General features: G+C 38.8%; 10 protein-coding genes across 11 annotated transcripts; 4 read left to right on the forward strand and 6 right to left on the reverse strand.

Moving 5' to 3' along the window:
• Nucleotides 1–1,607: 1,607 nt before the first annotated feature.
• On the forward strand, nucleotides 1,608–10,498 carry LOC134652066 (mismatch repair endonuclease PMS2). The gene is made up of 8 exons (XM_063507216.1): nucleotides 1,608–1,762; nucleotides 6,858–7,017; nucleotides 7,104–7,247; nucleotides 7,495–7,696; nucleotides 7,791–9,431; nucleotides 9,717–9,915; nucleotides 10,069–10,218; nucleotides 10,362–10,498. Exons 1-8 carry the CDS (start codon nucleotides 1,670–1,672, stop codon nucleotides 10,425–10,427), a joined length of 2,655 nt encoding a protein of 884 aa, XP_063363286.1. The 5' UTR covers nucleotides 1,608–1,669; the 3' UTR covers nucleotides 10,428–10,498.
• A 2-nt stretch (nucleotides 10,499–10,500) lies between these two features.
• Nucleotides 10,501–15,031, reverse strand: LOC134652087 (glutamate-rich WD repeat-containing protein 1). Its single transcript, XM_063507250.1, has 7 exons — nucleotides 14,684–15,031; nucleotides 14,186–14,348; nucleotides 13,666–13,884; nucleotides 12,960–13,096; nucleotides 12,469–12,623; nucleotides 11,330–11,547; nucleotides 10,501–10,663 (listed from the first exon to the last, which is right to left on the reverse strand). Exons 1-7 carry the CDS (start codon nucleotides 14,980–14,982, stop codon nucleotides 10,526–10,528), a joined length of 1,329 nt encoding a protein of 442 aa, XP_063363320.1. The 5' UTR covers nucleotides 14,983–15,031; the 3' UTR covers nucleotides 10,501–10,525.
• A 7,117-nt stretch (nucleotides 15,032–22,148) lies between these two features.
• LOC134652489 (pentatricopeptide repeat-containing protein 1, mitochondrial) lies at nucleotides 22,149–25,083 on the forward strand. Its single transcript, XM_063507683.1, has 4 exons — nucleotides 22,149–23,681; nucleotides 23,876–24,048; nucleotides 24,419–24,590; nucleotides 24,820–25,083. The coding sequence occupies exons 1-4, from the start codon at nucleotides 22,206–22,208 to the stop codon at nucleotides 25,060–25,062; spliced, it is 2,064 nt and encodes a 687-aa protein (XP_063363753.1). The 5' UTR covers nucleotides 22,149–22,205; the 3' UTR covers nucleotides 25,063–25,083.
• Nucleotides 25,084–25,271: 188 nt separating this feature from the next.
• LOC134652075 (eukaryotic translation initiation factor 3 subunit L) lies at nucleotides 25,272–39,053 on the reverse strand. Its single transcript, XM_063507228.1, has 11 exons — nucleotides 38,902–39,053; nucleotides 38,706–38,807; nucleotides 38,266–38,430; nucleotides 33,526–33,749; nucleotides 33,205–33,337; nucleotides 32,716–32,856; nucleotides 32,051–32,175; nucleotides 30,553–30,715; nucleotides 26,911–27,096; nucleotides 25,969–26,202; nucleotides 25,272–25,472 (listed from the first exon to the last, which is right to left on the reverse strand). The coding sequence occupies exons 1-11, from the start codon at nucleotides 38,926–38,928 to the stop codon at nucleotides 25,338–25,340; spliced, it is 1,635 nt and encodes a 544-aa protein (XP_063363298.1). The 5' UTR covers nucleotides 38,929–39,053; the 3' UTR covers nucleotides 25,272–25,337.
• A 295-nt stretch (nucleotides 39,054–39,348) lies between these two features.
• Nucleotides 39,349–40,203, forward strand: LOC134652118 (thioredoxin, mitochondrial). The gene is made up of 2 exons (XM_063507286.1): nucleotides 39,349–39,589; nucleotides 39,761–40,203. The coding sequence occupies exons 1-2, from the start codon at nucleotides 39,408–39,410 to the stop codon at nucleotides 40,023–40,025; spliced, it is 447 nt and encodes a 148-aa protein (XP_063363356.1). The 5' UTR covers nucleotides 39,349–39,407; the 3' UTR covers nucleotides 40,026–40,203.
• Nucleotides 40,199–40,950, reverse strand: LOC134652115 (uncharacterized protein C7orf50 homolog). Its single transcript, XM_063507283.1, has one exon. The coding sequence runs from the start codon at nucleotides 40,896–40,898 to the stop codon at nucleotides 40,209–40,211; it is 690 nt and encodes a 229-aa protein (XP_063363353.1). The 5' UTR covers nucleotides 40,899–40,950; the 3' UTR covers nucleotides 40,199–40,208.
• Nucleotides 40,951–43,042: 2,092 nt separating this feature from the next.
• Nucleotides 43,043–49,938, forward strand: LOC134652104 (neurofilament heavy polypeptide-like). The gene is made up of 7 exons (XM_063507272.1): nucleotides 43,043–43,392; nucleotides 43,575–43,967; nucleotides 45,346–45,435; nucleotides 47,223–47,357; nucleotides 48,033–48,129; nucleotides 49,010–49,134; nucleotides 49,433–49,938. The coding sequence occupies exons 1-6, from the start codon at nucleotides 43,195–43,197 to the stop codon at nucleotides 49,066–49,068; spliced, it is 972 nt and encodes a 323-aa protein (XP_063363342.1). The 5' UTR covers nucleotides 43,043–43,194; the 3' UTR covers nucleotides 49,069–49,134; nucleotides 49,433–49,938.
• Nucleotides 49,939–53,512: 3,574 nt separating this feature from the next.
• On the reverse strand, nucleotides 53,513–56,933 carry LOC134652107 (uncharacterized). Its single transcript, XM_063507276.1, has 4 exons — nucleotides 56,793–56,933; nucleotides 56,458–56,708; nucleotides 55,840–55,994; nucleotides 53,513–53,727 (listed from the first exon to the last, which is right to left on the reverse strand). Exons 1-4 carry the CDS (start codon nucleotides 56,931–56,933, stop codon nucleotides 53,513–53,515), a joined length of 762 nt encoding a protein of 253 aa, XP_063363346.1.
• Nucleotides 56,934–57,150: 217 nt separating this feature from the next.
• LOC134652067 (histone-lysine N-methyltransferase, H3 lysine-79 specific) lies at nucleotides 57,151–76,185 on the reverse strand. The gene is made up of 5 exons (XM_063507217.1): nucleotides 75,871–76,185; nucleotides 60,218–60,593; nucleotides 59,257–59,410; nucleotides 58,827–58,981; nucleotides 57,151–58,741 (listed from the first exon to the last, which is right to left on the reverse strand). The coding sequence occupies exons 1-5, from the start codon at nucleotides 75,938–75,940 to the stop codon at nucleotides 57,151–57,153; spliced, it is 2,346 nt and encodes a 781-aa protein (XP_063363287.1). The 5' UTR covers nucleotides 75,941–76,185.
• Nucleotides 76,186–80,413: 4,228 nt separating this feature from the next.
• Nucleotides 80,414–89,049, reverse strand: LOC134652490 (splicing factor 3B subunit 3). 2 transcript variants are annotated; one of them, XM_063507685.1, is made up of 15 exons: nucleotides 88,892–89,045; nucleotides 88,374–88,619; nucleotides 87,297–87,662; nucleotides 86,574–87,048; nucleotides 86,175–86,332; nucleotides 85,771–85,947; nucleotides 85,003–85,310; nucleotides 84,536–84,691; nucleotides 84,162–84,346; nucleotides 83,805–83,971; nucleotides 83,109–83,313; nucleotides 82,799–82,938; nucleotides 81,564–82,241; nucleotides 81,064–81,338; nucleotides 80,414–80,598 (listed from the first exon to the last, which is right to left on the reverse strand). In XM_063507685.1, the coding sequence occupies exons 2-15, from the start codon at nucleotides 88,597–88,599 to the stop codon at nucleotides 80,458–80,460; spliced, it is 3,657 nt and encodes a 1,218-aa protein (XP_063363755.1). In that variant the 5' UTR covers nucleotides 88,600–88,619; nucleotides 88,892–89,045; the 3' UTR covers nucleotides 80,414–80,457. The 2 variants fall into 2 exon arrangements, with proteins under 2 accessions (XP_063363755.1, XP_063363754.1); XM_063507684.1 differs by lacking the exons at nucleotides 80,414–80,598; nucleotides 81,064–81,338; nucleotides 81,564–82,241; ... (3 more) ...; nucleotides 84,162–84,346; nucleotides 84,536–84,691 and adding an exon at nucleotides 85,422–85,470 and having other exon boundaries at nucleotides 85,173–85,310; nucleotides 88,892–89,049.
• Nucleotides 89,050–125,080: the final 36,031 nt, after the last annotated feature.

Here is a 125,080-nt window from a genome sequence, read left to right on the forward strand (position 1 = left end):
TAATGCTAGTCTTACTAAAATCTACATACGTTTCTAAAAATGTATTATACTTATCGCCAATTGGAAAACACGACATTAAGTTTAGCTTATTAACTATCGGTGTATCCTTAATTTTTTCTAAATTTACTTCTAATCCTAATTGATTAGTTGTTAAGTGAGTAGTCGGTGATGTCAAGTCTGGTGAATAATCATAGACTATGGCTCTTAATTCTAATAACCACTGTTCTTTAGCATACTGTTCTAATAACTCGCGATCATTATTGTCTTTGTTTTTCACTTCACTTTTTGTTATAATGTTTTTCAAGTGGTCTTCCCACATGTCATGATTGTTGTCTTTAGTAATGCAGAATCTCTGTGTGTAATGTTTTCTCATTGCTAACTCCACCCTGGCCAATTCTGCGACGTCATCTGCTGGTGCTGGTTGGGTGATCTGCATGTAGTGTAAGCGTTCTTCTATTTGTGCCTTCAAATCCTGCAGGTCTGCGATGTACTTGGGCTCTAATTGTGGCTCTTCTAACTTGCATGTGATTGATGCGTCTTGAAGTTTTCTGAGTCTTTCTTCGTAGACACGGCGTATCAAGACTGCTCGGTCGTAGAAGTGGTACTGCCGACACGACAACTTGAGCAACTTGTAATGTTCTTCACAATATTTGAATTTCATTGACACATATTTTTTACATGGTTTGTCCCAAGTATAGGCTGAACATATCAGTCCCACAAAATTCCCAAAGTTACCATCTTTTCAAATGCCAAAAACTACCTGCAAGTCGTATCAGGTAACAGTCGTATCAGGTAACAAGTCACTGTGGGATTGATTGATGTTATCGAGGATGCCGACACGTGGCCTAAGGCCTAAGCAGGCCACACTTATGGATCAGAGACTCAGAACAGGGTTCTTGCATCTGTACTGATATGATTGAAGCTCGCCGTGGGTTATGTGATTCTTCCAGACGCCATTGGTTATTCTGGTTTCGCTCAGCAAGTAAATGGGCCACGTCTACACTTAGCCGTCTTCGTTCGAGTCACGTCCGTACTTCTGTATTCCTCGCAAAAATACATGAAAAATAAAAATTGATACAGAAATTGTAAAGCAACCTAAGCAACAAGTGTCAATACTGTCAATGTCACTGATAGATGTCACTGGAAAAACCGATTATTTTTGAGCTGTCAAGATCTCATGTCAGAACGTCACTACTAATTTTGACAGCTCCCTTAAAAAAAAGAATATCTCTGGTTTTTGGCTTCCAATTATTGGGTCGTACATTATTGGGTCGGGCTTTCTCGACCTGTACCAATAATGTTCAGCCCAATAATTGAAAGCCAAGGGACTCAAATTAGTGGACGCGAATTATGGGGTCGTACATTATTGCCCTGTGAAAATAGTGGCTTCGTATTATCGCCCCGGACCAAACTTGCGCGGACCGAGAATGCTCAACCCAGGAATGTACAGCCCAATAATCCGCGTCCATCATGGACGCCAATTATTGGGCTGTACATTCTTGGGTTGAGCATTATTTGGTTGTGTATTAGTGGCTCCCATGACAATGACATTGACAGTTGATCAAAGAGTATTGTAATATATCAGTTGATTATTCATAGAATGTATTGAACTTCGCGGCCTTTTTGTTTTATTTTCGATTTAATTTTACTATTTGTAAGCTTAGATAAAATGGATAATCATGACGAAAAGAAGGACAATGAAAAGGTTAAGTCCATAAAGCCTATTAATGTAGAATCTGTGCACAAGATATGCTCCGGTCAAGTAAGTAACAAGCGGTTTTGCGGTGTAAAAAAATAATCACATATAGTGGAGTCAATATAAAGTTAAAGTTACATTAATTGCACAGTCAAATGTTTCTACACGGGTGAATTATATATCATATTGAATACCCGGCTGCGAATTAACAACTTGATATCTGTTCCCGTTTTTGAGAAATAACATTTTTTTTATTTTATATTTTATACTACCTAAACAGTAATTTCACACTAGAGATTTTTTGAAGAATGGGCTATGAAGCTTACACGACTACACGGTCAGAATTTCTCCCGGCAATAATATTAATTATAGATTTAATGAAAAAAACAATAACTTTGTAAGTTTTTCATGACCGAGAATATCCCACACTGAGAGAAAAGTTTACTATTGTGGTTAATAGTGTTTGTTTCGATCATGTTTAATTTATCTGCCTGAGGAACTGCTATATTCGCAGAATAGCAGCATGATATTGGAAACAAACAGCAAATAATGTTCTACACAATTAATGGACACTTCTAGTTTTTTGACAGTAAGTGTACAAGTTATTGAAGAATAACATACTTATTTTTCTCGCAATTATTAAATCAATTTCCAGCATAAAAAGTCAATGAAGTATGCTGTATTTCCAGGCTTCCACAGAGGCCAAGTCAAACTTTGTTTAAGATGTCAAAAAGATATCATTTTGTTATCATTCGCCCAACCGTCTCGCTCGCACCAATACATATTTCATCTAGTACGAGTGAAATGCACGCGCGAATGATATAAAATGACATCTTTTATAACAAAGTTCGAATTAGCATCAAGGTATATTAGGAAAATATACCTTATGACTTATGGCATTGCGTTAAGGTTTAATAATTCAATGCATAAAGTGTCTGTGTTTATGTGAAAAATGATAGGTGTCAATTTTTATATCTATTCACAAAACGTTTAGAATACAGGATGCACAGTCAGATATAAATAGACCCTTGAAGTCTTACAACTATCTATGATACTGGATCTCAAGCTTATTTGGTTAGTAAGTACCGTCCACCAAGTTATACTTCGAATAGCCACCCGGACAAATTCCAAAGCTAATTTCGAATTTTAAAATTTGACAATTCACGAGAAGAGTAACGTAACGTCAAAGGATATGTTTGTCCCTTTTCAACGATCCTGTCATCCGATGCTTGAGTAGAGTGAAACTAAAAGAAGCAAATGTCAGCAATTCGTAACGCTTAGTTTTTGTTAGCGTTAGCGCATCGCGACATGAGAACTAGTATGAGCCTGGCCCTCGATTACGTATAATTGCAAGGAAACTTGGGATCAAGTTATCTTAGTCAATTTAGAGCAGTTGGAATTCAACTCATTGTGAAATTTTTGAACGTTTTCAAATAATTTGTTGGATTAAGTAGTAAAAGTGTTACAGTGTGTTATATATTTGTGATCTACTTACAAGGCCCTTTCATTTGGTACCCCACATGGTATGTTTAAAAGAAAAATGGTAAAAACTTTGCGTCATAGCAACTACCCTCACCACTTTCGCGCTTGTCATCTCATATATTTGTGTTCAGGTAATTATACTGAATGCACTGATACCAAATATACTCATATCCGAGACGACATGAGCGTAATTTTTTCTAGAAGACTTTTCGAGGAAAGGCCAGGCTACAATATCTTTACAGGTTGATTGATACTGAGTGTATTAACACCATGTTCACCCATATCCAAGACGATATGAACGAAAAGTAACCTAAAGCCACCCTACCAACATTTTCGTAACAATGAGAGATTATTTCTTGGAAATAATGTTGTAATATAAACTCCTTGTAGAGCACCTACCTGCGAAGAGATCGTGCTGTCAAAGTTGTTAATGATTTAATATAATATTGTTAATTAACTAAAGTTTTATTAATGCATCATTTCATTTTATACACCGCGGGATTTAATAACCCAAAAGATTTAAATCACGTATTTTTGACGACAGTACGAGTAAATAATGTTATATCAACATGGGTCCAATTATATATTTTAATTAAACTACTATTTCAGTACAAATTAAATCATATTAATTTACCGCTTCTTTGTGAACAAACCTTTATTCAGAGAGTGAGCGAGTTTAATTAATCTCAAGTAGAGAAACAGAGAGCGAGCATGACATTTCATGAATCACTCCGATATCATACGATGCACGGCGAATGCAGTGACATGTGTTCCATGACAAGAAGTGTCAAGTTATGTCTAGGATCATGTTTACGTTGAAATTATTTCAATTGATTGGCACCTCAAAATACCACAAATTGTATCAAAACTTTATTAATTACTACAACAGTAGGTATAGTGCAGTTATTATTGTTGAAACTTTGCGATAAAATCTTTTCCTTTGAGTGAGGTAACCAAAGCCATTAACCATGATTATATCCGAAAGAAATCATGCCTCTTATTGTTTTAACTCATACTACAGCTGGAAAGGGATGATTACTTGAATGACCTTTTGTTAAAATATCGATCATGCTTATCAGTACGTATTTTAAATTCTCGATGTGTTGATTTATACTGAGTAAAGTAAAATAAACAACTATGTTAAACAATTACGCTTTTTTATTAATTTAATGAATTAGGTTTTCGAAGTGTGTACCACCGTTTTCAGCACAAAGATTTAATTTTAAACGGATTTCATTATTTAGGTTTACAAAAGTGTTCTTTATTTCTTCGGAAGCTGTTCGAATTTTTATTCATAATTCTTCTCCAGAGTTCACTGGTGTTGAGTATTCCTTCCTTATCTTTCAGAGTTCCCCATAGAAAAAAACCAATGGCGTTAAGTCGGGTGACCGGGCGGGCCAGGTTAGGACGTTGCTTCCACGGCCAATCCACCTCTCAGGGTATTGTTCGTCTAGCCAATTTACGAACTTCTAGGCTGAAGTGGGTCCGTCGTGCCGGAAGCACATAGTTCTTCGGGTTTCCAAATCCGTACACAAAGTGAATATCCGCTAAATGAATTTTATTTATTACAGTCAATCAAATTTAAAGATGTTATCTTGCGCATATCTTGTGTGACATATGAAATATGTCATTTTATTGACATCAATTTCGTCATTTTCGTCAAACTGGCCAGTTATCGTAAAGGTAAATAGTTTGTACTCTCGTGATTGAGAACAGAACAAAATTTCGGTAGTGAAACCTTTTGTAGGATATCAAACTTAATTAAGTGAAACTGGCTAATAACCATGTAGTTAGTGCGTCTGCGTGTAAAATTAGTTGGTGGCTACGTCACGCATAAGGGTGTGTTAGAATTGAGATTTTTTTACTTGTGATTTGTTTTAAATAATTAATATCTCTTAATTTAAGGGTTTTTGGACTATGTGTTATATAACTTTATATACTCTAATTAGGCTCTAAAATCGTTGGTTTAAATCTTTCGGGTTATTAAATCCCGCGGTGTATATAACCCTATTACCCTTTGAATGACCTTTTTCACGTTTTCTACAGCAATGCAGTCGACTGCAGCAATTTTGAAGCGCGACATTGCTACCGACTGCATTACTGTGGTAAATGTCAAAATCGAAGTTCCTGTCTGGATTTTGGCGTCCATTAAAAATAAATAATCAAAGGAGGTCATCGATCAAATGGGCCGGAGGACAAGCCATCGTTAACTGGTAGAGAATGCCTTATGGCATTAAGTCCGCCTCTTGTACTATAAGGTTTTTCTTTTGTGCAATAAAGATTAACCACTTTATTCATAAACTTTACGGGCCTGATTTAGTTCAATTATGTTTATCCCTTACTTACAAATACATAAGTTAAAGTGACAGATAAGGACAAACGATTATTACCATTATTAGCTAATTGAGGTTTGTAGCGCGTTTATGAATAACGGGGGTTAAAGAAATAAAATAAATACAGATGATGACAGTAATTATATACGCATTTTATTACGGAAAAAGATTTAATATTGGGTGTAAATGAAACGGGAATTGGAAATATAAAATAAAATGATATTATATTATTCATTTCCGTAAGTCAAACCATCATCTTTATTAGCATTGACATAACGCTCAACTTCGCACAAACCGTATGGTTTTTCACTAAGGAGTGATATATTCTCTTTACGCTAAACTTTATGGTGGGTTGACAAGTCTGTATACTTCTTTGGAACTAACTGCCACAGTCTGTCATAGCCATGTCATAGCCTCATAGCTGACATATGTGACGTATAGGAGATACCGCAATGCATGCATGCATTGCGCGTTTTATAGGAGCTTGGCCTGAGGTGTGTTAAGTAAGCGCGCAACGCATACCGATGAAACTGGGTAAGATAGTCATGGGAGAATTAACGGTCGACCGGATCGCGAACTCTCGGCTGTTGAAGCGGAACAATCGTCTGCCGCGAACATTGAAGTGAGACGGAGATATGGAAGTCGATAAAACGTTCTCTACAGTGAATCAGTACCCGCCATTTAGGGTAATTTAAATAGCTTGGATGATTTAATAATGGTTTTATTCCATACAATATTACATATACGTGGGAGATTTTTTGTTGTTACACTAACATGAGAAAGAGATTTGAGAAAGTGAAAAACAAACCCACTGTCCATTTTCTCGAAGCAACGAAAACATTTTCAAAACAAAAATGGTTAATAGTAATTAAATGGATTAATTTACGTGAGAGATTTTTTTGTAGGATATAGTAAATATACAGAGCTTAATTAACATGTAATTGTTATGTACACATAGTTGTTATTTTTATATAAAAAAATATTTTTAATAAAGAAAATTATTGGGAGCTGGTTTTGGTGTCAAGCTGGGAGAAAATATAAATACATAATGAGTATATGTTTGAGAACTGCATATTAAAAAATCTCGAGTGTCGGATTCATGTTTTGATATATTTTTTCTATTTTAATAATAGTTTGGATTTATTAAAACCATGTGACATATTTTGTGGAGATTTTTTTTTAAATATAGTATTTGCAACATAGGTTATCACATCTCAAAAAATCTCTAGTGTGAGAATTCATGTAGAGCTCTCATACATTATGAACTGTGCTGACCCGCCTAATAAACTTGATGAACTAAGTCGATTTTGCTTAATTTGTTACAACGTAGTTTTTACATCCGGCAGGTAGTGCTTAGTTTAGCGGTAGCAGTAAAAGAACTGGTCGAAAATTCGCTAGATGCTGGGGCCACTAATATAGACATACGGTTTAAAAATCACGGAATAGATCTGATAGAGGTGGCTGATAATGGGTCTGGTGTTACAGATGACAATTTTGCAGCGTTAAGTAAGTTCATAAAATAAACTAAGCCAAAACAAATAACTACATGCTAAATATTTACATGGTTAATGTTATGTTATATATCATTTCAGCTTTAAAATACCACACTTCTAAACTAAACGAGTATTCAGACCTACTAGGAGTATCTAGCTTTGGGTTTAGAGGAGAGGCATTAAGTTCTCTATGTTCGCTGGCAAAACTCACCATTGTCACCAGGCACAAGAGTTCTGAGCATGGTATGTATATTCATTTATAATTTATATTGCATAAAATTAAAATATATTACTTTAGATCTGCTTTGTGGACCCTTGAGTTTATGATGGAACCTGCAAAGCAAAAATAATGTACCAAGTACAAAAAACTAAGCTGACTCACAGCTCTAATTCTTTTTATGTTTCAAAAGAGTGTAGTCAAAAACCTTTGTGATTCATTTCCATCACTACTATGAGCTTGGAGTCAAATTTAATTTATCTATTGTTTCAGCAACAAAGTTGGAGTATGATCATAAAGGAAATATTGTAAAGAAGACTCTATGTTCGCGCCAAGTTGGAACCACTGTCAGTTTATCAAATTTATTTGCTTCACTACCAGTCAGGCAGAAAGAGTTTCATAAGAATGCCAAAAGGGAATTTAACAAAATGACTCAACTTCTATATGCATATTGTCTCATATCATTGGGAGTCAAGTAAGCAGCACTACATTTTTACATTTCTGGGTATATTTCTCCATAATTTTTTATTATGTACTAGTATTAACAATGTTACATTTCTACCTTGCAGAATAACTTGTACTAACCAAACAAGTACCAATTCTAAGACTTCAGTGGTGGCCACACAGGGATCAGTTTCCTACAAAGACAACATAGCTTGTATATTTGGCACAAAACAATTGCAATCCATCCTAGAAATCAAGCCTGAGCAGGTTTCAAATATCAAGGATAATATTTTTAAAGGGCTATCAGGGAATGTTCGGGAGAGTGAAGACTCTGTTGTACTGGAAGATGTGGAGATAGACTTGTCAGAAGAGTCTAATGATGCTGATCAATCATGTGTTGAAAGCTCACAAGAAGCAATAACCAACTCGCAAAAATCACAGGGCTATAAAAATGTAACTGATCCTGTAGAATTCACAGGCTTTATATCATCTTGTGCTCACGGTAGCGGCCGCTCCAGCACAGACAGACAGTTTTTCTATGTCAATTCAAGACCCTGTGAACCAACAAAAATAATGAAAGTTATCAATGAAACTTACAGACAATATAATCCACACCAGTATCCTTTCGTGTTTTTGAACATCACCATAGATAGAACATCTGTTGATGTAAATGTAACACCAGACAAAAGAAAATTATTTCTTACTAAAGAAAAGATCATATTAGATGTTATGAAAGCATCATTATTAAAACTTTTTGAAGCTATACCAAGGACCTTAAAAATAGAAACTAATGCTAATCTGTACAGCCATAAATCTGAAAATGTTAAGCCAGAAACAGATCAGCCTAGAATTTTCAACTCTTTCATGCAGCGATTTTCTAAGAATCCTGTATCAACATCTCAATCAGAAAATAGTAGCAAGGCAGAAACAAGACAAGTAGATTTGAAAAGGAAATCAACTACAATGTTGGACTATATAGCTTCCAAAACAAGCAAATTGAATGATGATAACCATGTTGACTGTAAACAAGTATGTGAGGACTCTAAATCTGAAAGTATTGAAATAGAAGCATCAGATTCTGATAACTCAGTAGAAGAACATAATGGAACAGTGAAAAATGAAACTATCATTAATGATTCAGTAGAAACACTAAATGAAACTACCAATGCAGATCCATCAAATGAAAGTAATGAATTAAGTCCTTCATCTGATAATGTAACAAAAAACATCATGTACTTAGAGGACTCTGATAATGTCCCAGATACTCAAATTAGAAAGCTAACTGATGTTGTAATTGAAAAATCACACACATATCATTGCAATAACAAAGACTTGCAGAAAAAGAATAATGTATCCTTGAACTTTGAACAAAAAGGCAAACAAAATAAATCAAAAACTGTAGTAACAGATAAGGAAGACTTAGGTAAATGTAACAGAAAAACTGTGATTATGAAAACATCTCTAGCTCACGTAAAAGCATTAGCGGTAATGAACAATAAACAAACTAATATGACTGCACCAGAAAAAATAAAATTCAAAACTTCTATAAACCCTGTCTTTAATAAGAAATGTGAGGAAGAACTCAGTAAAGAAATATCTCAAGAATCATTCAAAAAGATGATTGTTGTAGGTCAATTTAATTTAGGATTTATAATCACTCAATTAGAAGATGATCTGTTTATAATTGATCAGCACGCTACTGATGAGATTTATAATTTTGAAACATTACAGAAAACTACAGAGCTAACAAGCCAAAAACTAGTCATGTAAGTGGTTATAATTATTTTTGACTGCTCTATCTCTATAGTTTTTTACTTACTGTCTGCTAAAATAAAAGACAGCTAATACTACCTACTCTAGAAGATTAGTAGCCTCTTAGTTTGAAAATGGGCGTATAGCCTGTCTGGGGAAGGCTGGATTTGGGTGTTTCCTCTCTATAAAAACTGGTATAAGTAAACGGTTCTCCTCCAATCAGTGCACCCAAGGTCCGTTTATCTACTCTTGTTGAATTTACCTAGCCTATGCCTAATGTTCCGTCCTTGTACTTACAGACCGCAGCAACTTGAACTCACAGGTGTCAACGAACAAATACTAATGGACAACTTAGAAATTTTCAAAAAGAACGGATTCACGTTTGAAATAAATGAAGATGCCCTTCCAACTAAAAGAGTGAAACTTTTAACTATTCCTATGTCGAAAAATTGGATATTTGGGAAAGAAGATATCGAAGAGTTATTATTTATGCTAAGGGTTAGTATTTAGCAGAGTTATTGAAGTAGAGCTTAACAAAAACTCTTGCCTCTTAGTTTGACAGCCGCAATAGATGTCGCTGCATCCTTTTTCCCGGAAAGGATGTGATTATAAAATATATTTATTTGTATTAATAGCATTTTCTTTTTACAGGAATCGACATCGGAATACTGTAGGCCAAGCAGAGTAAGGGCGATGTTCGCCTCCAGAGCGTGCCGCAAATCCGTCATGATAGGCACGGCCTTGAGCAAAGCCGATATGAAAGTACTGGTAGACCACATGGCAGAAATTGACAACCCCTGGGTAATAAAACTAATAAATATCTCGAATCTAATTTTTTACTATCCTGAGTTTCTTCGAAATTCAATATATAAAGACTGTTAATTTACTGTGGGACTATTCTTGGGCCAAAACCAGTCGTAAATGTAATTTTTTCTATTTTTCAGAACTGTCCTCATGGCCGACCTACCATTCGACACTTGGTGAATTTAGCTATGTTGCATAAAAGCTAATAATTTTATCTACTTTAAACGAATCATCAAAAATCATGGCTGTTATTTTGTAATACGTTGAAATAAATAGATGTTGAATGTTTTATAATTGTATTGATTTAAACGCTAATAGTTTTGAATATGTTGAAGCCCGTGTGGGCGGTCGTGACGATAACTCCGGGGATCTGTTTGTGCCAGTGCAGCTCCTTGATGTCGGTCTGCCCTTGATGTATGAACAGCAGTTGTGGTGGCAGATTCTGAAATATAATATGATAAATGTCACATCGAAAAAAACTAGAAACCTAGAAGGTTTTTCGATTGTTTTCAAAACTCGTCAGTTTTTGCAATAGTCCCATCTTAAACGGGATGATAAGTTTGAAAGTCAATAAGCCTGGGAAATGGTATAATGCAAGACTAACCTAACCCCCACCACAGGTGTCGTTTCCAGCGAAACAGATCCTTAATGCAGCAGACATTTATGCATATACAAAGCTTTGAAACAAACGATGAAAATTATTCACATGTTAACTATAGTCATCTGTACCTATACTAGCACGTGCTCACGACTTCGCCTAGTAAAAGGCGTAAAACCGCCTCCCCTCCCTCTATTAAATCCTCATAATATAGTACCGTTTTTGTGTGATTGAATAACATGTAAATATCCAAGCAGTCCAAAACAGAAAACTGGACTTAATCGCGTGCACTTACTTACTTTTATTATTATTAGGCCTGATGTTTCGAAGCGACATCACGTCCGTGCTAACAGGCAGACTGGCGAGGAATTCTATCAACCACCCGTAATGCAAACTACCCGCACTTGATCTTGATTATTTACTTGTATAATGCTAGGGTTGTCACTTTTTCGACTGTCCAACCTGGTTCTAGGATGCTACACCCAGTGGCATTAATCAGATAAATATTACCTTTAACTCTTCATCAACCACTTCTTCGTCGTCTCTCTCCACGGCGAGGTCCCACAGCGCCACCTGGTTGTCTTCTCCGGCAGACGCCAGGACGCTCGGCTCGGCCCAGTGCCATTCTACTGACGTCACTGGCGCTGTGTGGTGCTTGAACGTGCCGACTGGCGTCTTGTTTGTGAACTGCCGCAAGTCCCATATGTGGAGGAATCCATCGTCGCCGCCTGTAAATAAACAAGTGTCCCGATATAATATAATACCACTGGTCCAATACTACGTACCCATACCTACCCACCTCAGTGTGAAATGATATCAAGCTATCAAAAACGGATAATTTGATTCAAGTCTCTTTATCTATGCTACCGTACCGACGACGCGATTTAGGGTTGGGATTGGGATAGCAAAGTGATAAAACTATAATTCCAAAGGACCATGGGCAACTTTGTATGGAGCCTGGACCCAACGCCAACAGAAATGAGAGTAAGGTCATTAGATAGGTATTTCTATGTACTTCATTTTTTCTATGGGCACCAATCGGAATTCCATTGCAGAACTGAGATATTGGTATTTTAGCCAAAATGTCGTCACCCTTATTACCTAGGCAATAGAGTCCAAGTAAGTAAATTAATTGCTGCAGGGTAGATGTTCGCGCACCGCCGGGCGAGCACACCGAATGATTTACCGCGCTCGCCCGGCGGTGGACTCTATTGCCTAGGTAATAAGGTTGACGACATTTTGACTAATGTACCAAATTCTCAGTTCTGCAATGGAATTCCGCTCGGTGCCCATAGAACGAAATGAAGTACAGAAAAATACCTATCTAATGACCTAACTCTCAACTCTAACGCATAGTCCAAATGTTCAAGGTCTTTTTATTGGCTGCCAATTTTTAACCCTTAGGACTTTTAGGAGTAGATTATAGTCTGATTATAGTGTATCCCATGACTATATATATAGGTAGTCATCCTTGGTGCTGTGGGAGCGACCACTCAAGTCAAGTCATGACAAAATCAAAGTTGTTTAATTAAAAATTAATGTGACTGAAGTGACGCGGGATTAGGTCACAGTATTTAATGTCATTCAAATAATAGGAATTTTCGCTAGCTCCAAAGGAAGTCAGATAAAATAATCTTACTAAAACTTACCACTAGCTATAAAAGGCTCCTTATTGTTCCATGATATGACATTGATATCATTCTCGTGAGCATTTTCGGCAGTCAACATGCAGGCTTTGGTTGGCGCCGCTCTTGTGTCCCATATCCTGATTGTTTTGTCAACAGAACATGAAGCCAACACATTTCTGAAAAAATAGAAATTGAATAACTTTTTAGATTACTTTTTAAACTGTGGCTTACAAGCCTTCTAATCTTCTAAGATATTGAATTGAACTGAATCTGGCTTAAAGGAAGGAAGCGGGAGGACCAAATGCTATACAATCTTGTCCGATAAAAAATACGAGAGATCTGTAGGTTTGGCCGTGACCCTTGTTTCAACAAGTTTAGATAGCCTGTCTTAGATGATGGCACAGACAGTAGACACGGGTTTAGGGTCCCCAAAATTATGAATAATGTTGTATAGTGTAAGCAAAAATAGCAATTACATTACTTAGAATATTTTAATAAGTATTTTTTGTTACCTTTCATTTGGTGACCACTGCAAGTCTTCAACAGAACTAGTGTGTCCCACAAGAGGCCTTTGATCAACATCCCATGTGCCAGCCTCATTGGGTTTCCAGATGTGAATGTCTCTTCTGCAATCTCCAGTAGCTAGTACCTAAAATTATATTGATATGATTAGTGACAAATGTGTAAAGTTTGGACTTAAAAGATGAGTTATTTAGATATATGAACTGCAATGATTGTAAGAACATGCTAATAATTAGGGCCTGAATTACATGGCATGACAACATGTTCTAAACTTTCAGCCATTGTGACAACCTGAAGATTTTTAATATTCTTATGCTTTATTTATAGTACTGCTTTTTCATAATACATGAAGGTGTTACAATCATACGGTAAGTGGTAGGTAGGAAGTCTCCAGTGCCATGCAACAGCATATAATATTTTAGCAATTATTCTATTTAAATCTATACACATTTCAGATGTCTAACAGTTAACATGTTAACTGATCATTATAGACCTTACAGCTTTACAATAAAGTTCACAAATGGTCAGTTAACTGTTTGCAAATTTTATGATTATAACTCATAAAATTAGGTTATTCCTTTGCTCAAGAGTCCTGGTATCTCTTGCAGTCAAAGAAGAATGTTAAAAGTGTTAAAAGAAGTGTTGCTCTGGAGTATAAATAGATGTGGACTAAGTTGTGTTTACTGAAAAACTTACCCCCATTTCAGTTGGACACCAATCTATGCCAAAGCCCTCTTGTTGATGTCCAGTAAATGAATACAGAGGCTTGACCGGGTTGTTCACGGTGTCTAGATTATAGCGCTCAAGTAGGGCAGGGTCGTCCACGGCTTGCAGTTGTTGTGTTATGTTCCAGATGTCTACTCTACCTAATTCTGACCAGCTTGCAGCTAATACTGAGTTTTTGAAGTTTGATGTCTGCAATTTAAAGACTTATTCAATATTTTTAACACATTTACTTACTGATTTTAATGCAATTTTTTGGAGGAAGGAATAAAAAAGGTCTTTATTCAGCATGCATACCAGAGAAACTTTGATGAAGAAGTTAAATTTGAGTTATGTTGAGGTTTTAAGTTTAATGTAATTTTTATGAGGCTGAGTACACAAAAGAACATGGCCAAAATCAATGGTCAACTTTACATTACTTAAGTTTTTCAAGCATATAATTAATAATAATATATCGTCTGTCTAACATAATGCAATTTTTTTTACAGTTTACCCTAATTCTATTGACACAGCCCTGGTGCTTGATGAAGGAGAAGGTCATCTGTGGCTTCTTTTCCTCGTCCTCATCATCATCATCTTCCTCGTCAGACTCCTCGTCCTCCTCTGCCTCGGGTTTGGATGTCGGGTGCAGGTTTGACATCTTTACAACTAGAATACTGAATTAACATATAATGATGAATTTAGGGACACAATAATTATAACAGTGTATATTAAGGGGCCCACTGATTAACAGTCCGCCGGACGGCATCAGCCTGTCAGTTAGAACAAAAAGTTGACAGTTCCGAACTGACAGGCCAATAGGTACTGTCCGTCGGACTGTTAATCAGTGGGCCCCTTAATGTTGGGAATATCGAAATTTGGAACTTCTAATACATAATTCATAGTTCATAATTTGTTTATTTGCGTAAGATAGTAATATTGGTCTTAATCATAACATATAATGTAGTCAAATCTTAATCCTTTGATAAAACCGTTTTACCCAAATACTTACTGGTTCAAGTGGGCACTAGAAGCTTGCGTGCCGGACACCAGGTAAGCGGTCATTGGGTACTGTTCCCTGTTACTCCCCAGGTTATCATTGACTATATCGAAGCTCAGACATGGGGCGCCAGTCTGTGCCTGGTGCAGCATCACGTACGCCGACTGATCGCACACTAGCTGTTCATCCTCCTTAAGCGGTTGACCCGGCAGGTAAGTCTTAGGTTCGTCACTGTCACCACCTTCTTCATCCATGCTTTCATCTTCACTCTCACTAGAGCTCGCGTCCATCTTTTCTTCGTTCAAAGACATTTTCACTTTAATATGCTTAAAAAATTGCGAAAATTAAAGAAAACACGTGGTGCGCGCAGCGCAATATTTTAGAATGTAGACTTGACGTTCAAATGTCACTGTCAGTGTCAAAAAACCGTTCGGAAATTTAGAGACCAGCTGTATTTTCCTTTACATGAATTTTAATAAACTACTCTTTTGAATTTGTGCAAACATGAGTTGCTTCGTTGCTTCTCTGTTTTTCAACACGAAAGGGATGAAATACGAAGAATGGCATAAATAAAGTCCGTCAACCAAATCTTGTCAGTAGTAAAAGGCGGCAAATTTGAAAAATCGCGGGTTAGCAACACTGTGTTCGAATAATTCCAAAATGCGTGTCATCTGTGTTTTATCTGTGGAATGTGGACCGTGAATGACAGCCGTCACCTTATTTGTTTTCATTTGGTTTTCATTCTGAATCGTTTCTGTTTCAAGAGATATTTCTGCTGTCACCATTAAATACCAATACATTAAATAAGAATAAGCAAAGCTAAGGGGCCTATAATGTACAATCATGCTCGTTGATGGTAAACATTACTAAAAATTGAGGTTATGACAAGTACATACTGGAAGAACTCTTTCGAACTTTTAAGATTATGTTCAGTTTTTTTGTTTTAGGGTTAAAAGGCATAAATAAAATTAAAACGTATGCCTAAATCTATCCAACAAGACCATAAATTGTGTCCTGGAAACCGTCCATAGGCCCACATGTCTAATATTTTCAACAATCAGTTGTGACTATTTACAAAGATGCAATAGAATACTACAGAGTATTATGCTTGGTTGAAGTGACCCGGTAACATTGGTAACTTCATTATATTTTTTCAATTAATGACCTGAATTATAGTGTAAGCTAAAGTGACCCTTATCTTATTTACCTTTCAATTAAATAAACACCCAAATATCAGTTGTTTTATTTTTAATATGTAATCCTATTGTACAATATATACCAATCAAAAAAATTACACAGGTATGTCATATTCATCCAGAAGAGTACACTAATTTTCATTAACAAGTGGCATATTATATTGTAAATAACAAATATATGCACTATCTAATTATCTGCATTTTGATATGATTTTATTTTAGTAAACTTTAGAAGACATAGATAGGGAACAAAGAGAATATAAGCACTACGATAGGGCGTTGTTTTTTGATATCTTCAAATTTGTTCATCATTTTGATTAACATTGTTTTAACATCGCTTTTAAATTTTTTTTTTTTTTTTTTTTGTTAGAATGGCTTTTGCTGCCAGGGCACTTTGCCAATGTCAAGTTTAGTTATAATATAAGGACAAACTGAGGAGTGCACCTAATATGATTTAGCCCAGAATTTTGAATTTAGAGAATTATACACTTATAAAAATAGTTTTAATAATATAACATTAGCAATAAACACATATATAGCTGAACATACATAAGAAATATTTATAGACTTATATTATTTTTATCAATAAAATATGCCAACAGTTTTAATACATTGGGTTCAGAACTAGCCAGAAGAGATTTGACATTACAGGGGAGGCAGACTTTGAATTTTATCAAGAGATCGTATAAAGAAAGACGGTTCAACGGACATTCGAAAAATATATGTTCAATTGTACCTACACCATACCCACATTGGCATTCCGGGCTACCTTTTACATTAATTCCGGAGAAACTCCGGAGAGCACACATGACCCATTCTAAGGCGAATCAGAACACTTGTTACTTTTTTTTGAACCTATGTTTATAAAACCAAGGTTTACGATAAATATTTTTTTGAATTTGAAAGAATTGTAATTTGTTATTAGAAACCCAAAGATCCGACCAAACAGAAAGTAGCTTTGATGACGAAACTACGTCCAAGTCCTTACTGAAGCATTTAAAAAAGGACCTACTACCATTTGTAGCCGCCTCTTTGGCAGCTTCATCTGCTTTTTCGTTACCGTGGATTCCTTTGTGGCTTGGAATCCATGATAACTGTACTTCTAAATTTAACAAGTGGCAAGAAAAAAGAGCTTCTTTAATTAGGCAAATTATAGGGGCTTTTGAGCAATTTTTGATAGAATTACAGGTAATGGCCTGGATCGAGCTTAAACTATCAGAAAAGATTACCGATTTGGGCACCTTGAGTTCTATTATATATTTAACTGCTTTCAAAATGGCTACGCATTCTCCGGTGAAGATAGAGCAAACTGAGGGAAGTTGAAATTTGCGGGTTGTCATCAAATTATCATGAATGAAGGCACATCCAACTAAACTATTGTTAGATTTTGAAGCATCCGAGAAGAGTAAATCCCATTCCTGCCACTTAGTTCTTACTGAAGACAGGAATCTGTCATTGACGTCAGTCGAACTACGGTTGACGCCAATGTTCACTGATTTCTGCTGGAACGTGAGGGCCTCGAAAGGAACTGTATAAATGGGGATCTTAGAGAATTTAGTTAAGGGAACCTCAATATTATTTAATCTAACTAGACTGGTAACAAGATTTGGTTTTGGTCTTCTCAGCCATAACCGATTCACATCAACATGGGATTGTAATATTTGAAGCTTTGGGAAGATAGGGTGGTTTTCTAATTGAGCAACACGGAATAAATATCTATCAGCTAGATACTGACGACGAATCTTTAAGGGGGGATCAGCGCATTCTACTTGAAGCGCTCTAATGGGGGAAGATCTCATGGCACCGGTAACTATTCTGAGGGCTTTAGATTGGATCCTATCTAGTTTCTTAAGATCTTTTTTGCGACACGGCTCAATTATAATAGAACCGAAATCGAGAAGAGACCTGACTAAGGCGTTATATAATAATTTCTGAGAATATGGGTGGGCTCCCCACCAGGAGCCAGATAGGGCCCGGATTATATTTAAATTTTTTTCACACTTTCCAATTGAACTTTTAATATGTTCGATCCATGATAATTTGGAATCAAAGATAACACCTAGAAATTTTACATTACTATGGACCGGGATGATTTGAGAACGAAAAAACACATTAATAGGAGGGCAATTTCGGCCTCTGAAAAAGACTAGAGCTGAGCTCTTAGAAGGAGACAAGTCTAAACCATGGGCCTCTAGCCAAAGACCCAGAGAGGCGAGAGAATTGTTTATGTAATGGGTCGCATCAACGACGTTCCTATGAGCCGAATATATTGCAATGTCATCCGCATACTGGAGGATATTGCAATGCTGATTGATGGACTGATCTAAGTCAGAGGTATATATACTGTAAAGTAATGGACTTAAAACCGAGCCCTGTGGAAGACCTCTCCAAACAAGTTTTGAATTATCATGCATGTTAATTACTCTTAATGAAATTTTCCTGCCTGATAAGAGATTATTAATGAAAAGAACAACTTTCTCCGGAATTCTCATGGAACGCAGTTTCCTGCAGAGTACCGGGAGAAGAACATTGTCATAGGCAGAGGATATGTCAAGGAAAGCAGCAACAACGGCTTGCTTTTGAGAAAAAGCTATTCTGACATCTGTTGATAATAGAGCATGGCTATCAGTAACACTTCTTCCTTTTCTAAAACCAAATTGGGTCTCCGAGAGAAGCCCCGAGCTCTCAACATACCATTCCAATCTGTTTTTAAGCATATGCTCAACTATCTTGCATAGAACCGAGGAGAGAGCAATGGGACGATAAGAGCTGAAGTTCTCAGGATCTTTTCCCGGTTTCAGGATAGGGAGAATGATTTGAAGCTTCCACAATTCAGGGACATCACCTGACTCAAAAGTTTTATTAATTAAATCCAAATAGAAATTAAGGCACGCTGGGCCAGCTTTTTTCAAGAAAGAGTAAACAATACCATCAGAGCCTGGGGATGAGTCAGTTACTGCAGCAAGAGCCGTTTTGAGTTCATCTAAACTAAAATCCTTATCCAATAAATTGTCCGATTTGTTAAAAGAGTAAGTAGCTGGAATATCGAGCTCATTAGGAGCAGTAGGAGGAGCTAGTTTATTTAAAAAATCATTTGTCCAGTTGAGAGACGATCCAGAGGCTGTTACAGGAGCAATGCCTCTGCGAAATCTTCGTATATTCCCCCATACTGTCGTAGAGGGAGTGGAGGGGGAAATAGATTCGCAAAACGAGTTCCAACCATCAGATTTCTTGGTTGAGAGAATTTTACGACATTTCGCTCTAATTTTTTTGAACTTGATGTAGTTTTCAATAGTTATATTTTTAGCGTATTCTAATTCAGCCTTATTTCGTTCTTTTACCGCGGCAGAACACTCTGAGTCCCACCATGATTGAGAAGGTTTATTATTACGACGGACAAAGGGTTTTTTGAGAGGGATAGATTCCTCTGCTGATTTGTGGATAGCAGAGACGAATGACTCGTGAGCAGAATTTAAGCTTGGGTGGGTGACAGAGAACAGGATCTGAATGTTGTCATCCAAAGTGGAAGAATATTTATCCCAGTCTGCTTTCCCTAGTCTATATTTTAGTAACGGAGGAAGAGAGGCTGAAGGATTAAGGTTTCCGGGTAAGGAAATAAATATAGGGAAATGATCACTATTGTGAGATAGTAAAGAGATATTCCATGATAATTGAGGGGCTAAATTGGAGGAACATAGAGTTAAATCCACTGCTGAGGAAAACTGATTTGGGGCCGTACGTCTAGTTGGTCTGCCATCATTCAGACAACAAAGGTTCAATTTATCCAATAAACCAAGTAAATACCTGCCATTTCTATCAGAAGTGCCTGAACCCCAACACGTATGGTGACAGTTCAGATCACCCATAATAACAATCGGATTGGGAATATTCTTTATTATAGAGTAGAATTCGTTCAGATTGGCTATAGAAGGATGTGGAATGTAAATTGAGACATAAGAAATATTATTAATGCTGGCTGCAACAATATAAATGTCGTTAGAGTGAACGGGAATTTGTATGTGGTGGAAGGGGATTTTGTTATGAATTAAAAGGGCGGAACCATCCCACCCATCTATCCTATCATCTCTTAGCGCTAAAAACCCCGGCAATTTAAAGAATTGCTGGGGTTTAAGCCAAGATTCGCTTATGGCAAAAAGCATTGGATTATATTTGTTGCAAAGGAATGATAATTCCGATTTTTTGTTTAAAATACTACGCGAATTCCATTGCACTGCCGTACACATCTTGTAGTCTTTTGTTAAGCAATACACACAGGGATTCTATTTTAGGAGCAGCGTGGTACGGTAAATTGTCTAAACTAAGGAGCATTAGCAAGGTAGTTAAAAGAGAATCTAGAATTTTGTCATCTAGTTGAGCTTTCCCGCGGAAAGCGTTTTGGGGTTGACGGATAGTCGGAGGAGAGAAAGAGTTGGCACTGTCAAAATGATTCTCTAGGTCTGCGTTCGGCTTTTCGCGGAGAGCGCAACCATTTACAGGATCAGGGATTCTGTAACTATTTATTAATGCTTGATGGGCTACCTTGTCATATCCCGGTTGAAGAGGAGCTCTGGGTTTCCTGGTGATAGTAACGGTTTTCTTGTAGGATGATGGAGTAGCAGATTCGGCAATTTCAGCGTAGGATCGTTTTGATGAGGGGAAGAGATGAGAGGCTTCACTGAATGATATGGCCTCCTCCGACATAGCAGCTTTGATTTTATGTTGACGGTTGTATTCTGGGCATTTTTTATCGTCAGCTGAATGGGCACCAGAGCAGAAAAGGCATACTACATCATTAAATGAAGTACACTGCGAACTTAAATGTGGCTGGCTGCATTTTGAGCAGCGGGGCTGAGATCTGCAGTGAGCCATAATATGACCATATCTGCAGCATTGCCGGCATTGGATTACCGGCAAATTGTATTTTTCGGTAATAAAAGAGTTGTGGAAAAGGTACACTCTCTGGGGAATTTTTTGTCCATCGATTGTTACGACTACTGTTTCCGTGGGGACCCATTCGTGGCCTTCACTTACCTTTTTTTTAGCATTGAGTCGCCTCGCCTTAATTATTTTTCCAAATCCTTCGGGCGTTATCATGCCCGCTACTAATTCTTCGATGGTCAGATCTTTGGGCACATGTCGAATGATAAACAATCTTGCCACGTTGAAAGTCGGGATAAACGCAAGGTAACGAGAGTTCTCTTTATTAACTATTTCTAGGAACCTGTTAGCAGAAACACCGTTAACAAAGTCAAGGCATAACCGATTCCTGCCCACCTTACGGATTCCCCCCTCAAGCAAACCTTTAACGTTAATAGAGCACAAATATTGCCCAAATTTCACGGGGTGAAGTGAAACGTCATGTGTATTATCGGGAGATAGATCTAACTTCATTTGCACGTGAATCACATACGGACCAACGTCCGATTGGGTGTAGCACTGCCTACCAATGGGGGGTGATGCTGATGCTTGAATCTTCGAAGATTGACCTACTTTTGTTTTTTTAGGAATGTCAGACGAGATCTCTTTTAAATTAATCGCGGATCTTTTGAGGGAAGACGATTTGGCCATTACGTATTCTTCTTCCATATCAGGAGAGATTGATGATTCACGGTCTGCCGCCGGAGGACTTTGCGGGGAGTTTGACGCAAGATTAATGGCCGCCATGGCCGGCCCGGGTGATGGGTTAGAAGAACCCATCACTCTGCCGGCCATATGAGAACAATCTGAACCCAACAAAATGCAATAAATATATAATAATTGGACAAATAAATAAATAAAATACTATTTGCATAAAATCCGCCCCTAGAATGAATAAATATAAAAATTTGGGCCGAAAATATTTTAAACGTCACTACCCTTCCCGCACTCCAAAAGATACCCGCTTTTAAATTGTCCGTCCATGTTTCAAATTTTTTCAATAAACCGCGAGTGACAATTTGAATTGACGTACGCAGGGCGCGCTCAGCGGAAAAAAAAATATTTTGGTTCGATGTACATTGCTGCTTTTCTTAGCGCAATACTGCTCTTTGAGTGTTGCCCTACTTTAGTTTGCTTTACATTGCTACTGACAAGATTTGGTTGACGGACTATACAACCAAATGAGTCGCTTTCTAACATGATTTTTGTTTGTCATATCTATTTATGAGAAGAAAAATACAGCTCGTCACTTCCTAAGCTATTCGAGTAATATGTTAAAACGTTGAAAAATTCATAAATATAATGTCAAAAATTGACGTCCTTCATCGAGATCGAGGTTTTAGTACGGCAACACGGCAAGTACGGTTAGGTTATGTTTGTGTTTGTTTAAATCAAAGTTATGCGTTAATTTTTATATAATTATGGCTCTCCAGTGTTGGAAACTAATACGCCTTGTAAGGAACGCTGCATTAATTCCGCGGAACGTCAATTGTCATACAGAGGCATTGCAAAACAAAGTTATGAAACGTAAAGAATACCGAACAGAAAATAATTTCATATATTTGGAAGACCCAGACACTTTTGGCACTCTTGCCGGTAAAAAAAATCACGAAGTTCTCCTGGAAGATGAAGGAGATATTAAGGAAGAAAAGTTTTTGAAAGATCGACCACTCAAATCCCAGATTCTGACAACAAAACAGTATGCTGATTTGATTAAGCAGTATTTGGAACGCAAAAGAATAAAAGAAGCTATAGACGTTTTAGAGGTAAGAATGCTGAAGGAAGATAGGGCGACACCTGAAAACTACATTTACAACATACTAATCGGGGCTTGTGCTGATGTAGGATATACTAAGAAAGCCTTCAAACTATTCAATGACATGAAGCGACGGGCCTTGAAGCCCACTGGTGATACATATACATGCTTATTTAATGCCTGTGCTAATAGTCCATGGCCTGAAAATGGTCTTAAACATGCCCAGCATCTCAGAACACTTATGATTGAGAAGGGAATAGAACCAAACTTAACAAATTACAATGCTATGATCAAGGCATTCGGTCGGTGTGGAGACTTACCAACAGCTTTTCAAATTGTTGATGAAATGATATCAAAGAAAATCAAAATAAGAGTGCACACATTTAACCATCTACTACAAGCCTGTATATCTGACAACAATAGTGGTTTAAGGCATGCACTGGTTGTTTGGAGGAAAATGTTGAAAATGAGGGAAAAACCAAACATATTCTCTTTTAATCTGATGCTGAAATGTGTTAAAGACTGTCAATTAGGCACAGCACAAGAAATTCATGAATTAATTGGAATAATTCAGGACCATATCATACCAAATACTGTGATATTGAGTGCAGTTCAGAACAATTCAAGCCTTGAAGCTGGGAACAGGAATGCCAAAAGAAAACAATTACCAGAAAATCATACTGTTGATAACAACAAAAAAGATTTAGATATAAGTTATGAGGTTCCAAATACTGATTTAAAAGAAGAGGCATTATCTCATACAGAAAATGAAGATATGCCTATAGAAATTGTGAACAAGAGTATACAAACATTGCCCAAAATTGATGAAAGAACATCACCTAATCTCCTTTCCAGGTCATTAAAAATGGAGCAGGTGCTAGCATTAAAGGAAATTCAGTCGGTTCAAGACAAATTTGCTGTTGTTGGTGGGCAAGATGATTTTCTAAAGGAAATGGCAGTTTACTCTGTGAAGCCCGATATAAAGACATTTACACAAATGTTGCCATTGTTGGAAGAAACGAAAGAAGCAGAACTAAAACTACTTGAAACAATTAAATCTTCTGATGTCATAGCTGATATAGATTTTTACAACATGCTTATTAAGAAGAGATGTCTACGATCAGATTACATTGGTGCTTTTGTAAGTGTAATATTATCTTTTAATACAATTTTTTAAATTGCTAACAAATGTGTAAAAAACAATACCATGAAAAGTTCGCATTTGTCTGCTGCAGTTTTAACTGCATAGTACAGTGTACACAACTAAGATTAACAAATATAAGATATTGTTATTCAAATATTTCCAATACATAACTAATTGTGTCTTTATTACAGGAAATAAAAGAAATGATAGAGAATGAGACAAAACGGCGTAAAAGGAAGTATGGCCTCAAGAAGAAATATGAACTAAAGAAGAACATCATGACATATGGGGTGCTGGCAATGGCTTGTGATACTAAAGAAAAAGCGGAATGTCTCCTTGTTGAAATGAAAGAAGAACAACTTAAGTAATACTAATTAAACTATTAAGCTTAACTCAATTGGATCTAGTGCACCTGACCACACAACATCTTGTCATGTGTCTCGGCTTTTAATTAGTGTAGAAATAGTTGAGTTGTGTAAAAAAATCAATGCTATCTCTGCAGCTGACTGTACCTACCATCATCATTATTAATAGATGAAAGTTACACAAAGCCTTGAAAATTGAGTTGTACCCGATGATGACTGCACAGTGAGAAATATCAAAATCATAACATTCTTTTTGCTTTCCACAGTTGGGTACTAAAAAATGCCATATATGTGTGTATAATAATAATAGCCATGTATGTGTATATGTATATAAATAACTAGAAATTTACTACCTTATTATTGTTACAGGGTGAACATAGAAATTCTGGGCAGTATGTTGAGGCAAGGTACTGTGGCTTGCCAGTTTGAGTACATAACATACATAATGAAATATGTAAAGGACGAAAATTTAAAACCGAATGGATTATTTATCAAACACCTGGAATCTTTTATCGAAAAGTGTACTGATAAAATGCAAAAGGTAAATAATCTTGCTGCTCAGCATAAATGTTCTTAAGTTTCTTAGCCTCATAATTTATGTCAAAAATAAGACTCAATAAATTACTTACGTAATATTTTGTTAGGCCTATGAAATCATGAATGAACTACACTTGATCACAGAATAGTTAATTAATTAAAACTTACGTTTTGATATATATTTTATTACTTTCTTGGAGTAATTTGATACACTTTCTTATTTTTAATTGCAGACCGCGAAGGGCAGTTACAAATGTTCTCCAGAGTTTGTGAAATCCTTCAAGAAGTTTGCAGACCACTACAATAAATGGCTGAAGCAATTTGACATAGACTCTACTCTTGCAGAAGAGCACCCTTGGAAACAGTTCCAGGAACCATATCCAGAGACCGTGCAGCATCAGAACTTTACCATCAAGGAACCGAAGAGGTTTTTCAAGCGGGACAGGAAATTTTTTAAATATACGTCAAAACTGTGATCAAATAAAACATGAGTTGTATTCTGATGTTTATTCTTTTTACAAAATACTGTAGCTTACAAAGTACATTCTGTGGTTACTATTGGTCGTAAATCGAAAAGAAAGGAGCTATTGATAGTATTGATGTGTCCTTAAAAGGTACCTCAGTTATTGGCACTTCGAACCGCATCCACAACTCATAGATTATTCAGTAAAAAGAAATTAGGCTTGTGTAGCTGGAGAAAGCCTCTTGGGTTCTAAATTAGAGCTGATTACCCTTTTGTTTGAGTTGGGATTTAAATCTTGATGTGGTGGAGCTTGCGGTTGAGCTCCTCGAACTTGAGGATCTTGCGGATGAAAAAGTCGCCGTAGCGGTGCGCCACCTTCGTGTCCGCGATGTGGATCATGTCGTTGTCGATGTAGAAGTCCAGCTGGAATAGTACATTATGATTTAGGCTTCACTAGAATGGAGCTATTTGCTGGCTTAACTATTACTTTTAATAGCCGACCTTAGGAATATTAGTCTGTGCGGAAAGAGAAGAGTCGTGGAATGTATGGGGTCCAATACAATCCACGACTCTTCTCTTTCCGCACAGATTCTACACCTACTGTAATTTGGAGTCTAATTCAAAATCTAAATGTTTGCAAACAACTTTTATTGCTGATGTTTCTTGGTACAGTCACTCATTAAATTCTCATCAAGATGATTCTCACGAGCTCAAACACGATGTGAACGTGAAACATTTATTACATGTCATAGTACCTAATAGGCACCCTTAGCCTCCATCAGCTTTGTATGTCTTATCAATCTGATAAGATGATAATAAAAGAGGATTCGTGGATTGGGGAGCGCTATGTCCATTGGCACTCGTCGCCATTCCGTCCCGGACGGTTTACATTTTACATACACAAAAAGGGTGTCTGTACCTCGGATCCGCTCTGGAACTTGCCATCGAGCCCACTCGGGCCTTTAGACCACACGACGTTCTTCATCTTGTGCTTGAAGCAGAGCAGGTGTATGGCGAGGGCCGCGTGTTCGCGCGCCGCGTCGCGGTCGCCGCCGCGCGCCGCCGACATGAAGGCGGCCAGCTTCACCAGCGGCAGCGTCGTGTACAGCTTCAGGTACGAGCGGATGGTCGGCAGCATCTTCTGCTGGCGGACCTGACGGTTTCAAAATAACGTGTTTACATTGCCGTATCGTAGAGGCGACTTTGGCCGAGCCGCTCGGTGTCGGTATTTCGGCATACTTAAAGGCGCCTAAGTGCCAGCCTAGTTGCACCATCCGCACTTGACAGACTGATCAACGTCACCCGGCGCGCCGCGACGGTTAACTATGAAACTTTCCATACAATAAAAATTAGCGAACTCTTTAACGATGACAAACAGTTTGGTGCAACCAACCCAACCCTAAGTCGTTTGCCGCGCGCAGATCGGGACGTGTTCGTTTCGTGCGCATTGTTATTATGTTCCATACATCAGACTCACAGAGCTATGAGAACATCTGACGGAGCATGTTACCTGGTCCATTGAAACACTGAGTAAAAGCATAGAGAAAAAAATACATAGAGTGCTCACTCCATACATCAGTTTTAGTACCAAAAAGACTATTAGCATCTAGTATCGAATAGCGGAACTATCAGTACTGCTACTTGACAATAGATGTAGCACCGACCGGAAAGTCTTATGCTGATAAGACTTTCCGGTCGGTGCGACATCTATTGTCAAGTAGCAGTACTGATAGTTCCGCTACTCGATGCTAGATGTAGCCACTGAAATTAATAGTCTGAACTGATGTTTGGAGTGAGCACTCTTGTCTTACTTATTTCTCTATGGTAAAAGTAATATCGAGTTTTTTCAAGTATGACGTACCTCGTCCATGAAGACTTGTGTCTGGTGTTTGACGGCGTCCTTGCCGTAGTTGGAGCCGGGCTCGACGGGCGGCGGGCAGGGCGACAGGAACTTGGGGCAGGCGAACGTGAAGCAGCTCTCGAACTCGGTCAGGTCGCCGTACTGCATCTTGAACATCTTCTCGTGGTAGTTCTTCTCGCGGAGCACCTGCAAACACATTCCATGAGAATAGGGATGACACATGTTGAATTTTATAACAAAATCTAGTAAAATAGATAGCAAACGAGCAATTTATCACGATAATGTGGATATTAAAATAAAATATTGAAAAATTACAAAATTACAGGACCTGAAAGTTTCAAAATTTAAGTTTTTTTTTAACTTCCAAAAACGATAAAAGTAAGGGTACCATTCGATTCCTTACATTTCATCCAAAAAAATATTGTATAGCAACTATATACATAAACGCGATATTTCACCGACAAAAACGCAATTTTCTTGTTTTGTCCATACTACAAGATCAGCGATGACGTCACGGCCTCCGGCCGTTTTGTATAGGGCGTTTCGCGAGTGAAGTGCGACTGTCGGACTTTGACTATAATTTCTGACTTTTGTGTTACTTTAATGCAATGGGTCCCATATATACATTTGATCCTAAAAACAATCCCGATCGATTGATACCATAAAAAAAATTAGTCATGTAGCCTATTATTTAACAATTCCTGTAACCTATTGAAACACTACTTTGGGCGATTATTTATTATATATATATATATTACTAGCTGTTGCCCGCGACTTCGTACGCGTGGATTTGTATATTGGTGGTTATATATTCTACATTAGCTTAGAACATTATGCAGCAAAAGATAGCAGTAGGGACGGTTAATCATTTGTTAAGTATTATACAACTTAATTATTAGATTTGTCTTTCACAACCTGGCTACGAAGTTTCAAGCCCCAAACTGAATAAAATTGTTCTCGATAATAAGTAATCCCTCTCAACCCCCAGAAGATTTTCAAGTCCACTATTTAATAAAACCTACTACGTAACTACCTATTTACGAAGCTTGAAGTTCCTAGCTTAAAATAAAATTTAAACAATCTTTCAACCCCTTTTTAACTTTAACCCTTAAAGGGACGAATTTAAAAAAAACGCTGAAATTACTTTTCTTAAGTTCTAATAATATGGCTTTATACCAAGATTCAAGTCCCGCACTCTCAAAAATATTTGATCTGCATACAAACTTTCAACCCCTTTTTCACCACCTTGGGGGATGAATTTTTAAAAATGCTGTAATTATTTTTCTTGAATTCTAATAATAAGACTTTATACAGAGATTCAAGTCCCGCACTCTTAAAAACATTTGATCTCCATACAAACTTTCAACCCCTTTTTCACCACCTTGAGGGATGAATTTTTAAAAACGCTGAAATTATTTTTCTTCAGTTCTAATAATATGGCTTTATACAAAGATTCAAGTCCCGCACTTTTAAAAATATTTGATCTCCATACAAACTTTCAACCCCTTTTTAACCACCTTAGGGGATGAATTTTTAAAAACGCTGAAATTATTTTTCTTGAGTTCTAATAATACGGCTTTATACAAAGATTCAAGTCCCGCACGTTCAAAAATATTTGATCTCCATACAAACTTTCAACCCCTTTTTCACCACCTTGGTGGGTGAATTTTTAAAAACGCTGAAATTATTTTTCTTGAGTTCTAATAATACGACTTTATACAAAGATTCAAGTCCCACACTCACAAAAATATTTGATCTCCATACAAACATTCAACCCCTTTTTCACCACCTTGGGGGATGAATTTTCGAAAACGCTGAAATTAGTTTTCTTATTTTTTTATATAATATATTTTCACAAAGTTTCAAATTCCTAGTTTAAAATAAATCTTGAACCCCATACAACCTTTCATCCCCTTTTAACCCTTTTAAGGGATTAATTTTTAAAAACGCTGAAATTACTTTTCTTGAGTTCGAATAATATGGCTTTATACAAAGACTCAAGTCCCGCACCCTCAATAATATTTGATCTCCGTACAAACTTTCAACCCCTTTCTCACCACCTCGGGGGATGAATTTTTAAAAACGCTGAAATTAGTTTTCTTGTTTTTTAATTTAATACCTTTTCGCAAAGTTTCAAGGTCCTAGCTTAAAATAAAATTTGCACCCCAAGACAAAGTTTCATCCCCTTTTTTACCCCCTTAGGGGTTGAATTTCCTAAAACGTCGCAATTACTTTGTTTTGTAATCGGCTATTATGCCTTTCTAAGAAGTTTCAACGCATTTGTAATGGATTCAAACTTTCAACCCCTTTTTAACCCTGTTAGGGGATGAATTTTTAAAAACGCTGAAATTACTTTTCCTGTCTTATAATAATATACCCATATACAAAGTTTCAAGTTCCACACTCACAAAAATATTTGATCTCCATACAAACTTTCAACCCCTTTTTCACCACCTTGGGGGATGAATTTTCGAAAACGCTGAAATTAGTTTTCTTGTTTTTTAATATAATACATTTTCACAAAGTTTCAAATTCCTAGCTTAAACTAAAACTTGAACCCCATACAACCTTTCATCCCCTTTTTAACCCCCTTAGGGGTTGAATTTTTCAAAATCGCTTCTTATCTCTTGTACACTTTACAAATGCAACCTCGTGTCCAAATTTCAACTTTCTAGCTTTTGTAGTTTCGGCTCTGCGTTGATGAATCAGTCAGTCAGTCAGTCAGTCAGTCAGTCAGGACACTTGCATTTATATATATAGATATATTGTTTAATACACTAGCAGCTGAAAGCTGATGCGTGTATATCACTGCACTTGTTTTTTTTAACGATTTGAGTGACATAGCAGCCTAACTTAACACATTTTTGACGAATAGGATCAATTTAAATATCCTAGTCAATTTACCGTATAGTCGAAAACTGCATCAAAATCTGTCTACTGCCCCATGGCAGTGCTTCCATCAGCAACAGCTATATAATTATAGCAAAGATAACATTGTCTTTACTACTATCGCCACAGAATAAATAATAGTACTAGGTACAGAAGACTCACTCTCTAACAAAACGCGTCTGTTACGATCAGCACATATATGGCCGCTAGGTGGCGACAGCGCCACGCGCGGCTTATGGCTAGCCACCAAAATTGGCGTGGAACGGATGTACTTTTAGCTACCTGTAGCAAAGCGACGAAATCGCTGAGTGAGCCACGCCTGCTATCGCTGCCAAAAAATATCACCACGCCACGATCAAGGGCATTAAGTTGTTTAGTCACTTCAGTCATAATCTAGTCAATAGATCGACAGTAGTTTTGGCATAGAGAAATAAGTAAGACAAGAGTGCTCACTCCATACATCAGTTCAGACTATTAATTTCAGTGTCTACATCTAGCATCGAGTAGCGGAACTATCAGTACTGCTACTTGACAATAGATGTCGCACCGACCGGAAAGTCTTATCTCAACAGCATAAGACTTTCCGGTCGGTGCTACATCTATTGTCAAGTAGCAGTACTGATAGTTCCGCTACTCGATACTAGATGCTAATAGTCTTTTTGGTACTAAAACTGATGTATGGAGTGAACACTCTATGTATTTTTTTCTCTATGGTTTTGGTAATAAATCTCGTTCAAAATCCAGGTCCCGTACCTGCTGGATGCTCTCGTCGACGCACTGCGGATGCAGCACCAGGCAGATGGCCAGCAGGTGGTACATCTGCTCCGTCTGCTTGTTGATCTGGTCGTTCTGGTACGAGCGCGTCGAGAACAGCTGCTTGGTGCGCTGCATGTACAGCAGGGCTGAGGACAGGGTCCTTAGAACAAACACGTTATTATTATTACAAACAACGAACTAGCCAGAAACCTGTTAAACGATTCAAAGTTTATAATTTATAGTAGTGTGTCTACTTGAAATAAAAACAAATTAAAATATTTTCTGAAAATAATTTAATTTGTTCTAATACACTACATACCGAGGCTAAAAAGATGGCACATTCTAGGGCTAGATCAGAGATAATAAGCCCCCACGCAAACTGGTGATGGTGCTCAGTGGAACACCACCCTAAATAATAATTAAAAAAACCGAATGAATTAGTAAAATGTAATAATTTACTTCTCTCTATCTATGTTTAAAATGAAACAGTCCTAATAAATACCCATAATCATTCATATTACAATAGTTATTCGATATTTATAACAAATGATTATTAAATTAAAAAAAAAACATATACCATCTGATTATGGCTAGAACAGTCGATTGCAGATTTAAAATTTAAAAAAAAAATATTACAAACAACTCTGAATTGGAACGTGCGTTTAGATATCGTAAATTTAGCGCGCAATTTGGAACTCACTGGAAGGAAGGAACGTGTTCAGTTAGCGACGCTAATGAATGGGGAATGGCGCGCTGAAGTCTTTGCTAGATCTGGATGCACATTGAGAAATTCAAATAAAAAGACTACAAGTATGGTCATTGTTTTTCCAGGGTATCGTATCCAGATGTCTATAACCCATGTCTATACCTAAGTATCATATAAATAGAAGTACTTATAAGAAACGGTATGTTTCTAAGTAAATCCAGTGCACAGCGAAGTATTAGGTAAAGTTAGGGTTAGTTGCAGACAAATTTGGAAGGAATACTTTGATGAGCGCTCGCTTACTAAAGGAATTTGGTACAGAACAATTCAATGCCAGCCCCCTCAGGTCCCATGGTTTGACAAAAAACTAAGTAGGAAACAGGTAGTATCAGTCCCTAGGCTTCGTTCCGGGCACATTCCATCAAACAAATTCAAGCACCTGATGAAACTTGCTGCAACACCAAACTGCTCTGAGTGCGATATAATAGAAGACGTCCACCATGTGTTGATGGAATGTGTCCGCAACGAGGCGCTGAGGAGTGACATTCATCAAAACTACCAACTTAGGGAGTTGCAACGTCGTCCTGGCATCGCCTCTATCGGACGAGGCCAGGATGATGTGCAACCTGTACTTAAAAATAATGTAGTGGTGTAAGTAATTCTACACTACTACATTATTACATTATCTCACTACAGGGGTGACATAGTCACTGTGTGACAAAACCTCTTTAAAATTAAGATAATTTTTTTTTTCTAAGTAAATAAATTAGTAAATTACGTTACGATTAGTACCTGATGGCATCAGCGTAGCGGCGCATCATCATGTACGCAAAACCGACGTAGTAAGAGGTGGAGATCTGGCACGCGGGCACGTGCGAGTACTGCGACTTCTTGTGGAGCTCGATGTTTTCCAGCACCTGTTGTTGGTGAATAAAACGGTTTAGTAACTTTTACTTTGTAATTATTGGTAAAAACTTAAGGCTTCGTCACACAGGCGCGTTTTCCAGGCGCGGCGTGAGCGGGGCGCGCCGCTTTTACATACAAAACGCTCACGCCCCGCCCGGAAAACGCGCCTGTGTGCCGAAGCCTTTATATAGATTACAGAGTGGTGTATGAATGTATCAGTTGGTAACTTGTTGAGAAAATTCTGTGAGTGGATTGAATTACTAATTCTATTCACAATCAAGCTTAGAATAAATTTTAAAAGTGAAAAAATACTGTCTTGGGTGAGACTTGAACTCACGGCCGCTTAATAGCATCGGTCGCAGACGTTTCTGCTTGTAAAAATTAAATTTCTATTTACAATGTTTTATTCTACGAGGTTCCCATGCCAATCTTCCGAGGATCACGAACATCAAAAATCTTAATTTTGTTATCTGCCTCCCTTGAATATGCAAGAGCAAGACATCATGGACAGGTAGATAAGGAAACTCCACCATCAGAGCAGCTAGAGCTACCTTGATGGCCTGGTAGTAGTCTCCGAGCAGCGAGTGCAGCCGCAGCAGCCCCACGAGCGAGAAGTAGCCCAGCATCTTGTACAGCGAGTGGCGCCCGAACTCGCCCGCCACGGAGTCGGGGTCGCCGCCCGCCGCGTACACCTGCGACAATAGTAATTTTGAAAAAAAAAAAAAAAAAACACAAAATAGTTCTTGACCTATAGATGACAGGAAAACCTATTAGAAATGTGCAGTCAAGCGTGAGTCGGACTTCATGTACGGAACCCTTGGAACGCGAGTTTTTAATTTATTCTGCTCACCGAGGCTAACCCACGATTTTTGACCACAAGAATATGAAAGATTAATTTTTTTAAAGGCTTCGTCACATAGGCGCGTTTTCCGGGCGCATACAAAATGCTCACGCTCCGCCCGTAAAACGCGCCTGTGTGCCGAAGCCTTAAATGTGGTATTGTTTTCCTCCTTCTGGTAGTTACAATATTGTGGTCATACCTCAAGTTGGCGCTTGATGTTGGACTTGTCCACGAGAGAGTGCAGGACGTTGAGGATGCAGAGCACGTTCCATGCCTTGTTCTCCGTGTTGAGCGCGTCTATCTCAGCCTGACTCAACTTGGAGGTGCGGGACCTGTACAAATCAAGAATGGAAATATGTGCTTAGTGTAATACTAGCAGAAACACACTTAACTGACCATAAGTAAGTAGTTCAGCTATTGTTTGTACTTGAATAGGTCACAGGTTTTGTAGAACCACTGGATAGGCTTTTGTATTGGTAGGATTTGGGCAAAATTCACGTGATTAACTGAAGTCCCTTACCTATACTGCGCAAATGACTGGAATTGATAGACAAACTCGTCAATCAGCTCCCAGAGCCACTGGTCGGGCAACTCCAGCGGGACAGGGGTCTCCGCGGACAGGATGTAGTTGAACAGGTCGCAGTAGTTGTAGAACGACTGGAAGCGCTGCTCAGGCTTGGGCCCGCCGGGAACGCGGGCGTAGATATCGCGGTAGTACAGCTCTGTGTACAGGATCATGAAAACCTGGGAATTATATTTATGTATCAATAATTAAGTGAGATAATTATCACCGTCTTAAGGGATGATTTTCGGGATAAAAACTATCCTGTATCCTTCCCCGGGACCCAACTTTCAACTAAATTGGTTCAGCAATTTATGCGTGAAGATGAAGAGATAACAGACAGACAGACACACTTTTTCATTTATAATATTAGTATGGATTTCTGAAGCATTTGAAGTCTCCATACTTTTAGATCTAAGGGCCACATCTAAGCCTCCTCTTTCTTTTCAGAATCAGAATCAGAATTGTTTATTGCACTCATATTAGTATACAGATCTTAAAAACTACTTAGTACAGTTCCACATGAACCCTATAAGGGTATAGCAATATACTTAACACTAACTTATGAGATAACATGCATCATAGGCTTAAGCCAATTCCTAAGAGCTAGTGTATGGTTTATAATAATGGTCTCTCCTGAAACTTTCAACCATATCCGTGCCAGTACTGCCGGTACCTAACGTTATTCGTCCATATTTTCGTTAAAAAAATCATTTAATGTGTAGTACGCTTTTTTTACTAGGTATGTTTTTAATGTATTCTTAAAGTTATTATATGTACTTATTTCTTTGATTTCGTTTGGTATTTTATTATATATTTTTATGGCCATGCCAAAAGGGCCTTTATGGATCATCTGTAGAGTGGAGTTTTGTGTGGCTAGTCTAGTTTTAGGTCGTAGGTGGGCCGGTCGCGAGTATTGAGGAAAGAGGTTTCCATTATTCTTCACGAAAAGACAAACTTCCAATATGTACATGGAGATTAAGGTTAGGATTCTTAACTTTATGAAATAAGGTTTGCAGCTTTCCAGTTGATGAATATTTACAAGGATCCTAATACAGTGCTTTTGTAGCAAGAAAAGATTGTTCACGCTTGGACTATTTCCCCACAGTATAATTCCATATTGCAACCAAGAGTGAGCGTAGGCGTAGTATGCATTGGTGGCTATATTTATGTCGGTACATATTTTTAGGTGATATAATGCGTAAATGAAGCTACTTAATTTGTTACTTATTTTATTTATGTGATTTTTCCAGTTTAGGGCTGAGTCAATGTTAATACCCAAAAATACCGTTGAATTAATTGATTCTATTTTATTATTGTTGTAAGAGTAATTAATGTTCAATGTTCGTTTTTGAAAAGGTTTAAACTGTATAATTTTCGTTTTTTCGAAGTTTACTTGTAAGTTGTGGTCACTAAGCCAGGTTACAACTTCTTCTAAAGTAGAGTTTAAATCACGGTTCAAGTTTTGTTCGTTTTCGCAAGATATTACAAAAGAAATGTCAGCGAACAAGGTACTTGGGCTATTTATTATTTTGGGTAAATCATTTATGTAGATCAGAAATAAAATACATCCAAGGACGCTTCCCTGGGGTATCGATTGGTTTACTTTTGTTATTTGTGATTGGACATAGTCTATTGTTTCAGTGTTGTAATTGTGATGTTCTATTTCGACGTACTGTACGCGGTTTGAGAGGTATGAAGAAAACCAGTCATGAGCATTTCCTCTTATGCCTATATCTTTTAGTTTTTTTAATAATATGTTATACTTAACTCGGTCGTAGGCCTTGCTCATATCTAGTAAAACGCCTATAGCGTATTTTCTTTCATTAATTATATTTAGTACTTCTCGAACAAACTTGTACACTGCTAGGGTTGTAGATCGCTTCTCTCGGAAGCCGTATTGGGCGTCATTAAAGATGTGAAATTTTTCGTAAAAGGAGTAGAGTCGCCTTGACATCGCGGTTTCAAATATTTTTGAGAAGGTCGATAAGAGCGCTATTGGTCGATAATTATTACAGTCGGTTTTATTGCCCTTTTTGTGGACGGGTTTTATTACTGAAATTTTTATCGCATCCGGAACAGTACCTTCCGCGAATGATTGGTTTATAAGAAGCGCTAAGGGTCCTGACAGTATATCTGCACATTGCCTAATTAAATAAGGCGGCATTTCATCGTATCCATAGCTTCGTTTGTTTTTTAAGTTTTTTATTATCAATGATCGGAATAGGTAGTGCCATTTGGGGTGAATGACCTCAAACATTGTACAACATGGATAAGACTCGGGATTCCAAGACTCTTATTTTTAGGGTTCCGTACCTCAAAAGGAAAAACGGAACCCTAATAGGATCACTCGTGCGTCTGTCTGTCCGTCCGTCTGTCACAGCCTATTTTCTCCGAAACTACTGGATAATTAAGTTGAAATTTGGCACACATATGTAAGTTTGTGACCCAAAGATGGACGTGTAACGCAAATAAATGAATTTTAAATATGGAGGCCATTTTTGGGGGGTAAATGAGAAAATTATAGTTTTTCAAACTATATCGTGTCGTGTTACATATCAAATAAAAGAGCTCATTGTAAGGATTTCAAATATATATTTTTTTAATAATTTTTGGCTTAATAGTTTAGCCGTTATTCAAGATAATAGTCCCTCCCCCCCTCCCTTATCTCCGAAAGTACTGATTCTAAAATTTTGAAAAAAATACACAAAATAGTTCTTTACCTATAGATGACAGAAAAACCTATTAGAAATGTGCAGTCAGCGTGAGTCGGTTAAGTCCGACTCACGCTGACTGTACGGAATCCTTGGAACGCGAGTCCGACTCGCACTTGGCCGGTTTTTTTCACAAAAATATTTCTTGGCATGTCTTTAATTGAAGTAGGTAATATGAAATCCCGGGGTGAAAAGGTATATCCATACTAAGCTTACGCACCGAAGTCCCGTGAAATGGCACTACCAATTCCGATCACTGTTTATTATGTTTTTAACTTCTGATACTGGTCGAAGGTACAATTGAGTTTTTAGTTGTCGATATTACTGGTCTGCCTGTCGAGGGTAACGTTTGATTTCCGACTGACAAGAAAAAGCTATTGAACGTGTTAGCGATTGCTTTTGGATCATCAATAACTGTGTTTAGAGTTTTTAATTTGATATTATTTCGATTTTTCCTATTTAATTTATTGGTTTCACTTTTTACTACATACCACATTGATTTTATTATATTATCAGATTGTTTGATCGTTTTTATATTGCATAGCCTTTTAGACGTTATCACTGCTTTTTTTAATGTTTTCTCATATTGCTTATAGTGTTGGTTTAGAATTTCGTTATTGGCTTGGGATATAAATACCTTTAATAATCTTTTATTTTTGCACGATTGTCTAATACCTTTGGTCAACCATGCCTTTTTTTTAGATTTAATTTTGAATTTAATTTTGATTTTAGGTATACATAGGTTCAATGTATTGTTGATCACGTTGTAGAATTGATTATAGTTCTCATTTACCGTTTTTGTTGAGGATATAATGTTTTTAAAATTAATTTTATTTAATTCTGTTTTAAAGTTTGAGCAATTTTTATCATTATACAACCTTTTCGTTATATTCCAAGTACCTGGTGTATCGAAAACAACCGATGGAGAGCTAATTAATATACCTTTGTGATCTGATAGCCCATAATCTCGTACTTGAATTTGACAATTATCACGGTGAAAATTTTTGAAAATAAGATCAATACATGTAGAGCTTGTATTAGTTATTCTGGTGGGTTCTTTGACACTTTGGTGAAAGTTGAAGGTTTTCATTAAATTTATTAGTGTTATTGAGCATTTCGTTTCTTGTAAGATGTTTACATTAAAATCTCCACCGATAATGATATCTTTTTTGTTATATCTATGTTGTACGTATTGCATTAGTTTTGTTAACAATTCAAAAAATAGGTCAGGCAATCTTTTACTATCCGGCCAGTACAAGTTGATCAATATTAGATTTAATTTACTAATTTCTACACTACAGATTTCAAATAAATATTCTACTGACATAGCTGTTATATCGTTACATTCCGTATATTCAATTCCCTGCTTCAATAGTATACAAACTCCTCCGCCTTCTTTATTAGGACGACAATAGGATGATGCTAGAGTATAGCCTTCGACTTTTAATAGATCGAGTTTGTGCTAGAAAATAATACTGAATTTATTTTGTTTTAGAATTTAACAAAGCAATAAAAGTTCCAAAAATATATTTAGTTTTTGTATTTCACTTTAAATAATTAGGATCCCTAAACCTGGAACTTCTTAACCTGGAATAAATACCTACATTAGTATCATGGTATGATAAGTCAATGTAGACATACATTTATGGTCACTATATTTTGTTAGTGTACAAACACCTAATTCATTAAAAATTTCGGACCAGATTAAATTTGATTTGATTTTCAGTCCGGTCACCCCTATGACTAACCAGGGACCTGATTTTACCCCTCCTCCCAATGGTAATAAAAAATAAAACGTGTACGTTTGTTGTATTGTTAAATTAGGTTAGCTAATTAGAATTACCCCCAGGTTAGGAACCACTGTTTTAAACTCTATACTAAATGATAGGAAATGATTATATTTCTGGATTAATTTAGTTACCTATCATTAAGACTATTAAGAGCAGCAAGCAACATCCATATTTGTCAACAGTACAGGACTTACATGATCATTGTCCACAATGGGTCCCACTTCATTCTCATCAGGCCAGGGGGTATTCTCAAAATACTGCTCGGTCAGTTTGGGGAAAGTTGTTTCATACAGATTCAAGATCTCGTATGTAACACCCTCGTTTATCATATTCCGGAAGTACACAAGGAATTTCTTAACCTGGAATAAAAATAAACATAAGGTATTATTTCTTTGTGTCTATGTAAAAAAAATATGTTTAATTCATAAAAAAGCATGCATGCAAACTTTACTATTAAAAATTAAAAAGATTTTTTGAGTTAAGGAGTCTATCTATAGGTATTAATTAATTATACAGTACTATTACATATTTTATTACATTGTTACAAGATAGGCAAGATTTTAAACATATTCTGACATGTAAAAATGAGATGACTCAAATTTAAAATACATTTTACAAGAAGAACAGAACTTACCATGTCTGGCATTTTATAGTACGATCTATCGTACTCCAAATCATATTGAGGGTCTCCGGTATGGGGCTCATATCCATGCTCCCCGTAGGACTCATATCCTCCCTGAAAACATAAAATATTGATGCGTTAGGTTAGGCTCCTTGCTTACGTTAGCGTACAGCAAGGTTAGAATTACTTTATCATGAATTTCTCTTACCTCGTTATAGTCGTCACTTGAATACATTTTTCCGTATTATTATAACACAATTATAATCATGAAAAAGGCTTCCCAGATTAGGGTTTTCCAAATAATGTGTACACGGAGAGCATTTGCTACCAGCAAAATGCTAAAAGGAAGGGCCGGTTTGACAGTCGAAGTCGACACAACCATTTTTTTTTATCCTTTTATAGCAGATATAAGCGTAACTCAAACAGCTTTACATTTAAGGCTAGTGAGTATTGTATTCTTTTAGCTAAATTGAGGATAAAAAATAATTGATGTAATCGTATAAAATTAATAATAACAAAAATCTATTGGATTTTTCGAGTTCTAGCCTCTATAATAAGTAAGAAAATGATATTAAAATAAAAAAAAATTATAATGTGACTGGCATTGACACTTGACAGTTTCTGACGTTTCATGAAGGACTAATATCATACAAAAATTCTCATACATTTCATTTTTATTTATTTCATCATCCGAAGTAGTCTTCCTGCACAAAAATGTTGACGAACCAAATTTCTAATATTGTTCGCAATGCTTTGAGCATAAAAAGCTCGAACATTATCAGAAGTTTTTCTGTAACTCCTGCTTACGGCGACATCGTGAAGATTCAAAGCACAGACGATTTTAAAGACAAAGTAATCAACAGCAAAGTCCCAGTCGTCGTCGACTTCTTCGCTACGTGAGTAATTTATATCCAAATTATATATTTTCCGCTTAATATAATCAGAACATGCATATATCAAGCTTTTTATGCATTTTTCTCTAATAGAGTAAACCAAAGTATAATACGATAACGTAGATAACAAAGCAATAAACATTGGAATTTAAATTATTTTTATCTTTTTTATAGATGGTGTAATCCATGCAGGATGCTCACACCCCGTCTTGAGTCTATTATATCCGAGAAAAAAGGAAAAGTAGTGCTCGCTAAAGTTGACATTGATGAACAAACAGACCTGGCTCTTGACTATGAAGTGAGCTCTGTTCCTGTCTTGGTGGCCATTAAAGATGGCAAGGTACTCCACCGTCTTGTTGGACTCCAAGATACAGATAAGCTTCGCAAGTGGATTGAACAGTTCACTACTGAAGACAGGAAGAAAGATGTCGATACATAAATAATTTAGTGCATCTAGTCCGGTACAGTCAGCAGCACAGGTAATTTCAGTTCTCTATACAGTTGTTAAATGTAGATTGAGATTAACTTATTAATTGTTACCTGTGATGCTGACTTTACACATTTATAATTATTGTTACCAAGTGTAGTTGAACAAAATAAACAACAAATTATAAAAACTGATTTATTCTTGTAAACATTGTATTAGGTTCCTTGCTCTTTTATAAACATTATCATCTGGTTTGGCAGCTTCAGTGTTAGTCTCCTCGGTTTCTTCGTCATCTTTACTTTCCTTATTTTGTGATTCTGTCCAGTCATCTAGTTGCATTATTATTTTGTTTGCATCTTCTAGCAGCAGTTTCCGAATGTTGCCCTGTGCTGATTCAAAGTATTCCAATAGTGTGGGCCATGATGCATCCGGTACTAATGAAGTTGAGAACTTGTTTTTGAAGAGCCATACTTGTTTTGCTTTCATAAATTTCCAGTTTTGTCTATTGTGTTTCCATTGCGACAGGTAATTGAGGCATTCGTTTTTGTGGTCGTCCTTGGCCACGGCTTGGGCGGTAGCTTGGCGTTCAGCATGTTTTTCTCTCTTCATTTGTCGGATCGACTTTTGGCCTTTCTTGGGTCCCGTGGTTTCAGTAGGTACTATTGGTTTTTTCTTTTTCTTTCTTTTCGGTTTGTCTTCAACATCGGAGTCGTCGTCGTCATGTTCTCGCTTGTGCGGTAATTCCTCCGGCTGAGGGTCCACTGCTTGTGCATCCATTTCTTCTTCATCCTCATTTTGATTCAATTTCTGTTCAGCTGCGGTTTGGTCTGATTCGCCATCTTCCTTTTCTTTGTGTTTTCGCTTTTCTTTATTTTTTCTGCCCATTTTGTCTTAATAAATAATAAATAACACTGTTTACTTTCCACAACGTTGTAGGTTTTTAGGTTATATCACAATCACATTTACATTGACATAAAAGGCATTTAGAAAGTTACCATGTTAAATAATTATCTTGTTCGAGTTGCTGCAATTATATCTTATTTCTGCTTATAATGGAACGTTATGTTTTGGTGAATTGTTCGTTCGAATACATTATCTCCGTCAAACTGATATAACTAGTAGTATCTTTTAAGATAAAGATTTTTTTGTGGTTCGACTATCGCCGCTATAATAACAAATAATAATGAAAAAGCTTTAACTTGTGGGGTTTGCCATAAATAAACAAATCCATAAAAGTGAACCATATTATATTTGTGAAATCCATCATATCATTAATGAATAAGTAGCTCCGCGGTCCACCCGTCCAATCTATTCATAAAGATAGAAAACGATATCATGTCTGGAAACCAGTTTTGTTAGGAGGGAAATGCGGTAAGATTGTACTTTCTTGTATTGTGCAATAAAGGTTAAATAAATAAATATGCCAAAGGAAACGTTTTATTTGAAAAAAAAAATCTAATATCAAAAATGGCCCAGATATTGGAGTTTATATTTTTGTAATTTGGACACATATTTTTGAAATTGTGGGTGGTTACATTTTTACAGTAATATATAATGCAAAAAATAAACATAAAACCGTATCAAAATCCGATTCGGAGCACCCCACTATCTACGTGGTCTTGTCTGCCCTACCCCTAGAGTGTATGTAAAAAGCCGGAGGCGTGTCCTAGCGACTGAGGCGACTCGATACTATAGCCGACTGCCGCCCCACCCACCGCGCCGCCGCTTTTTAATTGCGTACCCTTTGATACACCTCAACCTCAGTGGTGACTGCCCAGTGCCCACATATAGAAAACGTGACTAACTCACATATAAGAAACAAAACTTCGCAAGTTTAACCTCAGAAGTGATATCCTAGTAGAGAAGCCTTTTAAAAATCATCATCTTCCTCGCATGGGGTCCGCTTGGCAACGAATCCCGAGAATTGGTGTAGGCACTAGTTTTTACGAAAAGGACTGCTATCTGATCTTCCAACCCAGAGGGGAAACTGGGCCTTGTGGGGTTAGTCCGGTTTTCTCACAATGTTTTCGTTCACCAAAAAGTGGTAAATAGTAAATGATATTTCATTTCGTACATAAGTACCAAAAAACTCATGGCATGAGATGGGCACGAGCCGGGGTTTGAACCCACGACCTCCAGATTGAAAGTCGCACCGCACGGCTAGGTTACCAGCGCTATCTTTCCTCCAGAAGCTTTTAAAAAATATTGTCACTAAATTTGACATACGTAATAATGTGTACAATTTTCTATTTGTATCTATAGTCTGTCAGGCCATTTCCGTCAGTAAAAAAAGCTGCAAATTTAAAAAAAACAACGGGTTGCACTCCGGGAGTGCCGACAGAAGTGAAAGCTCAATGACTAGTCCAAAATGTCTGCAGCACTATGTATAATTGACCCATCCTCCTTTCTATTGAAAAACTTTAGTTCCGAAATTGCTGGTCAGTGAGCTTGTTTAAAATTCGAAATTCAAATTTGTAGCGTTAATTGTTTAAAATTCGAATAGAAATTGTAAAGTTACCTTGCAGACCTCGCATCTAAATATATTTCGTCATGATATTTTGAGTTTTATTCACCAGTACTAGAGTTCACTTTTATTAGCGATTTCATCAAGATGTAGCTTTATTGAATTATATTTGAGTGATATAAATAAAGTTAGAATGTAACTGTGAGATCCTCGCATTTCAGCTGATTTCAGCCCGTACAAGATTAGAACCTTTTTCATGTAATGTCATTGAGTTTTTCTTTATTGATTTAAATGCCATCTAAATGAGTAGCCACCTAAATCTTACGGTCACGTGATCGCCTTACGCTGTCTCGAGTTTATCATTTTTTCCCCACCTCAAAAAGTGCCCAGCGCCGCTAAAGAAGTTTTCACTTCAAAAATCTCGGTGCGAAGGGTAATCGTCCCGTAGAAAATTTGAATTTGGCGCCTTTTGCTACTGACAAACTTTTTATTTTTTATTAAGTGGCGCCACTTCTAAAAAAATCCTTTCACTTTTTTCCGTTGTAGCGTTTATCCGAACGGTAAATCCAATCGCGATTTTTGGCACGTCACAGCCGCGTCATCATGTCTCCGTGTCTGCTTTTATCGCAGGGGAATTAATTAGTTCAACATTATCACACCTTATTGATACCTTTATATGTGAACTATATATTTTAGACAGTTTGAAAGTAAAGCCCCATGATGGAACTGCTGAGCCAAGTGTCTAGCACACAATTTTTGTTCCCCGCGGCCGCGGTGGCGGTTGTTTTACTATGCGCAGCGCTAGTATTTATCTTCGGGTTCCACTCGGCGGAACAGCCGCAGTTCGACAAATTGGCGCTAGTGATCGACGACAAGAAGTCCTCGAATAAGAAAGTGAAGAAATCGAAGGAGAAGGTGAGTGCTGTCAATATGTTACGATTTACGAGGCTCGCGAAGCGTCCACCTCTCAAACGTGTGCTCATTTTATTTTTAACCTGCAAGCATATGCTCGCCGTTATACAGGGACACGCTTATCAAACGAGTGTAAGGATGCTTCTCCTTTATTTGTGTTTGAAAAGGATGTTTTCGTGTTACAGAAATCGTCACCCAACCGCTCGAGCGATGACGCGAAGGCAAAGTCTGAGAGCTCCAAGAAATCTCCTACTAAGGAGAAAGCGAAGGAGGCCGAGAAGCCTAAACCCAAACCTGAGAGGCCGGCTGAGCCCAAAGTTGTGAAGAAGGAGGCTCCAGTTGAGGCCAAGAAGGGCAAGAAGGGTAAAGCAGCTGCGGAGGCTGAGAAGCCCGCTGACTTTGACGATGGCGGCTGGCAGGAGGTGCCCAAGAAGAGCCAGAAGAAGGTGAAGAGCCCCGAAGAGAAGGAGAAAGAAAAGAAGGAGAGCCCCGCCAAGAAGAACAAGAACAAGAAGGCCAAGGATGCTGATGTGGAAGCTGCCCGCCCGGTGGAGGAACCTGTTGAGGAGACCATCAAGGTAGGTCATTGTTCATATAAGCATATTGCATTGCTTGTCAAAAGAGAAAGGCAGACATCACAAATTGATACTTGTTATAGCTATGACACACCTTGTCCACTTTCATTAGGCACCACTCATTTTTAGTGGAATATTAGTAACTCTACAAATTGGATCCCAATTAGATATATATTAAATTTGTACACAACCAACCTTTGCTGCTTAGCTAGTAATAGTGGTGGTAACATTCCTCGATTTAGGGCTTAGGATACTATTCTTTGGCTTTAGACAGTTTGAAAATAACAATAGAATAGTCCTAAAGATGAAATCTAACAATATACAAACTGTAATTTAGGTGCCTAAATAAATCATTATTTATTTTCATATACCTACCATACATAGTAGACATAGTTTTACAAAATTGAGTATAGTCTGCCTGCTTTTCTATGATCAAGTGCGCCATAGTAAGACTATGGCAAACTTAATCTTAGAAAATCGGACAGGCTATAGCAAAAGAAGTAGAACCATATATTTAAAATTTCCATATACCATGATCAACCCAGTTCCATTCTTAAACCTTATTGCAATATGTTTTCTAATAGGACCGCTGACTTTAATAGTACAAACATGTGCTTGTACAAATAAAGTCAATGATGTCATTGAGAGTAGTAATTACCTTCATTACTTATCATTTAAAACAAATGATACAAAATATTGGTTACATTAGCATGCTTAGTCAATGCACATTTATGCATATATACTATGTACATGGTTAGCTATAGCAGAATTATTGCTGATCAATGTCATAATATGCCTAAGACACCTAAGTGGTCAATTTGTTTGCGTGATTAGCATTAATTTACAAGCTATTTAAATCAGTCGATTGAAAAAGTTCTCTGAAATGAAAACTCTTTTGGCCTCTATTCCAAATCGTTAAGTCTTCCACACGGAACACTAAAACAGGTTCTTTTTTTGTCATTATTCCTCTAATTGACAGGGTTACATTTATCCTTTTTCAGGACACTTTTTGTTTAGAGGGACTGAGAACAGTATATATTTTTTCCTTATCCCTCAGAGCAGCAGCAATATAGCAGAAATTATAATACAAAATAAATAAAATAAAATAAAAAATAAAAATATGTTTATTACCAGAACACAAAAACAGTGGACGGAACAGAACATTATGGTAACTTAAAACTAAAGTATGGTACATTTTTAGTGATTGATAAAAGGATACCAGTCTCAACATATGCTAGGTCAGCTGGTGATGCCCAGTGTTGATTTTCAGACTGATCCTTTTGTCATTTTTCTTTTCATTATCCCGTGAAAGGTTAGATGTGATAGCCCCTTGAGTGATTAGTGTGGTGTTGCATTAAACAAACCAACCTCTTTGTTTAAGGTGTTGAGCGTGGAGGGCCCCCGTGTGGATGCGGAGGCTGCGCGTGCCCTGCAGGCGCAGATCGAAGAGGTGCAGAGAGTGCTCAAGGAGGTAATTATTCATTGTTTTCTTGTAGGAATAAAAACAGAAAAACCGGCTCATGATCATGTATAATACAATTTCCTGCATAATCTTCGTTTTATAGTGGTCCCGGCAACTCATTTTGAACAATTTTCCTGACGTCAAAGCACTTTCAAAATTATAAACAGGTTTTACTGTATATCAAAATATCACATCCTTTTTGTGACATCATGTTACTATCTTATTAAGTTAAGTTACTTTGCAGCGGCTATGTAGTACAAGCATACTTGTTGGTTTGGTTAGGCAAATTTTGCCTGTTTTTTTGCGGACCTGTAGAATAAAGGAGCCCAATTATTATTATTATAAATTAAGCATACAGATACGTAATCACTACTTTGTGACATTTCTTTCAAAAACAATGCGGGGTTGACTGGCAGAGTGTATTTGAAAATTGCTACTAGAATTTATATATAGAAGATATTTTCAAAAGTGAAAGGGATTGCCCGTTGTTAGTAGGTGTTTATTTCTTACAGGTGTCCATTATTTATAACATGCCATCTACTTATCTCTGGACACTTTCCAATAATGAATTCAAGCTGCTAGAAATAGTCTCTCACTCTAATATTATACTATTTCTGGTGAGACTGCCTAAGTACAAAGATCTGCCAAATGTATCACTATTTACTTACACTGCATAGACTAGGAATCCTCTAGACGGAGTTTAGAGCAATTATTTCATGAAACCGATGCTGCCAAAAATACTGGGATGCGGGGGACGAGGTAAGCGAGTCCCGTGACGTGATTGGTCCGTTCAAAGACACGGACGTCACACAAAGACACTTTGACTCGAAAATGGAGTAAAACTACCGTATATTTGTGGCAGAGGGGGTAGCGCTACTATGCTCAGTCTGGAGGATGTCTTGTGTGTGTTACACTGTTTCTCTAACCTTTGACCTTTTAATCTACTTTACATTTGTATGAAAACTGACATATCGAGGTCGGCTTAGATCTGCTTCTGTAGTTCAGTGTGACAAATAGTTGACAATATAACAGACCCATTCATATTATGTAACTTAGATAAAGTTTTATCAGATTACCTACTTTTTGGCATTCAAGTGCTACATGTCAGTGAACCTGGCTGAATGAAGCTAGGCATGGGCGTCGCCAAGGCGAGGCATAGAATAAAATTTGCAACTAAATGTATGCCCCTCCCCTTCGCTTGACCATTGACCATAATAAAGTATACAGGGATATTAGGCAAGTTTGCAGACAGCCTCAGTACCAGTGGTGAAGCGGAGCGTTTCGTATGCATTTCGTAATTTGTATATTTGCGCTCCTGTGGTAAGCCCACTGGTGTCAAATAAATAACAAGCCAAATTAAACTAATCAGGAACTCATCAGGTATTTCTGATGCTCCACATTGTGCATAAACTATAATAAATTATTGGCAAAAATTTCATTTTTGGTACAAGCTTTTATCGCTGACTGTACTTTTATTTCCACAGGCAACTAATACCCATCGAGACAATTCTAAAAACCCCAAACACAATTAGGTTTCGTTGTTTTATCGCAGAGTTCCTAATATGGCCACCTCCTGTCTCCATCATCAGATCAGTTTGGTGGTACCATAATATTTCATTGTCACCCGACATATATATGTATGCAAATTTTCAGCTTCATTGGAAGTCGGGAAGTGGGTCAAATTTAACTTGCAAGATTTGACCCGTACAAACATAGTTACATATTTACATACATAGTTATATTGCAAGTTAATAAAAAGCTTGTAAAATAGCTAAGGATGGTTGACGTTTCCGCAGGCCGAGCGTCGCGACAACCCGGGCCTCGCGACCAACGAGGACGGCGAGGCCGAGGAGACCCCCGACGTCAAGGACCTCCGCAGCGACAAGAAGAACCAGAACAAGGAGAAACAGACCAAGAAAAAGGCCAATGAAGTAAGCACTACAAAATCTTTCTCAACATTTTATTTTGTGCGGGAACCACCACTACCACAAACCAAACATGAACGGCCTCCTATACTCCGTTTTTTTTTTTTCAGATTAGAAATTATATAACCTCAAAAGTAGTGGTAACTTCTTTCCTCCGAAATTAAATCCAAGTAACTATGCACTGAATTATTGTACCGCAATATTAGATATATCATAAGAACACGACCATTCCGGAATGCTAGGAAGAAAATTTTTAATCCCACTTTGAGGTGAGAAAAATATTTAAAAAGATGGGGGGTAGGTATAGCCTAGTTGGTAGCATTGCCTTTGCATGCAGACATTGATGGTAAAGTATGGTTTGACTACCTTTGAAAACTATTTCTAAGTGGGTTAAACTCTATGCATGATATCTTATTGTGACTTCCTTATTTATGTTATATAATTATATACAATTCAAAGGTTATATTTAAAGGCCAAATGGATAATTAATGATTACATGCATTACAATGTATTCAGTATGTTACTTTCTTTCGGTTCTGTTATATGTGTATCTATTTCATATCAATGTTATTTTTTAATAATACATAATTATTTTGCCTGAAATATTTTCATTACATTTATATCAATATTTCACACAAATCAATGTATTAGGTTTTAAAGATATTTTTATTTCATTCTCAGGCCGCTGCTGTAGCCAAGAGTGCTTCTAAGGAGGCTGACTCCGACTCGGACAAGCAAGATGACAAGCCCAACGTGCCGGTCTTTGATGAACTTGGAGGTGAATTATATTTTTAATGTTGTAACTATTAAGCAGAAATATATACAAACAAAACCTACTTAGAAATAAAGGAAAAAGTGGAGCCTCGCAGACACGAACTTGTGACTCCGGTATACCAGCCCACCGCTCTACCAGCTGAGCTACCGATACTTACCCGTTAACAGTGAAAATTACCACCTATATAGCCCCCTGTGGCGCATATAAGAACTATATCGTAAGATTTTTTTTTCTTAGTACTCTTATCACATTTAGCAATGAGATTGTGAGATTTACTTGTGTTATCATAGTACATAATATTTTAATTGGGTGCATTATATGCGAAAACCCAATATCGTAGTGATTACTCAATAAAAATACCTTTCTTTAAATATACGCCAGTAATACATGCATCTATAATCTTATCACTTTTAATTACCAAGAAAACATTATTCTCTACTAGCGACCCGCCCCGTCTTCGCACGGGTTAACAAATTATACATAAACCTTCCTCTTGAATCACTCTATCTATTTAAAAAAAACCGCATCAAAATCCGTTGCGTAGTTTTAAAGATCTAAGCATACATAAAGACAGACAGACGGGGAAGCGACTTTGTTTTATACTATGTAGTGATAGTTCGTTTTTTTTTGGCATTAGTAAAAGACTACGCGATCTTGACGTGTCTTTTAATTGAAAAACGCTTTCTAAAATACAGTAACTATTACTTATGAAAGCAAAAGTATGTAAATAATCCTATATGATTAATAATTGTTACATATTTGCCGTGACATATTTTTCAAAAGTGTCAAGGTTGTTTACCTTTTTTCTAATGCTAAAAAAACGACTATAACCAGTCCAAAGAGTACTCACATAAAATATAAATGAATATTTGTTTTCCCGCAGACACCTGGACGGACGCCAAAGCCAAGAAAGGCAAGAAGAAGGCTCGCAAAGACCAGTGAGCGGCGCTCACCCGGCCGGGGCCCGCGCAGGCGCCCGTCGCTAGCTCAATGCCACCCCCGCCACTACTCGCGCCATAGAGAAAAAAATACATAAGATTGCTCACTCCATACATCAGTTCAGACTATTAATTTCAGTGTCTACATCTAGCATCGAGTAGCGGAACTATCAGTACTGCCACTTGACAATAGATGTAGCACCGACCGGAAAGTCTTATCTCAACAGCATAAGACTTTCCGGCCGGTGGCGACATCTATTGTCAAGTAGCAGTACTGATAGTTCCGCTACTCGATGCTAGATGCTAATAGTCTTTTTGGTACTAAAACTGATGTATGGAGTGAGCACTCTATGTATTTTTTCTCTATGCTCGCGCCTAGCCTCCAGTAGTCCCGCGGGCTGTGAAAGTTATTTATTATTAAGTTTTACTACCTTACACATTCAGTCGACTTACGTCCATGTTTTTAGTTGTATATTTTATTTTATATTTAGCTCGTGTTGACTTGTTTTTTCATAATAATTTTAATTCTCGTTTTCAGTGAAGCATAATAGGGTTTCGTTTTAGTATGATTCGTTATGTAGTCGGGCGTTAGTGACCTTTGGGAATCTGCAATGCGTCCGGGCGCCGTAGAAGCGATCACGATGAACTTATTTTGAGATGATTTTAACGATTAACCGTCTCGTAGAGACGCCTCATAGTTTCCGTGTATTCAGTACATGAGTAGGTGTCCATTAGATTACCACCCTACCTGCCCGTGTAGCGGCAGCCGTAGTTTTTAAACCTTTAATGACCTTCACAATCTTCTGGTGCTTGTAGAAATAAGTATCTTATCTCCTTTCATTCCATTTCTGTGCATTTTATCCATATTTGTTTATCTATAACCGCGAACATTGTAGCTATCATTTGGACATGTAATATGGCTGATAAAGACTACAGGTTTATTTTATCTTAGTTAGTAATATGTGTTGTTGAGATCATAAATGTAGTCAGGCAGCTCTGGTGTAAACGAGATGCTGCCCTTATTAACGACTCGTGTGTTTTATATTGTTGTTTATTTATTGTAGCCGTTATGTTTCTCCTTATTTAAACTGAGATGAGACCTGAATTTGGACCAATATATAAGTATGCATGCAGTTTGCTACTCCACAGAGAAAACATATTTTCCTTTATTTTCGAACAGAACATGCCTCCTAAGTTTCCTTCTGGCTATCGAGTACCTACTCGCTCGCTAAAGGCTCACGTTACTTGATATTTCAAAAATATCCTCGCCAACGTGGTTTTATCTTTACACGGGCTTTTAAACTGCTTAATACATATCTGTGTTACGGAGGTGATAGAATGCATATTAGTTAAAGTTGTACCTAACTTTGCGGCCAATATTAAAAAGACAGCATAATGTTTTGCAAGCGAGCAAACGGCTTGAACATTAATGTTTTATTGCAGATTCCTATTTTGTATACCTAGTTTTTAAGAATAATTCAGGTTTAGAATATAGTCGACATCATTACGAAATTCTAAATGTCTCTAATCGCAAATAATTTATTACCTTTGTTACATAATAATAGGATAAGAGTGAGAGCATCAATATTTAGTACTTGCTATTGGTGACGTTCTCAGACAGAAGGTAACTACATTGTCGGGCAATAAGGACGATTTCTAATTACTTACATCTTTATTCCAGCTGCTACCTTACCTGCCTTTTGTCTGAGAACGTCACATTGATTTAGTTAGGGAAAGGAATGTTTATAATAAGTTCAGAGACGCAATATTACGAGTAACATTTTAGTTAATTTATTTTGGAATTGTCGAAGTATCGGCTGTGCAATGTTGTATAAACATTGAGTTTGCTGTTGCAACCTTATCGCGTACCTCTTTATTGATGCCGTCGTAATTTAAAAGAAAATATTATCTACTCAATATATAATTATACCTAGCCTCTATTCTATATAAAAGATCTTAGATCTTCTGATTTCCTTCCTTTATATGTTCAGCCTTCTGATATCTGTCTGTATGGGGTGTCAAGCGGCTCGCTTATACTTTGGCGATCCAACATAATCACTTTACAAGTTACTGGAGATCTGCCTTTTTATGAGACTAAACAAAGAAATTGATGATTTATCAGTTATCGGCCGCACCCATACTTCTTTTTTTCCTCCATTAGTCAAGTACATTCTACAAGATAAATATATTTTTCGTGTTAGAGCCCCATTCTTTTTAACCATTTAATTATAAAAATTGCGTACTTAGGGCCTGAATTTAAGGGATTATCATCACGGTACTCTCTAAACATGATGTAATCGTTTATCAATAATAGGTATGTACATTAGATGTAAAGATATTTTTGGCTTGATATATGTAACGTAGTTGGTGGCCGAGGCCGGGATGCCAACGCATAAGGACGACGTATCTTGAGAATGTTATTTGTTTTATAGGCTCTAAAATTGAATGAATGTGTAATATAAATATTTTTTTAAAATCAATAAAGAGTGATATTGATATAATTGTGTTATTTGGCATATTAATTAACCTTTTCGACGCCGTGTTAAACACAAAGGCTGTCACTCGGACGCCACGTCACCGAAATGTCAAAACTGAAATTGAACTTTACGCATGTGCACGTAGGTCTATGTTGCTCTGTGGCATGTGACCGATTAATCAGTCTTTGGCGTTGTACCTGCGGTGCTGATATATCCGTCATTGGCGTCCAAAAGGTTAAGCGCTGGTAAATAGTCTGACCGTAATCACAGAATAAATAATAGTACTAAGTACAGAAGACTCACTTTCTAACAAAACGCGTTTGTTACGATCAGCACAGATATGGCCGCTAGGTGGCGACAGCGCCACGCGCGGCTTATGGCTTTCCCCAAAATTGGGGCCGAACGGATGTACTTTTAGCTACCTGTAGCAAAGCGACGAAATCGCGGAGTGAGACATGCCTGCCGTAATGAAAATGAATGATGATGTGTTGAGAATTATATCCATGTCATGAAGGAAGGCCATGACAATGGCCTTAAGATCCTAAACATCGTTACGGGTTGAAGAACTATTTGTTAGATTTAAAATAAGATAATCAGGTAGGTAGGGGTCCGACCGGCAGCCATCAGTGAGAGGTCTTCTTGACTGTCTAGAGGAAGGTTTTTCTTCGCGCGCAGAGGTACCTCTTAGAAAAAGTAAGAACGATTAATCAACGTTTAACAGAATGTTACGCATGTGTGTAAACTAAATTCAAGTGTAACAATTAATATCAGAGTATCTACAGCTTCCTGTGTTTATGTGAGCTAATAATTAAGTAGTGCATGTCCATAATAACTGCAGAGCATTAGCCGCTCAGTTAATTTGTTTAGGAAGTGTTACAAAGTAAGCAGAGAAATAAAATCAGAGGTATTCATATAATTTTATTTTTGTATAAGTACAAAATTGCAAAAACGAGATTCCAATATCTTATTATACTTAATGCTGGTGAGACTTAAGCTTTGACTATATCTAATGGACAAATGCTAGAACAACCCATGAATGTCGATATCAAATAGGTATCTACATCTAAAAGGCCAAATTGTATAAGTATATACCTACCTGTTATACCTAACCCTTGAAACGCCGAGGAATCATAATATAATATTAATTATATTTTTAGAGCAGTACTATCCTCATTATTTGCATTGCTGATGGTTTCTTTGGCAACACTAGCTGAGCTGAGACCCATCTGAGACCATTTTGTAACAGTAAGTAGGTTTTACCTATAAATACCTAACCTATATTTTTGTATTAACTTACGGATTTATGGATTAAAAATACAAAAATGCATTTAATTCACAAATAAATATTACCTAGGTAATAGACATGAGCAAATGTTGTTAAATTATACAGAGTATTTTTAACTTTACTGTATGCATATTCTGCGACTTTTTAAGTATAGCATATTTAAGTGACTTTTACTTATAACTAATTTCATACATTTTGCATACACAGCTGTTTGGTTTGATGGGGCAGTGGAGAACCGCTTACGCATGCTTTGGCGCCGGCTTGCTTCACATAATTGGTAAAGACGCAGAATACGGTCTGAATACGGGGAAATTGTAAGTAGTCTACACACGACAGTTCAAAATCACCTTCTGGGCGCTCTGCGGTGGCGCCTGCGCCTCTTGCTGCGTGTTTTGCGCCTCGGCCGCCGCTTGCTACACATATTTAATCTACAGTTCATAAGGACGCAGGTAATAGTAAGTAGTCTACACTCTACAGTTCAGAATCGCTCATGACCTCGTATTTCGGTGCGTTCCTCTTCGGCGGCACCTGCGCGCTCTTACTGTGAGGCTTGCTATATTCTTGAGGCTCTATACAGTTCAGACTCCTTCTTGGCCTCGGTCGCATGCGCCCCTTGCTGCATATAGTTCATCTACAGTTGATAAGGACGCAGCAGAATACGGAGTAATAAAATGGTAGTCTACGCTCTACAGTTCTGAATCGCTCTTGGCCCCGAATTTCCGTGTATTAGTCTTCGGTGGCGCCTGATGGGCGCTCTTGCTGCGTGGCTTTCGTCTCGGCCGCACGCGCCGCTTGATCGGGCGCCGCTTGCCCGTCGGCGCCGGCGCCGGACGCGGCTTATGCTCCGTCTCCACTTTGATGCGCGCGAACATGTCGTAGTTCGTTATCACGCACATTTTACCTGTTAACAAAGAGATAGACGTATTTAGTAATATATATTATTACCACGAAATTAACCAATTGCTTGTTTTAAGGTACCCCTAACTTGAAATCTGAAGATCAACTGTGTCAGCTGTCGAAAGGGGCAGAACCTATTGCTGATCTGCGAGTGGAACGGACGAGTTTAGGAGCTGAGGTCAGTAGATGATACGTACCTACATATCGTGAAAAGTGCCTCAACCGATGTGTCGTCGTTGTCGACAAACGATAGGTTATGGGCCCATTTACGATACCTACCTAGGTTACACACTAAATTTAATTTATTATATTATAAGTTAGTTAAGTTATACATTTTAATGGTACTTATACAGGGTGACATTTAAGTCGTGATCAGTAATATATGTTAATTATTCTAACTCTATAAACAACGAGCAATTTAATGCCCCTAATACTCTTACTAAAATCAGACAATCGTGAAAAGTGCCTCAACCGATGTGTCGTCATTGTCGAGGAACTATAGGTTATGGGCCCATTTACGATACCTACCTAGGTTACACACTAAATTTAATTTATTATATTATAAGTTAGTTAAGTTATACATTTTAATGGTACTTATACAGGGTGACATTTAAGTCGTGATCAGTAATATGTTATTCTAACTATAAACAACGAGCAATTTAATGCCCCTAATACTCTTACTAAAATCACACAAGATTTTTTTTATTTTTTTGTATTTTTTGTCATTTATTTTACTTTTACAAGTGGCGATGTGGTATTTAAACAGCTTTGTAAGATATTTCAAATGAAAAATTAAGTAAATTTTATTTCTAACTGGGACAAATGCCAAAATTGATGTCAATGACAGTTCCGATTCAAAGAGCCATTTCAATTTACTAATTTAAATATCTTAATAAGCCGTTGTAATATCCTAAATCCACTTTTCACCTCTTAATCCTTAAGTAATCTCAAATCTGTGTATAACGAGATCACGTTTAAACTGGTTATCATTATTTGGCATTGTAAATACCTAACAGTCCTGAACGGTGAACGGTACACTATTTGCAGTAGCAAAGTATACCTATGCGAATTCAGTGAATTAGATGATAATTGGAATATTAGTCGATATTATGTTACGATTGTTACGGTTATTCCGGTCCAGTAACTAACTGCATTACCCGATGTGTTATCGAAGTCAATGACCTCCAATCGAAAATACGGTGATACTAATAGTAGTAATAGTCGTAGCGTAGATATTTTATTGGATTTTATAATGACTGTGAAGTTAGCATCGATTATGTGAGGAGATTGATGTGAGCTGTGTAATTTGGGTGATAATTAACAAGTAATAATACACACGGGACTACACAACAATTCAAAGTCATTAAACGGGCGACATCAACTTCAACGAACTTTTGTTGCGCAGTGTGTCGCATTTTTGTTATGCGCGCTAATAATTGTTTGTTTCCGTAGTGATACGATTGCATCGAATCGAATGCGATTGCGTAGCAACGATGCATGCTCTTTCCTCAAAACAAATGTTTGTGAATAGTACATAATATAAAATAAGTTCAATAAGTACCTACCTGAACGTGTACCTACCTACAGGCTGTTCGGAAGTGTAGGTACTCTACCACATATTATTTTATTAATATTAAGGAATAACATAACTAGTTCATTCAAGTATTGAACAAGTGGAACCACAAAGAAAGCGAAAATCCTGCAACGATTCCTACTGTGTTGTAAGCAGACCTAAGAATGGTTAGATGGCAACGCATAATTTCCTGTCGTGTAATGATTGTTTATACCAGTAAGTTCATTGACCCTGTCATCTGTTTAGGGTTGGCACAAATAATTTTTAGCGTGAATGTTTAAACGGCTATAATTAGAAAATGGTTACAGATATTTACATAGTATCTATGGGGAAAATATAGTACTCATGCTAAACTATCTCCCATTTCCGGAAAGGTCCCTGGTCGTGTTCCACCCTGTATAGAGTCGCGTTCCCATTGCGTTATAGTTATTAATTATCGGATGCTGACAGCAGTGACAGTTCAAATTTGCCTGCCAAAGTCTCCACATAGGTACATTAAATTTTTGCTCGGGGCTCGGGTTATTATAATAGATAACTTCATACCGTCGCAATATTCTTCACCGCACTCGGCACACGACACGATTCTCGTCTCCGTTACGCCGGACCGGTTCTTGGTTTTCCGGACCATGGGGTTTTTGATGAACTCTCTCTTATCTCTTGCTTGAGTCTTTAACTGCAACTTCCCTAGTTCTATTAATCTGAAAACCGAGAACGAAGGTTTTATTAATGAGTTGATTACAATTTAGAGACGGACCGTAAGTTTCTGCTTAGCAATCTTAGCGTATAGACAAAAATAATTATCGGTAGGGATAGGTACCTAGCTCTATCAATGAAAAAAAAAATTTTTTGTAATAAATGGAACAATACCTCAAACTAAGTAGGTATATTTATCAACAATAATGTGCTATCCTTATGTGCGTAACCAGTGCCGGCCCGGGCCCTTGATCAGGGTAGAGCGAAATCGGGTTATGGCGCCCTTCGTTGAAGTTTTCAAGCGTATTTTCAACCCCCCCCCCCCCTCGCCACACTCACGCGTCTTTTAAAACTTTTTTTTTTCTCATTTGCCATTTTGGCGCCCCCCTTGCCTTATTCCTCCGCAACGTCTGAGCGAATTTACATAAGGTTCTTAGTAATGATCGAAATGAAAAAAGGTAAACTGACCTGTTAAAATACTCCTCATCCAACTTGGACTTTGGCCTGACGGAGGTAAGCATCCGCCACTCGATGGGCACGGCGCACAGCTCCTCGAACTTCAGTCCTCGCATCTCCACCGGTATCGGGTCCATGAACTTGAATTGCTTCTCCTCGTACCCTCGCGTCCCTAACTTCTCGTATGCACGCACCTCCTTCCGAGGAGTTTTAGTCTTTTTGTCCTCTGATTTATCCTTTATTTTTATGTCGTCTGCCCTCACCTGTTATGTATATGATAAACCAAATTTAATGTAGGCGCGACCAACTTTGTTCTTTCGTAGCAAATATTTGAGTGTAACACATACCTTTTCGGGTCGCGTTTTGAATTCTGGCACTTTATCCAACACAGCTCTATACTCTTCGGCATTGTTAATGACTGTTTTCGACAAATCCAGCAGCAAAGCTTCATCTTTCTTTTTATCGAAGAGATCGTCTAACTTCGACATGCTTATATTTCTAACCCAGACGGCGACGGCTGTACAAACACTGATCTTATCGACCCAACTTTGTTTCGGCGTATATCCTAGAAACCGCGGGGCCGATAACAATCAGGTAAATACAGGTAGCTATGTAACCTAATTTCAACGACTTACATACTTTCACGACTAGTAATTATGGTTAATAATACCTAGTCTACGTTACAGCTATAAAAGTCTTTGTTCTTTAATATTTTGTTCTCATGGAAATTATTTCCAGATCGTCATTTCTTTCTAAGTAGTCTCTTTTGGCAGTGTTGAGTTGATCGATAATTTTTTTTCTGTTTTCAACATCGAGCGAGTTGCATTTAGAAGTTTTGTTATCAGATTGATCATCGGACCACATTTTTCTGTTGCCGTATTTGTCGTTTATAAACTTTTGTGAGAGTGTTATCCTTTTTGTTGGAGATATTTTCGGTGATTTTTTGTCGTTTGCATCGTTGGTGTGTCCGATATATTCGCTCAGTATCTTGCTGTCTGGTTCAGAAGCATTGTTTGTCTTCGAAAGATCCAGACTGGACCTTTTGCTTCTCCAATAAGACTGGCTAAGGGAGTTCCGAGGCTTGGTGTTGCGCTCGGTGCTCTTGTCGCGCGGCGGGCTCGGCGAGCGGCTGTCATCGCTGGAGTGTGATAAATACTGTCGCGCTTGACTCCGATACTTTTGGCGCATTTTTCTTTTTTGACTATAAAATGGATCTTTCTCACTTTGTTTCTTGTATTGCGCCGCTGGTCGATTAACTCCCCATTTGGGTCGATTTTCTAAATCTTTCTTATATCTCTCGTCTGATCTGCGATCTTTTTTCATTGAATTATGAGACCTTTCTTGTGGCGCGTTTTCATCAATATTGGGATAATCTTTGTCTACGTTTCTTTCCACTTCTTCAGTGTCCGTTTTTCTGTCTGTTGTAGATTTGTGCATTTTTAAATCTGTCTGCGTAGCCACATCCTTAGTTCGAGGCTCACGATATTTCTTTGGTGTTAATACTTTGCCTGATTCTAATGATTCACTATTACTAACTGTATTCATTGAAACATTAAAGTAGCTGTTGTTAAGGTTTTGTGGAACCAGAACTGCAAGTTGAACGGCGTTCGATTGTCCACTAACGATTTCACCATTTCCATTTATACCAATAGGTACAATATTGAATCTGTTATCTGTCAGCGCTAATGGTGGAACACTATGAATGTATAGATTCAAATTTCCAGGGCCAGCTGACCGCGGCGAGTTGAATTCTGTGGTTTGATGTGAATTACAATCAGGTTTTTGGCTTTTAGCTGAGTGCACATCATACGTTCTATCCGTTTTTGTAGGACTTATTGTTTCGCTAATTTGTATGGTTTCTACTACACTGTCTGCTATCTTCGGTTTGGTTTCTAGAGTATCACGTCTTGATCTGGGTTCTAAATAAATGCTTTGGTTCATTATTTGTTTCTGAGAACTAAACCTCTTTTCTTTTTCTAGCTTAGCCGCCCTTTCCGCGTCTTCAAGAGCTTTTTTGAGTGCCTCTAATTTTCTTTGCTCTTGAAGTTGTTTTTCTTCGTGCCTCCGTCTTTCTTCCTCAACCCTCAGCCTGTCTTGCTCTTGTTGCCTTTGTAAACGAAGCTCTTCTAGTCTTTCTTCTCTTAACTTCATTTCCCTCTCCTCTTGGCGTCGTTTTTCTCGATCTTCCAACTGACTTAGTATAGCTGACTGCAGCTCTAGAGCTTTAATTCGTTTGTTCTCGCGCTGAGCTTTTATTTCTGGTTCTAACGGAACGTTTTGACCTCGTAAAAATGTTCTGGAAAGACGGTTTAAGTTTGTATTGTCAAATATACCCCAATAATTTATAAAAATGTATTAATGTAGCAAAAGGTTTTACGTACTTCCCTTCGTCACTCCCATTACAGGACGACCTGTCGCAGTCGAAGCCGGAGTTGGTGGAGCTCCTCTGGTCGATGACCAGTACCTCCGCGGTGTTTTCAAACATGTTCAGGCCCCGCTCTACCCACGAAGGGGTTCCTTTCTTTTGATTCTGCATCTGTATGACAAATATATAGTAAATTATATATATTAAAGTTGATTTCGTTCATTCGGAAAATAAACAATTCTTCAACTAATTTAACCAGTGACTACCGCCGGAGTGTGTCGAAGTGGTGACATGACACCATCCTAGTTAAAATATGTAGTGTTGATTTGCACCACCTGTCTATTGGTCGTCTCGCCATCCTTGGCAAATTCATTGACAAATACGCGGGAAGCAATGGTCAGTCGACGGTGATCAATGATTGATAATGGGAGACAAATAGTGTTTACCTGGGGTAGTCGCTCATGGGGCGCCGTGGGCTCCCAAAGGCGGCCGGTGGCGACGCCGCGGTCGCCCCAGCGCGGGCGGCCTTCCTCGGCCGTGGAGCGCGGGCTGCGCCCCGACCACGGGCCCTCCGACCTGCCACCACTGTTAGGTCGGTTCCTGTTCCGAACATCCACTTCCATATAGTCAAACATAGGTCAGGCAACCATCATAATCAAAGTAAAAATTATTACTTGAAATAAGGGCCTCTAGGACCTCTAGTTGATATATATATCGACTAGATGACGTACCTAGTTAAGTTAGATTACTATATAATTTATCTGTTGACATATTTTTTTATATTCATTATTTTATTTTGTTCTGTAAGTACCTATATAGTTTGTTATACATACTTGTGTTATGTATTGTAAGTAAGTAAGTAAGTAAATACACTTTATTGCACCACAAAGAAAAATACAATAACCGATTTACAGTGTAAATAAAGGTAGGAACAGGCGGTCTTATCGCTGTAAGCGATCTCTTCCAGACAACCTTGGGGTAGCAGGATATAAAGAACAGAAAACTTTTAAAACAGGTAGAGCACGAAATAAATTACAGGAATAAGAATTGTGTGATTTGTCTCAGTGTTTTATGGGCTTTTAGCCTGAAATAAATGATTTTTTTATATATACCTAATATTTTATACAATTATGATATAATGGATAAGTACCTAAAGTGTCATTCTATGGAACTTGCTAACTATGTAAACAAAAGTCACTAGTAGGTAAATTGACATTCAGAGACAATTTCAATTTCGGTTTGTTTAAGTACATAGTTAAAAAAAAAAGTTCCATGTAGCAAGTTCCATATTTTATAGAATGACACTTTAGGACCTTTAGGTGATATAACACTATTGTCACGCAATACTTTTTCTTCTAATTACATATATGGGTATGTTTACATAATTATATGGGTATAGGTTAGTACCTGTCCTCCTTGGTGTCGTGTTGCCACGCCATGACAGGGTTGCGGGCACCGTCGTGCCCCCTGCCCTGCCCCCTGTGGTTGACGGTCTCGCTGCCGTAGCCCGAGGTGTCCCCTTCTCCGTCCTCATCATAGAACGCGAATCTTTTCGCGCTCGGGATGTTCCTATTCAACACTTCCTTAGTCTTCTTATTGTCATCCTTAGATTTGTCGTCGATGTGATGGATCGGCGGCAGGCTGGGACTCCTCTGGTGGCTGAGCTCTTCGTATTCGTAAGGTTTATGCAGTTCCAAAGTGCTTGCAAATTGGTTTCGCGCTTGAACACGGTTGGTGTAGCGCTCGCCTGAACCCCATGGCAGGTAAAGATGAGACATTTCCTCTGTAACAAAAAATGGTTAATGAACAATTAAATTAAACTTAACTTCATACGAAGGTATACGAATAGAATTAAACCTTCCATGTCCACAGCCAAACGTAAAGTAACTATTTCAAATATGAATTCACGCTACTCGTAAAAATTCAATTGAAACATTCCCCTATTCACATGCAAAAGGTTTTTTAAGTTTAGTCGATACTCCTTTGAACGAAGGTTATCAATTTTCAGTGACTGTACGTTTTTTACCCTGCAAGCAGCATATAAACATCCTTGTATGTCTGCAAGCCTAGTACGGCACGGTACGGACATGAGTTATTCAGTAGGATAATCCGCTGAAATCGATCGGCTGAAGGGGATAATTTTCTTTGAAACCTTCGTATGACAGTCTCTACTTATATGCTGTGGTTACATGTTTTTAAAGGTGCATTATATTAAACCTATAAACAAATTCATTCGATCAATATGCATCACAGAGTATAATTAGGTAATTCTGTGATCAGAATTATAAATGTTTAAAGTTAATAGTATAGTTATAGTAGGTAGGTACCTATAGGTAATTATAAATAAAGGAAAAATAGTTATGTAGGTACTTCCGATGTAGCAGTTGGAAAAGCAAACACACACACCAGTCTTATGTAAATCAGTTCGGTTGTCTTCGTGTCGTGCCCGGTGCCTCTTAAATACAGCAGCTACATACATATTTAATAATATAATAATTATTATACGACTTTCATTCAAAAGCTATTGTTTTGGTAAATTATATCCCACCAAAAACATTTTCATGTAAAATGTTGCCAAGACGAAACCATAAGGCTCGCACTGACAAAAAGTTATCAGATCTCTTGTAGAGCCAAGCTTCTAACTCTACAAGCCCTAACTTCACATACTCTACACCTTAGTCAAAATATGTGGCTTGACCGTTTCGCTACTGTCACATGGACGTAAGGTGAAAAGTGTATTTTTTAATACAATAGTTCTTGGAGTAACGAAACGGCCAAGCCACATATTTTGACTAAGGTGTAGAGTATGTGAAGTTAGGGCTTGTAGAGTTAGAAGCTTGGCTCTACAAGAGATCTGATAACTTTTTGTCAGTGCGAGCCTTATGGTTTCGTCTTGGCAACATTTTACATGAAAATGTTTTTGGTGGGATTTCACTTCTTTTTGTAAGTTGCTTCCATCCCCTAATTTAAAGGGTTGCGCGTGTGATTTAAGGTACTATTTAAAATCCTGTAATACGTACCTCGGGGCATCTTTTATCTTTTATACAATCTGCTTTTTACTGATTCCCCATACAAACTTCAACCCTCTTTTTCCCCTAACGCCCTTATTCACCCCCTTTTCATCCTTACGGGGTGATTTTGGGGTTGAAAACTATTTTATGCCATTCTCCATTACAAAAACTATCTACATACCAAATTTCAACTAAATCGGTTCAGCGGTTATTGATTTCCCATACAAAATTCCACCCCCCTTTTCCCCCCCATTAGGGGCAAAAAATTTCAAGTTTTTGAATTATTTTGTTGTTTATGTACTAATACTATCTTACATACCAAATTTCAGCTTCCTAGGACTTCAGGAAGTACCCTAGAGGTTTTGATGATCAACAGCGAGTGAGTGAGTCAGTGACGAAATTGGGGTTTTTTAGATATGAATAAAATCTTAAGTATAAGAGCTATGCAATTGAATTTTTTTATGTTTAACTCCCTATTGACATCATATCCCGAGAATTTTGTTTATCTGGTATAATCCAAACCCAAGTTATGAGGGTTCAAAAAAACGACGAAGCGCTTCGAGAAAAGGTAGGTAGTGCCCTTGCGCTTCGCTTTGCTCGTCTTTGCGGGGGCACTACCGTGCCCCCAGATGTGTACTCGTACAATGCCCTTGGTAATAAATTCCACTGATAGTTATTTAATTACCCGAACAATTGCTCTTGTAAATAGAGAGCGCAAGCATCGTGTTGTGTTGTGAGCAAGTTGGTTAATTATTCCTCAGTAGGTATCTTTGTAATTTGTAAGTACCAACGTACTATATATATATATACCTACATATGTTAACCTACGAAATTTGACAAAACATGTAGGATACCCATCGGCATCGGTAACTCGGCACATAAAATAAATCCGCGACCCATAAATCGTCAGTAAAAGGCTTTAAAATGTTTATTTAGAACCGTACCGTCCGTACCGTACCTACCTAAACAAAATATTGCTTACGGGCGTAAAAATTTTGCTTGATAATTTAGCACCGTTAATTCTAGTGTCGGTTACATATCAAAGTTATAATGGCTCATATTGTTTCGCAAACATGTTTTTCGTCACGATAACGACGAACTAAAGTGTGCAATTTAATTTACCGCGAGGCACGCAAATAATAATGGTGCGTGAGCGATCACCGTTAGCAGTGGAATTAATCAATGGAAACACACCATACAGCTCATAGGCAGACATATAAAGTTAATATACAAAATACTGGACAGTAAATAGCGTTCGTTTCAGGTATGACAGACTGGAGCACGTAACGCGTGCTGTATAGGTAAATAAATGACCGAAATGATTTACGGAAATAATTTTAATATATTTACCTAATATATACTTACCTAGAATTTGGCTTTAATGATTGAATTTGTTTATCTTATCAAATTATAGCTGTATCCTCTAAATATAAGTATGCTTCACATCACAACACAATCGACCTACTCGGGCTACCCGTAGGTAGGATATATAATGTAGGTACCTATACTTAATAGGTATGGTTCTGTGTTATAGTGCGCGTGATATATGCCATTACTGCCATTGGGCAATTATTGAAACAATCAACCAAGTTTTTTCAATGTTCATTATTCGTAACAAATCTGAAGTCATTTCAATGAAGTTTCTTTGCAAGTATGTGAAGGCGAGCGTTAATAAAATTGAAATGCGTGAAAATAACTGCGTGTGTGTGCGTGTAGGTACTGCGAATAATAAATTAGTTTTTAGGGTTCCGTACCCAAAGGGTAAAAACGGGACCCTATTACTAAGACTCCGCTGTCCGTCCGTCCGTCCGTCCGTCACCAGGCTGTATCTCATGAACCGTGATAGCTAGACAGTTGAAATTTTCACAGATGATGTATTTCTGTTGCCGCTATAACAACAAATACTAAAAACAGAATAAAATAAAGATTTAAGTGGGGCTCCCATACAACAAACGTGATTTTTGACCGAAGTTAGCAACGTCGGGCGGGGTCAGTACTTGGATGGGTGACCGTTTTTTTGCTTGTTTTGCTCTATTTTTTGTTGATGGTGCGGAACCCTCCGTGCGCGAGCCCGACTCGCACTTGGCCGGTTTTTTTACCTAAATACGTTTTTAGTTATAATTATATTATAAACTTTACCTACAAAGATATCTTATAGGAAAAGGCAGATATGAAGTACACAGTAAAGACGGTACAGTTAGCAAAGTAAAATATCGACGCAAATTAGCGTGCTGCAAAATAATCTTGACACCGACTATTTCAGTATCTCTGGCAGTTTCATACACGCTTTACCTTGAGTACACAAGATCCTGAATAAGGTTTTCAGACGTATATTGTGAGCGACAGTTTTATTTTTTTCTACGCTTAATTGAAAACGTTACTCTTTAGTTATTTTAGATAGTTTTCAGAAAAAACCTTTACATAAATGATTACTGGGTAGGTACTTAATTTAATAAGCAGGAATTGAATGCAAACATTGCAAACCGCTATGGTACCTCGACACGGTGCAGTGCGTTTGTTCATCAATGGCTAAGTAAATAAGTTCACGTTAACATAATGATGAGAACGTTTCCAACACTAAAATAACGGATAACAAATGAAAAACGGTAGATACCTAAGTGGCCTGCAATAATTTTCGTATATTTTGTTTGGCGGTTACGCTCTCGCGCACACGGATTAAAGAGATCTGTTGTCTCCTGTCACTTTCTGGGCGCATCGCCTTTAGACGGTTTAGACAAACCATTATAAGTATAAGTTTTAACTTTGATTATTCATAGTTTGTAACGTATTTAGGGGTCGTACAAATTTGTATGTTTAGGTAGCCAGAGATGGGAAAACGGCCGAGAGTGCTGTTTTGCTTTTATTATTTAACGCTACGATCATTTATTTAATTTAATTGTTGCCCGGAAATGGTAATCATCCTTCGTTTTGTGCAATTTTGGCTACACTGACGGATAAATCAATGTCATTAGATAACATCTATCCAGGGGCGTATTTACCCTAGGGCCAAGGGGGCCATGGCCCGGGGCGGCAGGCCGCGGGGGGGCGGCGAAGCCGCCCCCTCGCGGCTTTTTCTGGGCGCCTTATGCCTTATATAATCAAACTTAGCTATATTTTTTATTATATTTTAATTGACATTTAAATTAATAAACAAACGAACGCTTCAAACCCCACCAATTGCTTAAAATATCTACCAACAAGTACCTAAATTAAGCAACATTTTCGTTCAAGAAGTATTAGTACGGCGTGATCAGTTTCATCAGTTGTTAGCCGAGTTGAGGAAGCGCAAAACGTCAATACGACGTAGTGACGGCCAATTTTGTCTTCTTAGGTAAATTAGACACAATGTCTGAGGCAGAAGTAAGGAGTGCCGTAAACCTTCAAACAGTATACCCGTTAGATCTCGCGGTAGACCTACAAGACGAATGTGTTTTATTAAAACATTTTCTGACCGCCTACGAAAATAAAATGAGCTTAATAAGGCAACTAAGCTTACTCATAAAAATAAGGGCCTTAAAGAAGCATTCGCATAGGTATGTAGAAATATCATCATTGTGCATTTTTCTTTGCACCGCAGTGACTAATTGCAGTGCAGAACGATCATTTTCTGCACTCAAAAGAATAAAAAATTATCTACGTTCCAGGGCCCGGCCACATGTCAGCGGTGCGACGCTGCCGCCGCCGCGCGGGTGGCACCGCAGAAATCTGCGGCGCCGCAAAACGCTCTAAGGCGTCGTCCGCCGCACCGCAAAATTTAGTGGTGCCGCGCTGCGGCGCCGCACGCGGTGCCGCCGAGCGGCGTGCGGCGACACGTGCGATGCCGCGCTGCATAGTACATAAAAAATTAAATTCGACTACCAGTTGTTTGATCAGACATAGCCCTTCATAGCGATAGCGGTTCGCCAAAAACGCTGCAAATAGTGTTAAAGGTATGAAAATCGGTACGATTGATCTTTAGGACATTTGAAACAATTTGACCCGAAGCACCAACAAATAAAAAAAAAAATAGGAGGGGAGTTATAACGTCATCTTTTTTTGTATAGAATAAAAAAAATTGTTTAGAAACCTATCGTGTGTGGTATTACACGAAAGGTATTTCTGAGCCGATTCCAAAAATATATCACATTACATTTGAGTAATTTTTTTTTTATTATAATAAAACTAATTTTCAAGGCATACCAAGTTTGAGCTTCTCCAGATACAATAACGTTATTTTTTTTTGTAAAATATACCTCAAATTATACCTAATATCCTCATATCTAATTCTAATAAAGCAATTTTGAAAATATTTACAATTAGTTTTTTTTTAATATACTCATATTAGGTATAATTTGAGGTATATTTTACAAAAAAAATTGAACGGTATTGTATCTGGAGAAGCCCAAACTTATTGGTATGTTTTGAAAACTATTTTTATTATAATTAAAAAAAATGACTGAAATATAATGATATGATATATTTTTAGAATCGGCTCAGAAAGCCCTTTCGATTAATAGCACAAACGATATGTTTCTAAACATTTTTCTTTTAATTCCATACAAAAAAAGATGAAGTCCTCATCTCTTTTTTTTATTTGTTGGTGCTTCGGGTCAAATTGTTTCAAATGTCCTAAAGATCAATCGTACCGATTTTCATACCTTTAACATCATTTGCAGCATTTTTTTTATGATATAGGAGGCAAACGAGCAGACGGATCACCTGATGGTAAGCGATTACCGCCGCCCATGGACACTCGCAACACCAGAAGGGTTGCAAGCGCGTTGCCGGCCTTTAAGATGGGAGTACGCTCTTTACTGAATTTCTCGGTGTACCGCCAGCGCTATCACACGTGTTCTGCTCTTGCTGTTGTTAAGAAGGCGCAGAAATAAAAAACAATTAAAAAGAAAAAATTGGGTGAACTCATATCTTCGTATAATGAATGAAGATGGAAATCATTTCAAAATAAAATACGAGGCGTTGAAGATGACTGAAAATAAATTTTATAACTATTTTCGAATGTCTGTGCCGTGTTTTGAAGAACTTTTAAGCAAAATATCACCTCGACAACAGCAAGAGCAGAACACGTATGAAGGGATTCATGTCTGATCATACAACTGGTAGTCGAATTTTTATTCTTTACTATGCAGCGCGGCATCGCACGCGGCGACGCACGCCGCTCGGCGGCACCGCGGCGCCGCCGGGCGGCACCGCTAAATTTTGCGGTGCGGCGGGCGACGCCGCAGAGCGGTTTGCGGCGCCGCGCGGCGGCGGCGGCGTCGCACCGCTGACATGTGGCCGGGCCCATCAGCGAAGAGCGCCTGAATAGCTTAGCTCTTCTTAATATAGAAGCTGAGCTGACGAACGTTTTAAATTACGACAGCGTCATTGATGATTTTGTCAACCAATTTGTACATATGAAAAAAATATAAATGCCTATGTGAGTAAATGGTAAATGTTTCGTTATTTTTATTTCACACCCCAAAGGTACTTGTTGCAGGTTTTATCCTAAATAAAATACTTTATCGTCACTGATGAAGGGGGGCGGCAAATCAAAATGGCCCGGGGCGCCAAATTTGTAAATACGCCTCTGCATCTATCCACTGTGTTACGAAACTGCATTATTTAATGAGTGGGTAACTTATTACGAAAAGATTGGGCTTACATTAAGTGGATGTGTTTCTTTTATATGGTTGTAGATAAGGAATTTAATAATGATAATTAAGTATTGAATATTTCGTGTTCAAGAAAGAAATTGCAGAAAGCAGGCAATACCTACACATTAAATATTATATTGAGCCTCATGCATACCTATCCAATATATTTATTTTTTATTTTATTTTTATTTTTATTTTTATTTAAACTTTATTGCACAAAATATATACAACAATGTACAAATGGCGGACTTAATGCCAAATGGCATTCTCTACCAGTCAACCATAGGGCCAAACAGAGATACCTTCAATTGGTGCAGAGAGAGAAAATATATTGAGTGAGTTAAAAAAAGCAAACTATACTTATAAATTACATAAATAAATAAAATATATATAAACTACCACATATTTATAAAATACATACTATAAATATAATAATGATGGATATTATTCGAACTCTTGCTTTAGCAAATGCTTACGTAACATCCGCTTGAAAGAAAACTTACTAGTAGCTTGTCTAATATACTGCCAATATTATTCGGTTGGCAACCTCATACTATGAGCCCGAGGTACCCGAATAAGTATTAGGTATACTGTAGGTTTAAAAAATATAACCCAACCTACTTGCTAGGACACGACAAACTGGAAATAAATTGCTCCAGTTTTTTAAGTGGTTTGGTCAGCAAAATATATATAAACTTTCTAGAATTTGACTAGAAGTGGCCAAAAATAGTGCATGTATAAGTGGGTTATTAAATATTAGCTTTTGCCCTTGACTTCGTCTGCGTGATGGGATGTTGATGATGATGACATTGATGATTGATAAAAACTATCCTATGTCCTTCCTCGGGCGTGATTCACGCCGCGTGAAAGTATGAGCCTATCTCCCCGTATACCAAATTTAATTAAATCTTTTTAGCGAGTTACTTCCAGGGCCGGATCTAGGGTAGAGCGAGTGGAGCGGCCGCTCTAGGCGCCGGATGGCAAGGGGGGCGTCAAAATGGCAAATGAGAAAAAATTAAAAAGACGCGAGTGTGGCGAGGGGGGGTGGAAAATACGCTTGAAAACTTCAACGAAGGGCGCCAAAACCCGATTTCGCTCTACCCTGATCAATGGCTCGGGCCGGCACTGGTTACTTCCACAGTTATAATAATTGTTATTATAGGTAGAGGTAGGTCTATTAGAAGATGAAAAGGGAGCATTGAATATCAATATCATTTTTAGACAATTGGCACAATATCGGTAGGCATACCGTGACTTCGTTTACGATGTTATATTATAATAGTCCGTAACTTTTCTAAAAGCCTTCTATTTCGGTATTAATGTGACTCATGGCCGCGGTGAAAGACTGAAAGGTCATTGGTCACTTGATTAATGTACCTAGACCTACCTATAATAGATATATGCCCTTGAAAAATAGCCACGAATGAACGGGGGTGCGTGCGGACGCCATCGATCAGGCCATGGCATTGTCACATTCAGTCGGTTAAACGTTTGTCCAATATACATTGTGTTTCCATATCCGCCTGTTGGGAAATCGATTGTAATGCCTTGATTGTCATTTTGAGGGTCTCTTTGTCTGCATAAGTGGGGCCTTGTACTTAATTTCCATAGTGTCGCTCGTTATAGGTACCTAGTAAGTTTGCATGTTTGGTAGAATGATTCTTGAGTTGTTGCAATACGGGGTTTCCGTGAAAGAATTTCAGGAGCGGAATTTCCATATTCCATTAACCGGGGTTAAGAAGTTTGTAATTATTCAAAAATGGCTGGCAATCACAATCTTTAGGTAGGTAATTTTTTTTTTTTTTATGTTAAACTGATCGGCGATTGGCTCTAGACACACCTGATGGAAAGTGAAGACAGAGCCTAAGATGGAGCTCACCGGTTCAGTAATAGCCTATTCACTCTAGCTTTAAAGAGACCGAGGTCATATTTCTCAGGGAATACGGATGACGGGAGCGCATTCCATTCCTTAGCCGTCCTTACCAAAAAAGACGAGGCAAATCGTTTTGTGCGGACAAATGGGATGTTAACCACGAACGGGTGCATTCGCTCCCCGCGCCTGGACGTCCGATGATGGAAAGGGGAAGGTGGAATCAGGTCATGCAGCTCTTGTGCGCATTCTCCAGAATGTATCCGATAGAACACCGATAGACATGCGACTCGTCGGCGATGATCGAGGCTCTGTAACTTTGATTTGACAGCTGGGTCATCGCCTAAAAGTCTATGAGCCCGGCGCTCTATTGAGTCCAGGGCCGCCAGCTGATACTTGGCGGAACCGTCCCAAAGGTGGCAGCAGTATTCCATGCACGAGCGGACCTGTGCTTGATATAGGGAGAGAAGCTGATTCGGCGTGAAGTACCGCCTCACCTCAATTTGTTTTCATTTAATTGTATCGTCAATATCGTCATGTCATCAGTTAAATAAACATTAAGTACCTACTCTCGATTTCACTTCGATTTATTATTAGCAACGATGCGTGTCATGCAAATTGCCACCGCTCGTCCACCGAGTATTTTATGAATTCTTATTATTATTCTGAAGTACAAATGACGACGCTCATAGGCCCCGTAACCTAAATTTTAATTCACTCACTTATTTTATTAACAAGTTGCTAATAATTAAACAATACCTATTACACAAACTGTTTAAAATACCTGCCTAACTTTCCTTTATGAAATTGACACAGTTAAATATAGATGTTTTTTTTTTCTAATTTTTGAGCACATTGACTAAGCAACCTAGGTCATGCAGGTACAACCTAACCTAGTTTCGTACATCTAGCCGATTATGATCGCACGTCAGGCTGCCTAATTTACAAAATACATTGTCTAGACTTAATTTTATTTCAATAATATAAATACAATAATACAATTAAAAAAAAACACAAACAAAAACACTAAAACTACCTTAAAATAAAAAATAAAAAAGCACACTAAACTATAAAATAACCTACTTATCGCCCCCATTCCGACCCCCACCCAGCCCAAAAGTGCCAAAGATACTAGCGGCATTACCGCGCTGGATGGCAAGCGATATCTGTTGGACTAAGTAGGAGCCTGAACGTGGATCGCACCCTCTGTCACGTAGACGCCGCCCCAAGTCTCCAACCAACTTCTTCGCCTCCGAACACCACGGCCCAGCAGCTTCCACCGCGACCGGGACAAAATCGTACGCTGGTTCCAGGTTAGCGTATTTTAAACGCTTGAGCCTCGCGGCATTTGTCGCGGCTGCGCCTGCCAGCCGGCTACCGGGAGCAAGATGAGTAGGCGCAAAAGTACTCACGCAGGTTGCATCCCAGAGCAAGCAGCGGCCTTTGGCCCACGGAACCAGCGTTAAGCCGTCCGGGCGCTTCCCGTCTGTACGGCTTAAGCCTTGAGGCTCCAGAATGCAAGGCACGTTCGCCGAGACCATGGTACGACGTATTAATTCATTGATCGCATGGTGTCTCGGGAACCGCCCCGCAGCCCGGGAGCAGCTCAGGCCGTGGTGCCCATTCGCTTCCACCGCCATTCCACATATACAGCGATGGGGCTCGCACACCTTGGAACCCAGCCGTAAGGCGACTCCTACTCTCAGGGTGTCGTTGTCCAGTAGAGTCCCCAAATGTGGCGAAGGCAGTGCCTGCAACCAGGCCCCCGATTCAGGTTGTCCTATACCGCTTTAAGACGAGCCACATCTTCAACCCTAACCGCCTGAGCCAGCAATTGCGAATATGTTAGCTCGCACAAGGTGTCGTCCCAGAGTCTCTGCAAAGCAGGATCGTCCGGCTGCGTCCCACCAGACGACCGAGTCGACCACTCATCAAGGGCCTCCTGCAGGAAAGGAAGGCAGATGTTGCCACTGTTCACGGAGAGAATCTTCGCAACAAGGCCCGCCGAAGCATGAGAGGAAGCGAGGAACGAGACAATTCCAATGTCATGCATACGGCGAATACCTAAACCCCCATACCGAATAGGGAGTGTTGCCTGGCGCCATTGTTCATCAACCAATTGGATGTTTAATAGACCTTCCAGACCCTGTTTGAGCACGGTATCGTAGTCCTCTGTGTCTTGCTTAAACATCCAAGTGGGCGCCGTCCGCAGAGAATAAGTTATGCGCGGCATCGAGAAACAGTTACGCAGTAGCGTAAGAGATACATGAGCCGATAAATGCTTTAAACGTTCAAAGGAAGACCCCAAAGCGGATGTCTTTGCCTGAAGCATCGAACTCACGCCTTCAGGGAAAATTGGCGCACCAAGAAGACTAAAAGATGCCTTATTGATAACCTTTACGCCCGGCAGCAAAGATTCAAATTTGGACAAGGAGCTTAACGCCAGGGGGCTGCAAGCAAACAACTCACACTTTGAGGAACTCACCTCTAACCCAATAGCTCGTAGTGCTGGCAAAAGCTTGGCAACGTCATTAAATACGACATCAGAATCACCTCCTATGGTCCCATCGTCTAAGTACCAGACATTCAGAGGCGACTCTAATGCCGCTATCAGACTTTGGATTGCCAGACAAAATACGAGAGGTCCCAATGGATCGCCCTGTTGGGCGCCGACCTGTGAGGCGATTACAGTGCCCTCATAAAAAAGGTTGCTTTTAAAGGCGTAGCACTGGAAAAGGAATGGATACAGATGGGGTGTGCGAAGTTTTACTTGCTGTAGAATGACATCCCTTTCGACAGAATTAAATGCATTTTTCAAATCTAGTTTGACGATGACAGTATCGCTGTGCTCGTGCTTCATTGAAAAATGCCTTGTCGCGTGGATTGCCGCCTCGCACCCCAAAGGTGTACCAAAACCTACCTGGCAAGGCTGGAGGTAGGCCGCCATCTCCTCTCTGACAGAACGGCAACCCAGTTTGGCAACAAGTCGTCTAAAAGTAGTACCAATAGCGATTGGTCTAATTCCCCCATCCTTCTTTTCCAAAGCGCACAATGACGCGCCGTACAGGTACGGACAAACTAGGGGATTGAGCATGCCGCGCAGAAGGAAATTGCACAGCTTAGCTAAGGACTCTAGCAATTTGGATCCATTATCTCCTGCACTGGAAGAGACGAGCTCCTTCAAGTGCTGAGGGCGTAATCCATCCAGACCTGACGCAGACCCATTGTAAAAAGAGTCAATTGCATTCTTTACATCCGCAACTGAAACTGTAAGAAATTGACTTGAAAGGTCTGGCTCTGGAGGATAAGCAAGTTGCCTAGATGGCGAGGGATGCTTGTTTCTCAAGGCTTCCAGTGTGTCCGCGCTCGAAGGGGCAAGGGAAGAATCGGACAATAAAATGCGAACCGCGCCCCTTAAGTCCCCATCATGGACTTTCGCCTCGATCGTGCGGTAGACCGATCTAGGCTTCTGGTTTGCCTCCTCAGGAACGTATACATTCAGGTCAGCAATGTTGTTTTTGACCTTCGAAGTTAACGATTTAGAATTGCTACTCTCAGGAACTCTAAGGGCCGTAAAAGAGAATGCAAGCAGCGCAAACCAATCATCAACTTCGTTCGAACGCAAACAGGCCTCAATTAACGTGGAGAGTCTGCCCGCCGCGAGATTCCTGGCGCCTTTTGGGATATGCTTCAAGACACGCACGCTCTTCTTCAGTCCCGGAAGACTCTGTAGGCCAATGTTATTAGAACTTAAATTAGAAGCGGACGCCAAAGACGACGCTGCCTGTGGCGCTTGTATAATATTAGGCGCTGGGGGAGGGCGAACAGGCGACGTGCCTCTGGCAACCTGATCGCCATGAACTTTGCCGATATGCACGTTCAAACCTCGCTGACCCTTAAATTGCCGGGCTTGGGGGCCTTGGGGACAGTATGGACAAAAGAGTGTAACCACCGTGGGCGACGTGCCGGGGGCGGCATCTATGGGATTTTGTAGTGACATTGGAAAAGTTACAGAATTACTAAAAATAATATAAGCAGTTACAAATTAGCACGTCTAAAAAAATCAACCTAGATTATACAAGCAATTACATATAAAAACCGTATGTCAACTTGATTTCTTACATAAAAACACATACATTTGCACAAACAGTATTGTAAACTATTGAGAATAAATTAAATAGAAAAAACAAACATGTCATTAAAAAAGATTAAATACCTAAATTAATCATGTCACAAAATGTAAATTCTAATCCTAGAAATAAGTTGTCATGCACCTCCCAAATACAAACAAGATCGAGTTTTAATTTGTCATTAATCACACATAATAAAAATAAATAAATAAAAGAATACTAATCTAAAATCTCTTACAATAAAAAACAAGAATCCCTCTCATACATAATTCACCTACACATTCTTCGAGAGAAAATCGTTACTTTTGTACATTGCAACAAAAAACATAAATACAATTAATATTGCCAAAAGAAAAAAAAAGGCCAAATAAAATGTAGACAGAAAATAAACCAAAACAAACAAAAAACACAAAACAAAAATTAAAAAACAAAATAAGTCATCACCGCCACAAAGATTTGAACCCGGAACACTAGCGACTTAGAACAATATCACCGGCCGTTGTCTCCACGGGACCACCACAGCTATCGTACAACAGGCCGAAATACGCCTCCAGTAGAAGGTAGATAGGTTGCAGCACTTGCAGTGATAACGGCGGGCTCTCGGCGCATAAGTTGTAAACCCACCCGCCAATTAGCACAAAAAAAACCGTGATTGTATCCGAACTGCACTCCAGTACTAGCCCGGTTAGTCGCCGCTGATAACGTCTCGCCAGTACTTAGTTATAATAATTATATGCGTTGACGTCGCGCCGTGATAAAGAGTCCAGTTTCAAAAGTGTTTGTGATGCGATCTTGTTAGTGATTGAAAATGTTTGTGATGCACTATGACCCGCCGCACAAAAAGACACTTTTTGGCTTCACACCAGGGACTTAATGAAAATCCACTAACACCGCAGGTTAGTAAGCACTTAAGCGTAATACTACTCGTAGCCACAGAGTTATTTTCGCCCAAAATTATTTACCGCTGACGGATTAAACGGAGACGGTGTTCTCCGTGCCGCCATTTTTTTTTTTTTTTTTGTCTAGACTAAATGTGAATATTTCTTCAGCATAACTTGAACCCGAGGAGATGTGTAACCAACTAACCATGCGTAATCGTTAACAGTGGCATATATTTTTGATATTGCTTGCGATAAATTTTATTTACTTCGCACCAATATCGGTGTCTATCGCTACATGTAGGTCTCTCACTCTCGCTACGCTCTTGGTTCAATTTTGGAATCTTTTGCTTGCTCAGGTCTCGTCTCATTATTAATTAGCATTAAGAGGTTAAACATTTTAAAGTAGGTACAATAGTTTCCCCCTTGTGTAATAAATAATTATTACTTAAATTAAATGTGCTTATTAGAATACGAATCGCGCTCTAGTTGTTAATACAAATACTTGTTACCAACCGCAGACGAGTCGATCTTTCTAACTACCTAACTTATTATAAAATACCTACTCAGATTATGCAGTCATTACAGATCTGGGGAGATCGCCATACCACTTATCACGGCCTTACGGGCGCTTGACTCACCAGCAATGGTGATATACGTCGGCCAGGCTGGATGTATTGGGGCTGCGTGCTCGATTGACTTTGATAAAATACGGATTTAGCATTTGGAGCACATGCCTTATTGCAAGTTTAGTGGACACTATTTATTGAATTTAATACAATGTGTACACACAGGTGTTTCGTAGCTTGCAATTAATGAGGACGTTTCTCTTATTAACTGTGCCTACCTTACCTACCTAATTAGGTGTAGCAAATTTTTTGTATTAGGTTTAAACTTATACATACATTTTGATGTTAATTGGTTTTCGTGTTCGCGGGGTTTTCGTAATAAGTAAATCAAGTCCCTTGAAATGCTTCTATAAGCTTTTCAAAATTGATATCATAAAACTAAACTAGAAATTATGTTTTTTTTGGGAGCTGTGAAATATTTACCTATAGTTTAACCCTTTACCGCGCATATGGCAGTTATAATATTCAACTCTGTTGATAGGTCGCTAGTTTAATTCAATTTAAAAACATTTTTTTATAACATGAAGTAAGGAGTTTTAAAGTTAACGTAATTTGCTGCATACGAGTACAGTGAGGGTTATAATTAGGTAATAATGTTATCCACGTTGGTCCAGTAAATAAACTTTATTTCAGGAAGGTACTTTATACCTAAGTAATTTACAAAATTGAGAAGGTAGAGAGGTACATACCAACCGCCGCTGTTTTAAAATCCACTCCAGTTTAAAACTTGCGTGTCTATTAGCAGATACCTCCTCGTAGTAGTAGTAAAAGACTTATCACACCGAGACGCGAAATAAAAAACGTAACCATAACCGTGACTTTGTTGCAAAATGTTCCGTGCTGCAGCGCACGGCCGCGGCCGACTACAAACTTGTAAACAGACGGACGGACACTAAACTAGGTACCAACCTCTCTCCCTCGCCCACTGCTCCTTCTTCTGTTGCACTAGCGTTGGCTTGCTTGCCTGTACTGACAGCATCGCACACTATACATTACACTTTCTAATGCCGTATTGCACACACGTTGCGTTTCTTTTGGCCGTAGTTTACGGTGCACCGGCTAATGAGTGCTTCGGAACGGTTTTTAAAAATGGACGCGCGCGCGCTCCGGCGCGGACGGCGGTCCAGCAGTCGCGGTTCGGTTCACATACATAATCCACCCAGATATCAGACCCCTCGTCCCACAAAATCACAATATAGCTTGTTTAAGCTCGGTAACTACACCGTACCACATGGTGATAAAAATGACGCGAACGCGCGACTTATCTCGATCTTTCAGTGACCGTTTCAGCGGCCGTCACGCGAATGCGAGCGTTTCAGAAGAAAGCCTCGTGAAAGTCGACGGTCGATACTGGCCTGGTTGTCCCCACACAGACTTCTCACGAGCGATCGCACAAACACAACCAGTATAAACATGACTCCCCATACCATAGTTGTTACGGATTTTGGTGTTTTCTGATATACTGGTTCGCTCCAATCGAATGCCAGACTGTACTGAAAATGGCTGTAGCCATGGCGACGTTATGTTTCACGTGCTCGACAGGACTTAAGGCTATTTTTTCCATTTGCATTTAGGGCAAGAAACGACGCGAAAATTGTTAGGGGCCGGTCAGATTAATTACCTGGCACGTATGGCGGCCATTTGTTGGTTTAATTTAAATAACTTGGTAACATTTTTCTTTCGTAAGCGTTACAAAGGCGTTACGTATTTAGTACGTAGTGTAGGTACTTACTTACCAAAGTCTCAGAGGACACTCCACGGAAAGTAAGATTAATGTAACACGGAGTGTGGGGTGTGGGTTCATCGAGCATATGCTTAATTCAAGGCAAAAAAGAACGACACAGGATGAAAATAGCCTGATGCTTCAGTAATACAAATCATGCTCTTATGTTTTATGAGAGTTTGTGCGGTAGTATGTGATACATTCTACGACTCTTAACACGAAACCAGACCCACTACCTACCTACGTATATATCTAGCCACGCGGCACCTTTTCAAAGCAAAGTTCAAAAGAGAACTGGCGACGCAGCGAGCGTGTTAAACACGAACCATTTAGAGCAACTTTTGACCCCTACGTAACTCAATAGTACATTACATACCTAGGGAGGTGAATTCGTGAATGCTCCAGATCGCAGGTGTTTGTGGCCCGAACCGAAGGTGAGGGCCATAAATATGCGATTTGGGGCTTTACGAATTACCGCCCGTGGTTTGTACATAAAGATATGAAACTTAAGATATTTTTAGGCCCGGGCCTCAAACTATCGGTATCGTCTTGGGTCGTCCGATTCGTTTTTCGTCAAGTTCTTAAATTAGTCCTATTCTGCTTTCGTCACAATCGTCAGTGGCTTTCAATGTAGAATGGGCGACGAAAGCAGAATAGGACTAATTTAAGAACTTGACGAAAAACGAATGGGATGACCCAAGACGATACCAAACAATCTCCATACCAAATTCAACCTAATCAATTGATGGGTCAATTGGGATTTTCAGCGGTTTAACCCTTGTCGTAGTATAGTAAGATTTAAATCTCCTACATATATACGTGCGAATAGAATTTCAACTTTAGCATTCCGATTTAACCTTTTCGACGCCGTGTCAAACACAAAAGCTGTCTCTCAGACGCCACGTCACCGAAGTGTCAAAACTGAAATTGAACTTTATGCAGATGCACCTAGGTATGCTATGCTATGTTGCTCTGTGGTCTATGACCGATTAATAAAGGTTAACCTTTTGGACGCCAATGACCGATATATCCGCACCGTAGGTTCAACGCCAAAGACCGATAAATCGGTCACATACCACAGAGCAACATCGACCTACGTGCATATACATAAAGTTAACTCATAGAATTAATATGACTAGAACAACTGTCAATCTTCAAAAGTGCGACCAAAAATGAAATGCAAGTGTGTGCGTAAATTGTCTATGTGAGATCAAAAATAGTGATGTCATGTTACAACAAATTAATAATCTGTCGATGTTTAATTGCTTTATCGACTACTTTTTCAAATGTGTTATTTTAAACGTTTAAATTCTACGACATTATGACGTATAAATAACACTTACACTGCGTGTGCTATCAAAATCGTTGCAGACTTATCTTAATGTAACTCTTACTGTGTTGGAAAGTGAAGTTTAAATTTACCGCTAAACATGAGCACCTTCAAAAAGGTATAACAATCGTTATTATTTGAAGTCGGTTATAAAAGCTAATATCTTAATGATGTCTTGTGTAGAAATAATTACATAGCTATTAATATACCGACAAGTTATCGATACTGTCATATGAACATTTTGTCAAGCCCTAGCGTTAAGTAACAGGTTATGTTTTTACACAAAATATTTTAAATTATAGACTAATATGATAAAATATTAGCACACAAAGGAAGAAAAACTTATAATAAACTTTATAAACCGGCTTCTTACACTTTTTACGCTGTTAATTTGACAAAATATCGTTATGAAAATTTCGCTCGGAATACCATAAATCCTCTGAAATGAGTATTTGCTTGGATTATTTGGCCCTGTGACACTGCAACCCGGCACACTACAAGACACCATCTTCACTGAATTACTTTATTTAATACTTTTCGTCCTAATCTGTGTATATTTTTCAATTTGAAAATTACCGTGATACGCTCTTGGCTGTCCGCGGCCGTCGTCAAACTCAAAAGTGGTTACGTTTTCTCATTGGTAGTCTGACTTTTTCGCACTCATGGGATGTTCATATACGTGATGGCTTCCCTTTCGCACACTTAAGCTGTCTGTCAAGCGCGAGCGGGAATTGTATGTCTGTGAGTTAACTTCAGGCGTCTGAGTGACAGCTTTTGTTTGACACGGCGTGGAAAAGGTTAAGGATTAAATCACAGAATAAATAATAGTACTAAGTACAGAAGACGCACTCTCTAACAAAACGCGTCTGTTACGATCAGCAATCAGCACAGATATGGCCGCTAGGTGGCGACAGCGCCACGCGCGGCTTATGGCTTTCCCCAAAATTGGGGTCGAACGGATGTACTTTTAGCTACCTGTAGCAAAGCGACGAAGTCGCGGAGTGAACCACGCCCGATTAAATTAGATTGCACTTACGGGAAGTGTGACTTTAAAGATCTGACACATTCGTCAGATTCCTTTTTCGTCAGGATAAATTATAGCCTGTTTTTTTTCGGACGACAACGGACTTTTGGTCAGATTCCGCATTTGTCAGAATTTTCTATTCCAAAAACATTTCCTGCACAACTTAACCAGACGGAGCCCCGCGAACGGGGCTCCTATTTCTGGGCGGTTTGCCCTTCGGGCATCTGAAGCTACCTAACTACCTATTGATTTAGTGCGACGTTCGTGAAAACATTACGTAGGTAGGTTAGGTAGCTTAAGATGCCCGAAGGGCAAAGCGCCCAAGCGAAGGGCGAAGCGGGGCTCCGTCTGGTTAAGTTGTGAAGGTTTAAATTGTTCGATCCACTGGTGGAGCATATTAAGAGATGCAAGTATCACAGGATAATTCCAAATCTTCCACATTATAGGTAAGTTTTTTCTGTCCAAAGAGTATTTCCGTTGTCGTCCGAAAAAAAAAACAGGCTATAATTTATCCTGACAAAAAAGGAATCTGACGAATGTCCTAGATCACTTCATGAATCATCAAAGCTGGACACTTGGAATTGTATAGTGTGTCAAAGGTCTGTTTGATTTCAAACAGAGAATCATACTATCTTTGTCTAACACTAGTACTAGCACCCAAAAGAAAAGGATGAGTGTAGTTTTTTAGGGTTCCGTACCCAAAGGGTATAAACGGGACCCTATTACTAAGACTCCGCTGTCCGTCCGTCCGTCTGTCACCAGGCTGTATCTCACGAACCGTGATAGCTGTCTAGCAAATACATCATCTGTGAATATTTCAACTGTCTAGTTGAAATATTCACAGATGATGTATTTGTTGCCGCTATAACAACAAATACTAAAAACAGAATAAAGATTTAAGTGGGGCTCCCATACAACAAACGTGATTTTTGACCGAAGTTACAGAAGGCGGGGTCAGTACTTGGATGGGTGACCGTTTTTTTGCTTGTTTTGTGCTATTTTTTGTTGATGGTGCGGAACCCTCCGTGCGCGAGTCCGACTCGCACTTGGCCGGTTTTATTTTGTTCCTATTTACTGACAAGATTTGGTTGACCCAGTATATTTTAGTTTTTTGGGGAAACCATAAAGTTAGACCAGAATATATATCTGCAACGATTTTGAGCGGACTGGAAAAGGGTTAACACTTTCGGTGCCGGGCGCCTCGTTTCCAGTACAAAATGAAACGTGTTCTTGGCAGTGAATGTGTCAAGCGTGAAAAGGACGGACAGTTACTTTCTCATTTTATAATATTAAGTATAAATATATATGTATACATGCGAAAGTAACTCTAGGATTACTAACTTGGGGTTAGAAGACAAAATATTGGAATATTCTTAAGTTTATTTCTTATCTAGAAATGCAATCACAATCAAAAATAACTTAAAACGCGTATCTAGTCCTAATATCTTCTAGTTTCTTGGAGACTTCAGCGGGCGTTCGCTCCAGGTCGCCTGCGATCGCCTTTTGTTTCGAGGGCTCCAGCGAGTTGAACTGCTCGCAAAGGTCACCGTCTATCACATTCTGGAAAGAAGGACATACGATCATATAAGTGTGTTTCAACGGCAGATATAACTATAAAGGTAAATTTAGTGAAATGTTCATTCCAAATACTACGAGAGCGCCGAAAGCGACGTTCCCGACTCTCAGGAGTGCAGTCCATGCTGGCCACGCGAGACCGCCATAACGGCCAGTCAGCGCGTCGCCTCACAAGGACCTTGATCTCTCCACAGTGTAACACAAGTACCCACGCCAAGTGGGTATCTGCTGACTAACCGTGGATTCAGAGATATTTAGTTCTTAATTCACAAGACTCGAAGAAAAGAGGAAGATACACACTTATAAGAGCGGACGTTTCTCCACCGCACTCTCCCGCAACTTTGGTCGAAATTTTTTAATGTATTTGTAAAGATATTAATTAACCTCTCTCTCTTCTCTGCCAGTTCGATACAAATTTAGTCTAAGGAACTACTCAAAAGATAAACTCACCTTTACTGGGTAATAATAACTTCTAAAGGAGAGATGATCCCGTCCGCAAATGGGAGAGTTTTCACTTCGCATGTGCATCTCGAGGTGCTGGAAGAAGTCGTGGTCTTCCCGCGAGGTGAATGGCAGCAGCACTCCCAACGAGCCGCTGATGGTCGCGTACAGCAGCGCCTCCGACCCGCCGGGGATCAGCGTCGCTCGCTGCAGCGACGTTACGGTTTCACCCACATGGAAATTAACGACTATCTCTCCCTTTTGAGATGCTCCGTTCAGAAGACCTGTAAGAGAATTGAATATGTAATACAATTTTGTATAAAAATATGCTGATGAATGATGTTTTGCGTCAGAGTCGGATAAGTAGAATCATAGCATTTCATTAGTCTAGCATGTGTAAATTTGAGTATCATCATTTAGTTCATTATTAGAGAATGAGTAACTTTTCTGTATTTTAGTCTATTTGGATTTAAATTAAACAAAAATACATATAATATGTTTATAATTACCTCTGTCCCAAAGAGCCTTATTTCCCGTGGGATCCTCGTCAACGTCATCCGACACGGACTGCGGCAGCCTGACGACGGCGACGTTGCCGAACTTGTCCGACATCGCGATCGTGTCGTAATCCAGCAGGCAGCTGCTGGTGATCCACCGCGGGTTCGTGTCATCGGCGAATATGATCAACTGATTCTCCCGCTTCTTGTACTTCACACAGAACACGGACTCCTGGACGTCGCAGACGAAGATTCTCTGGCCGATCGTCATGATGTCCGCTACGAGATTGGGAATGTGTCGGTTCTCGCACTTGCGGAGGAGCTTCCTGCGGCCGATGTCGTAGAGGCGCAGCATGCGGCCGACCCCGACGAGCAGCTTGCCGTTGAAGGCGGCGAGGGCGCCCGGGTACTCGTCGACGGGCGTCTTGTGCACGAGCTCCAGCTTGCCGGTGGCGGCGTACATCTTGTACACGTGCAGGCTGCCCTCGGAGCAGGCGCGCGGCGACAGCACCAGGTCCTTGGCCACGCCCACCACGAGGTGCGGCTGCGCGTGCTCGGCGTGCGCGGCCCAGCGCACCACGCACAGCGACACGGCCGCCTCGTTCTGCTCCAGCGGCAGCCGCGCCACCGTGCCCGGCGCCGCGCCGCCCGACCCCATGTCCACCACGCGGATCTGAGACGCCCACATACCTACAACGATCATGTTTTCGTTTAATACGAGCCCCTCGTTTATATTAACGAAACCATAGAGAAATAAGTAAGACAAGAGTGATCACTCCATACATCAGTTCAGACTATTAATTTCAGTGGCTACATCTAGCATCGAGTAGCGGAACTATCGGTACTGCTACTTGACAATAGATGTCGCACCGACCGGAAAGTCTATCTCGACAGCATAAGACTTTCCGGTCGGTGCTACATCTATTGTCAAGTAGCGGTACTGATAGTTCCGCTACTCTATACTAGATGCTAAATTAGTATTTTTGGTACTAAAACTGATGTATGGAGTGAGCACTCTATGTATTTTTTTCTCTATGACGAAACTAAGAAGTAAATAAATTTCATCATGTGATCAAATGTCTCCCTAGCTTGAATCAAATGACTTGTGGGAAGATCATCTGGGATTAACGCTGGGATATAATATGGCCACATCCGATTAGAGTCAGCGTGCTCCGAGACATCATCTGCTCTTGCCCAGAGAATGTGGCCATTATTCAGAGAAAATGCTATATTTTTTCCGTAATTACCTGCGCCGGCTTTTGGGGACGAGAAAACGTTTTCAGGTAACACGTCGGACAGGAACGCGTCGGCCATTTCGTTAGCGAGCGTCTGCTCCTCGGGGCCTCCGCCGGCCGCCGCTTCACGCATTTCTTGAGCCATTTGAACCCTGCATGATGATTAGATATTTTAGAACTAATGCGGTGTTAATTTTTGCAGCTTTACTAGTTGAAACAAGTCAGTACTGCAGGTGTATCCTCAATTAAATTAGGTTTTGTGTGTATGTTGTCATCATTCAATATTTAAATGCACATAAAAATACATTGACTGTATTATTACCTTCTTTGTTTTTTCATTTCTTCTGTGTATGAATTGTGATCAGTCTCTAAAATAATAATTTGATTGTTGTCACTGTTGATGACAAATTTTCTCGGCGTGTATTCCAGTGGTAGATAAGTTTGATTGAAAACCGCTCCTAACTTTTCGAGCGCCAAGATTCTCAGAGTATTGGATGAGATCGCTACGATACCTTCAGCGCATTGCTCTGCAAAGAAAATCAAAATTATGAGTAATTGTCAACAAAGTAACAACTATAAAAATACTAATTATTGAATGAAGCAAATGTCCACGGCATGGTTTTGCCGCCTTCACGGCCTGATCGGCTCCAGCTTGGCTATGGAATATGCCGAGTGCCAACCTCAACCCGAAGGGAAGTTGACATGCTTTTCGACGTTGTGGGCTTATCACTGCATGGGGCAGCTACGCACCACACTCACGCGGCCACGCCCGAAGGCACGCCCGAAGGCACGCCCGCGCAAACACGTCGTGTAAGATGGATTTGAAACATGGCCGCTCCAGCTATAGTAATGCATCAAGATTGACCATCGCTAATAAGCCTAATGATGGTTCCCGAAATCCCGACTACTATACAAGATATACGTATGGTGCACCACAGAGTTGCGTTAGAGTACGCTGAAAAAGCCACGATTAAATCCATCTTCATTAGATAAAAAAATAATTGACATTAATGACTACCTGAACTGAATCCTGCAGCATATTCAAGACATTCGTAAGAGAGTGGCGTCAGGTGGAAACGGTTCTGGTAATGATAGCCAAGCCAGGTCCTCGATGACACGGCAAGTACTGCCTCGGCTGCTTGTACTCTCACTTTAAATAGCTTAACTGGCCTCGAGCCCAGGTACCTGGTAACAAAAAAGGAGAGTATTTGTACACATTTCTATTTGATGTTTTTATATCTCTTAATTAAATGTTATCAGATCTGGTTAAGCAATCGTCAATGTTTTTCAGATGAAACACGGAGCGTAAATATTTACATCATGGAAATCTCCATTACACTTAGCACTCATCATATCATATTAAAGAAATAGGTACCTTGTTCTTGTGTCTGCTAGATCTCCACTGACAGAGTCCAGTGTTGTTCTCAGTAACACACCATTGCTTAAACCAATGTTGAGATGTAAAGCAGATTTTGCGCCAGATTCAAATGGTTGTTCCACTATGCACAGTGACTCGGCGCCAGCAGGTAAGGCTTGCATCGACCTTGGTGCTAAACAGTCCTAAAAACGTAAAATAAACATTATAACACTTACAACCACTGGTAATAACTTTCATGAAAGAAATAATTTTCAGAATTGATTGAATAACGCATTTTTGGGTTGTTATAATCACAAACGATCAGTGGTGTCCTGGTATCATCATGTGACATAAACAAATAAAATAATGTATAGACATGCTGAGGATCTTACCGATGGGTCCAAGGAGATGATTCTGACAGTGTTGTCATTGAGTCCAACTGCTAAGAACCAAGCTCTTTGCTCTCCAGTAGCTACAGAGCCCAAAGCCATGCATGACACATCTGATGACAGCTTTTTTCTTTCTGTGTACTCATTTAATTGACCAGTCTGTAATATAAACAAGACATCTTAATTATGAACAACTATATTTTTAAACTTAAGTATTTAGAAAAAGTATATGAATGAATGTTTGTCCACGGCATGGTTTTGCCGCCTTCACGGCCTGAACGGCTCCAGCTTGGCTATGGAATATGCCGAGTGCCAACCTCAACCCGAAGGGAAGTTGACATGCTTTTCGACGTTGTGGGCTTATCACTGCATGGGGCAGCTACGCACCACCCTCACGCGGCCACACCCGAAGGCACGCCCGCGCAAACACGTCGTTTAAAAAAAATAATCCTACAGTTAAATTAACTTACCGGATCCATCTCAAAATAGACCAGTTCCCCACCAGTGAGAGCAATGACTACTTGTCTCTGATTGACTGCGCATTTTACGATAGTCTTTTTGCCAGGCGCCTTCCATTCGTTGACGCGCTTGTCGGCGCGAATATGCCGGATGCCATCCGGGTACACTTGCACCAGAGCGTCGTTCCCGAGCGCGTGGCAGCTCAGGGTCGGCGTCGTGCCTAAGAAGCCCGAGTCCGTCACTTCCTCGACAGTCTCGCCAATAGAGAGCACCAGTGTGGCGTTCACGAATGACACAATGATGTATGAATCATATTCCTCTGCAACCAAGAGAAAAGCAGGTGATAAAATTGTAACGGGTAGCCGTCAGTTTGATCATTCTTCATGTGATGGCAGCCCCGATGAAGTTAATTGGAGCGCCCGATGCCTACCTGTGCGTCTGGTGAGACCATCTCAATGTTCATCGCCCGTAAGTAGATTCTGAAAAGAAAAACCACTGGTGTTTATGTATGACAAACAACCAGGGTTTTATTAGTATTTTGTTTGAAAAAAGGAGCATTCATAAGTGGTTATTGGGTAGCGTCACGGTTTATCAGTAACACGGACCAAATGATATAATCATTAAGCTCCTTTGTAGACTACTTTTGGTGAACATTTAGAAGAAAACCTTTAATTTATAATTTTTGTCTCTCATAGGGGTATGCACATCAATCTTTGTTATTACTTCGTTTATTGTTACCAACAAATTCAAATTTGCATATGCTGAAAATTAAATCTTACCATCTTTATGTCTCCTAACTGTCCATACTGCATTAGGAGATCCTGGAAGCTCAGACACAGCCATTTCTGCCACTTCCAAACCATGTCTTAAGGCTCTAATGGATGACCTAGGTCCACGACCACATGCTAAGTAAACTTGAGGTGTGTCTTCCCCGGCCAAGTCAGCTACATGACATGCTAAAATAAACGAAACAAGTTTAAATGTTAATCAAGAACGGTGTAAAACAATGGTACACTCAATGAAATAAATTAGTTCTTAAAGTTATCTCAGATCTGGTTAAGTATTCGTCAATGTTTTTCAGATGAAACACGGAGCGATAATAGTTTACATCACAGATAATTTTGGCCATTTCTTGGTGGTTGTAGTACTTCAAGATCATTTAATACGTTAATTAAAATTTTACCTAATATAGGAGAGAGTGAGTCGAGCTCATCCACAAGCACCAAGTTCCGGAGAGGCCTTGGGGCAAAGAAAAATGTGTCTCCTTCCTCCAAAGGCATTGCTGAACTGAACTCTGGCTCATCATCCTCATCACCCAAGTGAGCAATCTGGTACAAATAACTGCAATGAAACATTAAAAAATTAATCACAAGTCATTTCATTAAATTTTTTCAATAAAGATTTAACTGAATTAAATTGTAAGTCCACTATCAGTGTGCATTACCCCACATAAAAGGGTAGGACCTTGGTTCAGGGAATCTTTACTATAGCATGTTTACATAAATATGTGAGAATGGAACAGTTCCATTTCACAGGTTCCACATGCATACAAAATGCATGTCAAAATAAATTAGTTACTTACTGGTTGCCAAATTCACAGGCCACAAAGAGGAATCCAGTTTTCAAGACGCACATAGAAGTGGCTACTGGAACAGTGTCAAAGTATTTCAGTTTTATTTCCGTCACCATATCATCATCTGTTTCAATGGTTATCTTAAAAATGTCTCCTTGCTCGGTTTGTGCCAAAAAGAAGAACATTGATTTTGTCTTGTGTGTGGCTGAACATACAAAGATCATGCCTCTCTCAGGGTCATCCAAATCATTTCGGCGGCGAGGAATAGGGCACCGAATATCATGTTGGTCTCCCAAATTCTTGTATGTTAAGTAGTTCTCAGAGCAAATGAGTACTCCAGACGGTCCATCATTGCCACCAGGCACTGTAATAAGGAAGTTGGCGTGCTCCTCTAGAGGCTCAGAGTACTTTCTAACGACATGGTTCAGGCCTAAATCTAATTCATAGAATGTTAATGTCTGCTGAGTTTTTTGTGCCGCTTCACCTGTAAACAATTTTTGTATTAATAATCTAACATGTTTCAAAGTTGGCCATGGAAAATAAGTTAAAGAGAATCATAAAAAGGAGGATCTAGCGTCACTATCAATCGGAAACACGGACCTCAAAATAATCACTTCAAAGTTGCCCAATGTAATTCACAAAATTATGAGAAAATTAACTATGATACTGACACTTCAGTTACAATATTAATAATTGTATGTATTGCCACAAAAAAAAATCAGTAATTATTACCTGTAGGGTCAGAGTCAGCTTCTTCATAATCAATCTCAAGGCAAGCAAACATGGGATTCTCAAAGCCCACGTCCACTCCAACCATATGATACACCAGTGTGTTGGACTTGTGCGCTTCCAATGGAGAAGAGATGGTCAACCTCGCTTCAGCATCTCTGTTCAATATGTACACCAGTTTCTGCTTTTCAATGGCTCCAATCATAACCGCTCTGCCTTTCGGATCAATAGCCAAGTACTGTCCAGGAACTATTCTGCGACATCCAGATTTGCCAAAGGTTTCTTGGTGGACTTTTTCAAGGATGTTCTTAGCTGGAATATATTCCAGGATGACGATACGCCCAGAGTCAGATCCAATGACAATATAATCTGCAAAGGACCATAGGATTAAGTAAGGTAAAGAAAATGGTAAGATATATTTTTGTTAGCAGAGAAATGTGCCAATACAACGAACATCCCAGCCATCATAGAGATTGCCAAGAGCGACGCGATGGCATATAATCTCTGCATCTAGTTATCCCATTCCTTCGTATTGTAGAAAGATGGAGCAAGACGATGCAAGTTAATGTACCTAACCTCCATTTTCAATGATACTAGCGACCCGCCCCGGCTTCGCACGGGTTAACAAATTATACATAAACCTTCCTCTTGAATCACTCTATTTAAAAAAAAACGCATCAAAATCCGTTGCGTAGTTTTAAAGATCTAAGCATACATACAGACAGCGGGATGCAACTTTGTTTTATACTATGTAGTAATTACCGAATAAAGTACATATACTGATTACATAATTCTAAAGCCCCATTCAGACAAGAACTTGCATGCAATATTCGATACATGGCTAACTACAGAGTACAATGAATTCAGTTGATCGACCAAATACCACAATATGTAATGAAAGTCGCATGCAAGTTCTTGAACCGTCTAAACGGGGCTTAACTTCCGCAGTTTAATGACAGTCAATAAAAAATGAGTTTAAGAACCACATGGTCAAATGATAACCCTACTTAACCTATAAACGATTGTGGATCTAATCTGTTAGTGACCTCAATAAATACACGTGTTAAAAAGTTCACTTACCTTTAGTGCCGCCAGTGAGCCGAAATGACATCATCGAACGGATAATGCCGAAAATCTCCACTTTCAGCAGTGTATGCACTTTACCGGTGTTGGGATCCGGTCGTAACATTTCCAAGATCTTCCCGCGAGATATTACTATCTCTTGCTGTTTCGTCCCGGAGAAATTGCCGTGAACCGCATGGGTAATGGCTGTAGAGCCTTGTAGAGTCAAATTATACAAATACATTTTGAATCATTCAATTCAACCTGAAACAAAAACGGTCACTTGAGCAATGTCCTGCGAGTCCTGTCAAACACGAGTAACCCCTAGTGGAATAAGGAATAAGTATAATAAATTTAATGTTAAGCTCGTAACTGACGAAAACAGAGAGAATCTTGTGTTTTCGAATGGGTGAGCATATTTAATATTGCACCCTATAAACGACCACGAATGATACAGATCTAGCGTGGAGATACCAAGTGCAAATAATAGTTACAAACACAACACATGTGTATAGTAATATGATTTGTGTAATTACCTGTATTTATTGACGGTTGATTGCCGCAATGCGGCTTGATATATTTTTGTAACTTGCCGGCGCCTCCTCTCCTCCTCTCACACGACCGCAAGATGGCGGCCGGCACAAGTGCCATTGATTCACGGTGTATCTCCATAAAACCGACCAATGAAAAAGAAGCATTTTCCATCATGGCGTCTGGTTTTATACCTATGGTGTTGCCATTTTATAACCATAATCTACTATTTAGTTTTTATAATAGCACCACCTTGTGGCGAGTAGGCAAACCAATGAGAGCATTACTACAATGGTAGTATTGTATGAACCTATGCTACTAATCGCTAGATGGCGCTTACATTAAGCAAAAGTGGAGCTTTCTTTATTTTAACTAGATGGCGCTTAAATCAATTCATACAGTCTTCAATCCGTACCACTAGATGACGCTGACGTTGGGCGTGAATACTTTTGAAGTTTTATTTCTCCTGTTTGTTTCTATCTCCTCTATCCAACCACTATATCTCAGTTTTGTTTTATGTTTTGAACGGAAAGTTAAACAAAATAATAGTAAAAAATCTACGGTAGCCTTTTAATAAAAAAATTAAAAAAACTCAATTGGTGGCATTGAGTTTTTTTAATTTTTTTATTAAAAGGCTATCGTGGATTTTTTACTATTCATCATCATCATCATCATTTTTATTATATTAGGTACCTATACCTATGTAGGTAGGCACTTACCGTTACCGATTTATTAAAAAACATAATTAAACAATAATACAAAACAATAATAAAATTATATCTATCTATCTAATCTAAACGGCTCTAACGATTTCGATGAAATTTGCTATATGGTTTTCGAGGGCGAAAAATCGATCTATTTAACTAGGTCTTGTCTCTGGGAAAACATACATTTTCGAGTTTTTATATGTTTTCCGAGCAAAGATCGGTCCCCCAGATATTAATACTTTATTGTACATTTTCGACCCGAACTTCTAATAAAATAAAGGTCTTCATTCCTCACAAAATGGTTTATCCACAAAATCCTGCCTATCTTCATATCATTATCGTTTTGCGGACTGTGTCGGCGGCACCTTACTCGGTTCAATGAGATGATCCTTTAAAAATCCGACGCTAAAGTTGATAGGTACCTACCCTTTTTATTTTTAGGGTGCCGTGGCCAAAATGGCAAAAACCCTTTCAGTTTCGTATTATATATCTGTCTGTTCGTATATCACAGGTATTTTTCTCAGAAAATATAGATGATTATAAAAATGAAAATTGGAATATACTTAGATACCAGGATGTAATGTAAGGCTTTGATCAACGCCTTGGTACTTTTTTGTAATTATTTTTTTAAATATACCTAATCCAAAAATAATAAATCTATCCTCCGTCTAACTCCCAAACGCAATCTTAGAATTATTGAAAACATATATTACTATGAATATGTGACACGACAACTCTTTTAAACTTTATCGGTTGTACATATTGTTACATGTTGGTTGTATATATTTAGTAATTTAATTCAGGTCCATATTTCATATACCTTATAGACTAACAAACCTACGTATAATTTAATAAACTTAAAACAAGACTTGTACTTAGGTAAGTACTTACTGTGAAGATACCTACCTACGCTACGCTCTTCTACTTGTGCGTTTTTTTATTCTTTCGCTTCATATGAAGGTGTACGGAACCTTTTAGTGTACGTGATTGCATACGCACTTGGCCTTTTCTTCTGTTGTCGCCATTGTTGCGCCTCTCGCCTCTATTAGTAAAGTGGCCGTACACCTGAAGACTGTTTCTGTGAGAATTAAAATTCCACTATTTATTTGTGTAAGTTTTGAAAGGGCTTTGCGGCATTGTGAGTCGTCTTTTATTTAATTCTATTTTCTGGGCTGCGCCGCGCGGCTAACAATGTATCCGAGACGAGACGGCCGCGCGGGCGCACACCTGAGTATTCCGATCGGCTTCCCGATCCGCGCCGCCTCTCCGAGGCCCTCGAATCTCGACACTCACGACATTGCTGTGCCATTTCACTTGCGCCGATACTGTAAGCAAAGGACAGCATAATCGGTGCGAATTCAGGGGGAATCGAATTCGAATGCGAATCGCAGCTGATCGGCGGCGATCTGCGTCAGAACCAAGAACGTTGCACTCTAAACTGTTTATACTGATTGTAACCTTTATAGGTAAGGTCACGTATAGCATAAGGTTATAGAAAACGATTGAAGCAACTTTGGAATCCTACGTAAAATACGAGCCTACTTACAATACGTAAAACCTACCCACCGAAATTGTAAGAATATGTTACTGTTAAAGACTAATCTTTTAAATACAGTAGGTTCCCGACAATAACACCCGATAACCCTTTTCTCGGCTAAAGCATTTCATTGGAAATCTCTTTATTAATTAACCCAGTGAAATCCATTCATCTTTGCATATATTATATACCTACATACTTATTAAAAAGTAACTTAGGAATGGAACTCCTTTTATAAAAGTTACCCAGATCCCAGATAAATATAGCTCCATAAATAAAACTTTTACATAAATTCACTCGCTGTCAAAAAAATCGCTAAACTTTGAGTTGAAAAAAGGCTACGTAACTATTTTCGACTTCTACGATTGTAACAAAAAATACATTCGCGATTAAAATATTTTTATTCTCGTTTAAAAGAGAAAAACTCATCTGATAAAAGTGATAAATGACAACAATGCGCAAGACGAGATCATATCCAAGGAGTTCATGCAAGCAAGAAAAACGATCGTTAACAAGAAGAAAAGGATATCATATCAGTAGGGTCACTTGTCCAACATTGAAACAATCGTACACAGTGAAACTTTGCGATATCTCGGGAACTAGGTGTTATCAGCTAGTGCCGTCTGTCAAGCAAGGGCAGGCTCAGGGACCCCCAATACGCGAGTGCGCCTCGGAGAAGGAGCACGTTGCTACGAGCGTTATTGTGAATTCGTGCGACAAAAGTAATATTTTTCATTTATGTTTCGCAATTTTTTACCAAGATATAGAGTCTAGTTTGGCGTTATTTAATTTTTTGTTGTGTTCTATGTGTATTAAAGTTTATTTGGAGCTAAATATTTTTAAATTTCTTTCACTCTTTGGTGCAGTTTTTTTTAATTGTTTCAAAAAACACCCCCTAGTATCACAATGAAACATTTTTATGTAGTAAACAATGAAACATGATGTTCACTGAACACCAGTATTAGTACATAATGAAACAAACTCATTATTTTTTTAATTAATTAAAGACTATGTGCGAAATTTGTGAAACTAAAATACCATGAAAATGGATAATAATTTGTCTATCATATGACAAAATATAAGATACTTAACTTTAGAAATCGCTGAGATAGGATAGTTTATATGTTGAATGTTTCATTGATGGCAAGGTTAAGGTCACATGTCTAACATTGAAACAGTCGTTTATAAAAACAATGTTGCAAGAAAGTGTATGGAGATGCTTAAAACCCTTCCGCGTCCACCTAGTTGGCAATCATGCTCCGTGGACATAAAAGGCGCCTTTCTCGCAGCATGCCGTAAGTGCTGACCAGATTTTCGATTCACAATGAAACTCAGGTGTGCGTACAATGAAACAAGTCATTCGCTTTTAGATATTTCAGCAATATTATAAACGATTCCATATTTCGGAAACCTTTTAAATAACAAATTTCAGCCTACCATTATTTTCTCCTTTCCTTTCTCATTGATTGAAAGGATGTATGTATTAATGTAACTTATTTATTACAACGTTTCAATGTTTATTAAGGATGTTTCATGGTAGACTATATATATTACATCTGTTTCACTATAAAAATTAGAGTGTTTCATTGAAAACATGCACAAGTACACAATGAAACAAAACTCATTTTAAAAAAAAAAAGGTTTACAATACAGAAACTGTTAAAGATAAGTAGAAACCTTGAATGCCATACGATGGCCAACTAAATTGTTTATCTTCATGCGAAATGTCACACTCGTAACTTTAAAAACACCAGAGATAGAAAGGATTGAACTTTTAGCGTTTCATTGATCAACAACTTATCTTATCACACTACTCCTGATTCTAAAAGTTATGAGGAGTTGAGGACGTCAGAAAACTAAAAATATTAGCACTCATATGCTGAATATATCGCCGTTGTTAAAATCGTTAGCAAACGTGAGTGAGGCGGTGAGCAAATTATGTATAGGTACTGTATATATGACGTATGTGTTTTGTACGGGTCGATACTGATTTTCTCATGGTTAACTCACTTATTCAAAAACCTATACGAAAGGGATAGCAGGCGGATCGCTGTTTTAAATACTCTCGAACTGAGATTGATCGAACTAAGCACTAATATTGAGTAATTTGACTAATTTTTAATGTATATTGCGTTTAGATATCAATGTTAAATGGTGCGACTAAGTTGTAGTCAATAAATAGTTAATCGGCGGGTGCGCGGGCGCTAGTGATCGCGCAATTAGCGCGCAACACCGGTGGCGATGCTAGATGCTATCAACTCGGATCTGTAAGGAGTTGCGCTAGAAACCACCCGCCCGGCCCGCCATCTGTCTGCCCTGCGGCATGCCAGTGCTTGCTTATTAGTTTTTATCGATCGCATTTCAAATCACTTTGAATGACCATATTTGATTATCGGACGAAGTTAAGACTTGAGTTAGTTAGGTAGTCGTTTTTAAATGTTTCTTAACTACGTATGTTTTGCTGGTTGAGGTGTCAACATGGGTAGTGTAGTGCGTGGGCGGAGGTGGCACTGGCTGGCTGCATGGTAGTGGCCGTAAATAGCCGGCGCGCGAGCATAGATCGTGCGTTATCAGCCACATCAGCGGCGCTGCCTGCCGGTGCCGAGCGCTACCTTTTGTCTAGACAGAGGACTCTGTGAGCAGTGGCGTAGCGTGAACAAATCTAGCCCTTGCGAGGCCCTTTTCTTTCACTGTGCCCGAAGGGGCCTCGCGCGAGGCCCTTCTTGGGGCGCGAGGCCGTGGGCGACGACGGCCCACTTCGCCCACGCCTAGCTACGCCACTGTCTGTGTGTGACAATTCGACAAACGAAGAGACTCAACGACAACATATAAGCACCATATATTTGTTCATTATTACAGGTATGTATATTAATACTGATTTAGCCCTTATTAACACATTAAATAGGGTTTACCCAGGCTACTTAATAACAATAGGCTTGACAAGTCAGATTCTACTAGGGTTTTAAAAAATATTAATAAATCCGAAGCACAACATCTCAGGAACATTAGGATTTCACTGCAACATACTATACGTATTCAGGATGCATGGTTATTAGTATAATTACATTTAAACTTTGAAATCAGCAGTCGCCGTGCGACTTCGTAGCCGGTAGTAGAGGTTCGGCCACGGTAGCCGCTCTCGATATTTTACTTCATCAAGGTACGAATACTATACATTACATTATCGCCTTTTAAATTAAGTGTGGTGGTATCTTGGTTTTAGCACGCGAACAGATTCTAAATGTCGAGATTCAGGTAATAACTCGTTAAAAGTTACTTTGAATACCTAAGAAACTTTATTTCGGGTAAGTTAACTTGGGTATACTTAGTTTGTTTTGTACCATATCATTTATAGCTAAATTGTTATTTAAGTTATTTTTGTTCAACTTTCGTACTTAACTATATACATATCTCAAAATATGCTGTAGGTGTAGGTACTTACACACTTGCTATAGTTAGGTAGTCAGTTTCAAGAAATTTTAATTAAATTGTAGAAGCTTTAAATTGTTTGACTTTGATCGTTAAAACTAAAAGTAACGACCTACCAAGAATTTATTTATGCACCCTCAAGACACAATGAAAGTAATCAGCCACGGTAAGCTTTTCTGACTCCTCAAGTCGGCGCGGCGCTGACATGAGGACTTTGTGCCCTATGTACTCGAAGGGGAGGCGAGGGCGAGACGAGATGCGCGGTGGGCAGTGCGGAGGCCGCAAGAAGTCTCGTGGTCTTTAGTGTCGCGTAACACGCGACGATATCACAATAATACGACCTCAAGTTAATGTTTAAGGACCATATTTATTTTAGTAACTTACTTTAATCTGCTAACGGTCTTGTCTGGTCTCTTTTTTCGATTATTCAACCAGTAAACGATATTCTCGCGCTTGACTTGGTGCTAATTATGGAACAATCTACCTAAATTATGGATCAATCTACCTACATACTCGTATATAGATAATTTTCAGATGTGTTTTTAAGCTTACGAAATGTCAGTAAGTATCTAACTAAAATTATTTAATATAAGTAGGTATATTACATAATTATAGTTACTAAGTACTGTTACCTACGTTATAGGTTTAATCCGCTATCGGCTTAAGAAAACTATGTAGGATTTACTTTCCGTCTCTTTTGAGCTTATTGTGTGCTGTAGGTAAGTACTCGCACGTAAAACCTGCGTAGCTTACGCAGCTGAACAATGGGTTCTATTTCAACCGGGTTATTCATCTGTCCGTGTCACAATTTGCATAGCTATCTGCGCCATAGATTTCATATCGATAAGCAATACAGTGAAGTCGTGAGTGAGCGGCTGTCCGCGTGTCCGTCGTGGGTGAAAACTGACTCACGATTGTTTGGATTCGGCGCGTGGCACGGCCATTGTCTAATGTTTTGCCAAACGAGCTTCGAAGAATACAGCGACGTTATAACACGACTGTGTTTATAGTTGGAGTTGATGCGCCGCCACCGCCAGTGCGTCAGCGCGGGCAGTGTCGCCGTCCCACTGCCCAAACATCCTCTTATACCTAACTATGAAGAATAATTACATAATCCTTCGTATAAGAAACGGGATATTGTCGATCACATTCGTTTCGTTAGAGTGACACATAACATAATCATTATCGACATTATGGACGAAAGGGAATCGCTACACTTATGGTCTTCCCACATATGTTAACGTTTAATATTTTATATTGTTTAGGCTGCGGGAAATGCATTGCTAATTGGTAAATTGCATTGTTATCGTTGCATTAATGCCCGCATTGCCACTTTATTGTCACGATTAGACCGTTGAATCCGTCACATTATATCTAGAAGATAGAAAACGACCAATTTCGCCGCTGCAACAACGCTGCAAACGCTCCATCATCAGGAGCCTTATTCGACAAGCGAAAACTGCCTAAGAAACTTTATGAAGAAATAAGCCCTGAATTACACGTTTTACTTAGGTAATTAGCGTTAGGTTAGGTTTACCCTGCGTTTATAATATATACCTATGTTATGCCTAATTCTGGCTCAAATACAAAGCTTAGATGCAGATTCGCTCAGCGTGAGTCGGGCTCCAACTAGCGGAATGCAATACCCGGCCCTAAATCCCAGTATAAACATTCCACCCACACCCCGTCTACTGGTAACTCAATATTCGGCTAGTCGATCCGCTGTAGGGCTGACACCTAGATATGCGTATTGTGAAATATTTAAAGCGCTGAACACAATTTTTTTTGTATAGAGTCCGTGCGTGGATTGTATTGGGCCCCGTACATTCCAGACTCTAGCGCTTGTCAATAATCCTCTATAAGTATGTATGTGTAAAGTATCAACGTGTAGCACCTCATTCCATCGGTTTTTTAAAATAACTTTAAGGTTTTCAAAAAAGTTTTTTATTAAGTCAATACCTACTTTTGAAACCAATCGCTCCAAAAAAATGTGCTCTTTGAGCTTTTGAACCAGGCCTACAAAAATTAAGTATTGCTTAATAATAGCCATATACATAGCCATTTTGTCCAAAAAAATCTCTTTTTATTAAAAGATCGTAAGGTAACCCTTCATTTTTGCGTGGCCTGAACGAACTTGGCTGTTTTTATACTTATTTCAGTTTGTGGAATACAATTTATACAATAAAACATAAACATAATTTATTTAAAAACACATAATTCGTGGTTACATTAATATAAAACAAAGACTTAAAAATAGTGATGGATCAACAAAATTCTTTATTTCTTTACCAATAATTTATATATCTACGATATATACATTATTTCTACGATACTATGAAACATTAAGGAAGCGATTACCGCAATCTCCAAACAGTCCAATCCAAACACAGTAAAAAAATATTTTCATAAAGTTTATATTTCTGTAGGTAGGCAGCCCTATCACTTTCGCAGCGGGACCGCGTACATCAGCCCTCCTTTAATAAAACATCTCGATAATGAAAAGTCAGGGCATCGCGAGGGCGCGCCCCGCCGTCGACCGAAACTCGCCTTTACGACCCCCGCCCAGCCGTTAAAATTAAACAGCGACTTGCATCACCAATAAATATCTTAATGATATGGAATCAGAAAGTATCTCGGGGTTGTGTGATCTAGAAATGACGTATGTAGTGCGGAGGGCAATGGGAATTGCATTTTAGGGTTGTCACAGAAGGTCGCGAGTGAGCATGCGTTCGCGCGAGGTGGCGGGAGACGACATTTGACATTCATTGCGTTTTATTGGCGGCGACACGTGCGGGGCCACCTGTCGCGAGCCTCCGCTCGTGCGATTTAATGAACAAAATGCAAATAATTGCGACCTCCGAAGGAAATGTTAACGATGTGCAATTGTCATTGGATTAACAATTCATGACGCTGAAACATGCGATCGACCCTGAGTTGTGGTCGTTTATCCTGAGATATCCAGCTTAAAACGCTCGTAAGTTCTGCGATATAACGTGTATCATTTTTCCAATTGCTTTGTACCAATGAATAAACGTAATTGGTTTAGGTGATTCTGGTCGCGTTGTATGTAAATGCCGGCGCCGGATGTCGGAACGGACCTCCCGTCAACAGAGCCTTCGGCTTCTATTCAAAATGGCGCCTCTGGTTCTATTGATTGACCACCACTGTTGCCATTGCGTTGCCCAATCAGTAAATGCTTCCCGTCACCTACGTGCGTACATTAGCATTGGTTTTAGGAGCTACTCGGGTTTATATGTAGTACTATAGGTACCTAATGGTTCAATTGCGATAGGGGAAAAGACTCACAGCGTGCAAGTCTAATCGACATGACATTTAACAAAATCTTGTATCGATCGTAAAGCCAAAAGCGCTTATCAAGTAGGTCCCTATCGGGCGGTGTGATTTATAGGCGCTCGCGAGTCGCGAGTGATCTTGATGTCTGCGCAAACAATACCTCATAAAGGCAGCAAAAACTTAAACGCAACGCACCGCCTTGCGAATGATTGACAAGCTAATAGGGATTTGGCGAAGTATTTATTCTACAAATCAATGTAGGTACCTATTACCTACCACGTGCAAAAAGTTTTATGATTATTTTCAATATCATTTGCATAGCTATGAAGATTTATGTGACCACCATATTTTATTCTAATACCGGCCTTGACCCCGGGGTTTTGCTAATGCAGAGACTAATCCATCTCAATTCAACCCTGGACGGCAGCAAGCGTGATGGAAACTTATGCGTCGGGACCGGCCCGGGGAGGGTTACAGTAGGTATACATGTTTAATTGTGTTGCTTATACATATATTTAAATACGGGTCTTATTTTGTCTGACCATTCTATATATGTACTCGTTCACAAAAAGGGTATATAACATATATATGTATTTATTCTATACTTAATCTATAGTACCAACCTCTCCAACCTTTGCGTACGAAAGCCCAATGCATGCAAGCTAGCTCACTTCCGCTTTGGCTTTTTGATAACGTTCGCCTTCCACACTTCCACGACCACCCGAAGCCAAATTAAGCCCGTATTACAATATACATAGTATACATACCTACATATATGTAATGGAACGTATGAATGACGTATTGAGAGTGAATGAGATAGAATAAAGATAGTATGAAAGGGATAGCATGAGGGAGTCCGCCATTAGAGATTTCTGAGAGCTAACCTGAAAAGACGTGCTGTTGTGATTAATGTTAATTTGTTTGCTAAAATACAGTAAATTCAGTTTAAAAGTGAGTTTCTTTTATATCCACTTCCTACATATATGTAATGACAAGTGCTCAGATGGATCAACTAAATAATTTATCCGTTCTGACATCATGAGGCTTCTAGCAATAAAACAAATGTCTGCGATACAGACGCCATGTGCCAATTAACGAGCCGGGTTAACGAATCGAACCCAATTAAAGAGACCGTCCAGCATGACCGCGACCGCGCACCGACATCCGCGATTTGGTGGTGATAATACATTATTAGAATTCATGATTGAATGTGTTTATTGTTTATATCAGCTATGCTTCCAAGAAAACACAGTCTAATGCGGATTCCTAACTTGACTACTGAATATAAACGAGATTAATTAACAAACAAGCCGATTATCAACAGATTTAAATTCATTTAGTTGATAAAATCCAAACATTCGAAATCTATTCCCAAATAAATAGTGGACATATTAGGAAGTCCTGTCACAAAATCCGTGCAACAAAGGGCCATCAAGCCCCGCGCACTCCGCGCCTCGGAATAGTCAATTAGATGAGTGGCGCACCTGTGTGGCCGACCGGGGAAAAAATGTGGGCGCACTCTGGACTAAACGAATTATAACCACTACCTGAGACGTCCTTACGTGACTCAACGCGCGCCCGGCTACTCACAACTTTTGTACAACTTCCAGTACACCTCCACCGCGGCATCCTCATACCAATGTTCTTACCTACTTGGCAATGTAGCCCGAACTAATGGGAATATTTGAAGGGTCGTGATTTGTAATAATCGACATATTAGTCAAGTGGTCCCGCCTTCATTCTCAGGTGCATTTTTATATTGAAGAAACGTCTGTTTTTTTGTTGTGTTTTAAAAGCATTCACAATGCTATGTAGTTTCCCAAGATTTGTTAATGAGGTGATTTTTGATTAGTCACTTGATGTCGTTGTAATTTTCTGGGTTGAGTCGGAATTTAAATTAAAGTGAGATACTTACGTGGTCACATTCTTTTTTCGGTCACGCTTGACTAGCTGTTAGTGCAGATGCAAAGATTTAGCTTTTAGAACATTAGGCATTAAAAGTTTTAGGCATTGTCTGGTTTCGGTTAAATGATATTTATAAATTTATAATTCATTTTTGTCCAAAAGTCAATAAGTAGATCCGATTTGTCATTTTTAAAGTCGTCACGTCACGAGTTTAAGTACTAGAGACATGAGACATAGCCGTTAATAATTTACATAATGCCTTTTGTTCGTATATCTGACAAGCACGATTTTGTAACTGGAATCGAAAACATACAAAATGTTCGCGCAGCTGTGTAATTTACCCGGTGGCATAGAACAGTAAACATCTAAAATGACACTAAGGCACCAGGTGGGACCAGTATTACAGACGCTTATGTACTACCCACGATGATTCCTCCTACGTAACTGTTTAGATCCACTACTTAATTTACATGTGGCAAGTTCTGGTTAGATTGGGAATGTGGTTGCAAATTGGACTCCAATAATTTTCTTGGCAGTAGAAGTTTTCATCATCATAAATGAGTAGGCGGCGGCGATGGCGCCTGATGGGTCGGTAGACAATGGGCGCGGTATCAGAGCTTTGTCCCTCGCTGAGTAATGGTCGCAGTATGTGCGCCGGGAGCGCCGATAACGCGGCGCACGATAACCTGCGCCACCGGGACCTCGTCTGAGAATGTGCCACATTCCTCCACACCGACCTTTGCCAATAAACACTGGAAATTAAGTTTAGGAGACGTGCACGTGTGCCGCAGGATGTGGTCGCGACCGCAGCCTCGGCTTATCTTGCGCGGGGTCCGCGGAGAGATCTTACGAGTAAATAGACGAGTGTAATTCATCTAAACCCGGGCAAATAATGACAAAAACTGTTACTTGGTACTGGTAGGTATGTATGCCTTTTGTACACAATAATTATCACATTACTAACATCACGGGTCATAAGTAACAATCATTTAAGTACATGCAATGAAAAAAAAAACAGTTATAGACGTTATAGTATATGTAGACTATTGAAATTTGTACACCGATACCTGTTTGGTGTACCTTTTTATAAGATAAGAAAGCGTGCCGCCGCGACGCGTCGCAGAGTGCTGGACAGTAGCAACAGTATCCTGAGTGTGATAGCGGGTAGGCTCGATAGTAGCTATATGCAGCACTGGTCGAACCTGCACCATTCCTTAGCTCCCTATGAAATGTAGTAGGTAGATAGGGTAATAAGTTAATTTTAAGCACTAACATAGTCTAATTTACAAGCTCCTGCATGTACATGTTCGACTAACATATTATGGATTTTTTGTGGTCCGAAATAAATGATTTTTATTTTTATTTATTTTATTTATTTATTAAAAGTAGTACCTAATGATGTTTTGTTACATTAAGGTCGATGATGCGGACTTAGTGAACGTTTGTGATCAAAACAAGTTTAGGTTTATGGATATAACGCGGTACCTACCCGTATGAGATAAAAATGGCACTAATTGAATACGTTCAAGGTATGTTAGTGGGAAGACAGTGATTTCTTTCAATAACGAGATCGCCTGATAAGTGTTGACTTCGCTTGTTTAAGGCGATGCAACTTTCCTTGCAGAGTTAGACGCAAAAAAATAAACGACGAGACTTGCAGCGAAGGAACTTCTTAAATGGACATCAACAGAATCGCATTAAGTTTAGTGATGTTGGGAAAATATGTACCTGCCCAGCCATTTCTTGCTTGCACCACATACCGCAGTTCATACGGAGGGACAAGTTTTCCGGATGCCATTTGATAAGCCGGATACCTAATATGTAGTATCTAAAATAATCTAAATTAAATGAAATCTTATTATAGCAAAAATGATTTTTTGTAAAACAAACTCGCTTTGTGTTTCGCTATAGGTACTATCTGCTGTCAAAAGTTGACGTTTGATTATTCAGTTATTCGCTAGGTGCACGACTGGTGCTGCCCTAATTTTGTCGGACTTTCTACGTTAAATCTTATGGAGTAAAATTAGTTCAAGCGGCTGCCACTAGTACTAATGTCGGACATTCCATAAGATTACCTGTGTTTGTGACTATCAGCGCCACTTCCCCCTCCACCTACTTCGCACCTTGCCAATACCACGTTACGTACAAAACATAAATATGGCACCGTACACTGTACAGCGCACCGCCATATACTTCAGGCTTCAGCTGCCAAATTCGAGGGCACGATTTTTTCTTAGCCTTCAAATGTCGTCTACGATCACTCTCTCTTGACTATTTGCTTATATGTAGTATCACCCCAGCAAACATTTTTGGTCAATATTCCGAGAAAGGCACCTATTTTAGGTCGCACAATTTAGGTGACCAAAATGAGGCACCTCGAATCGACGTCGAGTCGACGTCGAGTCGACATAAATGGGGAAAAAAAGCACGTGCCGGCGACGTATTTATTGACGGCAATTTGGTGATTACAACCATTAGGTCAACATTAGGTCATGTTTCCGACGTGGATTCGACGTCGCCACGACGTGCCGCGTAGTTAAAATGTACTAATTTGGTAATCTTTACCACCTTTAGACGTGGTGGTGACATATTTTTTACCATATAATTACTCTGCGAGGCAATGTTTAGATGAGACGCGATGATGAGAAAAAGAGACACAAACATTACGCTTATATATTCTTTTCACTCAGAAACAAAATGTCTGACAAGAAAACAACTTGAAGTTTTGCAATGATAATGGCGGCCACTAAGTCATGTAAAATAATTTACTTCGGCCGATTACGCAGATGAAGAACGATGAAATCTAGTGCGCAGAAATTTTTTTCGTGCAGTAAGTTAGGTTTACATACAAAACTATCGATGGGCTCTTGAAATATTTAAGTTTTCAATATTTTATAAAATCAAAATGCATATATTTGCTTGTAATTGAATATTTGTGTGTGTGAGTGTATTGACTCGATCAAAAATATTGTTTTATTTTGAATATTAGCAATATGAAGTACCGTGCGATGGCACCATTCAAGATATAACAACTTAAATTATGCAATTTCATATTTTGCATCCCGTTATAATGAAAGAAAATGGCGGCACAACCTTATGGTATTGATAGTACTTTACAAGTGTTTTTAACTATATGGTCGCAATTTGGTATCTATTTTAAGTAACATTTACCTAAAATTAGTATCTAAATCGACATAAAATCGACGACCTAAAGGTCTGCGTATAAGAAATAATTACGTCGCAAATACACCTAAAATGTCTTATTAGTACATTTGACCTATTGGTCAGAGTTTGAAGTTAATTTTACCTAATATTTAGACTTATTTTTAACCATTAAGTCCCTGACTTCATGGTCCCCGTATAAGAAATAATTACGTCGCATATACAGCCTAAAATGCCTTATTAGTATATTTGACCTATTGGTCAGGGTTCGAAGTTAATTATACCTAGTAATTCGACTTATTTTCAACCATTAAGTCCCTGACTTCATGGTCCCCGTATAAGAAATAATTACGTCGCAAATACACCTAAAATGCCTTATTAGTAGATTTGACCTATTGGTCAGGGTTCGAAGTTAATTTTACCTAGTAATTCGACTTATTTTCAACCATTAAGTCCCTGACTTCATGGTCCCCGTATAAGAAATAATGACGTCGCAAATACACCTATAATGCCTTATTAGTAGATTTGACCTATTGGTCAGGGTTCTAAGTGAATTTTACCTAATAATTCGACTTATTTTCAACCATTAAGTCCGTGACTTCATGGTCCCCGTATAAGAAATAATTACGTCGCAAATACACCTAAAATGCCTTATTAGTAGATTTGACCTATTGGTCAGGTTTCAACGTAAATTTTACCTAATATTTCGCCTTATTTTCAACCCGTAAGTCCCTGACTTCATGGTCTATTTATGAAGTGAAATTTACGTTTTATTGTCCCTATATTTTGACTTTGAAGTAAAAGTGTACAATACGTAAAATAATTTGTGACTTAGGACGTAATTTTTACTTAAATTGGTAAAATCTTCTTCGAGCCTAGGAAAAAATACTTAAAATGTTTGCTGGGACAGGATTGAACGCAGAGCTCATTTACAGCAAAACTTATGGTCGCATCGTAAACAAGGATGAAGCATTAAGTTCATACACACATACATAAGTTATATAATTTGTTGAACGTTCTTTAGTATTTGCTTATGCATTTACATGCTGTTCCTAATGGCTTCGTTATGTTTGAGTTGCCAATATTAGTCGACAAGAGAGTCTTTGAAAACAACCGAGTTCTCATTGCGTCCGTAATTCTTAAGACTCTTTCATTATGGTTAAAATAAGGTAAACGTCCCAGTGTTCCACGTGCTAATGCCCAATATAATGCCATAAATTTAAAGATGACATGTACTGGGGCAGTGACCAGTACTCGAATGTCTACCTTAGTAAAATTAAATAATTGTATGATCCTCCAAACTATAAGTAGGGCTAGGGTACTACATACTGGTAGTTTGGCAAGAAAGTGTTTGAGCAAAATTTTATTGTTTCTTATAGAATAAACTAGCAACACCTATTACAGCGTCTAGATGCATAATAAAGTGGAACATTGATTATGGATATAGTAAGCGAGATATATCCGCCATGCGCCGGCGCCGCGCCGTACAAGGCGCGCGGAGGCATTGCCCGCTGGCGGTGACGTCACGAGGCTGAAGCCTCTGCTCTGCATCTGCACCACTGGGGAAATGCAAAATTACGAATACGTATAGATTTCTCAAGGGTATTGTCATATTAGCAATTTTTTAAAATTAGTTTTTGAGTTAGTATAGAGTAGGTAAAGTTACTAAGCTAGGTTTCATCATTTGTGCGTCTTCCTTCTGGCACCTGGCTATCTTTTTGCGACACGTGTGATGTCATATTCAACTCACGGCAATCTAATTCTCGTTCGAGTCGCGGCATCAATACGCTACGCGACTGCTTAAGCTTATTGCGTTGCATAATTCAAATTTCAATCTCCCTTGTACTGACATTGGTGCAAGCGAGATGCACTGCGTTTGAGTTGATGCAGTCGCTAGCGTTTTAGGCCGCGTCAAACTCATGGTGAGGGTTCAGATACAAAAATAATCAGTTCGATTGATAAATAATAAAAAGCAGGACGATTGTAAATTATTCGTTAGGATAAAATATAAAGAGCTACAACTCTTAACTTCATGTGTTCAGATATGATACTAATTTGACACGACTCGGAATGGTGTTTAGGCATTGATTAGGTACGGTTATCCTGAAAAATAAAATTTCAGCGGGTCAAGTACCCAGTGACGTTTTTAGACGAGATTTTTTTTAAATTACCTACGTAGTTTTATGTACTTATTACAAGACTTGATTCTCGCAAGATTCCATCTACCAACGTTGGTCGTGAGGTCGTGACCCGCCGCTGCGCCCGCGCCGGCACCTGCGCGAGTCGACGCTCTAGCGGCCACGTGTGTGGCTGAGATTAACTCCACGACGATGCATTGTATTACTTCGGGCTCCTGATCATTACAACGAACGGATACGAGTTTTTATGTTTTGGTAGGTATATATAAAAAATGTTTGACAAAATATTTCATGCTTTTTTAAACGTAAATCTTTAGTGCTACGTACAAAATTATGTACCCGGAGCGGGGTCCCGTTGTTTCCCATAAAGTTTTAAGTCATAATATATTGTTTGTCATATAATCATTAGTCATAAAACTGAAACCGTTAACATTTCAGGATTTTCGTTAGGTAATCCTATAAATAGGTTAGGTTAGGTTTGTTTTATGGCGATCCTAAAAACTGACGCGTTTCTGAACCAAATGAATTATGACTAACGAAAATGCGGGCAAACAATACATTATGGCTTAAAACTATTTGGGAAACAATAGAGACCCTCACGGAGCACTTATTTTATTGATATTATTGAGTTATAATAAAATTATTGTACCTATAATAGGTAAGCACATTATAGGTAAAAGTTGTTGTGCAGGTACTTGAATGTACAATGAAATTTCAAATTATGCACGTTTTGTTTCAGTTTGAATAGTTTAATAGAACAGGTAGATCCCTCGCTGTCCCAACTTTGTGACACCATCGACAACTCAAGCACAAGCCTTTGTTTAAAATGAATTGCATTATTGTTTGCGCTCTCGGATTTATGGATACAGTCTTAAGTCGCAGGTAAAATGGTTATATTTGTTTAGTACCCTAATAAGATAACTCTACAAATATGATTTTTAATTCATGCAGAATATAAAAAAAACATAAAAAAAAACATTTATTCAGGCGACATAAACCCTATTTTTACAATTTGTTTTTCTGCCAAACTGCAGAACAGTTTAATACCTATTACATATTACGGCATTTACTATGTCAATGGATGTTGTTGCCATGATGGGCCATGGGTCAATCAAACCCAAAAGTAGCCTATTCAGAAATTTCAGAATCTATGACCTGATGCTGCGTTTCTAATACTGAGTGTTAATCCGAATAGGTACCTATTACAACTACTTATGAAGAAAAATTACAGCCGAATTTTCCGTAAAACATTACCTAATTACCTATCCTAACCCTTATCTAATTAGGTAATGTTTTACGGAAAATCCGGCCGCCGAATGTTAGGCGCTTCTGTCGACAGTGTGGCCGAATATTCGGTATTCGGCCAGAACCACTATTTGTATTCATCTATATTAAAGATAAAGATTGATTGACCATTTATTTGCTTTAATCCTTAATTAAATGCATGTTTTTTTCTTTTTGCCCGAATTTAATATATGTAAAAAATTGGTGATTATGGAAAAAATGGTAAAAAAATTATGACATCGATTTTCACTGCGAAATCAGTGTTAGAAGTTGCATAGGCTAAATCATATTTATGTAAGTACAATATAATTTTCAGTAAGAGATACATATATGATAAATCCTACATCATCAGAAAGGTACACTATTTGTGATACACCTATGATAGAGTTTTTAAATATAAAATAATTACAAACCCAAAAACAAACATCCAAAATCACATACTAAAAATTATCAAATTCTGGATTTTTTTCAAATTTTCTGATATTTCGTCTTAAAACGAAAGTAATTTTTATAAATTAAAATATTGCGTAAATTTATATAAAAAAATCGGAAAACGGATTAGTTTTACTATTGAAATAATATATAAATAGACATATATAGGTTTTTCTAATTATGTATAAAATTAGATGTTTTTTGTGTAGGCTGCATCCTACACTATGCATTTAAGGGTTAAATAAATGAAAGTCCTTATTAGGGTTTTTGCAATCCTATGTTATGCCTGTAGTAGGTGAAACAGCATTTAGTGATTAAAATTAAATTTATTTTGATACTTTTTAACTAAGAATAAAAAAACAGATTGAAGACTGATAACCAACCAAAATTATTCTCTCTTCAGCGTACTTACCTAATTAAACTAAAAGCTTTTCTAAAGCATTGGCGTGATGAATAGTAGAGCAATTTAATCGTGACAATGAGAAATAGATTGATCATATAAGGTATGTACACTATGTACGTATCTCGTGGTTACGGTACCGTCGCCGTGAGCCGTGAGAGCCGGCGGGCACGGGCAGTTGTATCGCGACAAACAGTCTGATTGATCGCTAGGCTTTTGGTAATTGATGTTTATCAACTTTTCTTGTAAAATGTATTCTACACTGGGTGTGCTGTAACTGCTGTTTAATTCACGAGAGCTAAGTTTAGTTTATTTATTTCATAATGATGAATTACAGTATAAATTATTCTGACGCTAATCTATATGAATTATTTTTACATCGACGGTGTAAAAATATTGCTCGAATTGAGCAATTCTTGCGCAATCTCTTATGAGTTTTCCTGTTCGCAATTAAAATCTAAAAATTAATTGTTACAATCGTGTACAGAATACGCATTAATCTCTCGCAAGAGAAGAAAACTAAACTAGGAAACTACGTAGGTAAGAAAAGGCTGATAAATAAAATTCATGCTGGGCAAAAATAATGCAAGTCTGCTTTTATGAACGATATGTGCTGTGTATGTGACACCGTAAGATTGTGAACCCGTTAGTTTATAATCTAACGTAGGTTAGGTTAGTTTATATAATCTCCCTACCGTCAGTTTATAATTTAACTAGCGAGATTATAATCTGACGAGTGTTTACAATTTTACGGTGAAGAAGTAGTTGGTATGCGTAGTCAAGAATTTGAATAGACACAACGTTAGAATGGTGGCGTCGCCTGTGTCGGGTGGGCTGAATAGTGAATCGGCCGTCGGCTGCGCCGGCGCGGCCTTATGGCCCATTGTCTGCGAACAAACGCAGGAAACTGTAAAGTCGAAAGTCCGCTTGTCAGACGTTTCGCGGTACGGACAGGTAGGTCGCAGGTGTCACTTTTGTTACTGTGCTGTAGAGAGCTCCACTGGAGTTGCAAACACGAATATAAACTTATGAACAATCTCAAGCATCCATAAAGATCCTACAAAAGTGCTGTGCGGTTTGAATTAGAGATGCCACGAATATTCGGCAACTATTCGGTATTCGGCCTATTCGGCCACTTTGTCCACAGTCGAATGTTACCTACTATTCGGCCGAATACCGCACGCCTGCACCTACTTAAAAAGAAAAATTGCACAATAAAAATAACCAAAAACTATGTAGGTATATTTAGAATGTGTTCTTGGAAAGTTGTTAAATACGAAGACCCTTTTATGAGCATTTGTTGATTAAAAAACATTTTATTTTTATCATGATTCTGTTTTGTTTGACTCTATTCGTTAATGGTGTTCAATAAAAATATATCTTAGCGAACGTTGAGCTTTGTTAGCGATCAGTTTTCATAATAATTGTGACTCAAAATGTTCGCATGTCATGCCGAATATTCGGTCGCCGAATATTCGGTATTCGGCCGAGAGTGGGCCGAATATTCGGTATTCGGCCAAAACCACTATTCGGGGCATCTCTAGTTTGAATGATAGTTATGAAAGAAGAGGAAGTTGTTTATTGAGAGTGCAGGGATTTGTAGAAGTGTTCTGTGGAGATGTGTCAATTGGTTCGGAGCATTGTGGTATTGTTCCGCATACAGTGTAACGGTGTTGGCACAACATCCGAATCTTTTGTATGAACAATGCAAAATATTTCGTTGCTCACAACATTATCATCATTGAACATTTGGGAACAATCACCAGATTAAAATGAACTAGAAATCATTGTTCAGAACGCATAATTATTTCTATACCAAGTAAGATTTCTACAGATAAAATTACTTGAACACATTACTATAAACAATAACTTATTTTGTAAAGGAAAATTTTCATTTTGCATGAATGAAGAGGGCGGAGGGTCCTTGCAAATATAGCGCGCGAGGCAACCGTCGCGTCGGCGATCGATAGGCGCCGCCATGTTGGATTTCCCGGCCAATGCGCGTAGCCATGGAAAGCTGTCGCCATGGCAACGTGTCTGAAGGGGAAAGTGACGGGGAGGCTTTATGAACTTGTAGTTTGTAGTTCTCTGTCTGGTAGGCTATGTAGGCGACTGTACATATTAGGTAGGTATGTACATTATCTATGCGTATACCATACGTATATCGCGTGCAACTAAACATTACTTACTCTAACTAAGGCCTTGAATTAAAATGAAATTTAATAGGATGAATGTTTTCAAAACCATAAGGCTACTCCATTTTCAGTGCATTCAGTGTGACTTCGTAACTTTGGTTTTGTGAACACATTTTAGTATACGTTATTGAATACGTACGAAGTGTGACTTGGGTTGGCGTACCTATGTATATTTGTATAAATACAGCATACTAGTAGGTACTGACATTTTTGGCAGATTAGTTATTGATATAACTGTTTGCCTAGGATGGGGCTGCAGGTGGTGCAAAATATGATCTCCAGAAATTATACCGTTATGATGAGGTTAAGTAATAAGTACCCTATTGTCGGCACGCCAGCACCATTGTCGAGAGCCTTCAACCTTTTGTATAGGCATATAGCAGTACTTAGTGACTTTCCTACACAGAAAATCACCTTCGCTAGTTGGTCTGAGCTTTCCTACAAAAATAGGTGCCGATGACGAGTACTTTTCAGTGCCATTTGCCAATCATTAGGTACAGTTTATTGTAGTAGGTTTTTTGTTTCCAATTCGTAACGTACGCAGGTGTGCTCAAGTATTTCAGGCGCGCAAAGCGGCGCCGGCGTCGCGACGGTACGCTGCCTGAAGAGTGACGGAGTGACGCGCATAAAAAATACCGACGTCTCCATACGCGTGCCGAGCGGCGCGCGCGCTTGAGATAGGAACGAATGTCATGTTAGTACAGTCAGCATCAAAAGTGACGTATCAGACTGTGTCAAAAGCTTCGATCAACACGGAAGGGATGCGGCATTCACACTATTTCCCCTCTGCCTAGGTACAAGATCAACTGATCTAGCGCTGGTAATAAAACTAGTTGCGCTCGGATTTTTAACTAGACCGAGTCCAGACGCGCGAGTGAACAGCAGCAGAAAAAATGCCTAATTGCTCGGTTTTTTGTTGTAAAAAGAGGTCGGGAACATCAAATTTACAAAAAGAAGGTTTTACATTTCACATGTAATATTTTTTTTACATGTCATACGTTTAATTACATTTAAACACAATTATTATATTTTAGTCTCATGTAATTGCTGGATTTATCGATTTTCCTCGCCCAGTACAAATTGCGGATCGGTCGAGCGACAAATCCGATTTCTCATCTCTCAGAAAACGATAAAATTCTTTGACGAAAATGTGTTAGTGTGCGTGTTGTGACACTTGTGACTCGTCCGTACACAAAAACAGATCGAGGTGTGCAAGATTTGTCTGTGTAGGGTGTCATTTTCTATGTATTTGTGTCGTCATTACAGATTAGATTTTGTATGTAAGTGTGTGAGAAGTGCGACTGTGTGCACGTTCCCCCCCGCGAAAAATGGCAGAATGATTTGAATGTCAAGATATCGCTTGGGCCTATCCCTTCCGTGCCGGAAGCCCGTGTTGATCGAAGGTCAAAAGTATCTACCGTTCTCTAATACCTTAACAAAAAAAAATATGACTCTATATCAGGGGCGTATTTACCCTAGGGCCAACCGGGCCATGGCCCGGGGCGCCAACCCTCAGGGGCGGCATGGGGCGGCATATGCCGCCCCTAGCGGATTGCATTTTGTTTTTCTTGCTTGACTTCTGGGGCGGCGAAACGTATTGGCCCGGGGCGCCAAATTTCAAAATACGCCCCTGCAGTCTATGTATAGAACAATCAAACTGCAGATACTTTTAAACGCGAACTGTTGAAATATAAATATCTCAATTGGAAAATAATTTCAGGGTGGCAGATATTTTTGGCGCGTTGTTTCATACGCTACTATTGATGCTAACTGTATATGTATCTAACCTTTAACACATAAAAAACCTACTTATCAAAATAGTCTTACATGCCATTACTTTTATGTTTTCATCAGCAGTTCCATTTCATCAAATATCGCTTTCCGCGAGAAACAACCAAGTACTTGTAGAGATTCCGATTTCTCAAGGATGCCAACAAAAAGAGCTCATATCGACATATAATATAATCATAATTAATTTTAGATGGTCTATCGTGAATTTATTTTCTGTTTCGACGCAAGTAACGCTGGCCTTGCTGCTGGCTGGTCACTGGCATTTTATACGAGACTGCAGGGTATGGATGTACATTAAAATACTGTTATCTGAATCCGTTTGCAGCAAACGACGAGGAAGCGTTAGGAGGGGATATATGTATATTAAACCGGAAGTTTTTCGCGGCGGAAGTCCCCTCGATTGTCTTTTTGTATCTTTTTTTAGCGAGGGGCATTTAGTTGTATCTCACTGTAGTATATGATTAAAAATAAGAATATTCATAAAGTAGCATTTTTTTTAAAGATGGTTTATCTGAACCTGTAGTGAGTAAAGGTAACACATGTTTTTGACATAGCCATTAATGAAATGAGTTAAACATTCTATCTTGCGCTCAAATTTGCCGAACGGCCAGTTACAAAAGTGAATATCATCAATGAAGATCTCTTCTGTGCAATAAAAATCAGATTAATATATTTAACAAGACAAAAGAAAAAAAATACGATGCTCATAAAATCGTGCATACTTTATGTGTAACAAGTATTGTTGGCTCTGTTCCTCGTAGCAGGTGCTACGAAGCGGTTACGAAATAAACGAACGGATTTTAGTATCGGCAGATCATCTGATGTGGTGTTTTATCTGGCGGGGGGCGTGGCCGCGAGACAATGATCTATTTTTACGTGGTCGCGTAAAGAGGGCCACGTGGCGGCCAGCTGCGCGAGCGCACGTGCCGCGTATTTATACGACGCCGACGCCGACGCCGCAACAACCCGCTACCTATAACAAGACTCGCTCTTATACTTGTAGTAGCGTCAAGTACTTGCACTTCACCGACGAGCTATCCATAGATGTATATTGTCACCGCCTTGCCTGTTCTACAGTACCATCAGCTACGACGCAGTATAAGGCGCTACGCACTATACGCAGCATGCAAAATTGCAATGCAGCGACTTCATACAAGTAGGTATTAAATAGCAAAAATTATATTATTATTTTTAAGTTTTAGTTAAGAGTTTTGTAAGTGAGTACGCATGCACTCGCTATACTTACTGATTATTTATATGTAGTTCTGCTGTAGTTAAGTTTCTCTGTAGTGAAATGTATAATTTCTTTGTGAAGTTCTATAAACCTAAAATAGTAAGCAGACATCTGCTCAATCATCCACCGGAAAAAGAGAACGTTAAGCTGTCATTAATATAATGTCATTAATAATCAAACCAATTTTGCTGTTTTTCAAGAAACTGTGAGGTCAAATAATCACCGGTCTAGGGCTCACAGATTTACTATTTGAGAAGGGATTTGAGATCAGATCAATGATACCATATTTATCTTCTGTAATTAGAAGAACGCGCCCTGATGCGGTCTTTCCAGTGCAATCTTTGTGTATTGTATAGCCAGTCGTTTTCCCTTGCTTTGCTGTTTCTTTTAGCTTGGAATTCATTTTAGGCGAAACTGTATGACTTGAATCGGTTTGGTAGAAATATTAATTCAAACCGCCGACACTGACTAAGACGGTTTCAGAGAGTTTCTTGGATTTTAATTATCTTTTTCCCAGGAGTCGAATTTTCTTGTGGCCGAGTGGGTGTGGGTGTGACAGGAGGAAGGAGGCGACAGGCGGACGGCGCGAAATATGAATACCCCAGAGGGTTATTAATCTGGTCAATTATTATGAAACCGGCGCGCAGTCGCACACGCAGCGCGGAGTGTCTTGTTTGTCACATCCGCTCAGAAAGGGTTGTCACTAGGTGACTAACTAATGGGATTGATGTACTAATACATATTAACTAATTTAGATACCTATAGTCGTATCTCTGTACTACTCTTGTACGCTTTTAGGCCCTTTAGCTTTAATGAAATTACTAAAGAAATATTTTTTATTTTTAAATTTATGAACGAAAAGGGTAGATGGACACACGCGTATGACCTGTAGCACGAGCAAAAATCTAAACTGTAACTCGTCAAACTAACCAAAATTTGTTCAGCGACTTTTAAAAATTATGAAGTCTTTAGACTTCCTATTTTTCATACAAATTAAATATTACCTTCAATGTGCGTACATTCATCAGTGTAATTGACATTGCTTGTCATGCTTTAAACATAACAAAATTCGCAATACATTGCGTTTTAGAATAAACTTTAGTGTTCTAAAAATCAAAATATAAGTTATTATTTAAAAGTAGCTGAGCAAATGTTGGTTAGTTTGAGGAGTACAGCCTACGGTTTAAATTTTTGCTCGTGCAGTGTGCTGGGTATAGGAAACTAGGCAGCCCTGCTACGCCGGTGTCCGCTCCAATGAGCGCGGACAGGTGTGGCCGGCTGCCGAGCTTTTCATACAAAACCAACGTTTCACATATAAAAGGCACCTTTCATCCCACAACCTACCATTTCGAATGCCCATTAATTTGCCAACACAATATTTTTAGTGCGCGGCTGCGTGTAATATATCGTGCCCACGTGTCGCCGTATGTCGCTCCTCGAGCGGCTGCGTCAAATTATTTTCGTTCATGTCACAAGATACGGCGCTCATCTGGACGTTTTTCCTTTAAAAATCACGCCATTTGGTAGCTATATGTAGCCATTGTGGCGCGTCCGCTGGAAAGCGCGCGCGGGCGCGGAAAACGGACGATAGGTACGCGCGTCTCTCGTGCTGTAAGTACCTGAGTATTCTGCCTAATTATAATGTGACGGTACCGCTCGATCGAGTGCATCATTTGCACTTCGTAGCTCTTTATTACATGCGTAGCCAAGAGTAATTATGACATTAAGGGTAGAAATTAGTTTAAATACTTAATTTAACTTTATTTAGTGTTTGTATTTGTTAACTTAAGTGGAAAGCCATTGCGGCATAAAAAGTTACCCATGTATAACAAATATGTGTTGTTTCAACCTACTTTATTATAAAAATAATTATAATTATTTTTGTACAAAAATATGCGATGGAATTAATCAGCCGACTATTTTAGCTAGAGCCAGTGATGCATTACCACCGTTTGTTACCGCCGACTTTTTAATGTTTTTCGCGCCAATGCTATTCATCATAACAATATAACATTTCTTTATCAGCAATTTTACTACAATGTTTTATCAGAGTTTATTTTAGGTACCTACCTTGTTACTTCGCGGTCTAGATATACAATGCGCAATAAATCTCGACATTGCGTCTGTTATTCTTGAAGACGAGCGAATAAGCCCCGTATAAAATATTACTAAGCATAATATTTTTATGACTGACGTGACTTTTTAATCGGTGATATCTCAACAGGAGATTACGATCAAAGGAGACTTTAACAAGGTACTTAGGTATCTTTAATTTTAAAGTTAGTTGTTGCTGATATTGAATGAATGCCGACATACGAGTAAGTACATAGGTATATTTACGCGGTTGCAGCAATACTTTATTGGTGTGCTACTAAATATTATTTGAAGTTGCTGTTGGTGGTCGTTCTAAATAAAACAAAAGCGAGCAAGGATCGCAGGGGACGCTTGACCGTGCAGAGCGGCCGCCGCGCAGGCGCCGCCACAGGACAGGACGAACTATTTGTGGAGTCCTAGCGTGGAGATAAATCCTGAGGCCGTCATGCTACAATAACACGAGCAAAATAATTACATTCAGCATAAACAATTATACGTGACAACTGGCAATGCGTGCCGTCATAACAAGATAGACTCTTGTAATTATTGCATGTTATAAAATAATGTCCTGAATAGAAGTATCGCGGACCTGTCATGGCTGAATGCTCCACTTTCCACGTGACTATACATATCCAGCACTCTTGTCAGCACTGCTTGCCACGCCTCAGTGACAGTATCCGCCGCAGCTGCCGGACACTCCCGCGCGTCCATCACACTACGCCTGATTGCCTGGTTATGACTAATGAACTAATCGGCTAATTACTTTCTGACAAAATGATGTCTAAACCAGAGTATATTATTCACTCGTGTCAATCAGAGAATTTGTCCACTTAGTAGATGGGCGGGGTTCCATGGGTGACCTCTCTGCAGTCTCTGCACTTCTGCAGTTACAAAAAGCTTTAAGTGCGTATTTGCCCATAGTCTGGCTGCATACTTTCACGTTAAATGTGAATAATTACACGACGTTCGTTCTACGAACAAGAAAAAAACTATTCAATTAATCTGTGCGCGGTTCGATAGCAGCGCGTACGCAAGCATAGAGAAAAAAATACATAGAGTGCTCACTCCATACATCAGTTCAGACTATTAATTTCAGTGTCTACATCTAGCATCGAGTAGCGGAACTATCAGTACTGCCACTTGACAATAGATGTAGCACCGACCGGAAAGTCTTATCTCAACAGCATAAGACTTTCCGGTCGGTGGCGACATCTATTGTCAAGTAGCAGTACTGATAGTTCCGCTACTCGATGCTAGATGCTAATAGTCTTTTTGGTACTAAAACTGATGTATGGAGTGAGCACTCTATGTATTTTTTCTCTATGACGCAAGACAAACGCCGGCGACAACTGTTGTCTGCTCGTCGCGACAGCTGCGCTCCACTTGCTCAGGCAACCTCACGTTTCCACCAGTAAACACACTCTTTCAGCGAAAACCACTCTTATCTCCGCACCATACTTAATTTCTAACGCCCCTCGACACCGAGCCTATCTTTGTCAAGTTGTAATTGAAAGTCGCTGTCAAGAAACTGCTGTTCGATATTAGTCAGGAAAATTGCATAGCTTTGTGTGTTACGTCAAATTAATAGTCGTTGTTGATAAATTGATTTTCCATATATTTTGCTAAGGTTATGCCTTGCAAAAGGGTGATCCATTTTATGTCTTTAATGATCAGATAGAAAGAAGGTAGTAGATACCTAACAGGAGCATGCTTATTTAGCTTGACAGCACAGTATTCATTTAGTTACGGGGTTGGCTATTACACAGGAGAAATGTAGTAAGGTCAAGTGAGGTAAATGCAACTATGGGGTTATTGCGTCTCTCCGTTCTTTCTCGAATACGATTGGTAGAAACGCCCTCTACTATGCAACGTTTCATTTCCAAGTAGCTCAGGCATGAAACGTTGCATAGTAGAAGGCGTTTCGACCAATCGTATTCGAGAAAGAACGGAGAAACGCAATAACCCCATAGTTGCATTTACCTCACTTGACCTTAGGTACTAGAATGATTATTATGACAAGTGTATCATAACGCCAAGGCCATTTAGTCAAATAATGTGAGATAAGAGCCGCAGGATACGAGAGCCGACATCACTGGACATTTGCCGTGCCGTGGATTTATGTTGTCGCTTGTGGGTTTTTGTTCCCTTAGACTACCAAGCAGTCACCCCAGCGAGCCAGCAATCAATAAAAACATAGGTACGAATAAAGCTTATGGATATCAAGTCGATGGTTACCAATTAGTAAACTATAAACTGGAGTGGCAATCTTCTCCTGCCTAGACATCCTTTTGGGTAAACCAGTTCAGAATTTAACTTGAAGACGGACTTCATACAAGGGTGGTATTGTAAACCCTCGGGCTGACTTGATGGACTTAGCAGACATATTGATATTCTTCTAAGGTCATTCGTCAAGTCTGGCTTGAAAAATGGAGTATTATTATAGCGCAATATGATACTACGGCTACTTTCAGAAAGTTTCAGCAGTGAACGAATGAACTTCGTCTCGAAGTGACACTTGGGTTGTTGTGTAGAATCAAGTGTTCGGTAAGCATTCGTATTACACCTGAGGTGAGAGAGAGTGAGTGAGTCATTAGCCGCGGCCGTGCGTCTGTCAGCGGCGCGCGCGCATCGCGGCGACGCCGCGCGACGCCGGCCCGTGATTTATCGACAACAGCTTACCAGTACGGTTATACGGTAGCACATGCGCGCCGTTTTTTGATGTCAGATTTAAATGCTAACCGCAGCTGTAACTGTCTCTCCATTTCATTTCAGTAGGTATTACCATACGAGTTATTTTCTACAAAAGATATATTAATCCTGAAAAAACTTTCCATGAAATGAGCACTGTAAGTGTTCGTAGGTGAAAGCTCCTGAATCCCTGAACTTCAAATAGACAAGTCAGACGACATGTGGCTTACTAGTGATCCATGCAACGCGTGTGTAGCGTGTTCCGTGTAATGTGCGCGTGCGCTAGCGCGCATTAATCATGCACGATCATAATCTCGCGCGGCGTCGGCGCCGCCTCCTCTGTTTGTATAACCGCGTGGTACAAGATCCAAGTCACAACTACTGGAACATGATAATTGATGTAACTAAAAATTATAAGTAAAATGTATAAGTCGTTGACGAGATATCAATGTTACAATAAAATGACGGTATGTTCAAAACTTTACGATTTATTTTACAACTACAAACTCAATATATGTATATTATGTATATACTTATGAAATACGAATTTGAATTAGGATAATGTTGCATAACTAAATCGGAGGCTATTTAGTTTTTTGACTTTTTTGGGACTAAATCAAATTAATCCATTGTTACTGAAATCGCCTCTAGAAATCGGTAAAAGTTAGAGATGAATATTACAAACTGTATAAATAATCTTGTACCAAACGTCCAAAGTGTGTATTTTCATCATGTCGAATTATTCGCCTCGTTTGCTACTAGTGAAGAGTTTATATGTGTATTCTACGATGACGGGTTAAAAAGTTCCCGATGTTTTTGTTTACGATGGGAAGTGAGTAAAGCGGCGGATTGATGGCCTTTAGTTTAGCTCTCGGGAAGTATCAAATATTTACGGCGGCAATCATCGCCGGCGCTTTTAGCACTTGACCTTATTCCTTAGAAGTTCATCAACGCGAGTAGATATTCTTGTTTATGTAAGTTTGAAATATAAACGAGAGTAACGAGCATTTGCGCTTTCAATTTATGTCGAACAAACACGCCATGTTTTCTAATAAAAACATACACTATTTAATTACGAGGCTCTAATGCAATTGTCGTGATGGATCGCAGGGTGCGCCGCGGGGAGGAGTCTTTGATACAAATTGGCGGGCGCATGTCCGTAACTCAATCAGGGTAGCAGCTAGGGAACGCCGGATAGCGCCCTTGGCCAGACTGGGGTTGAAGAAGCCTGCTATATTTTCTAAAAGTCAAAACTCAACCAAGGCTGGCTGGCACTGGCTTTTGCATATCCTTATATTTTGACACGATAAAATAATCCGAATTTTATAATGTTTAGGGTAGAAGCCTACATGTAGAAAAGGTTCAGTACGTGTAGCATCGCGGAAAAGCGACGCTGGGACTTGGGACGTAATTCGAGCTGATATATTTGTATCTCAATTATTAAGTACCACAAACCAAGACAAAAACAGTTTTGTCAATTTCTTCTATTTGTGCCTCAAACTCGCTAAAACACTTATATGAATCACTCAATGTTACGTTACTTTGGGTGAGTGTTAATTACTTTAAATGTAATCTTGTCGTAGCATCGTACTAATTTGAGCTAAAGCTACACTGATTGCAGCAAACGTGCACGTGCGAGGGGAAGACGCTCAGGGTTCGACGAAACCTAGCGCGCTCTAATCTCTATGGGAAACCTTTTTATTAAATTGCACGGGGGCGGCCAGCTGCCGACTTGTACGGGCTCGCTAGCCGCGTCGGTGGAATACAATAACATTCATTAACTAATAAATATTGATTCGGCGAGCGTTCTGCCATGTATGAAACATGTCATTGGTTCTTCACTTCATTAACGGTTTAATATCATAGCGCATAGCTTGGTACGCGAGCAAGTGATGCGGATAAATAAAAGTCATGTTTTGTGTGACGGGTGGCGAGTCTTGGAAAACTCCAAACGTCTCGGAAAAGCCACATGGCTCGCATTGCTAAACAAAGGGCCTTCGTTTATTAGTTCTGTAGGGCAGAGCAATCAAAGTTCTACATAAAGACTCTCGTCTGAAAAGGCGTTCAAACCGTGAAAATCCTCTGAAACCTTATTCCGTCGCTTAGCGAATTCAATCCAACGCAGCCCTTGTGAATACTGAATGGCGAGTTCTAAATAAACGTTCAACATATATCTATGCTACAGCTAAAACAGGCTATAAATGTATTTGGTCGGTTTTGGGGGAAGGGAGCGGATATTTGTGCATGGCGAGCACGTTCCGAGTAATTTAGCCGCTGTCGGAGGAGTGCAGAACGCTGTAAGCTTCGCGGCTGCACTTAGCGATGCCAGCAAAATGTACCAATCTTTGCTTATCTGACGCTCAACACTATATTTTGTAGCCTAAAGGGTTTTCGATACATTATATTATATAGCAATGTTCAAAAATTGTTCGCTTTAGGGTAAATATCAATAAATTGCGGTACCTAAGTAATATATATATTGAAGGTATATAATCCAAGATTTATCTTTAAATTGCCTTTAGGAATTTAAAGTACATACCTAGTAGGAAGTAAATAGTAATGTTAAAAACGAATAATGTTTTCTTAATAGCTTAGATAATTAGGTATATATTGTATTCGGTCGTGTACCTATTATGAGAGATTGTGCAAAATGATCTTAAAGGCCGGCACGCCGTTGGCAAAAAGCGTCCAAGCAGTAAGGTTTCTTATAGTTAAGAAAAATATAGCTAAGCACATACACATATTGCAACGTAAGCATCAGAGTAGATATCCATACACGTTATCATACGCAATGTGTGCAGCCCTTTTGCCACGGCCTCCCCAGGGGCCGCCCTCGCCATCGCAAGCGCCATTGACTGCCATCAGATAGACAACTGCACGAATTTAGACATCCATCAGAATTCTCATATGGTACATACAGGGCGCCGTACTTGGGGCGCCTAATGACGACGCCTTGCTGATGCCCATATATGCCCAGGAATACACCTACTCCATAAACTGCCGACAGATGCTCTGCCTTTGGTCTTAGGTATTTTAATTAAATAATTAAAATAATCTTGGACATGGAAAAAATACATTGTAAAAGTACTTAACTATTAATTACTGATAATTATGGATATTTATTTACCTATACTCGTATGGTTGAGTAATTTATTTTTCCCTCCACTATATGTTTAGAATTTAGATACTTAGTTCGATATGCTTAAATTGCTTAAGGAAACTTTCCTATATTTCTATCTATTCTATGGCGGCCTTATCGCTAAAAAGCGATCTCTTCCAGACAACCTTTGGGTAGCAGGAAAGTTAAGCTAGTTTTTAATTTATTTTAGTAAGTAATACCAGTAACTGTATATACCTAAGAAAACGAACTGCAGATTTTGTTTATCACTTTTTGTTATTTTAGTTTATACGCATTCAAAAAGTCACATTTTCAGTCCCCCAAAGTATGAAGGGAAAAATCAATGCTTTTTTCCCACAGACTGGAGTAACGACAAGGAACGTTCCATTTCCGCTATAAGCGACCGGAAGCGTTACCACGCGCCGCGCCGGAAGTGCGTGTGAATTTCCGCTGAATTGTTGTATAAGTAAATGAATTTGTACATTCAGCATTTTATATAGAACAATGAATATGTAAATTATGCAAATAAATATGAAACAACACTATACATATACTTAATTACTTACTGTTTAAAATTTGTCTTTACAATTGTATATAAGTTCCGAACTAGTTACCTACAGCGCACGTTTATTTATTATTAAGCGATTTCAAGATTTGAAAAGGATGAGGTTTGCATTTCGGTTGTATGTTTTTTGTATAACTTCTCAACCACAACCGCCTTTAAAAATGTTTTGTTTGAAAGTCAATGTGGTTATATACATACTATTGTTGGACCCATTTTTGTCAAAATCCAGTTCTGATGATGTGATCCACGAGGAATAGAGGGACCTACTCAAACTTTATAGGTTTTTGTATTTTCATCACCAAATCAAGCATTTACATTAATATAACTGACATAATTGGCGATAAGTCTTGTTTACGGCGATTAAATTCCTTGTAAAACTTAAAGTTGAAATAGTAAGTATCTATACGAGCGACTGATTGCACTCCATCAAGCTATTTATGCTTGTTAGCCACCATCGTGCTATAGAACAATGCGGTGTAAATAAAGATTAAATAAAATAACGGCGTAAGTTAATCACTGACCTGACTATATGTCATAATAATTAATAGGTAGGTAGGTACACAGTTATGACACCGTAGAGGCTGTTAGTAATAACTATTTTTTTGCTAGGCAACTACATTTCAAAGGTTCTATTATATCTTTAGTACATATCTTTATCTGCGTGATCGCTTCACAGTGCATTTGTATAATGTATTTTCCCAAAGACACGCCGGGCACGTGTCCGATACGGCGCCACGCGCCACTAATGGCTCGGCCCGGGGGTGTTTACACGACTCTAACGACACGACACACGACCACGACATACATTCTACATCTATATAATATTTATGACATGAAATGCATTATCGGTTTGCTTCGCGCCGACCACAGGTACCTGAGTTGCTTGTTTGTATTTCAACAGGCCTGTTATCTGTGTTTTTCGTGCAGAGGATATTGCGAGGCCGCTTTTTTAATACCTATTAATTGTAACGTGTCTACCGTAATGAAGTTCATTATAAATTATTTTGTAAGTGCGTCAGCAGAAGATAATTGATCCTTTCTGCAAAGAAATTTCTATGCAGGGGGCGTCAGTTATCTCTGCAGCTCACTGCACCTACACTCTAATCGATCCTTTGTCATATTATGACGACTTAAAAAGTGATTGCTTGAACTGTCAAAAGTTTAAATAAATATTTTTAAGTGGGTATTGTTTTTACACATGCGAAATTTATCAAAATGTGTCTACAATACAACATTAGTACAGTTAGCGTCAAAAGACCATCGTGAGGATACTCAGGATCAGACTCTTAGAAGAGATATGTACGTCTCTACATATTTGTAGTATGTAGAACAATTAGTCCGTTACAGGTTACTGATAGTTTATAACGCGAACTGTAGAGATATATAGGGTAATTCCGGGGTAGTTGGCCATAGTTTTTTTAGGGCTCGATAAAAAAATAAGATTACATGTATACATTAAAGAAATATTTACTTATTCATAAACTTTGATTAATTGACTTTCGAAAATGAAAGAAACAAAAAAATATTTCTATTGCGAACAGCTTGAAAAAATGTTTCAAAAAAAAAAATTACAATTGGCCATCTCTCCCACCCAAGGTATCCGGGAGTGATGATCATACCATTACAGGAGAGATGGCCCTCATAACTCTTCATTTGATTGAGTATAATTTATTTTTCATTTTCATTCCCCAAGTCCCTTTTCTTCTCAAGACCCCGTTTAGGCCACCTAATACCAGCAAACAGCGCATTCAACGCAATTATGGAGGAGAAGAGGCACGTGATATTTTTTCCCACACCTGCAATAGTTATCTTTCTATTTAAATGAACTCCATTTTCCTTTTTTAATCGTTATCACGCATAGGGGGACGTTGTCACTGATATCTGATAACCTTTGGAATACCTAATTCGTGATAGAAACATATTCATCACTGTGTGCCTACGCGGCCATATGGCCATAATACCCCAACTTGAACTGGCCATCTCTCCTTTTCCTCCGGGAGAGAAGACCACGCCTAAAATCAAAAAAAGTTGATACTCGAGCTTCAATTTTATTTAGGTTAGAACAATACTACAACCGTATACTTTGCACCAAAAGCAAATAACACCATTAGAATAAGACACTAGCATCACCACCATGTAAAATATGAACCCTCTATGAAATATTTGCACTACTCAAAACAATCAACAAGGATTTTATGTACTTTTACAAGTTTTTCCCCCAAAATTTTGGCCATATCTTTGCTCCCAAGCATGACGTGAAGCGTACCAAACAAGAACTAGCGTTATCTAGCCATCAGAACCATGAAATATTTGGATGGGCAATCTCCCCCTTATGGCCATCTACCCCGGAATTACCCTATTTCTAACTCTATTTTGAAAAAGTATTTCAGGGTGGCAGATACTTTTTGGCGCGTTGTTTTATCCGCTACTATTGATGCTGACTGTACAAAGACCGATTTTTGTTAAAATTCAAATAAAACTCAAATTCTGAAGTAGAACGAATCTAATTTGGGATAGTAAATAGAAGTATCTACTAGCTGTATATTGTATTTGAGACAAGCATGATTTCGTTTAAAATGAACTAAATTTATAGCTCGCAAGTAGGTTCGTGACCTGCCTACCTTAACTCGGAATGCCATGCAATTTTAACCTACGGCAGTTCACGACTCATATTGTTCGACGATGTCTTGCGCCTAACCTACGTACGTAAACTACTTTACATTACTGTATTGGCATTTTCTCATGATTGTAATATAACAGCGAATGGCGTCCAATTCAATCTCAGAATGAGACACGGTCGTAAAACTAGTCACTGTAAAGATATTCGAATTTATGTACCGAGTTTTCACGGTTTTAGGCATTACTGGCCATAACATGGAGACCCGTGTGTTCTAGTATTGTGGTCATAAGTTGTGTATAATAATGTGCACAGAGGGAGCTCTTTTTAGGGCGGTGATAGGGTTTCATCCCTCGGGCGCGAGCTTGATTGGGCGGGGAGAGCGAGGCTCAATCTTAATGAATAACAAAAGTATGGGGCTTATAATAAAACAGAAAAAATTTAGGTATACGAGTATTTAAAGAAGAAATGCACTGAAAGTATTTCGTACCATTAGGTAAAGTCAGAATCAAACATATAGTGATGGCTCAAGTGGCCAATTTTGTCGTAACACACCTTTGTTATCATAGAAATAAGGATGTGTTCGAATATATTGGGCCAGCAATTTGGCCGTCACTGTCTATGTACTTGATGCTGAATGTAAGTAATTAAAATCTGGTCTAATAATAATGTTCCATAAAATCAAATATTTTTTTTATTCTCCTGTCACATTGATCACAATGATCACTTATCATTTTTGTAACAACATGACTTTTTTATTTAGCAACTTGCAGAACAACCGTGGGGTGAAGTGTAAATGAATGGTAATCGAATAGCGCACGCTTCGCAGCACTTGAAAGCGAAGCCCGCGGCTGCGCGCGCGGCGATGCAGCACAATAATAAGGCCCGTGAATACGGCATTTGTGGCGCTTAGCGAACGCTAGCCTAAGGCTAACCAGTATTATGGCAACTCCGATTACGTATGGGACTTTATACCCAAGTATAATTATACCGATACTAGAGTTAAACATTAATGGCTTGCACTTTGTAAGAAATTGAAATACAGCCCATTGGCATTGCACGATTAACGTGATTATCTCTTTTACGTATCGTAATACCTACTTACAAGTATTTGTGCTTCGACTCACGTTGAATTGAAGAGTTTCTTTTGAGGAGCTTAACTTTAAAGGTTAAGTATCGCGATCTTTCATTGACTCTCTCTGCTCGCGAGTACTAATGGCAAGTAAATGGATGGCATTGATAGGGACTTTGCTCATGAGAACTTGTAATCAGTAAGTACCTACTTACATTTAATCTTAATGTACACATTTATACATCTGGTTGATATATTCTCGAGTTACCTCGAAATTATTACTTAAAAAGAAAATGATTTTCAGTCAACGCGAAGATACTTAGAGATTAAACGAACTTACCTGTAAGTGAAGTTCTATCCTAATTATGCGAAGGTTTCGTCCGAAGATATTAGCATAAGAGACACATGTAGTATCGCGTAGCGCATGCCATTTCACACTATTTTGAGAATCATAAATTACTTTTTTTTTTTTTTTTTGTAAGGTAGTTTGCCTACCAGCTCCCGTCTACCCGTACTTCATTTCTTTGAGAGT

This window comes from Cydia amplana, chromosome 11 (assembly GCF_948474715.1).
Source record: "Cydia amplana chromosome 11, ilCydAmpl1.1, whole genome shotgun sequence".
In the NCBI taxonomy this organism is placed as follows: domain Eukaryota; kingdom Metazoa; phylum Arthropoda; class Insecta; order Lepidoptera; family Tortricidae; genus Cydia; species Cydia amplana.

Coding starts and splice junctions, on each gene's coding strand:
- LOC134652066 (XM_063507216.1), top strand. CDS start 1,670: ATGGATAATCATGACGAAAAGAAGGACAATGAAAAGGTTAAGTCCATA. Junction 7,248..7,494: donor GCACAAGAGTTCTGAGCATG/GTATGTATATTC, acceptor CTATTGTTTCAG/CAACAAAGTTGGAGTATGAT. Junction 10,219..10,361: donor CAGAAATTGACAACCCCTGG/GTAATAAAACTA, acceptor TCTATTTTTCAG/AACTGTCCTCATGGCCGACC.
- LOC134652087 (XM_063507250.1), bottom strand. CDS start 14,982: ATGTCTTTGAACGAAGAAAAGATGGACGCGAGCTCTAGTGAGAGTGAA. Junction 13,885..14,185: donor GCTGTGTCAATAGAATTAGG/GTAAACTGTAAA, acceptor TTTAAATTGCAG/ACATCAAACTTCAAAAACTC. Junction 10,664..11,329: donor TGGTTGATGAAGAGTTAAAG/GTAATATTTATC, acceptor ATTATATTTCAG/AATCTGCCACCACAACTGCT.
- LOC134652489 (XM_063507683.1), top strand. CDS start 22,206: ATGGCTCTCCAGTGTTGGAAACTAATACGCCTTGTAAGGAACGCTGCA. Junction 23,682..23,875: donor CAGATTACATTGGTGCTTTT/GTAAGTGTAATA, acceptor TCTTTATTACAG/GAAATAAAAGAAATGATAGA. Junction 24,591..24,819: donor GTACTGATAAAATGCAAAAG/GTAAATAATCTT, acceptor TTTTAATTGCAG/ACCGCGAAGGGCAGTTACAA.
- LOC134652075 (XM_063507228.1), bottom strand. CDS start 38,928: ATGTATTCAAGTGACGACTATAACGAG. Junction 32,857..33,204: donor ACATCAAGCGCCAACTTGAG/GTATGACCACAA, acceptor CTATTGTCGCAG/GTGTACGCGGCGGGCGGCGA. Junction 30,716..32,050: donor CGCTACGCTGATGCCATCAG/GTACTAATCGTA, acceptor GTTTGTTCTAAG/GACCCTGTCCTCAGCCCTGC.
- LOC134652118 (XM_063507286.1), top strand. CDS start 39,408: ATGTTGACGAACCAAATTTCTAATATTGTTCGCAATGCTTTGAGCATA. Junction 39,590..39,760: donor GTCGTCGACTTCTTCGCTAC/GTGAGTAATTTA, acceptor TCTTTTTTATAG/ATGGTGTAATCCATGCAGGA.
- LOC134652115 (XM_063507283.1), bottom strand. CDS start 40,898: ATGGGCAGAAAAAATAAAGAAAAGCGAAAACACAAAGAAAAGGAAGAT.
- LOC134652104 (XM_063507272.1), top strand. CDS start 43,195: ATGATGGAACTGCTGAGCCAAGTGTCTAGCACACAATTTTTGTTCCCC. Junction 45,436..47,222: donor TGCAGAGAGTGCTCAAGGAG/GTAATTATTCAT, acceptor ACGTTTCCGCAG/GCCGAGCGTCGCGACAACCC. Junction 47,358..48,032: donor CCAAGAAAAAGGCCAATGAA/GTAAGCACTACA, acceptor TTTCATTCTCAG/GCCGCTGCTGTAGCCAAGAG.
- LOC134652107 (XM_063507276.1), bottom strand. CDS start 56,933: ATGTCGAAGTTAGACGATCTCTTCGATAAAAAGAAAGATGAAGCTTTG. Junction 55,995..56,457: donor GATGAGGAGTATTTTAACAG/GTCAGTTTACCT, acceptor CTCGGTTTTCAG/ATTAATAGAACTAGGGAAGT. Junction 53,728..55,839: donor CGGTGAAGAATATTGCGACG/GTATGAAGTTAT, acceptor CTTTGTTAACAG/GTAAAATGTGCGTGATAACG.
- LOC134652067 (XM_063507217.1), bottom strand. CDS start 75,940: ATGCTGTCAGTACAGGCAAGCAAGCCAACGCTAGTGCAACAGAAGAAG. Junction 58,982..59,256: donor CCCATGAGCGACTACCCCAG/GTAAACACTATT, acceptor TTTGTCATACAG/ATGCAGAATCAAAAGAAAGG. Junction 58,742..58,826: donor AATGGGAGTGACGAAGGGAA/GTACGTAAAACC, acceptor CCGTCTTTCCAG/AACATTTTTACGAGGTCAAA.
- LOC134652490 (XM_063507685.1), bottom strand. CDS start 88,599: ATGTATTTGTATAATTTGACTCTACAAGGCTCTACAGCCATTACCCAT. Junction 83,314..83,804: donor TGCTGCAGGATTCAGTTCAG/GTAGTCATTAAT, acceptor TTTTCTTTGCAG/AGCAATGCGCTGAAGGTATC. Junction 81,339..81,563: donor TAAGGCTCTTTGGGACAGAG/GTAATTATAAAC, acceptor ATTCTCTTACAG/GTCTTCTGAACGGAGCATCT.